The 142,698-nt window shown below is 52.9% G+C and overlaps 2 protein-coding genes across 3 annotated transcripts in view; one reads left to right on the top strand and one right to left on the bottom strand.

Annotated features, from left to right (window-relative positions):
* Positions 1-464, top strand: part of TRIM11 (tripartite motif containing 11) — a 7,853-nt gene extending 7,389 nt beyond the window's left edge. For both annotated transcript variants that reach the window (XM_045850503.1, XM_045850502.1), the window contains one exon: positions 1-464. This exon is cut by the window's left edge and continues 1,515 nt beyond it. The gene's annotated coding sequence lies outside the window, so the exon portion shown is untranslated.
* A 31,509-nt stretch (positions 465-31,973) lies between these two features.
* On the bottom strand, positions 31,974-129,698 carry OBSCN (obscurin, cytoskeletal calmodulin and titin-interacting RhoGEF). The gene is given in 93 exon segments (XM_045850500.1): positions 31,974-33,726; positions 36,954-36,996; positions 39,991-40,105; positions 40,871-41,000; positions 41,322-41,424; positions 41,767-41,934; positions 46,788-46,901; positions 47,405-47,582; positions 47,698-47,856; positions 47,943-48,107; positions 48,180-48,296; positions 48,595-48,751; positions 49,474-49,647; positions 49,824-49,906; positions 50,034-50,234; positions 50,598-50,737; positions 50,877-50,996; positions 51,940-52,004; positions 52,302-52,374; positions 52,740-52,955; positions 53,146-53,244; positions 53,462-53,494; positions 53,762-53,959; positions 54,127-54,251; positions 54,479-54,557; positions 60,696-60,974; positions 61,684-62,554; positions 63,336-63,709; positions 64,245-64,517; positions 64,641-64,928; positions 65,236-65,511; positions 65,993-66,265; positions 72,277-72,352; positions 72,510-72,706; positions 73,734-74,006; positions 74,111-74,377; positions 74,549-74,824; positions 75,488-75,751; positions 76,298-76,561; positions 76,659-76,925; positions 77,851-78,117; positions 78,487-78,759; positions 79,392-79,658; positions 79,900-80,166; positions 80,769-81,041; positions 81,916-82,182; positions 82,280-82,546; positions 82,634-82,900; positions 83,043-83,312; positions 83,547-83,813; positions 84,364-84,468; positions 84,553-84,714; positions 84,892-85,045; positions 85,158-85,270; positions 85,488-85,754; positions 86,107-86,373; positions 87,258-87,527; positions 87,670-87,936; positions 88,114-88,398; positions 89,738-90,013; positions 102,185-102,401; positions 102,403-102,461; positions 103,744-103,897; positions 103,899-104,020; positions 105,285-105,345; positions 105,347-105,502; positions 105,504-105,562; positions 106,847-106,910; positions 106,912-107,001; positions 107,003-107,065; positions 107,067-107,125; positions 108,405-108,558; positions 108,560-108,681; positions 109,962-110,115; positions 110,117-110,179; positions 110,181-110,239; positions 111,520-111,673; positions 111,675-111,796; positions 113,081-113,234; positions 113,236-113,357; positions 114,638-114,710; positions 114,712-114,914; positions 116,191-116,344; positions 116,346-116,467; positions 117,745-118,020; positions 120,563-120,838; positions 121,226-121,501; positions 121,921-122,187; positions 122,654-122,962; positions 123,796-124,056; positions 124,172-124,441; positions 125,490-126,508; positions 129,564-129,698. Coding segments are annotated over 92 exon segments (19,212 nt in total). The 5' UTR covers positions 126,475-126,508; positions 129,564-129,698; the 3' UTR covers positions 31,974-32,618.
* Positions 129,699-142,698: the final 13,000 nt, after the last annotated feature.

The raw sequence follows: 142,698 nt of genomic DNA, 5'->3' as shown, positions 1-142,698 counted from the left end.
TGTTTCTCCCATTGGACTTCATTATTTTATGTATGTACCACTTTGAGTATCTTCACAATTCATTCAAATTACATATATGGGAGGTTTTTCTCTGTGGAGCCAGGAGTCTGCCACTTTTCTGGCTGGGGAAGTTTCCCCATTCCTCTCCAGTTCACTGCCCATATCTTTCACTCCCATGCGGCTGGGATGGGGTTGAGAATCTGAGGATACTTGTTGGTTCCTGCCTGGAGCAATATTTGAACTTTAAAGTTGGGGACTTCCCAAATGGCTACTGGAACCCACCCAGGAGATGGGACAGCCGAGGGATGAGAGCTCATAGGAGTATATGACCACCCGAGAATAGCAGGCCGGACACCTTGGCTGTGGCCCTGGAGCAAAGCTGGACAACTGTGAGGGGAGGCAAATACTCTCCTACCCATGTGATTCTTGTTTGTGGCCCTGTAATAAAAGATCAGTGAGAAAAACAAGTTTATTGATACATTCACCTCATGCACATGGAAGAAACCCAGGGAAACTGAGTAACTTCAGCAGCAACTTAGCACTCTGGCTTCTACACCGTCTGTCACAGGAGGGTAGGAAGGCTGGTTAGGGGGTTCTGTAGATTTCCCAGAGTCAACTTAATGCTGACACAGTCCTTCCTGGGGAGAGGGGGCACCACATTTTAGGGAGGTAGGGCTTGCAGCTTCTCTACTGTTTCTTGTCAACTGCTTCTAGCCCAAATGTTCCTGTTGCCAAACTGGGATGTTTGGAGTAGAATGCTCAGCCATTCATCACCAGGTGACAGAAGAAATGAGCATATTTGATGCCCATCCACACATGCTGAATGCACTTTGCATGTGTTCTACCTGCTGAGCCAGTGGGCCACAGGGTGGTCCTTCACTTTTCAGGGCACCACAGACCACAGTGAACAGAAAAGATCCTGCCCACAGAGCTGATAACTTCTCATACTGACTAGGAAGATGTGTCCCAACAAGCAGTGAGTCTCCAATACTAACAATGGGCATTTCTTCAGTATTGGTGAGCTTGTCCTACTTTAGTAGTGTCTTCACTAGCAGCTGGTGTTTCTTGCACCAATAGCGGGTGTCCCTTATACCAGCAGTTCTCAAACTTTGGCACCAGGGACTGTTTTCATGACAGGTTTTTTTTGTGGGAGGGGTGGTGTGGTTTCAGGATGATTCAAGCACATTATGTTCAAGCTGACCTGTGCAGTCCAGTTCTTAATACACCCAGACTGGTGGCGGTCCAAGGCCCAGAGGGTGGGAACCCCCACCCTGCACTACCAGTGGGTGTCTCCTGCACTGGCAGTGGGTGAGTCCCACAGTGACAGGAGCTCTCAGGGGCTGTCATGAGAATCTCAAGGAAAATAAAGTTGGATGGAGGTAGGGAGCCAGATGTCAGATGTGAGATGTGGTCAGGTACCAGGGCTTCCATCCCATAATTGCTCTCTATGAGCCTAGAATGGCCACAGGGGGGAGCCTGAGGAAAGCAGTTTAAAACATGAGCCTTCTGGCCCTGGCTGAGTGGCCGGGTTAGTTGGAGAATCCCATACACCAAAGGGTTGCAGGTTTGTTCCCTATTTAGGGTACATGCAGGAGGCAACTGATATTTCTCAAGTCAATGATACTTGCCCACCCCTCAGAAGTCAATAAATATATCCTCAGGTGACAGTTTTTAAGAGCATTCTGGGCATGACAAGTGCTGTGAAGGAAACACCAGGATGCACGGGGGTGGCGGGGGGGCACCCCAGGTGTGTGTGACTGCTCCAATCCCAGTGTGTGGAAAAAAGGCAATCTGAGACACAAAGACAGCTGCTCGGCCTGAGTGGGTGGGTGTTCCTGATGTCTCCTTTTCCCCCTCTTATGACCCTTCTTGAGTGTTCTACCGGATCATGTTAAGACAGAGGGTCTTCATTTGTTCCCATTCCACAAGTCTTACTCAGCTAATCTGACAGCAAGTCTGCGCAGTAGCACCCGTTCCAGAGTCAGCAGGAGAGGCAGGACTGCCAGAACAGAGCTGGATTTTAAATAACTTCACTGTCTGCTTCTCATGTCCCCTCCCCTCCCTTGACCTGTAAAGGGACAATTAAGCGAGTTCCATAAACTCCCCATTGAAGAACACGCACCATCACTCCAGGTGCGGGTGAAATCAGGCTAGACTCCACCCACACACACCCCGACTGGAGACTGTGGCCACACTTGAAGGAGATGCCTTGTGCTTGAGGTCTCAAGGACTGTGCCCCAGCCAGCCTTTCTGGAGGCATCTGGAGCCATGAGGTCTTCGTGGCGGACCCCTCTGTCCACCTTCACTATGTGCGATGTCCAGTGCCCCAACCCCCACAACCTCTGCGCTCCTTCCACCTACCCTTCCGTGCACCATGCTTACCCCATATGCTCCGCACTCCCCAGGCGCCTTTCCCCAGGTCCCTAGGCACACTCCGTGAACCCTGCACACCTTCGGTGCTCCCTAGCCTCTACCCGCCCCCCCCCCCCCGCCAAGCCCCATGTCTCTTTGAGGCCAGGCATCTACATTCACCCTCCACCCCATCCGAGCACCAGCACCCACCTCCTTCCTCTGTCCTGACACCTATGTGCCCTCGTGACCCCCACCCACATCCTGCCAGGGACCCTTGTTCTGCCCAGACCTTGCTCTCTCAACCACTCTTATTTTTTTGGTAATAATTTTATTGTGATAACAATTTTCACGCCATAGAATGCAGGTGTTTCAAGTGATTTTTAGTAATTCAGTAACTTTTACTAATTCCTCCATGACCACAATTCAAGCTCAGAACACCCATCCCCTCAAAAAGATCTTGTTTCAGGTTTTGTACAGGAGTTTTCCATTCGTGCATGGGTGGAGGGGGGGGCACCAGTCTGTGGTTTTTCCGAGGGGAGTGGGTCTTTGTTCCCTTCCCCACTGTTTTGTGAAGAATTGCTGTTGATTTCACCTTCAGTGTTTCTTGGAGTTCTCCAGTGAGCACATCCTTCCTATGCTTTTCCTTATGGGAAGTTTTAAATTACTATTTCACTTTAATTGCTATGGATCTGTTCAGATTTTCATTTCTTAAGTAATTTTTCTCTTTTTAGGAGTTTTCCCAGTTAACTTATGTGGTCTAATTTTCTGGCATAAAGGTCTTCAAAATATTTTATTATCCTTTTAATTATTAAAAGGTTGGTACTGATGTCTCATTTCTGACGTGGTTATTTGTGTCTTTTTTTGTCTTGGTCAGTAAAACCAGCATTTTGTGAAAATTACTTTGATCTTTTCAAAGAACAATTTTTAAATTTTATTCGGCATTCTCTATTTTTTTTCCTTATTTTCATTTCAGTAATTTCTACCTTCATCTTTATTATCCTCATTCTTTTGCTTGTTTTGGGGTTCAGGTTGCTTTTCTTTTTCTATTTTTCTTAAAGTTGAAGTTATTGATTTCAGATCTCCTGTTCTAACACAGGCATTTACAGCTATAAATTTTCCTTTATATTGTACACTGCTCCAGTTGCATCCCATTATTTTTTATGTTTTCATTTTTCCTAGCTCAAAACAGTTCCTAATTGTCTTTGTGTTTCTTTTTTTGACACATAGATTATTTAGAAATATGTTGCTTAATTTCCAAATATTTGAGGCTTTCCCAAATTTCCTTCTATTGTTGACTTCTGATTAAACTCCATCATTGTGAAAACACATACTTTGCTGTTTTATAGGCTGGAACACTGCCCATCCTGGAGAGTGGTCCATGTGCACCTGACAAGAATGTATGTTCTGTTGCTCTTCAGTGGAGTGTTCTGTTGTATCAACAATTGTGCCCATGGGATTTTAATTTACAGAGGTGACAACACCAGTAAAAGATTAACATTACTTATATTTCTCAAGAAAACAAGGCATTCCTCTGGATTCACATTACTGCCTGGTGTCAATTTCTTTTTCCAAAATAGGTCCATTTCTCCCTCTCTTCTCTGTGCTATTGTCGTGTGTGTGTCTGTGTATATACCTTTATATGTATACTTATATATACATACATATATACACACATATACAATATCTTTATATATTATAATCCCAACAATATAACTTTATAATTATTGTTTTATGTGATTAGCTTTTATATCAGTCAAGAAAGTTTTATTGATACTGTCTTCTATGTCAACATATGTACTTACGTTTACCATGCCTTTTATTTCTCCATGTAGATTTGAGTTTCATCTGGTTTTAATTTCCTTTAGTCCTTTAATATTTCTTGTAAGAAAAGCTTAGTAGCAGCAAATTCTCTCAGTTTTTTATATGTCTGGGAAATCATTATTTTATATTCATTGTTGAAGGATAGTTTTGCTAGTTATGGAATTCTTATCCAGTTTTTGTTTCTTTTAGCTCTTTAAGTGTGTTATCTCAGTACTTCTGTCCCCCACTGTTTTTAATGAGAAATCAGCTGTTAATCTTATTGAAGTTCCCCTGTATATGATACATTGTTTTCTCTTGCTGCTTTCACAATTTTTCCTTTGTTTTTGGCTTTCATTAAATTGACTATAATGTGTCTGGATATGGGTCTCTTCGTGTTTACCTTTTGGAGTTTATTGAGTTTATCGGATGTGTATGTTAATGTCTTTCATCATGTTTTTAACCTCCTCTCACTTTCCAGATCTCACATGTACATGTATGTTAGTATGTATGTTGGTGTCTCACCGTTCACTGAGGTTCTGTTCAGTGTTCTTATTCTTCTTTTTTTCTTCTTCAGATTGGATCATCTGTATTGATACATCTTAAAGTTCACTAATTCTGTCTTTTGCAAGTCTGCTGTTGAGCCCTCTTTTTTAATTTATTCACTTCAGTTTTCGTACTCTTCAACTCTAGAATTTCCACTTATTTATTGTTTATAATTTTTGTCTTCTTATTAATGGTCTCTGTTTAATGGACCATTGCCATTATACTGTCTTTAACATTTTTATTTTTGTATTGAGGTGACTGCTACTTTTTTTAAACAGGGGTAAATGCATATAACATAAAATGTAACATCTTAACCTTTTTAAGTGTACAGCACAGTTGCATTAACTATATACATGCTGTTTTTCAACAACACCTAGAACTTTTTTATCTACCAAAGCTGAAATTCTACACACACTGACCAACAACTCTTCTTTTCCCTCTCCCACTACTGGCCACCACCGTTCTACTTACTCTTTCTAAGAATTCTACTATTTTAGATACCTTATAGAAGTGGATTCATTAATTTTTGTTTTCTTGTGACTGGATTATATCATTTAGCATAATGCCTTCAAGGTTTATCCATAGTATATCGTATAACAAGATTTTATTCTTCTTAAGACAGAATGATATTTCATTCTGCATGTATACGCTATATATGTATACATATGTACGTATATATCACCTTTATCCATTTACATGTCAATTGACATGTGTGATTTTTCTACCTCTGGGCTATTGTGAATAACCCTACAATGAACATGGGTGTGCAGATATCTTTTCAAGATCTTTTTTCAAATATTTTCAAAATACATGCTGACGTGGGATTTCTGGATCATGTGGTAATTCTATTTTTAATTTTTTAGGAGTTTCTCTACTATTACATTGGAACTATAGCATTTTACATTCCCACCTCCATGTGGAGACTTCCTCTCCACATTCTTGCTAACACTTGTTATTTTGTTTTTTGTTTTATATAGTGGCCATCCTAATGGGTGTGAGGTGATATCTCATTGTGGTTTTAATTTGCATTTCCCCAATGATTAGTAATATTCAGCATTATGCGTATTGCCATTTGGCTAGCTTTCTTGGAGAAATGCCTATTGAAGGCCTTTGTCCATTTTTCAATCTGGTTATTTTTATTGTTGAGTTATAGGAATTTGTCGTGTATTCTGAATATTAACGCCTTACTAGATATGTGGCTTGCAAATATCTTCTCCCATTCTACAAGTTGCATTTTAATTCTTATCATTATTTCCATTAATGTGCAGAAATTTTACATTTTGACATAGTCTCATTTTCCTATTATATGTAATTGAGCAAGAAAACAGGGGGAAAGCTTCATGACATTGAATTTGGCAATGGTGTCTCAGATATGATGTTAAAAGCACAGGCAAAAACACAAGGTCTGTCCAGAAGGTATCCAGCCATGTAATATAAAAAATAGAGACATTTATTGAAGAAGATACAAGAAACATCATACATAGGACAGTGATGCCTCAGTCCCATTTAAAATAGGCACCTTCAGACCTCATATAGTCCTCTCAAACATCATTAGCTGCCCCATCATATTTTCCTGAATCTCATCGCTGGCTTGAAATCTCTTCCCTTTCAAGTGTGATTTTAGTTTTGGGAGAAACCAGAAGTCACAGGGCACAAAATCTGCGCTGTAGGGGTGCTGAGGCACCTGGGTGATTTGATGTTTCACCAAAAAACTTTGCATGAGACATGATGCATAAGTGGGCATGTGGTCACAATGAAACTGCCAATCACCAGTTGCCCATAGTTGTGGCCTTCTGAATCATCCAAATAGCTTGTGTGAGGAATGGTCAAACTTAATGCAAAATTTGATGCAGATTCATTGCTCTATTCACTCAGTCATTTTGAATGTGATAACCACACAGTACACATGTCACTCAACTGCCCCCACTGACTAGTACAGTGAAGTTGTCATTGTTCACACATGGGCATTCCTGTCCACTCTCCTTGGCTGCCTGTTCACATCAATGTCACACAAACCATTCTTGTTATATTAACAATGGCTGGACTTTTTCCAGACAGATCTTGTATGGTTTAAGCCTTTGATACATTTTGAGATAATTTCTGTGTATGGTGTAAGGTAAGTGTCCAGTTTTCCTAACACCATTTTTTGAAGAAACCATACTTTCCCCATTGTGTAGTCTTGGTACCCTTGTCAAATATCATTTGATTATATATGAAAGAGCTTATTTCTGGGCTCTATTCTGTTACTTTGGTCTATGTCTCTCTTTATTCCAGTACCTTATTGTACTTTTATATGTTTTCTGACTGTAGTTTTGAAATATGTCTTGAAATCAGGAAGTGTGAGGCCTCCAGCTTTATTTTCTTTCTCAAGATCTTTTGTTGTTGTTGTTATTTGGGGTATTTGGAGGTTTTATATAAATTTTAGAATATTTTTTATTTCTGCAAAAATGCCATTAAGATTTTAATAAGATTTGCATTGAATCTGTAGATCACTTTGGATAGTATGGACTTTTTGTTTTTAGTTTAGATTAGCATTTTTATTTTCTTTTTTCTTTGTTTTAAATTGTTGTTCAAGTACAGTTATCTCCATTTTCCACCCACCACTCCCCTCAACCCCAGCCATCCCCACCTCTCACCCTCGATCCTTCCCCGCTTTGGATTTGTCTATATGTCCTTTATACATGTTCCTTAACAACCCTTCCCCTTCTTCTCTCCATTATCCCCTCCTACCTCCTCTCTGGTTACTGTCAGTTAGTTCTTAATTTCAGTGTCTCTGGTTATATTTTACTTGCTCGTTTGTTTTATTGGTTAGATTCCATGTATAGGTGAGATCATATGTATTTGTCTTTCACTGTCTGGTTTATTTCACTTAGCATAATGCTCTCCAAATACACCCAAGCTGTTGCAAGGGGTAGGAGCACCTTCTTTCTTTCTGCTGCATAGTAATCCATCTTGTAAATGTACCATAGTTTTTTGATCACTCATTTACTGATGGTCACTTAGTATGGACATTTTAACAATATTAAGTCTAATTTGTGAACATGGTGTCCTTCTACTTATTTGCATCTTCTTTAATTACTTTCAGCCATGTGTTATAGTTTTTTTTGTTTCATTGAAATATAATTGACATACAGTACTGTGTAAGTTTAATGTGAATAACAAAATGACTTAACATACATATATTATGAAAGGATTACCACAAAATAAATTTAGTTAATATCTATCACTTCATGTAGTTACAAAGATGTTTTTCCTAATGATGAGAACTTTTTGGGCTTACTCTCTTAGCAACTTTTCAATATACTATACAGCACTTTTAATATAGTGATCATGTTGTACATTACATCCCCAGAATTTATTTATCTTATAACTGGAAATTTATACCTTTTGATCACCTTTACACAATTCTCTCACACTGATGTCCCACTTCTGATAACCACAAATTTAATCTCTTTTTTGATGAGTTTGGTGTTTTTAGATTGCATGTATATGTGAAATCATGTGCTTTTGTCTTTCTATTTCTGACTTATTTCACTTAGCATAATGCCCTCAAGGTCCATCCATGTTGTTACAAATGTCAAGGTTTCCTTCTTTTTATGGCTGAATAATACTTCATTATAATATATATTCACCATATTTTTTTATCCTTTTATCCATCAGTGGACATTGAAGTTGTTTCCATGTCTTGATTACTGTAAATAATGCTGCAGCAAACATGGGGATGCAAATATCTCTTTGACATAGTGATTTTATTACCTTCAGATAAATACCCAGAAGTAGAATTGTTGAGTCATAAAATTATTCCATTTTTAATTTTTTGAAAAGTTTCCATACTGTTTTCCATAGTGGCTGTGCCAATTTGCAATCCCACTAACAGTGCATTAGGATTCCCTTGGCCCCATATTCTCATCAGCATTTATCTGTTGTCTTTTTGATGATTGCCCCTCTAACAGGTGAGGGGTGATGTCTCATTGTAGTTTTTACTTGAATATCCATGGTGATTAGTGATGCTGAGGATGTTTTCATATATCTGTTGGCCATTTGAATATTGTCTTTGGAAAAATGTCCACTTGGCCCTTCTCCATGTTTAAGTATTGTTGTTGCTGTTGAGTTGAATTCTTTATATATTTTGGAAGTTAACTCTATAGATATGATTTGCAAATATATTCTAACATTTCATCAGTAGAAAATTTTTATCTTACTGATAATTTTTTTGCTGTACAGAAGCTTTTTAGTTTGCTATAGTCTCACTTTTTAAAAAACATTTTGTTCCTTGTGTTTTAGGTGTGACATCCAAAAAATCATTAGCAAGACTGATGTCAGGGAGCCTTTTCTGCATGTTTTCTTCTAGTTTTATAGTTTTAGGTCTTGCACTTGAATCTTTACTCCATTTTGGGTTAATTTTTGTGAGTGGTGTAATACAGTGGTCTTGTTTCATCTATTGGAGAGACTTTTTTTCTCCACTGAGAATGCTTGGCTACATTGTCAAATATTAATTGGCCATATAAGCGTGGGTTTATTTCTGGGCTGTTTATTCTCTTCCATTTGTCTATGGATTTGTTTTTATGCCAGTATCATGCTGTTTTTATTACTATAGCTTTATAATATAGCTGGAAGTAAGGAAGTGTAATGCATCCTGCTTTGTAATATTTCACAGAATTTCTTTGGCTATTAGGGTCTTTGTTGTTTCATTCAAATTGTAGGATTTCTTTTCGTAGTTCCGTAAAAAATAAGTTAGAGTCTTTATAAGGATTGCATTGAATCTATAGGTGGCTTTGGATACTATCGACATTTTAACAAGATTAATTCTTCCAGTTCATGAACACAGGCTATCTTTTTATTCATTTATGTCTTAAATTTCTTTCATCAATGTCTAGTAGTTTTCAGAGTACAGATCTTTCATCTCTTTGATTAAATTTAGTCCTATTTTATTGTTTTAATGCTATTGTAAAAAAAATCATTTTTCCTTCTTTTTTAGAAAACTTGTCCTTGCCTCCTTTGTCATAGATTCATTGACCATATAAGTGAGAATTTATTTCTGGGGTTTCTATCCTATTGCACTGATCTACATATCTGTTTTTATGCCAGTGCCATAATGTTTTGATTATTGTAGCCCTGTATAGCCATATTTTAACTATACATTAGAATCTGGGATCATGATACTTCCCACTTTGTTCTTTCTCAATTTTTTTTTTGGCTATTCAGGGTCTTTTGTGGTTCCATATAAATTTTATGATTAGTTCTAGTTCTGAGAAGAGTTCCATTAGTATTTAATAGACACTGCACTGAATCTCTAGACTGCTTTAGATAGTGGGGATACTTTTTAAAATATTAATCTTTCCACTCCATGAGCAAGGTGTTTCCTTCCATTTATTTGCATTCTCTTCAATTTCCTTGTTTACAGTTTCCAGAATATGTCTTTCACCTTTTTGGTTAAATTTATTCCTAGGTATTTTGCTTTAAAAAAAGATTTTATTTATTTTTAGAGAGAGGAAGGCAGGGAGAAAGAGAGGGAGAGAAACACTGATGTGAGAGAGAAACATCAGTCAATGGCCTCTCAATCAGTTGCCCCTCTTATGCACCCTGACCGGTGACCAAACCCAGGTATGTGCCCTGACCGGGAATTGAACTGGTGACTTTTTGCCTTCAGGGATGATGCCCAACCAACTGAGCCACATGGATCAGGGCTATTTGATGCTTTTTGATACAACTGTAAATGGGATTGTTTTCTTAATTTCTGCTGATCATAGTTATTGAAGCATAGAAGCACAACAGATTTCTGCATATTAATTTTGTATCTTGCAACTTTACTAAATTCATTTCTTTCAAAAAATTTTGGTGGAATCTTTAAGATTTTATGTATATAATGTCATGTCATCTGCTAACAGTGAAGTCTGCTTCTTCCTTTCCAATTTGGATGCCTTTTATTTCTTTTTTCTTGTCTGACTGTTGTGACTAGGACTTCCAGTGCTATGTGAATGGAAGTGGTCATAGTGGGTATTCCTGTCTTTACCCTGATCACAGAGGAGTGACTTCAGCTTTTCTTCGTTGACTATGATATGAGCCATGAGTTTGTCACATATGGCCTTTATTATGTAGAAGTATGTTCCTTTGTTGAGAGAGTTTTTTTATCATAAAAGGATGTTCAATTTTGTCATATTGTTATCATTATATTGTCATCTATTTTTATCAAGGATATTGGCCTATATTTACTTTTTTGTAATGTCATTGGCTAGTTTTAGTATTGGGATAACAGTGACTTTGTAGAATAACTTTAGAAGCATCTGTGTCTCTAAAATAATAATATTTTAAAAGCGCAGAATGTAGTAAAATGTTGATGTCAATAGTCTGTGATTATGCACACCCCCCTCACACACACTCAGAGAATGACTAATAATACTATATAATTACACAATTTAAAACACTATAAATAAATGAAAATGAAATCTGATAAAAATACTCTAGTAACCACCCACATACACACAAAGAGAACAAAAAAAGAGAGGAAAGAAACAGGTTACAAAAATAACAAACAAACCTAAAATATTAAAATTGCTTTAAATGTAAATGGCCTAAACATACCAAGTCAAAGGCAATGCAGACATTAATTCAAAAAATCAGGAGTACTTATATTCACATAAGTTAAATCAGACTTCATACTAAAAAAATAACTAGTAGAGACCAACAGAAGCATCATGTAGTGATAAAATATCATTCCACCAGGAAGATATAATGCTTCAAAATGTGTATGAATCAAACAACAGAGGTTCCAAACAGATGAAGCAAAAATTGAGTGAGCTCAATGAAGAAATACACAAATTCACAATTACAGTTGATCTTAACACCCTTATCTCAGCAACTGATAGAACTATTTGACAAAAAATCAGCAAGGATGTAGAAGATCTGAACAATGCAATGTATCAATAAGTTAATATGATGTTGCTAGAACTATCCATCCAGCAGTGTTAGTACGTAGAACATTCACCAAGACAGACTATATCTAGGAACACAATCAAATCCCAACAAACTTTTTAAAAATTGAAATTACATATTATATTCTTTGTCCATAATGGTATCAAGGTAGGAATCAATAACAGAAAGGGACAAGAAAATCTATAAACAACTGGAAATTAAACAACACACTTCCAAATAATGCACAGGTCAAAGAAAGTCTCAAAGGAAATAAAAATAAAAATACAATATATTAAACATACAGGATGCAACCAATGCAGTACTGAGAATGCATTTTGCAGCACTGAATACTTACATTACACCAGAGAAAAGGTCTCAAATCAGAAACCTAAGTAAAAATCAAGACAATGCTTTGTTAACCCCTTTCCATGCCCCAGTGAATAGGGACTGATGAATGGGAAGGATTGAATCGCACTAGTAAGCTAGTTCGAGGTGTTTTGAATATGTTTCCATGTAGGAGGTAAAAACCAATTCTGGAAGTGTGTGTGAGCTTCCATAAATAACTTTAAATTTAGCATAATAATGGCCTTGGATTGTCTGACCTCAATACCCATTAAATAACATCAAGTAACATCTATGTCAAGCCTACATAGAAGAGAGTGAGTGCGAGTAAACACAATAAAAAGACAAGCATACGTGGTAATGTTTATGTGAGGGAAATCAGAATAAAAGCTTAAACAGGAACAACTTCACAGAATTGATGCTGGATGTTCAGATAGTGATGACAAAGGTTTAGAACATATATTTTAGTGATGACTACACAAGTACCTAGAGTAAATATCTATGCTCATAGCAAGCATAGTTTGGAGCTATTCAGGAATTGCAGAGAAAAGCATTTATAAAGAAATCAAGATAATATTTGTGTGTACTATGTAACTTAGACAACTGTGTTCCATTTGATGTAATCAGTTTAAAAGTCAGATGGAAAAAGCAACTGAATTTCAGAAAATAGAAATGTAATTTTAAATTATCCAATAAAGCTGGAGAATGTAGGGGGAGGGGAGAAGACAGTTCAAAGGGAAGAGCAGACTAAACCCAGAGCAAGCAGAAAAAAGGAAGCAATAAAAATAAAAGATAAAAGAATAAGTCAATACAATTAAATCACAAAATAATACAGAAAAATCAACGAAACAAAAAGATGGTTCTTCAAAAATATCAGTAAAATCGATAAACTTCTAGCAAGACTGACAAAAATAAAAAGAGAAAAGACAAATTACTAATGTCAGGAACAAAATAAAGAATATCATTACAAATCCTATAGGAAGTAAAAGGATAGTAAGTGAATACAAACAACTTTACACATATAAATTTGACACCTTGGAAAAAATGGACTAATTCCTAAGAAAACCAGAGACTACCAAAGCTAACCAAGATGAAACTGATGATATGAACAGCCCTATAACAAATAAATTGAATTCACAATTTAAAAGCCCTTGAAAAAGAAATTTCCAGGCCCAGAAGGATCCAAGCATTTAAAGGTGAACTAACACTAGTTTTACACACTCTCTTCCACAAAATAGGAAAGGACGCTTCCTAGTTCACTGTCCTCCTTACCTGCAGGGATTACATTTCAAGATCCCCAGTAGAGGCCTGAAACCACTAATAGGGTAGAACCCTGCAAATAATATTCTTTCTAGACATATATACATATGATAAAGTTTATATATTAGAGTAAGAGATTAACAACTAATAATAAAATCAAATAATTATAATAAGAACTGTAATAAAAATGATGTGAAGTGGTCACTTATTTCCAGGGATCCTTTGCTGAGGTCTTCATATAAGCTGAATGCCTCTGGCATGACCCGAAGTCATCATTGGAACAAATATATTTTTAATTGTAATATATTTTATTGATTATGCTATACTAGTTGTTCTATTTTTTCCCCTTTATTCCCCTCTGCCCTGCACCCATCCTCCCACCCATTCCCCCACCATCATTCCCTCACCTTAGTTCATGTCCATGGATCATACATCTAGGTTCTTTGGTTTCTCCATTACCTATACTATTCTTAACCTCCCCCTTTCTATTTTGTACTATCCATTTATGTTTCTTATTCCCTGTACCTTTTCCCCTGTTTTCCCCCCTCCCACTCTGCACTGATACCCCTCTGTGTGATGTCCATTTCTCTGAGTATATTCCTGTTCTAGTTGTTGGCTTAGTTTCTTTTTGTTTTTGTTTTGTTTTGTTTTTAGGTTTGGTTGTTGATAGTTGTTAGTTTGTTGTCATTTTACTGTTCATATTCTTGATCTTCTTTTTCTTAGGTAAGTCCCTTTAACATTTCATGTAGTAAGGGCTTGGTGATGATGAACTCCTTTAACTTGACTTTATCTGGGAAGCACTTTATCTGCCCTTCCATTCTAAATGATACAGTAATGATGGATGTAGGTCCTTGCCTTTCATGATTTTGAATACTTCTTTCCAGCCCCTTCTTACCTGCAAGATTTCTTTTGAGAAATCTGTTGATAGTCTTATGGGAACTCCTTTGTAGGTAACTGTCTCCTTTTCATTTGCTGCATTTAAGGTTCTCTCCTTATCTTTACTCTTGAGTAATGTAATTATGATGTGCTTTGGTGTGTGCTTCCTTGGGTCCAACTTCTTTGGGACTCTCTGAGCTTCTTGGACTTCCTGGAAATCTATTTCCTTTGCCAGATTGGGGAGGTTCTCCTTTATTATTTGCTCAAATAACTTTTTCACTTGTTGCTCTTCCTCTTCTCCTTCTGGCAGCCCTATAATTCAGATGTTGGAATGTTTAAAGTTCTCCTGGAGGTTCCTAAGAATCTCCTCATTTTTTTTTTGAATTCTTGTTTCTTCATTGTGTTCTGGTTGAATGTTTATTTCTTCCTTCTTCTCCAAACTGTTGATCTCTGTCCTGGTTTTCTTCCCTTCACTGTTGGTTCCCTGTACATTTTTCTTTAGTTCACTTTTCATAGTCTTCACTCTTTCCTCTATTTTGTGACTGTACTCAACCATTTCTGTGAGCATCTTGATTGCCAGTGTTTTCAACTCTGTATCTGATGGGTTGGCTATCTCTTCATCGCTTAGTTGTATTTTTTCTGGAGTTTTGATCTGTTTGTTCTTTCATTTGGGCCATATTTTTTTTTTGTCTCGGCACACCTGTTAGGTGGTAAGGGGCAGAGACTTAGATATTTGCCAATGTGTCACTGGGTTGTGCTACAGCACCACTTTTGGGGGAGGGGTCTGAGAGGGAACAATGTCCCTTGCTCAGCTCTCAGCCAGCTTTCAGTCACTTCCCCCACTACCCACAAGGGAATTGGGCCTTTCTGGTGCTGATTCCTGTGTCGGGGGTTTTGTGTATGTTCTAGGACCTTGTGGGTCTTTCCAACAAACTCAACCCCCACAGGTTTTTTCAGTCAGAGGTTTTGAGGCTTTATTTCCCCACACTGGAACCCTGGATTTCGAGATCTGTCTCACTCCCCAGTTGTTCCTCCCAGTTTGTCCGCACACAAATGTGGGACTGCCTGCTCCGTCAGCTGCCACCTCACCTGCCCAGGTCCTCCAGCTGCCTTGCCTTGAGTCCCCTCGATCTCGGCTGCCCAACTCCTTCCCTCCTACTGGTCTGATGAATATTTCTTCTTTAATTCCTTGGTTGTCTGACTTCCATACAGTTTGATTTTCTGGCAGCTCCAGCTTTTGGTGTAAAATTCTTTGACTTAAAAAGAACATTTGGTTCACTTCCCTAATAGGAATATCTCAATGCTGGGATGGCCTCTTCTTAGTATTTCTTCTACTATTGATTTTCAGCATAGTTACCTGTGATTGTATGAACAGAGCTGAGTGGCGAGGTATTCACCACCTTTATTTCAAATAAGAGTGCATACCTGATTACTATAGTAATGAGGGGGTAGATGGACAATGCAACTGCCCAATACTTTTGTGGCCAATTGGTTTAGCTTAAGGCAGTTAGTCAAGATTCAGGAATAAAAGCCCTCACGAGTATAAAGGCAATTGGGAGCTTGAGAACAAAGCCATAAATCACTCTTTCTGGCAATGGCAACAGTGAATTTTCTACCCTTTTCCCTGTGGCTTTGAGACAATCACAGCACGGAATTGCCTGAGCAGGCACTGACCTGGGAGCCAGAGCCGGGAACTGCAAGAAAGGAGAAACTGAGAAGTGGAGTGGCACAGGTGCCCCATGGCCCTCCTACTATGGGAGCTGGTGAGTGAGGGGCCGATGAGATGGCTTGCTTGCACAGCAAAGGAACGGCAACATTCTTAAAATGGCAAAAGTATATGAATTCAAGACAGACTGTTGGTTGTCAGGGTTAAGGAGTGTTAATTAAAAGTGAGAGGGAAATGAGTGTGGCCATTTAAAAAGGGGGTATAAGATCAGGGAGGGACCTGCGTCATGATGCTCTGTACCTTTACTGTCTCAATATCCCTATCCTGGCTGTCATATTGTATCAATACTAGCATTTGCAAAATAGTTACCACTGAAGAAACTGGGTAAGTGGGCTCTTTCTGTATGATTTCTTTCAACTGTCTGTGATTCAACTAAGATGTCAAAATAAAAACTTAATTGAAAAAATATATAAGATATGCAACTGTTAAAAATGCAGTACATTTGATTCAATTATTAGAAACATACTACCAAGTCGCAGGTTCGATTCCCAGTCAGGGTACATGCCTGAGTTGCAGGCCATGACCTCTAGCAACCACACATTGATGTTTCTCTCTCTCCCCCCCCTCTATAAATAAATAAATAAATGAATGAATAAATAAATAAATAAATAAATAAAATCTTGAAGGAAAAAAAAAGAAACATACTACCAATAAAATACTTACAACACATAAACAGAGGGAGTTTGGATTTGAGTGGGTTTATCAGGCAAGGTCCAGTCTAGGAAGAGGGCCGTCTCCAATGAGAAGGGACAAGGGCCATGGAAGGAATGAATGATGATGTGTCATGGCGCATGCTACATGGTGTTAGCAGGGTTAGTCCTAAGCAGGGCCATGAGGAGTCACTAACCGTTCCCCAAGAAGCACTTGCACAGAATATCAAGGCAGAATGTACAAGGAGAGCTGGGCTTGCAGGGAGCAAGGCCAGGCCAGCAGAGACCTGAGGAAGCTGAGCTTCTAGAGGATCTCGAGGAGGCACTGCCTCTGTACAGCCCCAGCAAGTATCTGTCCATGTAAGAGTAGATTTGCCCAACCTGCAGAATTTGATCTATACAGGCTAGACAAGGGCAAGCCATCCCAGCACACAGCACAGAGGAGGTGTCACCAAAGGAATGCATCCACTAAAGACAAGGAGCTAAGTCTCACCTGGTCCCAGCATGCAGAGCCAGGCTTGCTGTGGACATGGTGAGCTGGAGCTGAGTGAGCATGCAATGGAGAGGAAGGTGTGGGCGCAGACTTGGGTGCCCAGGGCACCATGAGGATTGGAGATGTGCTCACTGTGTGTCTGCACAGGTGTGATCAAGGTTCAGGAAGGTGCCCTGTGGGAGGACACCTCAGCAAAAAGCTCAGAGATAGTCCCTGGACATGATGGACTGCCCCCAAAGGAAGTACTGATGCTGGTGAGACCATTCCTCACACAAGTACAGTTGGAGCTGGTGGACATGAAGCAAGGTAGCCCATGTTCCTTCAGCCTCAGGACCACACACTCTTCCCAAACAGGACTTCCCTTGTGGACAGCAGGAACATCTGGCAGGAGTCAGGTTGGGGGAAAGCAACTGTGGCTCAAGCTCCTGCAGCAGCTTCTATGACACCTCCCCCTGCTCTAAGCCCACCTCTCAACTCCCTATGTGTGGCCTGGCTAGTCACTCACCAGGTTCCTTCTGCCTCAGACCAAGAAAGGGCTGCAGTGGCCTATGCTGAAGGCCTTGATGGAGGACCAGTCCAGGAAGGTGTCCATGGGCGCCATTCAATCTATGCCCCTGGAGCTCAGGAGTCCCAGTGGCAATGCCTCAGAGACTGGCAGGTGGGGTGAGGCTGAGGGACCAATTGTGCCAGTTTGCATGGGATGAAAGGGGCTTTTGTTTGTGAGCTGGTCACTCATGGTGAGACTGCCCTGAAGGACCAAGAACAAGGAAGGGCAGCTCTGCTAACTGGATGGTCCCCCAAACCTCAGGAGGGCACAGGACCTGCACCCTCCTCCTTGAAACAAAACAGTGAAACAGAATATGCCTTGTGTGGTACTGGTTTTTATTGGTGGAAACAGCTTGTGGAGGCCAGGCCCAGCGTGCCCTGCATGCATGCGGGCACCAGCTTTGTGACCCCGCAGGGCCAAGTGCTTAGTACACCTGAGCTAGGTTGTGCTTCTTGTACAGCAGTGCCCGTCTCTTCTCACGCTCACGCACAAAGGCACGCAGATGCACAGTGGGGAAGGTCACGGCAGAGGGCTGAGAGCAGGCTGGGCCCTCCTCAGTCAGCCATGGGCACTTCAGGCAGCTGGAAGCGCTCGGCCGGCTCCTGCAACATGGAGGGTGGTGACAGGGAGGCAGGTCAGCCTGCTCTGGCTGGTGCAGGGCACAGTGGGGTGAGCAGGATGGGTGGTTGGGAGGTGGGAGACAGGACCACCTTACCAGGGGTGTGCGCATAGTGTACTCTGCAGGAAGGCCAAGGCGCCCCCAGACAGCCCGGCGTAGCAGCGACTCAGCAAGATGAGCCCCTTGCGCAGGCCTTTCTGCATGTCTCGCATGCCTTCACTGCTCACCGGATACTGGGCACTCAGCCTGCGTGGGTGAGGCGTAGGGGACTCAGGTCACATGGGGATCTGAGGTCACTCTCATGGACTCCACACCCACCCCTGCATGCCTGGAGGACTCACATGATGAATGCAGTCACACCAATGGCCCAGATGTCTGTCTGTGGGCTGGCACCCTGGCCCTCCAGGAGCTCCGGAGCTGCGGAGATGGGGGAGCACAAGGTGAGGAGCTGAGTGTCTGCAGTGCAGGGAGCAGGAAGCAGAACTGGAGGAGGAGCTCACTCCCAGCCACCCCTCAATCCCGCGTACCCATGGTCTCCACATAGTCTTTGAACCTTGCCGAGGGCAGGACCCTCTCCTGGGCGAGGCTCTGAGCATTGCCCAAGTCGACCACCTTGAGCAGGTTGTACTCCGTGATGATCATGTTCTCAGACCTGAGGTCCAGATGCAGGATGTGCTGTGCATGCAGGTACTGGGTGGCACTCAGCATCTGCCACAGGTAGTCCTTCACCTCGGACTCTGAGTAGGAGGCCCTGGGAGCACATGGGGAGGGTGCTTGGCTCTGAGTGGTTTTGGCTGAGCCCCCTCCTGCACAGGGCCCAATCCGTGGAAGCAGGCAGGACTTGGGCCTCAGGTGCCACCCCCCTCCCCAAGCCCTACCCCCAGGCCAGGTGGCTCCTCACCGCTGGGCCAGGCAGGGGAGTAGCTCTGGCCCAGAGCACAGCTCCAAGATGAGGACCAGGTGCCGGGGGCTGAGGTAAGCAGCCTGCAGCTGGGCCAGGTGTGGGTGACGCAGGCCCTTGAGGGCCTCGTACTCAAGAAGTACAGCCGTCTTTTCCTCTGGGTGGTAGGGAATGATCTTGGCGGCCAGTGGGCGTCCGTTGGCCTTTTCCCGGCACTGCCGCACAATGCTGAAGCGGCCCCTGGTGAGGAAGTACAGGCCAGGCTTCTGAGAATCCCTCTTGTCCTGGACTGCAGGCCCCCTTGCAACCTCTGGCAGCCCCTTTCCATTCTCAGAGCAGCAGGGAGGAAACTCGGTGGGGAAGGAGGTGCTCAGGCCCTGGTGAACAGGTGGGGGCAGAGGAGGCAGAGAGGCCTCAGCACCTTCGGATCTGCGTCTGGAAGGCGAAGGTCTGCGTGCTGGGGAGCGGATGGGCCGGCGATGCAGGGCTGCTCTCTTGCTCAGAGGCTGTGGGAAGGGAAGCCAGTGAATGGAGTGTTCCTCATAGTCCCAGTACCCCAACCATGTCTCCTGTCATCTCTTCCTTGTCACCTTGACAAGGGGCCTCTCCTTAAACCCACACTTAGCTTCTCATTCCTTGGACCATTTGGGGATGGGGAGGGGTAGCGCAGTAACCACAACAAACCTTCCCCATTAATGTATGTGTCTTGGTGACAGTTCCAAAGGGACCCCCACCCACCACCCGCCAGGTCCTGCAGAGGCTCACCCAGGTGGCCGGGCCCTCCTAGGAGGACCTGCTCCGAGGGGCTACTGTAGGGGCCCATGCCGGCCTTGTTGACACACGCAGTCCGGAAGGTGTACACACCGCCCCTCGAAAGCTTCCTGGCCAGGTAGCAGCAATCAAAGATGTCCGAGGCCAGTGTGCTCCAGCTGCCACCTGGCCACATGGAGCAGGTGAGGGGCAGCCCCAGGCCTCACTACTCCAGAGTCCAGTGAAGCTGCCCAGTAGTGCACAGGGTCCAAGGCTTCCCTGATGGGCATTCACGGGCACAGAGGGGACCAGAGTCTTCCCCAACGGATCTCCTGAAGCACAGGGTGGCCAGGTGCTCCCCCCACTAGCTACAGAGCCCCCAGGGGGTGAGGACACGTGCACAGCCCTACCTTCCAGGCTGCACTGCACAATGTAAGTCACAGGGCCACAGGATTCCATAGGCTTCCAGACCAGCAGCACCCCATCTGTGTACACCTCCCCAATGTCTGGGCGTGGGGAGGACGGGGGACACTCTGCAGGGCCCATGGTCAGAGGTCTGAGGTTAGCTCCCAGGGGCAGCTTATGCAACTCTGAGCCCTCATCCACACCCCTGCACCCTTCTGCCAGGCCCTGAGCCCACCCCGCCCTGGTCCCATAGATTCCAGGGTCCCATTCCAGTGCTGCCTGGTAGAGGGACCCAATAACTGTCCTGGAGAGAGAGCCCAGCAGGTGTCTGCCTGCCTGACCACAGGCTTCCCTCATCTGGTGCATGCTCAGGAGCCCCGTGAAGTGGCCCTCATCACAGCCCCTTGCCCACCCCAGGTTTTAGTCAGAGATGTCTCAGCTTGGCTGAGTGGCAGAGCAGGCCACCTAGGGTTGGCCACTGGAGGTCTGGTGCCCCCTAGGGATCAGGCTGGGGGGTCTAAGAGCTAAGCCTGTCTGTCCCATTAGAAACCCTGGGGAGGCGATGATAGCCTGGAGTGGCCTCTCTCTCTGTCCCTACTGAGAAGGCCTGGTGAGGCCCACCCACCTGCCTTCCGGAGGACAGCTGTGGTGGCTGCTGTGCCCAGCGCGTTGCGTATGCTGCACGTGTACACACCCAGGTCCTCAGCAGTCACTGCCAGGATGGTCAGAAGGTGGAAATTCTTGAGCGTGGAGGAGATGAGGAGGCGGCTGCTGCTCTCCAGGAGGGCCCCGTCTGCAGCAGGACAGAGTAGGCCTGGGGGCAACTCAAAACACCCAGGCCCCACCCTCTCTAGGCCTCAGTTTCCCTCTGTATGTTGAGAGCCATGACCTCAAGGAGCAGTGCCCACAGTCCTCCCCCCCTCCCCCCTCCCCCCTCCCCCACACCAGCATAGCTCCTTACCTTTATTCCAGGTGGCCTGTGCAGATGGCTGGGCCAACACCTGGCAGGCAAGAGTCACAGACTGGCCCAGGACCACTGTCTGGTCCACAAGCTCCCTTAGGAAAGATGGCGCTAGAAAAGAGAGGTGGAGTATAAGGTGGGGATACTAGAGAGAAGCCCATCCTCATTGAGCTCATCTTCAACCTAGCACCTCATCTAGCACCTCCTTCAGAAAGGCCTTCAGGACTGCTCAGTCCCGATAGCCAGGGAGTCAAGCCCTGCCCCCCAATCAGGGCTTAAGCTACTGTGGGTTTTAGCTTGCCCCTTGTTGGTCAGGGCACTGTGGAGAGGCTCCCCTTCCCCACAGCCAGGACCCCTGGGAAGCAGGGGCGGGGGGCCCAGCCCCAGGCACCTTGGTCTCTGCTCCTCAGGCCCGACAGCCAGAAGGAAGCTAGGCCTGCCTTTTTCCTGGGGGGCCCCTCCTTCTCTGGACCTGCAGGGAGAAGGGATGGAGAGAGGTCATATCAAGGGTCTGGCTCCTTTTGGCAGCTGGCCCCCTAGCACTACCATTGGGAACATGGGAGGAGGACTCGGGCTACTCTCTACCCACTGCCAGATTCCCATGTGGCTAAAAAGCCTGGACCCAGGGGATTTTTTTTTTTTGGTGGGGGGACAAGCTAAATCTACTGTGAGGCCACCCATTCCCTAGCCTTTCGGCATAGGCCTATCCTGGGTGGGGCCACTTCAGGCAGGTAAGGGGTGCGGGTGCCCAGGAAGTGTGGCCAAAGTCTGGGGTCAGGCAAGGTCGGTGAGGGGTACAGTCAAGAAGACTGGCCCTGATTTGATCTTCTCCACATGGTTGTAACCCCTGTAGCAGCTCAGATCCCAACACAGGTCTCAGATGCACATGGGAGGGGAGGAAGCCAAGAAGGTGACCTTGGGAACAGAAGCCCCTGCATGCCTGAGGTGTGGCAGCACAGAGACAGGACAGGACAGGAGGAGGCTTCCTATGTCAGGTGGGCACCTGAGCTGTGACTCTTGGGCATGGGCGCACAATGCCCCAAGGTACAGAGGGGCCCACCTGGCTGAGCCCAGCAGCCTCTGTGGTGAGGGTAGGGGAGTCACCTTGAGGCCTGCCCTTCAGGAGGCGGGAGATATGGGCCACGGAGGCCCTCATCCTCTGATGCAGCCCCAGTTCCACTGGCTCCTCCAGCAGCGCCTGCCTCCAGGGGGAGCACAGGAGGCCCCTGGAGTGGGGTGACCACCTGCGCTTCCTGCTGCTGCCTGGCTCCCTGAGAGGTATCCCTGTGTCCTCCAGCTCCTCTCTGATCTCCAGGCTGGCGGGGAGGCCCTGCCAGGGCCACAGGGCCTCTGGGAGCTCAGCCAGCTCCTCCCTGGCCTCAGATGCTAGGGAGGATGGCAGGTCTGGCTTGGGGATCCTCCTGAAAATCATGAACTCAAAGGGGAGGTACTTGATATCATATAGGTCCGACAGGTTGAGATAGGCTGGCTCCACCTCTGATATGTCCAGAGACACAGTGTCAGCTGCCTCCGTGTCCCCTGACAGGTCCTGGATTTGTACCAGTGACACCTGGGATCCCCAGCTGAAGTCTTCGCACAAGGTCAGCTCTGGGGAGGCCCTTGTGGGAACTGCGTGGCCCTCTGGCAGGGACACCACACTGGCCTGGGGGTGTGGGCTCTGATCCCCTGTTTCATCCTCCAAGGACTGAGAGGTACCCCAGGTCATCCTGGTCCACAGGGGCCCTTGTCCCAGCATGCCTCCCGCATCCCCACCGAAGGCAAAGGTGCCGTAGCCGGCCACCCCCGCGTAGCCTCCACGATGCCCAAGGGAGAACTTGCGTGAGGTCGCCTGCTCCTGAGGCCGAGGGGGGCTGGGCTCAGACTCACATAGGTCCTCTGTCTCCTGGGCCAGGGCCTCAGTGTCCAGGGAAAGGCTAGGCTCTGTGCCAGATGGGGAGACTAGCCCTGGAGAACTGGGAAGATTAAGCCTCCCAGGGAGAGGGGTGGCTTCTAGCGCCCCCCTAGAGCCTGACTGGAGGCTTGCTTGAGCTGGAGAGAAGGGAGCCTGGAATTCACCAGAGAAGAGGGGTCTTGGGGTTGCCAAGAGAGCCTCTGGGCAGTGCCCTGGAGGAAAGGCACCAGGAGCTTGGGATGCAACAGCTGCTGGGGCATCACAACCCTTCCTGGGGGAAGGACCCCACCGGGGGTGACAGAAAGGAGTTAGCTGCCTCCCACAGCTGTCCTGGGACAACCCCTCTTGCTCAGCAAAGCCAGGATCCCCACCAATGGATGCACATAGTCCCCGTCCTTTTGGAGACCCCCTCTCCATGGCATCTTTGACCTCTCTGGGCACATTCTCTCCTCCCAGGGCCGCTTGGTGGCCCCAGAAGGCAGGGGTGAAACACTGCCCCTCATGGCAGGCCTCTGCAGAGGGATTGGCAGAACTTGCACAGTCGACGTCCAGGGAATGGCTGCGGCGGGGGGCTCCAGGGGAGCTGGCACCAGGCAGCCTCAGGAAAGTCTCAAAGGAGGGTTCCTTGGCCGTCAGGGCAGCTTGTTCCTCCTGAGTGGCCTCCTCCTCCAGTGCCTGGTGCTCCAGCAGCGGCTCTCGCAGGCCAGGCAGGGGGCCCGCAAAGTAACCACCCTTGAGGAGGTGCCTCTGCCGCACAGGGACCCGTCTGCTGCCCATGGCCAGGCCCCGGAACTCGGGGCTCTCGCCTGCCTGCTGGTAGAACAGGCTGTGGATAATGCTCTGCCGAGGCACACAGCCTGGGGCAGCTGGGGACTCTGAGCCCCCAGGCGCTGCAGGCAGAGGTGTTGCCTCCATGGGAAGACAGGCCTCAGCCTCTTCTGGCAGACTGGCAGATGGACGCAGGAAACCCCGTGGGTGCATAAGGGGGGAGTGAGTCACAGGAGAGGGCGGCAGCGACTTGGCCCGGGCGAAGGGTGCCAGCTCGTTGTCGGAAGACGAGGTGCTGCTGGAAGAGGTGCTGGCATCACCTCGCAGGTGCCGGGCCACTCCAAGAGACGGGCTGTCTGGCGGGCCCTGGAGCAGCTCCGGGATGGAGCGCATCACCAGAATGGACTTGTAGCTCATCAGGGAGCGCTGGGGGCGCAGGGGTGGGGCGTCAGCCGCATGCTGCCCTTTAGCTCCTGGTGTGCCCCTGAGGGGAGCCCAGAAAATGGGGGCCTCCTCATCCCTGGCACCCCAGGGCTATGGTGTGTCCTCACATAGGGTGGAAGCATATGCAGCCTTGCCCCATCCTGGCAGCTCAGAGGGCACAGACCCTGAAAGAAGGGTGCTCAGCCCCCGCTTCCCTACCCTCCCAGGCCTGGAGGGGCCATCACCAGCTCTCTGAGCCTAGCTTCCCTCGCCTGCCCCCAGGCCCCTTGTGCATATGCCTCTGGTGTCCTGCCCCTCTCTGCAACTGGGCTCACCTGCCAGCGGCTGCGGGCCAGGAGAAACTTGAGCTGCTTGGTGTTGATGAAGTGCGCCTCCTCTGCAGGCAGGGACTTCTGGGGGCCCAGGTGAGAAAGCCACATCAGGTGAGACCCTGGTACACCCGAGGGCTAGGTAAGACCCACCCCTCTTAGCCTCAGTTCCCCTCCCTGTTCACCAGGCCTGCTGGATTCAGCCTACTCACCAAGAACCAGGGGTGAGCCAGACACTGGGCTGCACTGGGCCGGGCTCTGTGGGGATACCAAGCTGGGGGTCAGGTCACCTGGCCCCCTGAGTGGATGGGGGGTGGGGGGTGGGGAGGGCAGGCACACTCACTCTGGGGCTCTCTGTAGGGCAGCCCTAATGAAGTCCCGAGCATCCTGGCTGAGGTGTGCAGCCACTGGGCTACCCCAGGACACCCGCCCCTCCAGCACATTCAGGAGGGTTGCTCGGTCACTCTCACCGGCAAATGGGGACGAGCAGGTCAGGCTGAAAGTACAGAGAGTGTTCAGCACTCAGATGTGGTCCCAGATTTCTGGGTCCCGTGGAGTTGCTGGGCAGAGCTCTGGCTGGGATGGCCTCTCAGCAACCTCAGAATCCCAGCAAGTGTCTCACACTTGTCCAGAGATCTAGGCTTGGTCTGGGGTGGGGATTGAGCACGAGCCTGGAGTGGGCACCAGGTCTAAGCCTGAGGTGGGAGCAGGGCCCCACCTGGAGATGAGATGCGGCCTCAGTCTCCACCAGCAGCACCCTTAGGGCAGCAGAAGCTGCTCTGAAGGGTCTCTGGGCAATCCAGCCCAACCATCTGGAGAAACAACTCAGCACTGGCTGTGACTCACAACCAGAAGGGCTGCTCTGGGACAGGGTGTGCGTGAAAATTGCTGGGCAAAAACCTCTTATCAGGGTTGGCCCACTGCTTGCTCCCAAAATAGCTGCCCCTTGGGCCTTGGGTCTTTGGGGAGGGCCAACAGTGCTTGTGACCTCCTGTGCGCCTGCTGGGAGGGTCTGGGATTGGCTTCCAAGGAGGCAGCTGGCAGGTGCTGGGGTCTGCTCACCTGAGGTAGGAGATGACCCCCATAGCCCTGTGGGAACAAAACCATAATTGTGAGTCATCCCAGGCCTGGCCCACAGGTGATGAACACCAGGTGGGTGGGAGCCAAGAGAGGAGGGGAGGCAGAGAGTGGGAGGAGGCGATGGCATAGCAGCTTTGTCCTTGGGGGCCCAGCCACTCACCAGATATCAGAAGCCTCACTGACAGGATTCTGCTCGATGATCTCAGGGGACACAAACTCAGGGGACCCATACTTGCTGTACTTTGGCTCTGTCTGGGTGATCTTTTGGGCAAAGCCAAAGTCGCAGATTTTAATGTCTTCCCGAGCAGGATGCACCATCAGGATGTTGGGGGGCTGTTGGGAGGCAGTCAGGAAGTGGGTGAGGCTTCAATATGAGGAGGTATCTCCCAGGGCTACCAGGTCCGGGGGGTGATGCTAAGGAGTCTGTAAGGGGCTGTCTCATGGAGATGGAGAAGCCAGTGAGGGAGGACAGGGCGCTGCCCTGGGAGTAGGTGGTTTTGGTACCATTTGGGGACAGCCTCTGCTCTATCACAGACACATTCCACCTGAAGGGGCTGCTGGTAAAGTAGTGAGCTCCCCCGACAAAATGAGCAAGTTCTAAAGCTGGAAGTGGTGGGCCTGTGCCTTTCCAGCCTGCAAGCTTCCACCGGCCCCTCCTGGGCTCTGGGGGCACAAGATGGGTGGGGCAAGTACCTTTATGTCCAGGTGGAGGACTCCATGGCTGTGCAGGTAGTGCAGCCCCTCCACCAGCTGCTGGATGTAGACTTTGACCTGCAGTAGCAAAGGCCACTGCTCAAGTGAGAGAGCCCGTCTCTGCCTGCCCCACCACCTTCCTCCCTGCTCTGCTCCCAATTACCCCTCACTCCCTGCAGACCTGGGACCGACTCACAGGCAGTATAGTCAGGGCCTCCCCAGCCCCACATGCCTGGGCATGGGGATTCCCCTGGGCCCCAATGGTGGGGAGGGTTTGGGTGTGTGAAGTGGCCTGAGCAAAGCAGGAAGCTTGATTTCTCAAGAGGAGGTGAGGGTTGGCCCACCAGCCGGGTGCAGGCTGGGAAAGGTAAGTTGTGATCCTGGCTGGCAGGGCTCTGAGAGTTGACTGAGTAGCAGTGACACCTCGTAAGGCCCTTGTGACCTCCAGAAGTTCACTGAGCTGGGTCTGCTAGGGCAGGCAGTTGGGGTGGGGGAATACAAGCCCTGGCGGGGGCACGCATGCAAATCTATTGATTGCAGACAGCTCAGGCTACAGAGCCACCTCCGCTTCCGTCACCACGCTCTTCTTAAACAGGCGGTCCAGCAGTTCCTCTGAGGAGCACCTGGGGCTTGGGTCAAGGAAAGCTTGGGGGTCAGGAACCCACCCACTCCATACCCCATGGCAAGTGCTATCTTAGGGAACAGTGCAGTCCATGCTGGGGTGGTGGGTCTTCCAGGTTGAGAAGGATGTGTGGGACACAGACCTCCCCTGAGGAGAGGAGCTGAGGCCAGTGGCCAGCCACAGAGTTGGAATGGAGGTGTCCTCTCCCCTCTGCACGAGGTAGGGTGTGGCAAGCACTGTGACACCCAGAGACTCTCAGCCTGGCAGCAAGTGGTAAGATGAGACCCAGAGGAGACAGGGAAGGGGTATGTCCTTTCCTGAAGCCTGGGTGGGCAATGTAAGAGCCCCAATGCTTGGGGCCCTGGACTGCCATTTAAGCAGTATGACCTCCTGCTGGACAGAGGCCACATGGAGCATGGGAGGGGCCTGACCAAATTCCTGGCTCAAGGGGCAGTGAGCTATGAGGACAGTGCCATGTCTGGGCTGGTTAGTCCTACAGCATCCTAACAGGGACATGGGAGGCCCAGCTGGCTGCCTCGGGAGGAGTACAGGGCTGAAGACAGCAGAGCCACAGGCCCTACACCACTCTGTGGTCCCCTACCCTCCTGGGGATCCCAGCCTCCTCATCCCTTGGGGCTGAGGGCTGGATACAGCTCCATTACAAGGATGAGAGTTTTGCGAGTCTCAAACTGGTCCAGAAGCGCAGTGACCAGAGGGTGGCTCAGCTCCGCAAGCATGTCTCTCTCCCGGTAAGCCTGGGTACGTGTCCTGCTCCGTAGGGGGATGAACTTGGCAGCACAGGACATCTGGTTGCCCTTGTGCTGCACTCTCTTCACGAAGCCGAACACACCCCTGGGAAGAGGGAACCCCATGCTAGACTCCTAAGATCATGCCCAGAGGGAGATGGGGAGCAGCATTCCTGGCAGGCGGGGTTTCCAGATGGGCAGGGGCTGTGGGGAGTGGGTACTGGGGAGGCAAGGGCTTCCTAGAGGTGGGGCTCCCAGGTGGAACCTCTTGGAGATGGGCGGGTACTCTGGGGCATGGGATGTCGGTGGGGCCTTCCAGGACTCAAGCTCCCTAGGGATGGAGTTGCTGAGCTGGTGGGATTCCTGAGAAGCAAGGGTTCTGAGAGAACCCGGGCTGGGCGGTGGTGAAGTTCTGGGGGTGAAGAGGGGAGTAGGCAGAGAGTACTCAGGGGTGGCCTTGGAGAAGTGGGGTTCCCAGGAAGCAGGGGTATTTGGGTGGTGGGGACTCCAGAGTGCAGGGTCCCCTGGGGGGCTGGGGGTTTCTGGGTTGGGGACCCTGGGAAGCCAGGGTTCAGGACTAGGCAGGCAAGGGGGCAAGGTTCCTGGGGTAGGCTAGCAGGGTACCTCCCAATCTCCTCTTTGACCTCGTAGAAAGAGTGCAGTTTTCTCCGATAGCTTTGCTTCTCTAGGTCCAGGTTGCTGTCCCCTGTAGCCAGGAAGCAGTGAGCCATCAGTGCAGACAAAGATCCCCACCCATCCTGCTGTTCCCCAACTCTGTAGTGTTTGAGGGGACAGTTCCCTGTGCCTGGGCCTATAGGAGCCCACAGAACCCCACACCCACATGGAGCCAGGATCGGGCCTGGGAGAGGTTCCCCAACTCACCCCCATGCACCAGTAGCTCTGCCTTGCACAGCACCTGGCCACCAGCGTTTTGGGCCAGGCAGGTATAGACACCGGCATCATGCTGGGCCACATTCCTAAGTACCAGGGAGTAGGTTGTCCCTTCCTGCTGCTGGCTGAGCCATGTGCTGTCCACCAGCTGGATGCTGTCCTGGAGGCAGAGGCGGTGGGGTGACCATGAGCCCAGCCTTGGGATTCAGCACTGGGGTCCACCCCGCCTTCAGTGAGTGACACAGAGTGTCCAGTGGGGATTTCATATACTCCTCCTCCAGGCATAGGGTCCCCACCCCCCACATGTCCCTACCTTATACCAGGTCACTGTGGGCTGTGGGTTACCCTCGATGACAGCCTGGAATGTTGCTGTGCTGCCCTTCCATGCCTGCACATCCTCGATGGTGACCTGCATGGATGGGGGCTCTGGGGGTAGGGGGGAACTTGTGGGAAGGAGTCCAGGCTGCACAGACTGGCCATCCACTGCATCCCACACTGCACTGAGTCTGTGAGCTGGGGCCTGTGTCACCAAGGCCTTGGCGGGCTGGCAGGGACTCTGGGTACATCCTGGTGTCCCAGGTGAACAGCAAGGCCCTCAGATACCCCCAGAGTGACAGAGTCCACCTGTCTCCCAAGTGAAGGTGACCCCCTCCTGACTCCACCCAGGCTCCTGACAGTTAGGAAGTACTTGCTTCCATCAGAGTACTGCCTCTCCTGCTTGAACCCTGGCTCTCTGGGGCCAGGGCACACAGAGCATCCTAACACAGGCCGCAGAAAGGCTGCCCAATTCACTGCTGCCTGCCTCCCTTCCCAGTGAAGCCCTCTGAGGCGGTTCATGGACTGAGGGCAGCAGGGGTGGCCACAGCAGGGTTGGCACACATCAGATGGCCCCCTTGTGCAAGTGTCACCCAGCAGAAGGCACAGGATCACATACGCAGCCTACTTGTGGCCCCCGAGTCGCCGGCCTGGTACATGTATGTCCGGTGCGTGGTCTCTGTGAACACGTGGCTGCAGACATCCCAGAGCTCCGTGGCCCCTGTCTCTGGCCAGGCTGTGGTCTCCACCCTGGAGCCAGGCAGTGAGTTGAGTTGTCTGCCTGCCAACCCACTGCTGGGGGTGGGCACTGACCCTTGAGCTAAGTTGGGTCCCTGCCACACCCTCACCTAGGGCTGCAGCAGATGATTTGGGAAGGAATGTAGAGCCAGGGCCCTCAACACCTCTCACCCAAGAGTGGGGCTGACAAGTAATGTCCTGGGGTACTGTGAGCCTCCAGCCCCACCCCCAGATGTCCCTCATGGAATGTCCCTCCTAGCATTCCAGGGACATTACCTCATGGGAACAGTTTGTTCGTGTGCGGCGGAAAGGGCCTCCAAGCCCTGACCCTGGCTTGTAGGGTGAAGGGACTGCAGCACCTTCCTGGGCTCTGCTGGGAGAGGCCAGGGCCAAGTGAGACAGAGGTTGGGGTGGGGCTGGGGCTGTCCACCACCACGTGCCCCTGCACCACCCTCCAGGGCCCAGAGGGCGGGAGCACAGGCTGAGCAGGGTGCAGGGTCTGCATCCCCAAACCTGGGCTCCTGCCACACATGCACACTTACTCCAGGGCACCCTCCTGTCCCAGCTGGTAGTCTGGGCCACCAGCCCTGAACTGCCTAACCCCTAACCCCGACCCCACCCTGAGAAGGGATGCAGCAGCCTTGGCAGCCTCCCTGCAACCACATCTGTCAGGCGAAAGGTGTCCCCTCCTTGTCCTCTTCCTTCTCCAATTTCCCCTTCCTCCTGGCCTGCCCTGAAGCCTAGGGTGCCCAGGCTGTCTGCCAGGGGTCTGAACTGGCAGGCCTCTCACACGCAGGACAGATGTGTTCAGGGTGGGCAGAACCTCCCCGAACCACCCCCTGCCTACTTTCATAGATAGCCTGAGCGACGGGTGGGCCTTGCCCAGGACCTCCAGAGATGCCTGAGCCCCCAGGGTTCTTCCAGTTCCTTCCAATGGGATGGGCACCCATGAGGACTAAGGTTGGGGTTAGCACAGAGGAGGGGGTTCTGACAGCAGGGGGTACTTTGCAGTCAGCCCACTGCTGCTCCTCACTGGGTTCATGTGCAGCCTTTGTGCACAGGAGCTGGGGGCTGGCTTCCTGAAGAGCAAGTGGCCCCCTGGGGATTAGGCTGGCGTGGTCTGCTGCAGAGGTTCCTGGAGCCTCAGGGCCCGTCAGCGTCCTCTGGAGAGACCTAATGTCCTGGTCCTCTTGCTCCAGGGAAGCTGGGGATGGGACAGCAGCACCTGTGGGAAAAGCAGGTCAGCATGTAAGGGTGAGGCATGGCCTGGGCCTAGGGAGGGGCTCCAGGAAACCCATCTTGATCCTCAAATATGTCCAGGGGAGCTGACCAGGCTGCACTTCCCACTGCCTGCTCTACCTACCCACCACTACTCTCCCAGGAGGCGCAGGTGGTGGGGCCTTGACAGAGAAAGGGGCCTGGGAGTGGATGGAGAGGGTGCTTAGGGGAGTGAATGCAGAGCCATGGAGAAGGTCACCTCCCAGGGCAGCTGGGCTCGGACACCCGCCTTGTGCCCCCTTTGTCCCTCAGTCTTTGCTCTCCACATCCCTTCATCGCACACTGGCCTCCCCCTTGGCTCACTCTGGACACCAGGATATGGGAAGCCTGCAGCCTGACACCAAGTCAGGGGCCTGGGGGTCCACAGGGGTGTGCTCCCTTGCTACCCTCCCACGGTAGCCCCATCCTCAGCCGTGGAGGGGATTCCACCTGAAGGCCTATCCACCCTTCCCTCCAAGTGCAGCCTGACTGGACCCAGGCCACTACACACTCATCTGGCTCCTGCCCTGGCCTCCCTTCCCAAAGGAACCACTGGACCCTCCCTGCCCTCAGCCCCAGGTGCAGTCCTTTCCTGCGCCTGGCTGCCAGCTCTGGGTAGCATCACTGAGACCTGACAAGTGTACCCAAGTCGTGCCCACTGTTCCATTCCCACCAGGTCCCTGGCTTAGAGCCCTCCCCTGCCCCAAGACCCTCTCCCACATCAGGGCACCCACCTTGTCCTTTCCCATCCCAAGGAGGACCCCACATACATCATACCCCCGCTGTATGTCCTGACAGCAGCCCAGCTGCACAAGGGCCAGGAAGGCCTGCTCACCCACAGCAGGCTGAGAGCCACCACCATGGGCAGGCATATTGTGTGCACTGGCAACCAGCCCTTCAGCCCAAGTGCTAGCAGGCTGGAACGACAAGCTGTCCTGTCCCCACCCACAGACCCAAGGGTGGCCAGGACCCACCCATAGCTGCCAACAGAGGGCCCAGCCTAGAGGACCCCTCTTGGCCAAGTTGCCAGAGCCACTGGAAGAAGAAAGAAGGAGCAGAATATGGGGTGCAGGAGCCAGTTTATTATCATCATGGAGTTAACTAACAGGGGCTGCTTCCCACCTACAGACTCCAGCCCACTCTGCAGGGGAGGCCCAAGAGGTCTGCAGCATGGGCCCCAGAGGGCCTCAGCTGGCCTTCCTGGAGGCTGAGAAAAATGTCCATGGGGAAGATGTGCCCTCAGGGAAGCCCCACTGAGCACCTTCACATGGGGCAGGACTGTACCGCAACAAGCAAAGTGGGACACAGGCCAGAGCTGGTCTCCCTGTTGCTCCCACAGAACTGCGATAATGTGGGTAACAGCTGTGCATACAGTGTTCTCAGCTGGAGACCCCCTATGAGGTAGGAAGCACCTGGTGGGAGGATGGGCAGCTCAAGTCCCGAATTGCTGGAGAACAAGGGCAGGGTCAGAGCATATGTCCTGAGGTGCTGGCTTCAGGCCTCTCTCCTGAGCCCCAAATACAGGACAGCTGTGAAGCAGGTGGGTGCAGATGCCAGGCCGGGCCCTAGACCTCAAAGCCAGGCCTCTCCTTCTGCTCCCCCTGCGCAGCCACAGCAGCCGACAGCCCTATCAGCAGTTTCCTGGCTCCAAGAGAGTCCCTGTTTCAACCCCCCCAGCTGTCTGTGCCCTTGACCACAACCACAGCCTTAGCCCTGGGAGGGGCTGGGGCCCTCATCCCCGTCCCGACGAAGGTGCAGGGTGACTGTCTCGCCCACTGTCCCGAAGCTGGCCCTGTGGGTGGAAACCTCCGTTTTGAAGCTACTCTGGCCACTGTCTGCAGAGCGATGGACCTGGGTGCGGAAGGACGGCATCCAGGGTGTGGGACCCTCAGCCCAGGTCTCCCGCACACAGGAGGCACCAGGACGGCCGCAGACCTGAGGCCCTAATGGAGCCCCCTCCTGGGAGAGGTGGCTGAAGAAGCCAAGGGGGCCTTGGGAGCCCGGTGGGCGCCCCACATTGAGCAGGATGGGCTGCCCCACAACGGGCTCACGGATCTCTCTCTGGAGCACTGAGACCTCGCAGGGTGGATCATCAGAAGCACCGGTCATGGGGCTGCTGCGGCCAAAGGTTTCCCCTTCTCGGGGCACGTAATCCTCCAGGTCAGCCAGCGTCAGCACACAGCCATCGTGTGTGAGGATCTTGGGGTCATAACCCCGAAGGTCATGGGCTCTTAGGGGCTCCTTTGTCAGGCAGACACCTGCCCCATCCTGCACCTCCAGAGGGGCTTCCTCTTCAGCGGCCCCGGGAGGGGACAGCTCAGGGCTCTCCAGTCCAGCGCCCACACAGAAGACTCTGCCCTGGGGCAGGGACCCCTGGGCCAGCAGCTTGTTGTTGGAGTTGTTTGTGTTGGGGTCTCCTCCTGGGGTCCCACCAGGCAGCGTGAAGAGAAACCCCGCCGAACTGCTGGGCACCTCTCTGGCTGGAGATGCACCTCTCGGGCCTGTTTTCTTCACCCGGACTTCAATGGTCTCCTCGACCTCCACCCACTTGGAAAGGGGCCCAGTGCCCTTGGGCAGGGCCGGCGTGTGGGCTCCAGGCTCTGTCACGTACAGCATGGGTACAGTGGGCCTCCAGCCTGGCTCCACCCCTGGCCTGCAGAGCTGGCCGACCCCTGGTGATTGCAGCAGCTCAGGGGCCAACAGGCCTGGCCTGGAGGGACTGGCAGGGCGGCGGGAAGGCGAGAGGGAGGGAGACTTGCTGGGGGACTGGAGACGGCCATGGGGGCTCTTCACCACGGTGGTGATGGTTTCCTCTCTGCAGGGAGAGGGCCGAGAGGGGATGGCACAGAGACCGTAGCCCAGCTTGCCACCCATGCCACCGCACATGCAAGGCTAGCACGAGAGTTCAGGTTAGTGTGTCAGCAAGCAAATGGTGACACTGCACAAGCTCCTACATGTGCACTTGAGCTCAGTCTCTAGAACTTCCAGCCAGAGAACCAAAGAAACAAACAAAGTCTCATCTTCTCAACCAGAGGCTCTGGACAGGGGCTAAGACATCGCTGCATCACACCGGTGCCCCCAAACCCCAGACCAAGTCCAATCTGCAGTGTTCCTCTGGGCCAGTGTTCCCTCCCTTTCATGGTGACCCCATTTGGGAGATGCCAGTCCTCCTCAAAGAGCTGATGGACAGGTACTGCCCCATAGCTCTCCCTGTCCGTTCCACCAGTGTTTTGTGCTTTGCATCATGGGAGGGGGTGTTCCCCAGTAAGCTCTCAGAGGGCAGGGACAGACTGGGCAGTTGATGCCACAGGTGCTGGTGCAGGTGAGGATTGTCAGAGCCCTGGCATGCAGCCTGTGTTCCTAGCCTCTTGATCTGGGTTATGATGCTAGTCAAGGATACCTGGCTCGGAATGTGATTCTGCTGTCATAGGCTTTGTGACCTCAGACTAGCTTTTCCCCTTCTTGGGCTTTGTCTCCCAAAATAGGGGATAGCAGGGGAAAGGAGGCAGAACTGAAGGCCGGTTGCATGTGAGTGTACATGAGGTGCTGACTGGGGACTCTGCAGCAGCACTGGGGGCACAGGTCTGACCTAATTCTACAAGGCTAAAAAAGGCTCAAAACTTGCCCCAGACCAACAGGCAGAAGCCCGCCCACCAACCAGCCAGGTTTTCCCCTGCCATCCAGTACCACTGAACTGGCTGGGCACTAAGGATACAGTGAGTGACAGGCAGGAAGCAGAGATGGGCTGAGTGACAGAAAGCCTTCCTGGGCCCTGTCTTTCCTCTCAGGCCCAGGCAGGAAGACTTGACATGAGAATGGTGACAACTCAGTGCTGTCGCCAGCTGCCTGCCATGACTAAGGTGCTGTCTCTCTCTCCAGCTTTACTTTTGTCTGGCTCAGAGCTGTACCCAGGAGCAGTGACATCCAGGCAGGGCCTGAGATGTGTGGCCACAACTCAGGGTGTGCAGCAGTTACAGGTCCTGCCCCTCCAGCCCTCACCTGGCAAAGGGGAAATACTATTCCCACTTAACTGATGGGAAACTGGGGTGTGTGGCGGCGGCCTGCCTTCTAGCCTCACACTCAGGCCCAGAGGTACGAATGTTGGGAGGACCTGGGCTGGGCCCCATCTTCAGGCCTCAGGCTGAGATAGGACAGGGAGTCAGGTGCAACTGGAATGCTGGCTCACTCCTCCGAATGCTACCCTCTCCTGGTGCAGCCCTGGCCAGTGGCTCAGTTTATTGGAATGTCATCCCACACACCCTAAGTTTGCAGGATCAATCCCTGGTCAGGGAACATACAGAAGGCAACTGATGGATATTTCTCTCCCATATCAATGTCTGTCTTCTGTCTGTCTCTCTCTTGCCCTTCCTCTCTCTAAAATTCTCTAGTAAAGATTTTTTTAGAAGCCACCCCCTTCTACTGGGCTCACTGCTGCCCCCATGAGGGCACGTGGGCCTCCTGCTCTGAGGCCACTGGCACAGTATGGGGGTACTCAGCAGCAGTGGCGTTCTGTCTCTCCGAGCCAGTTTCCTTCTGGCCCTCTTGGCCCCCCATTGTCCCTCCTGGTGCAGTATGCCCCTGGTGGGGGCATGCAAGGCCAGGCAGTTGCCTCTCTCCTCTCCTCAAGCTGAAGGGCCACACTTCCTGCAAGGCATGGGTGGCAACTTCCAGCGGCCTGGAACACAATGAACTTGGGGGCCAGGAGCTGCCTCATCCAGCCTCCCACTGGCACGGGTCATCTCTGATGCCTCCCCCCGGGCCGTCTGGCCCCATCTGTGCTGATCCATTTGTCTCCATCGAATGTAAACAAGAACAATAATCCCCTCCAGGATGAGATGTGGAGTTGATCTGGGTCAGGCTGTGGAGTGCCAGCCGTGGGGCTTTCATTGCTGCCCCAGGCAGCCCCTTCTGCTGGGGGGGGGGGGCGCGTGGCCTGCTTTGTGGGAAGAGTAAGCAGGTCAAGGAAAGATCAACCCAGGATCTCATCAAACGTCTGAACATGGGATTCTCCAGAGATGTAACCAACGGTTGGCCCCTTAAGAGGACTAGGAGGTTACCCACCCGAGTTCTCGTCACCTGGCCTTTGGAAACAACAGTCATTCTCACCTCCCAGCTTTGGCAAGCTTTTCCACCACCTCCACCTGTACACATCTCCTCCTGGAAATCCTCTCAGGGTGTCCAGGCCAAAACTAACCCTGCTTCTGTGGGTTCAGCTAGCTCTGGACCTCTTGTGCTATTCATTTATGAACAGCCATGTGGCTTTTCCCTCAGCCTTGAAGGCACTGAAGGATGAGGAAGGACAGTGGGTGTGGCACCAGGGAAATGGGTTCTCAGCCAGCTTTTAATCATGAGTCACCTTAACCAACACTCCTCTCTTCTCTGAACCTCAGTTTTATCATCTTTCCAATGTGAGGGTTGGACCTGGAGACTTTTAAGGTCCCTAGAGCTGTGTTGTCTACTATGATTACACTATTTTAATTAAAATCAAACTAGTGAAAATTAGATAAAATTCAGTTCTTCAGTTGCACTAGACACTATTAAATGCTCAATAGTTGCATGCAGCTAGTGGCTGCTGTGGGAGGCTATGTAAATATGCACTGTTTCCATCGTCACAGGAAGTTCTGTTGAACAGTGATGCCCTAGGTCCCAGGGTGCTGAAGGGCAGAAACATACCACTAGCACCCTGGGACACAGCTGTCGGTCCCAGGTTCACCCCAACTGGTGAGACTCTGGGTCCAAGCCCTGGGTGAGACACTGTGAAGTATGTGGGGGTAGTCTGCCCTCAGAGGCAGGGCAGCCATGGTGAGGGCTCTGAGGCCCTGGAAGAGAGAGGTCAGCAGCATGAAGGTGGCCATGATCCCAGGGGAAGGGCAGCTGCCTGGGACTCTGCAAGGTGCTCCCCTCTGTGTGGCAAGCAAAGGCTATAAGGGCGACAGTCAGGCGAGCAGGCAGCCAGACCACACAGGCAAGGTCCAGGTGGGTTAGTGGGCATGCAGGGGGCACTGCAGTCAGAGGGAAGGTTAGCAACACGCCTGCACTTACATGATGACGGTTTTCTTGGGGACTTTAGTCTCCTGCTCAGTGACTACAAAGAAAACAGTCGGAATAGCGAGGGTTACAGATCAGCCAGCGCTTCGGGCTGAGCTCTCTGAGTGGTGTGGCAGCGTGGTAAGCCTCTCAGCTTTGGAGCCCTGGCTCCCAGCCCTGCATGGCAGAGTGTGGCAGGAACAGCTGCCTCTGCTTAGAGCCCCAGCTCCCTTGCCTCTGAAATGGTGACCATTTGTGCCTCGAGGAACATGGCAACAATGTGTGCCACAGGAGGGCAGCACCCCTGTCCCTCTTGAGGGTATTGCAGGGGCTTCAGGGACAGCCTAAGCTGCCCACACAGAGAAATCCCAGCTTCTCCTTCAGCCATGTGCCTAGGAAGCACTGGGAATTTGTCAGGCCCAAATTCTGACTTTTCAGACACAAGAACTGAGGGCTAGGGAAGGAGAAGAAATAGCCTGCAGCTGCAGAGTGAGCAAGCAGCCAAACTAGCACCAGGATGGCTGATGCAAAGAAACAAAAAACATCCTAGAGATCAAAGGTGTCTCTAGGAGAGAATGACTGGAGTCCTGGTGGAGGCACATCTGAGCTGTATGGCAGGAGACCACAGAGTTCCTTGGGAGCAGCCTGCAGGTTCCTGTCAGGGTCCTGAACTCCAAGGGAGCTGGGAGACCTAAATCTCCCAATAGGAGCACCAGGCTCTCCTCCTCTCTGGAGTCAGCGGGAGAGGGCCTGCAGTCCCCGTCCTGCGAGGGAAACAGGACCAGGTAGCAGGGTGCCCAACCATCTAAGTCCTCTTTCCCTGTTGCTTCTGTGCAGGGTTGGGTCTGGCACACAGATGTCCTACCCGGTCTTGCCCACACAGACAGCAAGCATTCCACAGCTACCAGCACCCTCACATCTCAACATCCCTTGTCACCGTCCTGCAGGGAGATTGAAGGGAAGGCTCAAAGTTCCGGCAGCAGGGCCCAAGGCACAGGGCCTCTGCCCCTGGTCTGCAGGTTTTCTGCTGTGCTGCCGTGCCACGTGGAGTAAGGTGCACCTTAGGCGACCGAGAACATGTGAGCTTGTCTCTGGTTAGGTGTGTGTGAATTGGATATTCTACTTGTGTCAGTGTGTGCCATACTGGGACACACATTTGGGAGCCACACTTACTGCATGTGTGCACGAATGTATGTCTGCCTGCATGTGTATGCACACTGATGTGTGTGTCTGTGTGTGTAAGCTGCTTCCTGGAGGGAGTGCAATCCACTGGGGGAGAGTAGGATCAGCCAAAATGCCATGTGTGTGGTCTAAGTGGGACCCAGAAAGAGCCAGACCCTGTGCACAGAGCAACAGAGACACAGCGCCCTGTCCGTCACCCTTCCTGGCCAGGGCCTGTCCTGCTGCTCTCGGGAGTGGTGGCCTGGCACCCTGCACTTTGTCCCTGACCTGACTGCCACCTGACAGGCCCTGGGCCCCGTGAGTGCTGGCGACCACAGGGAGGGTGCAGCCTTGCAAAGCAGGGCTTCCAGCCCAGCGCAGTTTCACAAGCGAGGGGGCAGTGCCCACCCCACAGGGTCAGTTGGCTGCGGGGCCACCAGGTTAACAATGAAGCAGCAGGACAGGGTTAGGAAGCAGGAGGTGGGAGGCTCCAACACCAGGGTTCACGAGGACGGCCATCTCCCTGAGTGAGGCATAGCCCCGGTTCCTGCACACAGTTATGGAATGTTGACAGAAAAAGATCCATGGTGACAGCAAAGTGAATGACTCTGTCAGACGTACTTATCACCCACCAACAGGGCGTGCCATGGCCATGGCCCCTGCTTGGCACATCCCCGTGAGATACCACCCAGCAGGACACAGAAGTGCCATAGACACCCCGGGGGCTCCTGGCAGGACGTGGCTCAGCCGGTGCAGGCTGCCCTCTGGGGGACGAGGAACAGGACCCCTGCCCACAAGAGAGGGCCCGGTCCCCGAAAGGCCCTGGAGGACCTCCAAGGCCCCAAGGCCAATCTCTGAGCACTAGGTGGCCTGAATCTGTGAGGATCGAGATGGACAGTGGCCCCCAGACATTGGGCCCTGGGAAGCACTGGATCCAGTGGCCCAAAGATCATTGAAGCCAACTTTCAGAACTTGGAAGGACACTTATTTCAACTCATCCTGCTATGAAAGCTACAGCTGCACCAGCTGTTGGCCCAGCCTGTGTTTCATGTCTCCAGGGATGGGAGGCTCACCACCTTACCAGACAGCCCCTCCAGGTGGCACAGCTCAGACTGGAAGAATTTCTCCCTGGGGTGGTAGCCTGCTCCGTAAGCCCCATAAAGCTGCTCTCTCAGTCTGAGCAGGCCCAGGACAGGTGCCAGCTGCCCTCGTCTCCATCCTGGCCATCCCCTGCCACACCCAGCTGGGACCTTGGAGCCACCGTGCATGTGAGTGGAAACATCTCCCTGCCTTCCCCTCCTGCCCAGCACCACACCTTTCCCAGAAGAGGCCCATCCTGCAGTCTGGCCCACCCCTCGCTCTCCAAGGACCCCAGGGGCAGCACCAGGACCCCAGAGGCAGCCAGGGGCTGTGCTCAACATGGACAGCCAATCTGGTGTGGAGGGACCAGGCTCCGACACCTCTTGCCTCTCCCAGGAGCCAAGCTGGAATCCAGTAGCCTACACTCTGCACTTGGCAGAGACCCCTCTTAGGTGGAGCTGTCCCATCTACTGCGCCTCATGCCCTTCCCACGAGGACTCACTTGCCTCTGCCTAGCAGACTGCTCAGGCTCAGGTCTGGCCTTGGGGATGGTAAGCAGGTCCTGAGTCTCGAACCCCAGGGCTGCCCCTCCAGCCTTGCCTGGGTTCTGGGTTTATGGACCACCACCAACTGTTCCCCACACCTGCTATTCCAGTCTGGGGCCTTGCAGCTCCTCCATAGCCCTGATACCTCTTCTCCAGGGAACATGCCCTCATTGGAAGGACTTATGGTCTCACCCCACCCGGCCCATGTGTACAGAGAATCCAGCCAGGCTGAGGCTGAGGCTGAGACCCTCAGTGGCTGCACCTACCTTCCACCATGGCAGTGGTGTGCTCCCGGCGGTGGCGCTGTTCCCCAGTCTGTAGTGTGGAGCTCTGCAGGCCCAGTTCCATGCCACCCCGTGTCGAGCCCAGCCGGTTCACCAGCTGTGGGACGGACAGTAGAAGCCACTGAGGGCCCACAGCTTCCCAAGGAGCCATGTGCATCTCTTTGGGGATGTAAGGACTGGCTAGAGCATGGGGGCACCCGCTCCTGTGTGTAGAGTTCTAAAGCCTGGCCACAGAGTCCTAGAGTGGCTACCATGTCCCCAAAGGGACCCAGTACTGCTCAGGATCCTATCATGGTGGAGGGCACTCTCTGTCCCCACTGTTCCAAATGTCAGCTTTGTGGGCCCTGAACACAGGAAATGGACTGAATCTTTACTTAGAGTTAGCTTTAACAGATTTAAATTTAAGTCATCATGAGTGGCCAAGAGTAACCAAATTGGACAGGGCCCAAGCTGACAAGACGATTTGTGTCCTCAGGACATGACATGAAAGCCAGACCCACCCCGGTCTGCCCCAGGCTACCAGCAGCACCATCTCAGAGGAGGATGGAGCCAGGCGGAGCCAAAGCCTGCACACTGTCCCACACTACTGAGGACACACCCTACCCAGGTCCCTTATGGAGCCCTGCTTGCACCTTACGATTGGTCGGTGACAGCAGGTCTGGGGTTCCCTGTATCATCATATGGTGGGTGACAGTGAACCTGGGGTTCTCTGTGTCATCATGGATGATGGGTGTCAGTGAGCCTTGGTGTTCCCTTTGTTATCATGGATGGTGGGTGACAGTGAGTCTGGTGTCCCCTCTCTTATCATGTGTCCTGGCTGATGATGACAAGCCCCCAGCCATGTTCCTGCACTCCTCCTCACCTCGCACTCGTAGTAGCCCACGTCTTCCTTGCTGGCCTCCCGGATCTCCAGCTTGAGCAGGCCACTGCGTGGCTCACTCAGGGTCCGGTACTTGCCACCAGGGGACAGCAGGGCCCCATCCTTGTACCACCTGAAGCCAGCCCTGGTGGTCAGTTGGGGCCTCTCCTGAGTCCCCTGTGTTCATGACCTTCCCTCACCCATCCCTCTGGTCAGGGTGCCCTTATAGTGCCCACCCCCTCGAACACCGCCTGCCCATATCCAGCTGGCAGGGTCTTCCTTGCTGCTGCTAGGGCTATGTCAGAACATACTGGTCCCAAGGCCCCCACTTGTTATCCAAAAGGCCGAGCTTCTGTCTTACCCATCCAGACCTTGTGTACATGCTGCCCACCCTTGATTTTCAGACAGAAGTGGCTGCCCCAGGCAGGCCCACCCCCTCATCACCCCAGCCCACCTGATCTGAGGGTGTGGGACACTTTCGATGGTGCAGGTGACCTGGGCGTCCTCTCCCTCCACAAAAGGTACTGCCCGGACCTTGTTCACAAACCGTGGAGGAACTGAGGGCCCGCAGGGCATGGGGCACAAAGGGAGACAGAGAGAGATGGAGAAAGACACAGAGACAGAGATAGGGACAGAGGGAGACATACACAGAGAGAGTGAGAGACACAGAAGGATGGAGGGAGGAAGAGATACAGAGACAGACAAAGATGGAGAGACAGGCACACAGAGAAAGAAACGAGAGATAGCATAAGGTGCAGGACCCCACCTGACAGTGAGCCCCCAGACCTGGGTCAGAGAGCCACAGCACCCACCAGCTCCTTCCGAATGTCTGCACCCCTTGGGCTGCTGCAGTGGATGTCGCCCAGGTGCCCTACACCCAGCCTCCCTCTCAGGCTTACCCTGCACCAGGATCTTGCCCAGGGTGCTGGCTGTGCCAGCGGTGCTAGCTGCAAAGCACATGTACTGGCCAGAGTCAGCGCCGGTCAGGTTGTCCAGGATGAGGGTGCATGAGCCATCCGGGTCTTCAATGAGAATGTGGTGAGGGTCCACCTCCACTGGCTTCCCATCTGGAAAGGAGGGAGGGCTGTCACAGAGGGGCCCCATGGGGATGATTGTCTGGACTTGCCTGGGGGTCAAAGTCACAGGTGGTGATGGGGAGTAGAGAGCAGCCCTAAAGCACAAGGGCCAGACGAGGCTTCCTGCTGAGGGTCCCGCTGGCCAAGCTGAGGAGCCCCAAACACTTCCCCAGACCTCTGTGTGCACAGTGCAGCCTCTGGAGGGCAAGCTCTTACCTGAAGGCAACAGATGTCTCATTCCAATAAGCAGACCCTGAACCACCTTGCCAATGAAGTGTGACTTCCAGATAACTCCTAGGCACTGATGGCTCCTCACAGCAGACACACTTGGACACACCCCATCTCTTTAATCACCCTTGTCCAAACACCCACCCAACCTAACATTTGTGCCCAAAATGTGTTTCTTTCCTGGGAGAGATATGTACTTTTCACTCAGAGGAACTCTTTCCTCCATAAATACGTTTAATTCCATAAACAAACACTTCATAATAGCTCTGCATGTGTGGTTTAAATTACAGTAGTTCATAACCAGCATCTTGACCTTTAATTCATAGGGAACCTTAAAAAATTACTTTAACATACACACAAAAAAAAGGCTCCAGCCACATCCCACTTCTCCGATGCACTGTACTGTGTTCCAGGAGAGTTGTTCTCACTCTCTCCCTGCTTCCAGAGCTGCCTTCTCATTGCCTCCCAAAACCCCTCCCCTCAGCTTCCATCCCCCACAGAACACATCTTGGTTAAGAGTCCATTCTCAGTCCTCATCCTATTGTCAGAAAACAGCTCTCCATGCCTCTCCTGCATTCCCATGCTGCCCACCCTGCTCCCAAGGGCTTGTGTGAGACCCCTGCAGCATCCAGGGCAGCAGAGACAGAGCCCTCTCCTTCCTTACAGCCTGCAAAGTATTTCTCTCTCTGGAGAACAAATAGGCAGGTGTGTCAGCAGCTCCATAAAAGCTCAGCCCCTCCTCAAACTCAGGGTCTCTCCTGCAGTGCAGTCCACTGTGTGAAGGTAATATTTGACCCTGGTCGTGGAGATCAGGGCAACTGACCAAAAACACTGCACTTTTCTGTGACCAGCAGTTTCTGTCTCTGACCTGCAGCTTGTGTCTGTGTCTGGCTGGCAGACACTTTGCAGCTTGATACTCAGTTTGGTGACCAGAAAGGGATGCTGTCAGAGGCATCATTCCAGAAGAGAAAAAAGGTAGCCAGTTAACAGGACCTGAGGGAGATCCACGGGACTTGGTGGTGGACATGTCAACCCAACTGTGTGGTCAGCTGGGCAGGAAGCCTACCCTGCTTACTGCCTGTGAATGGAGAGGTACTGGGTGGGTGGCCTCAGCTTGCACACCCAGAAGTGGGTTCAGAGGCAGTCTCCTCCTGGTTGGTGCCTTGGTTGACACGCTCTCTCCTTGGTGCTGTTGGTTCAGTTGCAGGTCGCCCCACCTCCCAACAATGTGGACAGAGCTTGATCTTACTAAAGCTAATGGGCCACCTTGACTCCTGGCCCCCGCCCCTGGGAGCTCCATGCTCTGCTTCTGGAGTAATTTTCCCTTGACTTGTCTGTCTCTTAACCAGCTCTTATGTCAGACCCTCTTAGCACCTGGCAGTCTCCCTCCCCTTAGATTAAACACTTCTTCCCCAACCATCTACCCACTGGCTATAAAAGAGTCAGGAAGGTGAAGGATGGACACCTGACCACCTTGCATTTCTGTATGTAAGTCTGCTGTTAAACTCCTTAACTGACAAGCTAGGCTGGTCTGCCTCGTTCACTGGTCTCTTGGCTCCTTCAGCATTCAGGGAGAGTTTGCATATACAGTCCTCTTCCAAAACATCAACAGACACTACAACCTGTGTTGGGCCATCATCAACCCCAGCGGGCAGAGGGCAGGAGCGAGTGAGAACTCTGGGCACGAGGATAGGCACCAGGCATGCATGCATGGAGGGTTCTTTCTGAGGTGCCAGTGAAGAACCAGGTATGGGCAGCAGGTCCTGGCATGAGACACCTCTCTGCACAAAGTACCATGGGAGACATCGATGGCTGGCACACACTTGTGGAGCCTGGGTGGAATCTACTGTAGAACACTGGTGACAGTGGGAGGGGGTGGCCTACAGGGGTGTGTGTTCTGACAGGTGTCCCTGCCTCCTCAGACATATTGTTCAGTCTTCAAGGAGAGAGGTCTGAGACGTCCTGCTAAGTGGACACACTCATCCAAAAGGTCAGTGCCATGCAAATTAGACCCCAATGGGCCAAGGGGCATGGAGTCCAGACAGTGATGGGAGGTGAGTGTTACATCAGCAGGAAGGGCCATGCTGCCTGGGTTAGGGTTTGGGCAAGCCCAAAGCACTGCAGGTCACTAAAACGCGGAAGTGTGTCTGGGACGGTTCCATCCCTGATGCTTGGCCCCTTCTTCCTCCTCCACCCAACCTCCACAGCGTTAAGAGGAAAGTGATCAGGAGTGGTGTTAGTCTCCCTGGGCGAGAGGGACTAAAGGTCCTATGTGTCCATCCTATACGGCTAGGACCTCGAGCAGGGGGAGAAGTCGGACCGTCACAGATCTACCAGACACAGGTGCCTGGATTCCAATGATGGAATCTTCTCAAGGCTGCTGGTTCTCCAGGAAGATAGTGTCGCCTCGAGGCCAAGTCAGGGGACTGTAGCTGTGGCTCCTGCCACTAGACCCTGATGTGTGCTGTGGAATTCCCTGCTCCAAACATGGGGAGTGGACACTCCTGGGGGGATGCCCATGCAGGGAGCATGTAACTGCCCAGCCCCACAGTCTGTTTCCAGGTTGGGGAGAAAGGAGGTTCTAGGCCTCCCATGTGACATGAGGTAGCTGGGGTAAAGGGTCAGGCCACAGCCAGGAGGAGTAGGTTGTCACCAGCCCAATGTAGTCCCTGCTCTGTGGCTCCAGATAATGTGGCTATCACAGATCTGAGGTGCATCCATGCGGCAAGGCTTCTAACACATGTCTCCAGTGCTCTTGGCTCCCTGGCAGCTACCTGGGGCTGGATCAGAGCTTGGCCCTCTGCCCTCAATACTCAGCTCCTACTGTATGAGGACATTTTGTCTGCTGGAAAATCTTTTGCCCAATGCTGTTCTTCCTGTCCTAGAACTTTTGAGAATGGCCTGGTTGTTTGTGTTACCATTTAACAAACTATAGATGGCCTGGTAAAAGACACTCCCTCCCTTGAGGCTATGAGCCATGGAGGCAAAGAGATCACTGAGGGGGCTCCCACTCAAGTCACCAAGGTTCCACATAGAGCTGCCACAGGGTGCATGGCACTGACCCCACTTCAGGCCACACAGAGGACTACCGAGAAATACTCTCGTCCAGATAGGGGGCACATCGCATGAAGAGGACCCCTGTCCTGGCAGGTCAGTGCCTCCTGAGGCTACTGTGGTATTTCCCACCATGATGCTGCTTTGGGTCAGCCAACAGCCGGCTCTGACCCAATGGCTGTGGGCCACCTGGACCACCGGCCATTTGACCAATGTGTCAGCACAAACCAACTGTCCAGCTGCCCCTTTCACTCACTGGACACAGCTGTCCTCAGAAGGGCACCCCTCTGGGGTCTCAGTGGGTGACAGCTAGGGTGAAAGAGACCGAGGACCGCCCACCGCAATCAGAGCCCAGGATCCTACCCTAACTGCCTGGGTGAGGTGCATCCTCCTTTCTTCTCACAAGTGGCCAGCCTGCACATACTCCTGGGAGCAGCCCAGTCCAAAGGGAGGGCCCAAGGGGTTCAGAGTCACTTCTGGGTGATTTTATGAATGGCCTTGTCCCACCCTGGGAGGGCTTCCATGAGCCCACCCTCCCAGACACCTCACCCTGGTAAAAGTTCTGAGTGAGGAGGGATGGTAGAAGGGCAGTTGAGCTGCAGACATTCTGTGCAGTGTGAGGTGTCTGGGAGGAGACTTCCACAGGCCCCAGGACATGGGCTAGCAGGTCTCCCTCCAGAAGGGAGGCCCTGGGCAGTTCTCTGAAGCCACCACTGGCAACTACCTGCTGTACCCACCAGTTCAGCTGTGCAGCTCTGACTATAGGCACAGTGATGGCCCCTCCTGCATGTCCCCGCACAATGCCCCGGTGTCCTCTTCAGCCCCATCCTCAGCCCTTCGTGGGTGAACAAGCACCCGGGCTAGTTGTGGACAAGTAGGACAAGAAGGATCCATGGCCCTGCAATGATGCCTCCAAACCAGGACTGGACTTGGACATTCACCCCGAACTAGGGATTCAGAGACGGCAGACCCAAAGCTGAAAGAGCTGTCCACACAGCCCGCCTGCACTCTGCCCCTTTCCATAGCAATACACTGGAATCCTAGGTTGAAAGGCTCTGCTGAGTTTTGTGAGTCCTTCTGGTGAATCACTGACCCAGAAGGTGGTTGGGGGACCCCAACCTCAGTGTTCCTGGACTCTCTGCAGCTCCCATTACACTCGGATCAAGCCTAAGCCCTCACAGCAGCCCTCCTTCCCAACTGTTTTGCCTCTGCACCCCCTCCTCCTGGCCTCCTGGCCCCCTCACTGCCCTTTGGGACCTTCACACGTGTGTGCCTGGCTCTATCTTAGTTCTTTGGTTGGCACATCACACATCTGTCTCTCCACTATCGCCCGTCTCTGCCCCAAGAAGGCAGCTCCCTCCGGCAGTTGAACTGCCCTCTGTCCTACCTCCTCTGCCCTGGCCTGGCTCTCCTTGATTCGGGAACAGGCAACTGGGGCAGGAGGCCTGTCCCTCACACCCAACCCCAGACCAGGCGCCACCCTAGGTCTCGGGTGAGCTCAGTTCCTTCTGGGCTGCTCTTCCATGTGGCAGGGCCAGCACCTCTAGGCCATGGGGACCTACCTTTGTACCAGCTGACGACGGGCTTGGGTGTGCCAATTACACGGCAGGCCAGCTTGACTGTTTCACCCAGCTCAGCTGTGCAGTCGGCCAGCTCCTCCTCAAAATCTGGGGGCCCTGGGGACACATATACCATATACCTGGGCCCTCAGTTCACCCCCAGCAGGGCTAGAAGTCCCAAGGCCAAAGGGTGTGGCTGCTACAAACACCAGTCCTTGTGATTCCATACTGGGCCAGAATGGGCTCTGAATCAGAGGCAGGCTGGGTGTTCTTGGGAAGTGGAGGGGAGTATGGAGAGGTTAATGTGTTGAAAAGGAGCCTCTCCCATTCCAGGTGAGAAAGGAGACCCAGGGGTCAGACCTTCACACCTCTAAACCCCTGGGCATTTACTGTGTGCTGGGGGCCCCTGAATAAGACCCAATGTCCCCACTTGGGTCAGAGCCAGTCCAGCACCCCAGTTTAGCACATAGGGAGGCTGAGCTGATGGAGGGGAGAGCTAGCCATCTGTCCTAGGAGGCAGCCACCAGGGAAGGGGCTGGGGCCTGAGTGTCCCCGAGCCAGATGTCCTGGCTGAAAGGTTTGAGCCTGCATCTGGCCTCCACACCAGGACTGGCACTCACGCCAGACAGGCAGGGCCAGACGCTGCTGGATGCCGCTGATCTCCTTCACCCAGGCATTCTTGGTGATGACAGTCCGTGCCTGCAGGAGGAACTTGCGCACCGAGTCCTCCCGCTCATGCCACACCTCGAAGGCGCGGTCATCCCCCTCCACCTGCTCGTTCAGGTCGATGTTGCTCAGCTGTGGGGGGAGGAGGCAGGCTCACTGCCCTGGATGTGGCCAGAGGACCAGCCTAGGCCTCCCTCACACACCCTGCAGCCTCCCCACCCCACCAGGCTGTCCAGTGCCCACAGACCTTCATCATGTTCCGGAACACATAGCTGAAGGTGTCAGTGTGTGAGTCCCTCCTGGGCTTGCAGACTACCAGGTGGTGGGGGAACAGGAAGACGTGGCGGTGGTGGCCCTTCCAGGGCATCCTTGCACCCGGTGCCCCCTCCCACACGATGAAGTGGCCCTGGGAGAGTGGTCAGCCCTTGGTCAACCTGGGGTACAGCCGCCACCCTGCCCTACAACCCACCCCACATGGCGCCCACCCCAGACCTGGCGGATGGGCTCGCCCAGGGCTTCCAGGGTGCCTGGGTAGTTTTCTATGAGCGACACGTGCAGCTGGTTCTCAGCACGCTGAGGGAGGGCAGACACCGCTGCATAGGCCTGCTCCAGCAGCGTGCAGTTCTGCCGGTTCCGAGCCTTGTTGCGGATCAGCTCCTGGAAAGACATCAGGTCAGGGTGTACCACAGGGCAGGACAAGGTAGTGAGGGCAAGGGACAGACCACTTACCTTGAGCAGGGCCTGGTACTGCTGGACCCGCTGGACTGGCTGCTCCAGGAAGTGCTGTAGCGGGGGTGGGGGTGGTTGTGAGGGGTCACCAGCCGACAGCACCTCCTCTGAGTATTTCTGTGGGAACCACAGAGTGGGCTTCAGGTCATCAGGATGAGGCCCAGGGGTAGTTCATGTCACCCAGGTCCCGAGAGCAAGCACATATTCCCTCCTTCCCAGGTGGGCCCTCCCCTCAATGGCTGGTCACTGACAGGTGGGAAAAACTTCAGGGGGCTCTAGCTGCTTTACTCACTAGCCAGGGCCCAGGGACCTGTACAAGCGGGTGGGGGGTCCCTGGCAGGTGGGGAGAGAGGCAGGGCACTGTCAGGGAAAGTGATCTTGGAGATGGGCCCAGCAGCGTCGGGGGAAGGGGCACCTTGTAGAATTCCTGCACAGCTGTGCTGACCACCACCGACTCGGCCTGCACTCGGCCCACCAGGAACTCCAGGTACTTCTCAAAGGCCACCTGGTTCTTAATGAAGCACATGGCCACATCATCATCCGTGTCACAGCTCTGCAGCTCCTGCAGGAAGCTGCCATGGAAGGGACAGTGTCAGGACCCTGCCCACAACCCATGACCCAGCTCCAGCCCTCAGGTTTGAGAGGAAACAGGTTCCTGCCAGGGCCTAGTCCCACTGGCTCCTGGGATTGAAGTGAACAAGGGCTATGGGAACAGGGAACATATGTGCGTGGTGTTTGAGGGTGTGTACATGTGTACAGGCATGCATGTACATGTGTGCAGACATGCAAGGGAGTACACTGTACATTTGGGCATATATGTGTAGGTGCATGAGCACAAGCACACAGATATACATATGTGGATATGCACTGTGTGTTGTGCACGTGTAACACATTCCCAGGCATTTAAAGGCATGTATGTGTATGTGCATGTATGCCCATGCAACCCAAGCATGTGTGTGTTAGGGCACGTGAGCACACACACATGTGTGTGCCTATGTACAAAGGTTGCACTAGGTGGGACTGCTGCAGGCACTCCATGGGTAAGCCAGGTGCACACACCTGTGTTCCCGGGGGTGGCATGCATCCTCGTACAGAGATGTGGTATGCCCACAAGTAAATCAGGTCGCCCCAGTTCTTTCTCTTCTTGGCTCTTGCCCACTCCAAGGCCCAGATCTGTGGGTACGTGTGCATGTGTATGAGAGTGTGAGTGCCTGTGTCGTGCTTGCGTGTGTGCAGTATGTGGCATGTGTCCACATGTGTGTAAATGTGTATGCATGCACACAGGCCTGCCCACCTGCTGTGGAAGTGGCTGAGTTCCTGAATGTTCCGGAAAATGACAGCCTTCTGGCTAGCCACGGCGGCAGGTACATGGGGACAGTGGTCCAGGTACTCCATGTGGTGGCTCTTCAGGAATTGCAGCTTGCCCAGAAAGGCCTGCTCAGAGCTCAGCAGTTCCTGGATGACGGAGCTGGAGGCAGAGTGTGAGGGGACCAGGAATTCAGGGGCTAAACAGGCACCTCCCCTCACATGCAGCCTGGGGCCAGACAGACAGTGGAGGAACCACCCCCATAGGATTGCCCCACCACATGAAGTCACCAGGCAAAGACTGCTCGGTGCCCACACACACACACCATGGCTCCTCACCTCAGCCGCCTCTTGTACTCATCCTCAGACACAGCCTCCCTAGGGAACTCGGGGACCTCAACAGGCCCCCACTCAGGCGATAGCTGGTGAGGAACAGAGAGGGTTGTAGGTGGCCTTGGTGCTGGCCCGGCCCTGTGGGGGTCAGGTTCCCATACTCATCAGGGGACAACAATCCCAGGACAACCACCCCACCCCTGGCAGTCTAGGTACCTTGAGCCGCTTGTCCAGGTAGGCAGGGGACACCCAGCCCTGTCGTGAGGGGCTGGACTTGGTGGGCTTGGTGCGCACAAGCCAGCGTAGAGGGTGGGCTGAGTCCAGCACCTCCACGTACTGACCCTCTCGCAGCGAGATGGTGTCCTGCTCAGCCCCCAGAGGCAGGTAGTCAGCTGTGACCACATAGATATCAAAGATCTGGAGGAAGGGGTGCTGAGTCAGACCCAGAAAGGAGCCAGCAGGGCCTCTCATGGACCCAAGCCACAGGGCCCCTGGTAGTGAATGGGGAGGAAGGAGTCATCCTGAGATTCTGTGAAATTACACAACAGACCCAACTGATTTTTGTGATGGAAACACAAAAGGGGTGCTAGTTAAAGCCACCCAAGGGTGACAAGGGGCAAGCCTTGGGGATGTGGGGGTGTCCTGGGCATGGTAGTATGTCAGCTGTTCAGATGTGCACTTCCAGCCTCCTCCTCCTGGCCCCCTGAGGGCCCAGTTCCCTCCCCACCCTTGCTTTTCCTCGCCAGCTTCATGCCCCCCAGCCCACTGCCCCCGCTGCACCTCTCCCCGGGAGTCTCCATCTTCCGACTCTGAGGACGACTCCTGGACAATAGAGGAGGGGCGGGAGCGGCCATGCCGGGGGGATGCGGATGGTGTCTTGGACTCCTCGTCACTGTCACCTCCAGGCACCTGCAGCTTGGCTAGGGGTGCAGGGCATGTCATACTGGGAAGGGACAGCCCCTGTGTCCCTCCCCATGGTGTGGGTATGGGGGGCCATGACCCTGGATCACCGCCACCACCATCCTCCACCCAAGATCTGGCTCCACGAAGATCCCTCACCCTGAGTGATCTTGGCCGACACCATCTCTGTGATTTGTGAGGTCAGCTTCTGCAGGAACTCCTCCGTGCCCACCTCGGCCAGGGACAAGTGGCCACGAGCCTTGGGTGCCAGGGGCTCTCCTGGTGGTCAGACCCTAGCTCAGCCAGCATGCACTGCAGACAAGCTTGAACACTCCCTGAAGGCCCGCCCTCAGCCCAGGGTTCAGGGAAGATGGGATCACACAGGCTTGGGGTTATGCTGCCAGAAGCAGATAGGCCAACCAGAATAAGGGGCTTTAATGGCTCAGAGGTGTCTGAGCCAAGGTGTGACTGAGGGGCTACAAATGCAAGGATGCAGGGCCCAGGAGAGGGGCATCGGGTGGTCAGGAATGAGGGTGGCTAGCACGGCTGCAGGGCACTAGGCCAGGGCAGCTCAGGGCCAAGCCAGGTACAGGCTAGGATGGGGGAAGTGCATGAAGATGTTGAAGCCCCCAGTGGGGTTTATGCCTCTTCTCTTGGGTGTATCAACTTGGAAGTTTGTCTGGGAAGGGGTTTGGGTGGTTTGGGAAGGGTAGGGGCAGAACCTAAATATCTAGCCCTAGGGTGTGGAGATTGGGGGGGTGCAAGCCTCCGTGACTGGGGTCAGGGGTGAATGAGGGCCACTGAGGGGATAGGTGCAGGTCACCTGAGAAGTGACCCAAAGGTAAGTGATGGGCACACAGCTCTGTCCTCTCTTTTTCTGTGCAGATCAATACTTGTCATAGAAAAGTGAAAAATATACCAAGGTTCCAGAATATACTGTGCAGGTGCCTGGGAAAGGGCTGGACACTTAGTCCACTCTGACTGGGCAACCATCTACCCCTCACCTGGGCACCACACAGCCAGCTGGATGGCTGGACGTGAGAGCTGAGCCAAGGACTGGCCAGGCACGAAGGCAACCAGAGCTCAGAATGGGGCCCAGAGGGGCATCTGAGGAGCCCCAGCCCAAAGCTGGGAGAGTGAGTATTGTAGGCCACATGGGGTCAGGCAGTGTCCTCCACCCCCCACCCCAAATTAGGAATAGGCTGCCTGAGTGCCCCCATACCTTTTTGCCCAGCAAGATCAGTGAAACCTGCAGGTTCCAGCATCTGTTCAGAGATAGCTTGGGTCCTAAAGAGGATGGAGGTGTCCTGAGGGCCTGGGGTAGGCCCACCATCCATACCCTTGGGAGGGAGTCTGAGTGCAGTGGGCCAGGTGCCACGGTTAGGCCCTGGGGAACACTGATTTTATAATGGGGAAACCAAGGCACAGAGAGATTGGGGGCTGGCCCAAGCCACACAGCTTACAAGGGACAGAGCCAGGCTGTGGCCCAGGGTGGGGCTCCCTTTCCAACAGTGTGCTATCCCCTACCCCAGGGCCAGGGCCCCCAAGCCACCCCTATTAGCTCTGGTACAGCCTCTCACTCACCCTTGAAGAAACGTAGAGATGAGAGCCTCCTTCACCCCAGCTGTCTCCCCCGCTTCCTCTGCCTCCTTGGGCACTGTCAGAAGGACAGGTGACTGCCAGGATGATGCCCAGCCCGCTGAGATGATTTTGGTGGGGACCTCTGCCTGGGATGTCTGGGCCACCCCCACCTGGGGGCCTCAGCCCATCTGTTCAGAGCCTCCAAGGAAGGCTGTTCCTGGCATCCCGACTGGGCCTACACCCACCCCACCCCCAGTGTTAGGGGCAGGAATGAGTCCACACTTGATGCTCCACCCCACAGAGGGGCTGAACGGGGCCAGGAAGAGACTGCTTGGGGCCTGTGCTTGGGGAGGGGTCTCGGTGGAGTCTCAGCGAGGGGGTGCAAATCCCCAGTGGTGGCAGCTCCCTCCCACACCCACCAGGACACCCATGCCCACTCACGGCCAGAGACATGTAGGCTGGCAGAGCAGAGGGCCTGGCCAGCAGCATTGGACGCGATGCAGTTGTAGATGCCCTGGTGCTGTCGGCCCACATCCAGGAGGACCAGGCTGTGCTGCTGGGCTGAGCTGGCCACCGTGTAGCCTGGTGTGTCTGGGCCAATCCACAGCACCCGCTCTGCCTCCTCCCGCAGCCAATGCACAGCCGGGGCCGGCAGACCTGGGGCAGGAGTGGACGATGGACAGTCAGCCCCCACTGAGAAAGGGGCTCTAGCAGGGTGCCTCTCACCCTTTCTGGGGGTTCCTGAGATGGGCAGGGGCTGCTCTGAGTCCTCTGGAGGTTCTGAGTGGGGAAGAGGCTGCTCTGAGCCTCCCTGGGGATCCTGGGTGGGGAGGGCAGGGTGCCCTACCTTCAACCTTCACGGAGAAAGTGATGCTGGAGCCCTTCTTCACCTTCTTGGAGGTGAACTTCTCCAGGAATCGGGGCGGTACCAGCTGTTGCTGCACAACTGGGGAGACACAGACGGCTGCTGGTAACCAGTACAGAGCCACAGCCCTATGTGGTGCCTGGGCTCTGCCACTCCCTTCAGGCCCAGACCCCCACCGGCCCGGGTGGCTGTCCCTGCAGCCTGTTCCCAGTGTGCTTCTCTCCCTCCACCTGATAGGTATCCCCACACCATCCTGCTGAACCTCCGGTGCCCCTCTGCGGGCCAGGACTCTGCTCACCTGCTGCCAGCTTCTCTTCTGCATCACTGGGGCCTGAAAGAGGTAGGAAAGTCAGACCTGAAGTGTGATGGTGCCTCCTACCTGGGCCAGGGCCTGCTCAAAGGGTGAGGTCCCAAGGATACCCTCCCGTTCCTGTACCCAGCACCTTCTTGAAACCAGGCAGGGAGCTATCTGCTCCCCCACTGCACTTCTGCACACAGGGTAATGACCGTGGGCCTAATCCCATGCTTGCCATTGGGGCGGGGGGGGGGGTGCGGTAGGGAGAGGTGTAGGCAGACATCAGTCCCAGCAAGCACCCACCTCGGACCAGTAGCCGAGCAGATGAGTAGGCAGCGCCCACGGTGTTGCTGACATAGACCGAGTACTGGCCAGCATCCTCTCCAGTGACTGAGAGGATCTCCAGGGCATGCAGTGTCTTCTTGTCCACCATGCGAATGTGTGTGGAAGCAGCCAGGGGCTGCCCATCTTTGAACCAGTACAGGCGGGGCACTGGGTAGCCTTGGTACCATAGGGAGAGTGGTCAGCACAGGTCCCCTGCCAGTGGGCACTGTGCCCTCCCCCTGGCCTGGAAGGAGAGGATCCCTGGAGACCCCTTGGGCCATGGTCACGGTCTGACCTCTGCTGGGGGGAGGCAACACCTGGCCCTCCAGACTTATTCCCCTCACCTTTCACCTTGAGCTGGAACTTGGCCAGACGTGTGCCAGGGGCCACCTGGAGGTCTTTCAGCTCCTCCACTATCTGGGGCAGCTGTCCCTCCTCTGACGTAGACTCTGCACCCTCCTGCTCATGGCTGACAGAGAATATAGAGGCAGTGTGATGTGGACAGGTGAGGGGCCCTGGTGGGATCAGGCCTAGATGGCTTCCCAGGTCCCCCATTAACATGCTGGACAGAGGCCACATGGCCAGGTGAAGCCCCCAGGTCTGGGATTCTGTCACTATAAGCCAGCACAGCCACCCACACTCCAGGGCTAGGGCTGCCAGACTGCTGGGCACTGCCCATCCCTGAATGGCTCCCACCTGGACAGGTAGCCTTGGGCGCTGAAGTAGGATGAAGTCTCTGTGGCATCTGCAGCAGTGTCGTAGTCAGTGCTGGTCACTAGGGATGAAGTGTGAAGCTGGAGCCAGGCTGTGCCTCCTCTGCCCAGGCACAGCCCCACCCCAGGGGCCACCTGGTTCTCACTGCACAGCTGTCCCTGAGAACCACTTATTCTGAGTCAGAAGTTATGGGGACACAGCTACCCTGTGGCCCCTCCCTGCCCCCCCTGGCTGTTACCAGTCCAAGTTCCAGGCCTATAACTAAGTACATGACCCAACAAACTGCAAACATGGGGTGACTCTGGGCTTCATAAATGGCAGGCAGGGACAGTGGCTGCCTCTTCCCATTCTGTTGCACTAGAGGACAGAGTCTGCTGTATCTGGGCCTCAGCTGGGGCTTCCACTCATAGCCACAATGGTGCCTCAGGGACTGGATGTTTGTGTGCCCCACCCCCAATTCACTGGGAGGTGGGATCTTTGGGAGGTGACTAGGTCATGAGGGTGGGGCCATTAGAAATGGGGTCAGTGCCCTATGAAAGAGATCCCACAGCTCTCCTCACATCATGTGAGGACACAGCGAGGAGGGGCCACCCACCACTCAGAACTCAGCTGGCACTCTGATCTTGGACTTCCAGCCTCTAACACTGAGAGACACTCATGTACTCCTGTTGTTCAGAAGCCACCCAGTCTGCAGCACTAAGTTAGAGCAGCATGAATTAAGACACCCTCCCAGCTGAAAGAATCCAAACAAATAAACAAAGTACATGAAACAATGGCAATGATGTTATGATTCATTGTAAGTAATATCTATTTGGTGTTGTACTGTTCCTGGCACAGAGCTCCTAAAACTCTTGGAGTTTCCTTCACATTCATAACAAGCCCCTGTCAACCACACCTGAGTTTATGTGAATGAGGAGATTTTGTTACGCCACTAAGGATGGGAACTGGTTGCCAGGGGAACCAACCCTGTGACCAGGGGGTCAGAAGCTTCAGTCTCTGGAGGGAGGGTAGAGGGGCTGGAGGTTGACTCAATCATGCCTGTGTAATGAAGACTCTGTGAAAACCCGAAGGGCTACAGTTTGGAGAGCTTCCAGGTCAGTGTATACAAGGAGATAAAGGGAGAGTGGAAGGTTCAGAGAGCAAAGAAGTCCCTGGCCCCTTCTCCATGCTTGGCCCTACACACCTCTTCCATCTGACTATTCCTGAGCTATGTCCTTTAGAATAAGCCAGCAACCTAGTGAGTAAATGTTTGAGTTCTGTGAGCCACTCTAGCAAATTACTGAAACCTGAGGAGGTGGCTGATCAGTCACAAGCACAGGGGACAACCTGGGCTTACCATTGGTATCTGAAAGCAGGGTACTCTTGTGGGACTGAGCCCTTCACCTGTGGGGCCTGATGCCATCTCCGGGTAGGTAATGTCAGAACAGGGTTAAATTGTAGGTCAACCAGCTGGTGTTGGAGAATTGCTTGTCATGGGGAAAACCAGAACTGGGCACAGAACCATCAGAATGGTTTTCAAGTCACTCAACATTAAGCAAGTAAGGACATTGATCCCTTACAGAGAGCAAACAAAGGTGAGCCCTGTGATTGCCCCAGCTTCCTGCCTCCAGTTTCCAGGCCTCAGAGAGGAAACTGAGGCAGAGCCAGGTTGAGGGGACAGAAGGTAGTCAGAGTCCACAGTACAGAAAACCAGAGCTGAGGAAGCGGCACAGAGCCCCTCCCTCGAGAGGTCATCAGCACGCACCCTTGGGAGGGAAGAGCCCCCTGAGAGGCTGGGGGTCAGTGCAGGAGGGGCACAGGGCCACAGAAAGACTGGAAGGAGCTCCTGACTACTCTCTCCCCAGGACAGGAACAACTTCTTCTAAGGAAGTCCCTGTTTCCAGAGCCCAGCTCAAGGAGACCCACAGGAATGCACCGCATCGGCTCCCAGCAGAGCGAGACTCACGGTGTCAGGCACCCCGTCACAAGCCACCAGACACACAAGGAGGTAGGAAAACAAGACCTACCACATGGAGAATAATCAATCAGAACTGATGTGATGTTGTAACTGGCAGAGAAGGACATTAATGTGGGTATCACACGGTATTCTGTGTGCTCAAAAAATTAAGTAGAGATATAGAACATGGAGAGAAGACTCAAGTAGAAGTTCTGGAGATAAAAAATACAGTAGATGAGACTAATAGCAGGTTAGATACTAAGAAGAAAAGAACAATGCAATAAAAAAAGCCAAATGAAATGCACAGAGAAAAAAGTTTTAAAATTAAAAGTATCAGTGAGCTTGTACTATAGCTTCACGTGGCTTGATATATGTATAACTGAAGTCACCAAACAAAAGGAAAAGGAAAAACATTTGAAGAAATAATGGCAAAAACACCCCAAACTTACTGAAAACTATAAACCCTAAATTCCAAGAAACTTAATGAACATAAAGAACACCAAAGTATACCAAAGTATATCATAATCAAATTACTCAAATCCAAGGATACAAAGAAAATCTTTGAAAGTGTCCAGGGACCATTTTTGCAGAAATTGACAAATTGATCCTAAAATTCATAAAGAAAAATGCAAGAGATCCAGGTTGTTCAAAACAATCTTGAAAAAGAATAAACTTGGAAGACTAACATTTCTGTATTTCAAAACTTACTGCATAGCTACAGTGTGGCAACACCATAACAACAGATGTTCACACCAGTGGGATGGAAGTGAGAGTCAGAAAGAAACCCACACATTCTGTGAGAACAAATTTGAAACAAGAGTAACAAGAGTTCTGAGATAATTTTATGGCAAAAAATTGTCTTTTCAACATGCTGCTGGGACAACTGGATTTCCACATGAAAAAAAAAAAAACAAAAAAAAACCCCGAAGCTGGGCCCTTACCTCACACCATATACAAAATAAACTCAAAACAGACCACAGGCCTAACTGTAAGAACTAAAAGTATAAAACTCTTAGAAGAAACCATAGGTGTAAATCTTCATGACCTTGGATTAGGCAATGGATTCTTAGATATGACAACCAAAGTGCAAGCAACCAAAGAAAAAGTAGATAAACTAGACTTTATCAAAATTAAAAAGTCATGCATCAAAGGACACCATTAAGAAAGTGGAGAGACAACCCACATAATGGGAGAAATTATTAAAAAATCATACATCTGATCAAAGTTTAGTACCCAGAATATAAAAAGAACTCTTACAAGTCAAAATTAAAAGGAACAAATATCCCAATTTAAAAATGGCAAAAGATTTTAATAGAAACTTACCCAAAGAAAACGTACCAATGGCCAATAAGCACATGAAACAACACCTAAAGTCATTATCACTAGAAAATGCAATAAAAATCACAGTGAGACACCACCTCACACCCCTTAGGGTGGCTGTTACTTAGAAAATCAACATAACAAGTGCTGGCCAGGATGTGGGGAAACTGAGCCCCCTACATCGCTGCTGCTCGGAGTGTGAAATGGTGCAGCTGCTGTGGAAAACCAGTTTGAAGGTTCCTCTAAAGGTCAATGATGCCGTCACCATGTTACCCAGGAATTCCACTCCTAGCTACAAACCCAAGAGAACTGAAACCCATGTGCACACAAAAACTTGAACATGACTGTTCATAGAAGCATTATTCATAACAGCCAAAAAGCACTGAGGGATAATGTCATGCAATGATTGGATAAGAAGTTCATGTGCAGTGGAATATTTTTCAGCTTTATATAAAAGGGAATGAAGTACTGATATATGTTACCATATGGATAGATTTAGAAACATGCTCAGTGGAAGAAGCCAGGCTCAAAAGGCCATATGTTGTATGATTCTACTACGTAAGATGTCCAGAATAAGCAAATCCGCAGAGACAGAAGTGCATTAGCGGTTTCCAGTGGCTGGGGGGTCGGGTGGGGTGGGGTGGAGTGTGATGGCCGATGGATGCGTGGTTTCACTGGGGATGATGAAAATGTTCTGGAACTAGTTGTCAGTGATGGTTGCACAACCTTATGAATATACTAAAAACCAATGTGTTATACATTTTTCTATAGCAATTGCACTTTATTTTGGGGTGGGGGAGAGTCCTGTGGAAACCACATGAGCGTGGTGCTTTTGGGGCAGGCAGGAACTCCTTGACATTTCTGTGGTAACTGGACTGTTTAGACTTTCTCTCTCACCTGGGGTGAATTTTGGGTGCCCGAGGATTCTGAGCCAGAACCAGCTTCCTGGGTGTCAGATAAGCGCATCCCCATGGGGCCCCACACCCAGCGGGGAGCCTTCAACAAGGTGGGCAAGCACTCTGCATCTGCCTGCTGTCTGGGAATTCTTTATATATTTTTAAATGTTGAATTTTATGGTGTGCAACCATCTAAAGGAGTTCAAATCCCAATAGAAAAGACAAGCTATACAGAGAAACAACAAATAATGCCATATTTCTCACTAGAAGCAATGCAAGTTAGCAGACAATGGAGCTACATCTTTAAAGTATGGACAGAAAAAGCTGTCCTAGCAAAAATATCTTTCAAAACAAAATAAAAATAAGAACATTTTTTCAGACATACAAAAGTTGAGAGACTTCCAGCATACACAGTCTACAAAAAATGTTAGAAGATGCTCTTCGGGCAGGAAGAAAGGGACACTGGGTGGAAAGAGCTAGGGAACAGAAGTGTCGTGCATGACACCTGTGTGTACTCCCATTCATTTAAGATAGTGGACTTGTTATATACCCCATATACCCTTCACCCAGTTTCTGGCAAGGTTAACTTTTTTCTGAACTATATAAATGGTGACATTGATCCACCTGCCAACCTGGTTCAGATTTTATAAGGCTCACATGAACTCCATTGAGTGTGCATGTATTCATGCAATAACATGCAGTTTTATGACACCTGTTGCATGTGTTAATAACATGTTCCTTTACCTTGCTGAGTAGCACTCCATAGGACACAGTTAACCATTCACCCCCTGAAGGACATGTGCATCATTACTAGTTTTTGGCTATTAGGAGTAAAGCTACTATGAGCATTTGGGTAAAGGTTGCATTATGAATTTGAGTTTTCATTTCTTGAATAAACGCCCAATAAAATAATTGTTGGGCCACATAGTAAGTACATGATTAGTTTTGTAAAAACAGACACACCGAGTTCTGGAGTAGTTGCACTAGTTTCCCCTCCCACCAGCAGTCCATGGGGGCATCCCCTGGCTCCACCCCTGCAATGCAGGGCTGGCAGCACCATTTTTATGTTAGCAACCCAGGACCGTGCAGAGGCACCCTGCTGGGCCCTGATTTGCATTTTCCTGTCAGATACCTTCCACACACTTATTTGCCATCTCTATGTCCTTTCCCATGAAATGTCTGCACACACTCCTGTCTTAATTGGATTTTTATACATTTTTTACTCTTTAATATTGAGCATTCTTTATATGGCTTAGATAAAGTCCTTTATAAGATGTATGGTTTGCAGATATTCTCTCCCAGCCTGCAGCATTTCATTCTGCACACCAGTCTTTCTCAGAGCAGAAGTTTTTTAACTCTGATGACATCCATTTTATGATTTTTTTCTTTTATAGGTCAAGTATACAATGGCTTTTCCTAGTCCTAGGTATTGAAGGTTTTCTTCTATTGTTTTTCTAAAATTTTATATTTTACATTTAGGTACAAAATCCATTTGAGTTAACTTTCATATAAAGTCTAGGTTCTTTTTTTTTCCTTATAAATGTCCAAATTACTCCAGCATCATCTGTGGAAATTCTATCCTTCCTCTACTTAATTGCTTTGCACTTTTGTCAAAAATCAGTCAGACACATTTGTATGGATTATCACATGGTCTTTTCTGTGACCATCCTCCATCCTGAAGCTGTCTAGGGGCCTGCCAGGAGCCACCATTTAGTGATTTATCAGCTAAGAATTTCAAGAGACTTAGGAGCTATGAGCCAGGAACCAGAGATGGGACCTGATATGTATTCCTATTGACCACAGTGCCATTGATCACCCACCACACCCCTGGACACCTCCAAAACTTCCTGGGCCCCTCCTCAGCCCTGACACTTCTCAAGAAGTTAAGGTCCCCAACCCCACCCCAGGGGGCTCCCAGAGAGCTCTCCACCAGCCGCAAGACCCTGAAGCCCCAAATCTGGACCATCATCCAATCCCACACTGCCCCTCCCAGACAGGAGCCCCCAAGCCACCCACCCTGGGTCAGCAAACCAACGACCACACTCACAGTCCACTCGGAGCTCGGCCTTGGTGGAGGACACACCCACGCTGTTCTCAGCCAGGCAGCGGTAGACACCCATGTCTGCAGGTACCACAGCTGTAATGATAAGCTGGTGGCCACCCTGCTGGTCATCACTGATCATGTAGTGGTCGTCTTCCTCCAGCACCCTCCCATCCTTGAACCAGCGCACGCTGGGTACTGGTTGGCCTGTCACCACACAGTCGAAGCTCACAGGGTACCCGTCCAGCACCTCCTGGTTCTGCAGCTCAGTCAGGAACACTGGGGCTGGGAGGGGTGGGTGGGGCATGCACATTAGCACCAGCCCTGGCCCCCTGATCACCTCAGCTGTGGCACATCCACACATGTGACGCAACAGCCCCCATTCTACTGAGAGCACTCAGAGACCAGATGGCCAAACAGTTCTTCCCTCCTCCCCATTCTCCCAAGCCACCCTGTGGCCAGAGGGACAGCACAGGGATGGGGGAGGAGGGGACATGGAGGGAGGACCACAGCAGTACAGCTGGGAGTCCAGGGTTTGAGGCCTCATGCTCAGAACTGGAGGGAGAAAATTTCAAGACACAACACTGTAGATTAACAGCACCTCTTCTATCATTTCTAGGGACATATAAGTAAACAGTGGAGTGTCTTTTTAATTAATTTTATTTGCTGGAGTGGGAAATGGGGTGTGGGCCAGACCACATGGAAGCCCACCTTTTATATAGATTGTATCTCAAACCCTTGTGGAGAAAGAAAACAGAAGCAGGCATTCCTTCAGCCAGTTCACAGATGAGAACACTGAAGCTCTGACAGGCTAGCTAGTAGCAGGCAGAGCTGTGGTGCAGATAGAGCTTTAACCACATCAGATCCAGGGTTCTTCTAAGCTAAGTGGGTGGCATCTGCCAGGGGCCAGAGCCTTGACCTCTCAGCTGACTCTGATCACCCACCAGCCTTGCCCCACCTCTCCTGCCCTACCCCAGGCAGCTTACAGACTCACCAGACTCTGTGGTGCACAAGCTGGGCACTGGCTCCAAAGGCGCCATGGGGACGAGGGACACCTTGGCAATGCGTATTTCCACTCCCTGGTGCCCCTTCTCTGACAGGCTGATGTCCACCCCAATGCCCAGCATTCGGAACATCTCCTGGAAGTGGGTAGCCGCCCGGCGGGCCTCAGCCAATGTCTCAAAGCGGATGCAGACTGAGTGTTCATCTTCACGGTATGTCTGCCAGTCCCCAGGTTGCTCGGGCTCTGCTGAGCCCTCATCTGCACTCAAGAAGATCTCCTCGTCTGAAACCTCCGCCGGGCCTTTGGTGCAGAAGAGGTGGTGCAGACGCCGGGCTGCCCGGCGGAAGGCATCATCCAGCTCACTGCCAGAGGAGCTCTCAGTCTCACTCTCCATCCTGCTGATGACCACACGGGCGCTGTGGACTGCACAGCCAAACTTGCTGCTCACCTGGCAGGTATAGCAGCCAGCATCGGCTTGGCCCACACCAGTGACCAGCAGAGAGCAGGTGCCATCCCCTAACTGGTCAATGTGGTGGTGTCGGCCATCAGTCAGCTCTACGCCATCCTTCAGCCAGTGAGCCTGCACATCTGCCTTGCTGGACACTACACACTCCAGATGCAAGACATCCCCCACCTGAACTTCAGTGTCCCCAAAAGTGCTACAGAATACAGGCCCCTCCTGTTGCCTCATCTCCTTCCGCACCCTGTAGCCCTTGAAGGCAGCCTGGATCTTCACGGCTGCCTTGTCCAGGGATGGGTCACCGAGGTCCTCACCACTCCACTCTCCTGGTGGCAGGCACACTGTGGCCGGCTGCTTTGGCTGCTTCTGCAGCTTTCCAGAGGGGGCTGCTGGGGCCCTGACCTGTGTGTACAAGTCAGGTTAGGAAATCAAGGCCTGGGTCAGGGCAAGGATGGGCAGGGGCAGGCTGGAGGCAGAACCTGATCTGCACCCCGGCTCCAGCAGGCCACTCTGCCTCTGCCTACTGGTCACTATGCTACCTTCAGAGGCCAGATACCTGAGGGTGCCTATTGTCACATGGATCAAGCGCACCCTCACTGACATCACTTCACACAATCACCGACAGACCACAGGGTTGCGAGGAACACTACAGAGAGGCCAGCTCCAGCTCCTCAGGAAAAAGTTTTAACAGCTGGATGAATTGGATGGGTGGATGGACAGATGGTGAATGGATGAATGGGTAGATGGGCAGATCAGCGAATGGGTAGATAATAGATATGTGGATAAATGCTTGATGGTAGGATGGATGGATAAATGGTTAAGTGGATGGCAGATGGATGGATAAATAGATGGTGAAAGATGGTGGATGGATAAATGAGTGGTGATAGACTAAGGAACGTGAGGGAGTGGGTGGATGGTGGATGGTAGATGGGTGGGTAGATGGTTGAATGTGTGAAACAGATGAAAATGAACATGGATGGATGTGTTGGTGGGTGGTGGATGCACAAATGGATATGTAGATGGCAAATGGATGGATAAATGGTTGGTGATGGACAGATGGACAAAGGCTGGCTGGCTAGATGGGTTAGTGGGTGGTGGACCAGTGGATGGATGGTGGACAGTGACCTGGTGGCTAAGACCTGAGACACCCAGGCCTCCCTTGCAGACCAGGCTGGAGGCTCACCTTGCTGGCCAGGGGAGAGGCACCAGGCTTCCCAGCCTTCTTGAGATAGGTGACCAGGGAAGGAGTGCCCGCCCGGGACTCATCGTCAGAGCTGGTATGTGACAGGTCAGCCTCGCCTGTGCGTGCTAGCTCATCAGCTGTGGAGTAATCCTCCGAGAGGTCAGGGGCCACATCCTCTGCCTCCTGCTGCTGGCACAGCAGGCGCCCATCTTCCTCTGGCAGCTCGCTGATGGAGTCCAGTGTGGGCTCTCGGCTCATGCGGCGCTTCCGGGCCAGGGCCTCCCACAACAGGTGCAGGTCACCCTCCTGGGCTGCCTCAGGGGGCAGGCTGGGCTGTGCAGGGGCCTCATCCCCAGATCCTGGGGTCAGCACCACTGTGGGCAGCAGGGGACTGGTCAGCCAGGTGGGAACGCAGCCATGACCCCAGCCCTCCTGGGCTGCCAACGGTGTCCCCTCTGGAGGCACCTGCTACCTGCCTGGCCCCAGAGAGCTCTGAGGGCACAGTTTCCCAAGGTTTCAGAAGCTCCAAATTGCTGTCTCTGAGCCTCAGTTTCCCCTGGTCAGGCCTGGCGGGGGGTGGGGTGGAACTTGGAGGCCATGGGAAGGTTTGGAGGGCAGAGGGACTCAGAGGACAGGAGCCTGAGGACTGAAGGGACCAGCAGTGCGCACCAAGGGCTATGTGCCCAGGACCTGGGTCAGGGAAGGGGTTCAGCCTAAAATGTCAGAGATACAGGTTCTGACGTGAGGCTGAGCCATGCAGGGTCTGGGCCTCTCCCCAGCAAGCTTCAGTCTGCTTTGGTGTGAGGTGGGCGTCTCAAGTAGACCCCCTACTATGAAAGTCACCCCTATCCCCACACTCCAGGGTCCCCCCACTCTCCCACCCCCCAACTCTGGGCCCTGAAGACACACCCTGGAAGGTGATGGCAGTGGCAGAGATCGGGTCTCTGGCCAGGCGGCAGCAGTACTCTCCCTGGTCCTCCACTGAGAAGCCGTGGACCACCAGTGTCTGCCGCCGACCGTGGGAGATGGCCTGGAAGCGCCCACCAAGCTGGATGTGCTCCATCTCCTTCAGCCAGACAACCTCACCGGCCTCTGCCACCTCGCACTCCAGACGCAAGTCCTCGCCCGCTACCACCTGCTGGCTCTTGGGAGCAGGAGGCGCAGGTGCAGGTTCCAGGGCCTCTGCAGCGGATGAGCATGTCAGCAAGGACTTGCCCTGCCCCACCCCGCCTCCCGCACGGGAAGGCCTGAGAGCTTCAGGCTGGACCCCTATCTTCACCAGCTGGGACCAAGTTAGCAGCTCACCTAGCCTCACCATCTGGGGAAGGTGCACGGGCTCTCCAGCTCCGGCAGGGCCCACTGCTGCCACACGGAAGCGATAGGTCTCCCCAGGGGCCAGGCCATCCACAATGCACTCTGGCCCGGGCACCAGCTTGTGGCACAGCCGCCACTCGCCTGTGGCAGATGCCTTCATCTCTACCTGGTAACCGCAGAGGCCTCCACCGCCATCACTGGTGGGTGCTGCCCAGGACAGTGTCACGGAGTGGTCACTGCGCCCTACCACCTCAGCATCCTCTGGGGGATCAGGGAGGCCTGCATGGTGGGGTGAAGGGGGCAGTCAATGCAGCACCCTGCCTCTGCCCACCTGGGGCACTGGTGCTCGTGCCCTGGTGTCTAATCCTGGGGCGAAGTGAGGTTGTGGGCAGACCACCCCCAGGCCTGTGAGCAGCAGTGTCAGGCACCTGCCTCAGGGAGTGTGTTTCAGTCACAAAAAGACTGTGTATGCAGCCCACCTTGGGTGGTGGGACACAGAGAGCCCCCAGCAGCTTCTGGGACTGGAAACTACCCACCCTACCCACCCACCAGCATGTCCAGCACCCAAGGCAGGCGAACTACCCACCCAGCACGGTAAGCCGCGCAGAGACTACAGCGTCGCGGGCAGCGAAGGTGACCTCGCCAGCGTGGTGCAGCTGGGCGTGGTGCAGCAGCAGTGTGTGGTGGCTACCATCTGCAGTAACTGTCCAGTCGGCATCATCAAGTTGCACTGCCACCCCGTTGATGTACCAGGTTGCCTCGCCCACCAGCACCACCTCGCTGAGTGTGCAGCTAAAGTGGGCCTGGCTTCCCGCCTGCACAGTCATGTCCTTAGGGGGCTCCAGGACCTCCAAGCGCCAGCCTGTGGGGCAAGGGCCAGCGCATGAGCTTGGGTCCAGGAACCATGTCCAGAGGTTCAGAGACCCCCAAGCCACCCTTACCACCCCCATCCTTCCTCTACCTCTTAACAAAGGCTGTAATTCTGACCCTTGAATGGAGGTTCAGAATCAATATCACAGCCCTTCCTGTTCTGCCCGCTCCCTCCCCAACACAGTGCAATGTCAGGGGGAAGGGGTCTGAGAGACCCTGCCCCACCCTCACCCTGCAGCCCAGACTCTCCTTGCAGACCCACCCAACCTCCAGCAGCAGGGCTGACAGAGACCCACAGCCACACCCCTATCCCTTTGGTCCCAACCTGATCCCCAGAGCCTTGCAACAATGTTTGGTGGAAAGGGTCTGAGAGACTTACACTCCGCCTGCCTGTAAGCCTAGCTCAACTCCTGCACCTCAAAATGGATATCCAGTGGGAGGGTTCTCAGAGACCCCCCTGCCCATACCCTCACCTCTGACGGTGAGGAATGCGGAGGTCACCACGTCTCCTGCCAGGAAGGTCACCCGGCAGCTATCCTGAGGCCGCAGGTTTTTCAGCAGGAGCAGGTGCCGCAAGCCGTTCTCGAAGTAGACCACCTCGGCGTTCTCAGAGCTGTGCACTGGCTCATCGTCCAGCAGCCAGGAGTGGGTGGCCACCTCTGGCCGGGAAAGCTGGCACTCGAACAGGGCTTCACCTCCCTCAAGCGCCTCAACGTTCTCCAGGCCTCGCACCACTGTGTTCTTGGCTGGGGGACAGAAGGGGTGGCTTAGGGCCTGGGAGCCTCTACCACTCAGGTTCCCCCATGGCCAAGGGGGGGCCCCCCAAGACATAGGTTCAAGCAGTGGGCCACCAGGAGGGGGACAGTGGTATGTACACTGAGTTACCATGTATATCCTCTAAAGGTCCTGATCACCAAGCTTGTGGTCAGAAAGGGGTCCTCCCTATCTCACAGGTGAGAAGTCTCACAGGTGTTCCTAAAACTCACCAGAGCCACAGCAGGGCTCATCACTAGCCTAAGGCTTCCACCCCTTGCCCTGGCTGCAGGTGGGGCTCTGGATCAGGCCCTCTGTCTCCCAGCCAACTCTATCAGACCTTCTGGGTTGCTCCCTCACTTCCTGGAACCAGAGACACTTCTGCCCACATTTCCCAACCCTCTCTGGTTCTCTCCTACAAAGTCTGTGAGTCTGTAATAAATGGCTACATGTTTTTCATGGAAGCCAGGACCTCAGTGCTTGGCTGTGCTGGCTTGCCACCTCCTAGTGCCATTCCCAGGACAGGTGTCAAGCCAAGAAGAGTGACATAAGGAGACACTATAATGGGAAGGAAGGATGGATGCATGGCAGACAGCAGGGAGTCAGGCTGGTGGGGTAAAGGATGCAAGGGGCCAGGTGGGGAGGTCAGGCAGGAGAGGAACATCAGGTGACACAGGACAGACCTGGGTGCTAGGGAGTGTCTGGTCTAGACCCACACAACAGCAAGGAACCTGTGCAGTCACTGAGCCAGAGGCCCGGACCCACAACCCCAATACTGTCTGGGTACATGGCCTGGATGGAAGCCACATGCTGCCCTGGTACTCCTGCCAGCTTGTTTGCAGCCCAGGCCCACACCTGCAGGCAAGGTGGCTGCTATGAACAGCAGCCCAGTGGGTGAAGGGGAGACTGTCTCAGAGCAGATGACATGTGGACCATCTGCATCCCTCTACCAGACTGCCCTCCTGCCCTGAGCTGCTCACACCACAGACCAGACTCACTGTGGCCCAGCCCCTTCCTTCCACACAACAGAACTGATGGGGACATAAGAGTCTGGCTGCAGTCTGTCTGATGCATGGCCAGGCTCCAGCTGACCCCTGCAGGGGCAGGGAGTGGGGGATGCTCCGCTGCAGGAGCTCACCTTATCTCCTGAGTGTGCCACTGCAGCTTTTTTGTATAAAATCCAGGATTTTAAGTAAGCCCCAAGCGCCTGCTGGCCCCATTTCCTTCTAGTGCCCCCTTTTCCACTGGGTCCTGCCTGTGGCTGAAGGCTCTGCCCAGATGTCCATGAGACCCAGCCTTCCTGCAACTGCCACCCGCTCTAGTCCTGGGACATGCTGCAGCCCCTCCCCAGAGCTCCTGTCACACTTTTCAGCAGGGTTGTCAAGGGGCCACCATGCAGGGAGAGGTTTCTGCTCATTCCCTGATGTGCTCACAAGCACCAAAAAGAGGTTTACAAAACTCAGTTGTTGAACTAGTGAGTGAATGGGGTGGGAGGTTACCTCAGGTGACCAGTCATGGATGCTGGTCTCACCTGCTCACACATGCTTTCCACCACAAATGGCCCCCTGACAGTTCTCTCCACCCTCCAGCTCACTCACCACCAGGACTGGTTCAGGTTTTCTGAACAAGAAGGTGGCCCCAGCCTTCCATAGAGTGGGCAGCCCACCGCCTCCTGATCCCCCAACTGTGTATCCTCTCAGGGACATGGGGCTTGGTATACCCTCTGAGTGACCAGCCTAGGAAGGGGCAGAGCTGGGATCTGAACACAGTGTTTGGGGACACAGCCCACTTAGAGCCCTGCTGAGGGCCCTGTGGCTCAAGCCTGCTCACTCACCTGCCCAGACGCTGTTTCCCTGACCACCTCTACCCCCTCAGTGTTCTGGATGCAGATTCTTTAGGTTCAGCCTCTGCCCAGGATCTGTCCAGTCACCCTGTCTTATCAGGCTGCTTGGGGAGGGGTGCAGGTTTGGGTGGGTGGGCTCGGGGCCCAGCCAGCTCCAGCAGGATCCACCTGCTTGGATCCTCTCTTTCTAGTACTGTCACGGTCATGCAGTGCTAGCTGTCATTGCCTGATGTTTACTCCATTGCATCTTGGCTCAAACCATGCCTGGGGCTGCCTGCTGAGGGGCCTCACCTTGCACTTGCAGCAGGGCCACCACACGGGTGCCTGCAGCCTCACAAGAATAGATGCCACTGTCGCAGGGCAAGGCCGGCCTGAAGGACAGCCTGGCCACGGTCCAGTCCTGCTCTAGGATGACACGGCGCCCGTCGGCGCATACCTCCTGCTCGTCCTTCTTCCATGTGGCCAGCACCGGCCGCGAGTACTGGCAAAGGAGCTCGGCCGCGCCGCCCTCCTCCACCGCCAGGTCCTGCATGGCACTGACCACCTCCACCGTGGGATCTGTCGGCCGACACGCCGGGCACGTGTCAGCCTAAGCAGTGTGGCCAGAGCCCACCCATCCTATGCAGTCAGTGGCAGCGGTTCATTGGCAAGCAAGCGAGGGCCTCCGGCAGGAAAAGAATTGGCCATGGCAGCCCAGGACCTTTCATACAGGACAAGTCTTGCCCCCACACACCCCAATTGTGGCAGATGGCCTCTGTCCACTGGGCCTCTCCTGGACTCTCTAACCCCAAGTCCTGGGGAGCACACTACCCCAGCAGGGACACAACACTCCCTCCCAAAAGCCCAGGGGCTCCCTCAGTGTCCACACCCTCTGCTGGGCACACATCAGCCCCAGCCTAGCTTATCCCTTTCCAAGAACCTCTCCAGAGGGCTCCATCCAATCTCCACCTGGCAAAGTCATGCTCAACAAATAGCCTGCCCTTTGAACCTGGAGGGCATGTCCATTTATTCTGCAATAGTGCAGAGGGCCTGTCAGGAAGAATGCCAGGCAGAGCCATACCAAGTGACCCTCCCAGGAGCACATGACATACCCACTTGGAGTGCTCTGAGGAGACCCTGGCAACCTAATGCCCTCCCCAATGACTCACTCTTTACCAAAGGAGCACAAGACCCCAACCCAAACCATGGCAGTGGCAGCAGCCACAAGCAGGGACAGGGCAGGCGGTCCGGGCAGGAAGGCTGCCCTTACCTCTAGGCTGCCCTCTGGGTGTGTACCTGACTTACATGCAGCCACAGAGTGGCAGCCAGGCAGCAGGAACACTCAGGGGCCCCTGAACAGGTGGTCATGAAGTTGGCCTCTAGCTTCATGCTCTGAGCCAGGCCTTCTTTCTCACCCAGAAAGCAAGATGGCAACCTGCCTGAACACCCACACATGGCACATGTGGGCAATGCCAGTCCCCAACCCCCTGCCCCAGGAACCTGCAGGAAGCAAGCAGGGACAGCAGGGGCAGAAGCATCAGCGCGGGCAGGGTTCCATCGGCTGGTACCTTTGACCAATAACTTGGCCGTAGAGACCAGGGACCCTGCGTGGTAGGTGATGGTGCCTGAGTCAGCAACCCCCAGGCCTGACAGCATGAGGGAATGGAAGGTCCCATCACGCTCGCAGATGGTGCTCTGGGGGCCGTCCTGCAGTAGGGTCCCATCCAGCCACCAGTGGGCCTTAGGCCCACCTGCATGGGACACCTCGCAGGAGAATGTGGCCACCTCCCCCGCAAACACGTCCACGTTCTGCAAGCCACGTACCAGGTATGGTGCTGCCTCTGCACAAGAGGGCAACAGGAGGGCAGGCTGGGGTGCCCTGGGCCCACAGGGTCATGTGGGGGTCCACCATTTGGGGGATCTCTGGGGCTAGGTCTAGAGATCCACCTGGCCAGCTATCCCACCCTGCTCACAAAATAATACACTCAGACCACCCACAGAAATCAGGCTCAGTATCCCCTGCAACCATGCCCCTCTCTGGAATATACCCAGTTTCACAAAAGTATACAGAAGACATGTATCCATGGTCTCTTAAACAGGTAGAATGAACCAGCCCCAAGCCCCGTGGCTTCAATCTTTGTGGGGTGGGAGGCAAGTCTATGGGCCACCACTCTGAGCAGGTGGGGTCTGCCTCAGGGAGTAAGCCCTCCCTCCCTGAAGGTGTGGAAGCAGATGCTCCTATTCCCAGAAGACCATTTATCTCAATGTCTCCTTTGGTGCCTCTGGTCCTAAGATTCCAGTGCCCTAATGCCTGTGGCAACTGCTTCCTACCCCGTCACACAGCAGGCCTGAACCAGGGGCTTCCCAGATGCAGCTGCTGTGCTCCCATGCCTGCCCCAGCCAGGCCCTCCTCAGATGCCCCCCAAGCCCTTCTTGGGCATGCACTACCAAAACCCTAGCACCAGCCCTCCACCTGCCCCAACCCTCTCCCAAGAGTGCACATCTGACAGTCTCTGCCTGCTTCTCCAGTTCCCAAGATGGCTCATATGCCACCTACAAGGACACCCATTAGCACAAACCCATGTCCATAGTCCTCCCCCAAGGGCATGGCAGGATGTCTGTATGCAGGCCAGTTGGCACAGGATATCTGACAGGGACCAAGGCACAGCCCTAAGCAAGGCCCATAAGGGCCAACCCAGCTCCATGTCCCCCTCAGAGATACTTACCCTAATGAACACACAAAACCTTTCCTAGTCCAGCCCAATCAGGACACCTAGGACACTGTCCCTCTCCCACCACTCAACTTGAGGCTTTTCCCAGACCCAGAGGCCACAGAGCTGGCTGTGTCTGTCCACCACTGAAGACCCAGGATGTGTTTTGTCTCCAATTTCCAATTATCCCTGTGGACTGGGGACTCCCTGATGTCAGAGATGTACCTGGCTCCTCTCCAGGTCTGAGACTTAGACAAAAGTAGAGGCTTAAGGGATTTGTTCAATGGATGGTAGCTGGTGAATGGATGGGTAGATGGATGAATGTATAGGTAAACAGATTAATGGTTGGGTAAATGGGTGACAAACGGATGGATAAATGGCTGAATGGATGGATTGATTGATGAATGAATGGATGGTGGAGGGATGGATAGGTAGATGAATGATGAAGGATGGTAGGTAGATGGATATTGGTGGATGGATGGATGAATGGATAGATGAATAATGGTGGATGGTGAATGGTGGATGGGTGGGTAGATGGGTGGTAGATGGATGGATAGATGAACAAGTGGATGGCTTGGTAAATGTATGATGGATAAGTGAATGAATGGGTAGTTGGATTGATGAACAAATGGATGGTGGATGGATGGATAGATAGATGACTAATGATAGATGGATGGGTGGATGGTGAATGGATGGTAGATATTCAATGAATAGATGATAGATGGATGGATGAATTGATGACAGATAGATTAATGGATCAATAATGAAGCATGATGGTTAGTGGATAGATGAAAAATGGATTGATGGTGGGTGGGTGGATGGTGAATGGGTGTTACATATTGGATGAGTGGATGATGGATGGTAGATGAATGGATGGATGGTAAATGGGTTGATGATGGATGGATGGTGGATGGATAGTAAACAGTTAGACAGGTGAGATCAGTGTGAGAATCAGGAGTAGGACACTAAGGGAGAGATGCTTGGGAATGACCAGCTCTGCAGACAAGGTATAACCCAAGTTGAAGGTCCTTGAAATCCTGTTGCATGCCTGAGGCCAAGTACACTATACTATTACACCATCATATGGGAGCCTGTTCAGTGTGCACATATGTGTTAAGATGACCTATGTCATAGGATTAGCCACACAGAGGGTAGCCATACAGAAGGCTTCCTCCTCAGGACCCAGTCTCCTCCCCACCATGGCCCAGATTCCCATCTCCCCCCTACAGACAGCACTAACCCCATACAGGGACCCCACATGCACACCAGAATCTCTTGAGCTGATCTCCTCCAGCCCACCTCAGTGCACTATCTGGTTCATGGCTTTAGCAGTCAGGGGTTGGAAAATTGCACCGCAAGGCAAAATCACTCCTAGAAGACAGGTTTCTGACCTCACCACCCCCAACAGCTCTTTAAGTAGGGAAGAATATGGAGATATCACCTTGCCAGGCATGGGAATGGGACTGCCCACCTGTGACCTTCAGCTGGGCCTCTGAGCTACATGAGCCCACTTGGAAACTGATGGTTCCAGCATCCTCCAGGGTCACCTGTGGGAAGAGAGATGGGGTCTCAGCCTGACAACCCATTTGGACTATTTTTTCTGGCAAGTCCCTGGGGCAATCCAGCTAGAGTTAGAACTGTCCGCCCCCCACCCCCCACGAGTTCCTGGAAGCATATGGATGGAGACAGGTCCCAGGGTCCCACCTTGTGAAGAGTGAGTGAGTGCAATGTGCCTTGCTCCACTGTGATGTCATTCATTTCGTTGGCCTGCAGGGGCACTCCTTCCAGGGCCCAGCAGGCCTCCTGGCTAGAGGCCCTGGATAGGTGGCATCGGAAGTGGGCGTCCTGGCCCTCACTGAGCTGCACATCTTGCAGGGGCTCCAGAATGGTCACCTTGGGGGCTGCACCAGGGGAAGTGTGGCATCATTCTCAGCACTGGGAATGCCCCATCATCAGGAGCACCTCCCAGTCCTGAAGTCTTCCCCCAGGACCCCACCCATCTGTAGAGCTAGTTCCCAACCCCAAAACAGAGATGCTTATAGTCTGCTTCTGTCCATGAACAGGGCCTGGATGTTCTGGCTCCAAGTGTGGTGAGAGGGGCAGCCACCCTCACCCACCACCTCAGACAGTGAGCTGGGCTCAGGACCTGTGGATGCCCACATGAAAGGAGACTGCCTGCATCTTCAGGTGTCATGCCCTTCAGCCTCAGTGTGTGGGTGTGATTGCCCTGCATGGCCACCTCTGTCACCTTGTTGCTCTGCAGCGGCAAGTTCTGGAGATGCTGCTGGACACCTGTGGCCTCCACCCTCAACACCTTGCAGCTGAACCCCACATCCATTATGGCCTGTACCTCAGTGGCAACCAGGCCCCACAGGATGGTTTCCTCAGACTCTGGGGTGTAGCTAAAGGGGGCCTTTTACCAGCCAGGTCTGAGCACCCCAGCCAACCTCCCACTCCCCCTCCTCCAGGAAGCCTTCTTGGATATTCTCATACTCTTCCTGCCATGGCCTCTACTGCCTCACATGATATTTGTCAGCCTATTTGCTATAAAACATGGACCCCTGGGGTCAAAGATAGGATGAGGGTGCTTCTCTTAGGAGAAAGTAGGCAAGAGGTTGCAGGGTGATGAGCTGCCTCTGTCCACCCCACCCCATAGCCAGCCCTGTTTTGGCTGAGACATCGGGGAGGCAAGACTTTCAGACAGACAGGCAGGGCCTCAGAAGGGGTAGCTCAGGTCAGGCTGCCCCACCTGCTGGTTGGGGGCAGGGGGCGGTGCAACATCTAGGGGCCACAGCCTCAGTTTTCCCACTGTCAACAGGGTAGTGGTCCAGAAATGAAGAGAGCTTGTAACCCTAGGGGCCTAAGAGTCACCCCAGAACAGCACTTGGTGAGAGGGGGTCAAAAGATAGCTTTTAGAGGAAGGCTCACCTCTGACCTTGACAGAGGCCATGGTTTTCTGGCCACCCACCACACAGGCATACTCGCCAGAGTCCTTGGCCTCAAGCCCGTGGATCAGCAGCTCACACATGACCCCCTGGTGATGCATCTCATACTTGGGGCCTGCGTGCAGCTCCACACCCTCCTTGAGCCACTGCACGGGGGCCCCAGGCTCCACCTGGCTCAGCTGGCAGCACAGCTGGGCCAGGCTGCCCACCTCCTGCTCTGTGTCCTGCAGCTCAGTCTGGAACATGGGCCTAGGGGCTGAGGGGTCAGAAGGGGCACTTAGAGGGGCTGAGCAAGGCACCCCCACTCCGCTCCACAGGGCCTGAGGGGCATGGGGGAGGCAGAGACCAGAGACAGCTCACCTCGGACTGAGAGTCTGGCAGTGCTCTGAATGTGGCCTATGTCACAGGTATAGTAGCCACTGTCCTCCTGCTCCACACCATGTACCAGCAGCTCCACAGTCACACCCTCCTGCACCATCTGATACTTGGTGCAAGGGAAGAGTTGTAGCATGCCCTTGCGCCACTCCACACTGGCGCCTGCCCGGCTCAGCTCACAGTGCAGGCGTGCCAGTGCACCCTCAGCCACCTCCTGGGCCTGCAGCTCCTGGAGGAACCGCACAGGTGCAGCTGTGGGGAGGGGGACATAAGGTCAACAGAACCTCAGGTCAGGTCTGCCCACCAGCCCTGATGGGTTTCCTCTGGGCTAGGGTCCCCCCAGATGGAACTCCCTGGGTGGGACTCTAGCCCAGAGGAAACCCCCAAAGCAGGGGGGGGGTCTGTGCTGAGGGCAGAGCCCACCTTGGGTCCCACCTGTGACAGTGAGGGTGGCACTGGTGGCCTGGGAGCCACAGGTGCAGGTGTACTCGCCCGCGTCCTCCCGGCACAGGTCTTGAAGCACCAGCTCCACCAAGCAACCCTGCTGCCGTGGCTCCAGGCGCTCATTGGCCTGCAGCTCTAAGCCACCCTTGCTCCAGACCACAGCACTGGGCTCCCACAGCTCACACCGCAGGCTGGCCCATGCACCTTCTTCAGCCTGCAGGCTCCTCAAGGGCTCTCTGAATACCAGCTGTGGGGCTGCAGGTTGGGTGGGCAGAAAGGACACAAGGTAAGCCCAGAGACCCAGCCAGGAGACAGGGCTCCCCACACCCAGTCAGCTCCACTGAGAACCTAGGGAAGGCCTGGCCCTCAGCTTCACCCCAGCTGCCTAGCCACCCAAAGGACCCATTGCCACAGGTTCCAGGAGACTGGGGAAGGTTTGGGCATGGTGGGCCTGGGTCTCCCTCAAGGGGAAAGAGGGTCTATGGTGGGAGCTTTAAGAGGAGCTCTGGATGTAACCATGTGAATATTGTGAAGCTGCCACCCAAATGTCCATGGGCAGAGCTAGGTCCAACCAGGTCATCAGGGCCAGGGATCCCCTCAGACCCCTAAGGCAGGGTGAGCCCTCACATCCTGACTAGAGGTTAGGGAGAAAGGGGAAAATATAAATATATTAAGAGAGACAGAGGGACACACTGGCATTCCAGCCGTATACGAGACTGGTCAGAGATGATTTAGATGAAGATCAGTACCTAGATGCCAGGTCTTGGACTATGCAGTAACAGAAAGCAGACAGGAGCAGAGGGAAACAAACAAGGGCAGGGAGGATCTGAAGGCCATTGAACACACAGTATGTGTGCAAGAGACAGAGAAGGAAGAACAGTGCCCAGAGTCCCCATGAAGCCTCATGCAGTTCTTTACCCCTGACGGTGAGCGTGGCTGACGTCCTCTCCTGCCCGCACACGCATGAGTACTCCCCAGTATCAGTCAGAGCCAGGTCCTGGATCTCCAGCTCACACACGGCCCCGTCCTGCCTCAAGCTGACTCTGTCCCCAGCTCTGAGGGTCTCGGGCCCCTTCCTCCACTCCACGGGGGCCGCCTTGCTCAGCTCGCAGTGCAGCGTGGCTGTGGCCCCTTCCGTGGCCTCTTCCTTCTTCAGACCCTTTGTGAACTTCACAGGCAGGGCTGGGGGAGGGGCAGATACACGCAGACACAATCACCCATCTGAGCACAGAGATAGGACAGGAATGGACAACACAGTGAAGACATAAAACCCATCTGGACGAGGGCCTCAGCTGGCTGTGCCCAGTCCCTGCTGTGGACTGTGGCTGCACTCAGCCCAGCCCTTGAACAGAGTGTCCAAGGCCACTTTCAGGGATGCCTCTGCCTCACACTTTGTAGGACACTGGTGAACAGTGTGGGAGAGGGTTGGGGAGACACATGAGACAGTTTCCATGGGGAAAGCCAGGCACAACATGATTGGATGGAGGAAATGACACAGACTCCAAGAAGACAACAGGACAAAGCTGGCGATAACATAATGGGAGTTAGGTGGCTCAGGTGCTGCTTCCTCCCGGTGTGAACAACAGCTTGAGAAGGAGGAAGGGACTCTATGGAACCATGGGACAGGGAGACATCGAGATGGAGAACATGGCACAAGTGCACACAGATGTCATGACATGAGTAGTGGACACCAGAACACCTCTCCACTTGGCCACACTCAGTCTTTACCCCTGACGGTGAGCGTGGCTGACGTCCTCTCCTGCCCGCACACGCATGAGTACTCCCCAGTATCAGTCAGAGCCAGGTCCTGGATCTCCAGCTCACACACGGCCCCGTCCTGCCTCAAGCTGACTCTGTCCCCAGCTCTGAGGGTCTCGGGCCCCTTCCTCCACTCCACGGGGGCCGCCTTGCTCAGCTCGCAGTGCAGCGTGGCTGTGGCCCCTTCTGTGGCCTCCTTGCTTCTCATTCTTCCTATGAACTCAGCAGGAAAGGCTGTGGAAGGTCAGAAACAGGGCACATCATCCTCACCCTCCTACAGGGGATAAAAGGGGCTCCACAGGGCTGGTTGGGCAGGGCAGGGCCATCTTACCCTTTACAGTAAGCGTGGCTGAGGTTGCCTGGTCCCCAAAGTGGCAGGAGTACTGCCCGCTGTCGTGGGGCTGCAGGTCCTGGACCACCAGCTCCAGTGTGGAGCCCCTCTGCCGCATGCTGTATTTGCCTCCTGGCCGCAGAACCTCATCCTCTCGGCGCCACTCCACGGGCACAGCCACAGACGACAGCTTACAGCACAGTGTGGCCGCCCCCCGCTCCAACACCTCCATGTCCTTCAGCCCCTCCTGGAACCGCACTGGCCGTGCTGCAGAAGGCACAAGTTCAGCTTGTTCTCACCCTTACATTCCCCTGGGGCTCTCCTATTGGTGAAGTGGGCTGGAGGTACCAGTACACTCTGCAGGCTAGCCTCATCCCTTCTACATCAGGGGCTGGTGACAGCCATCAGTGACCTGAGAGCTCTGCCCCTCCAGAAGGGGGAGCCAAACAGATGAACAAAGAAGGGTAGAGTGTTGTGAGCTGTAATGTGATTCCCTTCACATACTGGAGCCCCAAACCGAGAACCTCAGATGGGGCTATATTGGGAAATGGGGCCTTTAAAGATGTGAGAAATGTGAAATGAGGTCACTAGAGTGGGCCAAGATCAAATGACTGGTATCTTTATAAGAATAGGAGACCAGGACACGGATACACACAGAGAGACAACCATGTGAGAACACAGGGAGGAGACAGCCATCCACACACCAAGGAGAGAGGTTACAGGAGAACCAGCACTGCTCCCACCTGGAACCCAGACTTCCATCCTGGGGGTGGGGAAGAAATAAATGTCTGGTGTTTGAACTGCCCTGTCTGTGGTATTTGTTACTCAGCCCAGGCTGACAGAGGCTGATGGAGGTGGGCCAAGCCAGCAGGAGGGAGACACAGAGATGTCAGAACACAAGACAAAGTCAGGAATCAAGTACAAAGGAGAATGCCAGTCAGGAAACCAACAGAAAGCAAGGGGGGCTCTCTCAGCAGCAGAGACACAGAGACAGGAAGCAGCAGTAACAGGGATGAGCTACAGAGAGACCAGATGGACAGAGCCAGGTGAATCCCCTGTACACACCCCCCCCACACACACACAGACACTGAGAGGGCAAAGGCCAAGAGAGAGGGAGCTGGATAGGGTCCGGAGCCTCCCCACCCCTGAGCAAGATGAAAACCATGGGCACCCAGTGCTGCTGGGAGCTCACCGTGGACCCTGACAATGGAGCTGCTCCAGGCACCACCAGCCTCACACTTGTAGCGCCCACTGTCCTGCAGGGTGATGTCAGTGATGACCAGCTGGGCATGGTGGCCCTCACGGCTCAGCTGGCATCGAGCTGATGCCCGCAGGGCTTTCCCATCCTTGGTCCAGTGCACAGGGTTGTCTGGGACAGTGGTCTCACAGACCAGGGTCAGATCCTCCCCCTCCATGACTGTGGCATCCTTGAGCTCCTGGGAGAAGACACTTGGCTTCTCTGGGGATAAAGAGGGGAGGACAGGGCACTTGTAGGCTCTGCAGAAGAAGCTCCAGATGTCACTGCAGCCCAGGTGACACCCCAGGTCAGTGCCCATCTGTTCACCTCAGGGTGGGGACACAGACAAGGAAGGCTCTGAGTGGTTTTCCACATCACGGGGGCATAGCCAGGCCTATGCCATGCTGACCATGGAATCACATCTGCATACCCTGCACAATAAGTCATCCTTAAACCACCACACCCAACCACCCAAGTCCACCCTGGGATCCAAGGCCCAGCCCACAGCACCTTCTCTGTGAGCCCCAGGATCACACTGTGTCCAGAGCCACATGAACTGGTCCCTACCAGAGTACTAGGCACACAGCCCACCTGTGACCCGCAGTGTGGCTGAGGACCGCTGGTCGCCTGCTTCAAAGTGGACAGTGCCCGAGTCCTTGAGTGCAAGCTGCCGCAGGGTGAGCACATGGTAGCCACCTGACTGGACCTCAATCTCATTGAGCTCATTGGCATGTAGGGGTGTCTTGTCCAGGAACCAGTGGACAGGCCCGTAGTCAGCAGGGGAGATGCGGCAGTTGAAAGTGGCTGAGGAGCCCTCCTGTACTTCAGCATCCACAAGCTCCTCCACAATGAGCACTCTCTGACCTGGTGGGCAGGGTGGGTACATCAGGACCCCATTGAGAGAAATGGGATGTTCCCCTAGACCTGGTGTGGGCTCAGGGTCACAGTGAGCTGGTGACTATTTCAGGATCACAAAACTAAGGAAACAGTAAGAGTCAGAGCTGAACTGACAAAGTATTTGTTTTAGGTCCATGGAGGAGCCCCAGCCCTCTCAGTCCTTCTACAGAGCATAAAGAGTAACCCACAATGGCCCCTCCACAAGTTGTGCTTCCAGCTTGTCCATGCCAGTGCCCCCATCCCCAGAAGACAATGATGAGCCTCACCCTGCCTGTCAGACACAAACTGCTCTTCAAACCTGGGGACCTTCATGTGCAGAGGTGGTACATCTGCATGCAAATACACACAGAGCACATGCAAAGGGGCTCAGACACATACTAGCACATAGGAAGGGCTCCAGAAACACACACGCAGTAATAAATGGAGGCTGCTGATTCATTCACACAAGGTCCAAGTGGGAGGACCACAGAGACAAGACCACCCAAGGCAACCCCGTTAAGAGATGGGGAAACCAAAGCTGGGCTTATCCAGGGCCCCTGAGTCTGCTTTAAACAGGTCACATCACAGGCCATGAAATCTGTGCAATGGGCCACCCTCACCTTGCACCAGGAGCCGTGCCTGGGACTTTGCCTGGCCAATGTCACAAGTATAGGTGTCGTTGTCTGCCTCCTCCAGGGCACTGATGGTGAGCCTCAAAGTCACGCCCTCCTGGCTGGGTGCATGCCTCTCTGAGGCATGCAGCTCAGAGAGACCCTTGCGCCAGATCACTGTGGCTGCAGGGCGCTCTGTCTTGCAGGTGAACACAGCTGTGCCTTTTTCCTCCACCCGCAGATCCACCAGCTCCTCTGTGAACCAGTTTGCCATTTCTGGTGGAAGAGATAAGAAGGGGTGAGGGTAAAGCCTGAAACCCCACTGTGCCCCTTGGGACATGAGCAATTCACCCCCCAGCCTGCCCACGCAACCTCAGGGACTGAGTGGATCCCCTTCCCTCTGGACCGCCTCCCTTTCCACCTGGGACAGCACAGCGGAGGCCCTGAGGAAGTGGACCCATGCCATGCTGAGGAAGAGAGGCCATGGGGGCTGCTTCAGAGTCTCTCGTGGGATTACCTTCCACTCGGAGGCTAGCCGTGCTCTTAGAAACCTCTGTCTCACACGTGTACTCTCCAGAATCCTTGATCGAGGCTGTGCGGACCACCAGCACAGCCCGAGTACCCTCGCTGAGCAGGTCATACTTCTGACTCTTGCGAATGGGTTTCCCTTCCTTCAGCCAGCGCACCGGGGCTCCCGCCCGTGACAGCTCACAACTCAGTATTGCATCTTCCCCGGGCACGGCCTGCTGATCCTCCAGAGGTTTTGTTATGTCTGCTGGCTTTTCTGAAGGGGGCAGAGGCAGCCTGTGAAGCACAGCCACGGCCATGCCAGAGGCAATGGCAGAGCTGGCCCTTGGAAATCTTCAGGCTCTGGGGGCCAAGACCACAGACATACAGCCTGAAACTCTAGGACCTCAGACCCAGGAGCCACAGAGCCTTGGAATGCCAGGACCCCCACTGTCACAAGCGAGGAGGCTTTGAGTAGGAGATGTGAGAGCACAGATGCTTTCAGCATCGTTCAGAGCCCAAGACTTAGAGTGTGGCAGTGGCTGGTGCCAGCTGTGAACCAAGCTTCATTGATCTACACCAGTGTTTATGCTGGGAGCATGAGCTCAGTGATTTCACTGGCTTGGTGACCATGTGCCCTGGAGCTACCACAGTAGTCGGACCACAGGTGGGAGACAAAAAACCCTGAGTCCCTGGACAACTAGAAACAGCAAGCATTCCAACAGGAGCCTCTGGGTCCCCACCAGTGGCTGAGGGAGACAGTCCCCAGAGACACACCCTGGCAGGCTACCCAGCCTGAGACCCTGCTGTAGACTGGTTGGGGAGAGCCCAAGCTCAGTACACAGAGACGCCCTGTCTGCCCTGGATGCATGTGCTCACCTCTGACGATGAGTGAGGCCCTGGAGGTGAGGCCCCGCACGGAGAAGACCACCTCCCCGGTGTCACCCAGCACCACTTCTTGCACAGTCAGGGTGAACTTTCGGCCCTGGCACGTAGCCTGGAAGCGGCCAGAGCCACCCACTGTCTTTCCGCCGACTGTCCACACAGCAGTGTCACCTGTATCCTCATGGGACAGGATGCACTCAAAGCTGCAGCGCTCACCTTCTAGCACCTCCACCGTCTTCAGCCTCTTGGTGATACCCACGTGCAGGTCTGTGAACCATGGAAAGCAGCCATCACACTGGCTGGGTCCTGGATGCCTGCCTCTCAAGACCAACACCATCGAGCCCCAAAGTGTTCCAGAGGCTCAAATACTTGCCCTCCACAGCCCCCCAGCAAATGCCCCCTGGGCCTCCAGCTGGCCACACCCTGGTGTTTGGATGACCAAGAGCTGTGAGTACCAACCAGAGTGGCCACCTTCCTCTCTGCTACAGAACAAGGGGCAGAGGAAAAAGCATCAGGGGTTTTCACTAGCTCACATGCTCTGGAAGAGAAAGGACAGCCATCTCAAATGAGGGGGCCACCTAGCTCTGGTATAAACTCACTGTACCCCTCACCTTTCCTGTCTCATCTCAAACCCACCAGACATCAGGGAGCCACGATGAGTTCATAGAGAACAGTCCTGTCATGCATAGATAGCATGGTAAGATAGCAACCGCCTGGTTGGGGAACAAGACCCAGGCTGTGGCTGTGGCTGTGGCCTGGAAGTCCTCCCCAGGCATCTTCCTCCTGACACCGTGGTCTCTCTCCCTCCCCGCCTCCAAGAGGCTCCCTTGATGGGCCTCATGCCTGCTCACACACATCCCCTGGTACACAGTGGATGTCTCCAGGCCCTGTTGGAACCTGAGTACTGTGTGACTCCATCAGGCAGAGCCTGCCCAGTCTCCCATGCTTCACTCCATTAAGGTCCTCCCACCAACCTGCCTGCTGCACCTGGACCTCCTAAAGACCGAGACAAGCCCACTCTTCCCAGAGCCTGCCTGACCTCTCCTGGCTCACCAGAGCAGCCCAGCAGCCTTGGTTTAGGAGTGGGTGGGGCCTCAGGAGGTGGTACCCTGAGCCAGAGCCCAGCCACGCCCCCACGCACCCTGCACGTTGACCTGTGCCCGGGTCTCCTCAGTGCCTAGGTGACAGGTGTACAGGCCTGCGTCGTCCTTACTCAGGTCGTGCACCACTAGACCACGTGTGCCCGCTGTTTGCAGAAAGTCATACTTGTCGCTGGGACCCAGCTCTACGCCATCCTTGCGCCACACCACGCAGGCGTGGGGGTCAGAGACCTCACACTGTAGGGCCAGAGAGCCCCGCTCCTCCGCAGACACATCATCCAGTGCCTTCAGGAACACCACTGGCTTCACTGCAGGACAGGGTGTGATCAGGTGAGCAAAGGAGCTGCCACCTTTGCCACTGGGGACCCCTGGGGGAACCCCCACAGATCCCGCAGGGACCCTCACCTCTGACCTCCAGGTGAGCAGAGGCCGTCACCTTGGGGGAAGAGGCGCACACCATTCCCGCGTCCGACCGCCTGACCCGTTTCAGTACCAGCGTGTGGCGGTGGCCCTTGTGGGTGATTTCATGGAAGCTGTCATTGTAGAGGGGCATCCCATTGAGCGACCACTCCACCTCTTCATCCTCATGGGAAAGCTCCAACGAGAAACAGGCGCGACCCTCCTCTGTGGCCTCTGTGTCCTGCAGTGGCTGCGTCAGTATCACCTCCCGAGCTGCCAAGAGCATACAGGAAGGCTCAGCTTATGCCACCACCACCTGCCCCAGGGCTCTCAAGGTGGCCCTGTACCCCTGCCACGCACCTTCCACGGTGACTCGGGCGCTGCTCTGGGCATTGCCAGCCTGGCACCGGTAGATGCCAGCATCGGCGGGCGTGAGCCGCAGGACACGCAGCTCCGCCATGTGACCCTCCAGACTCATTTTGAACTTATCAGACGGTGCCAGGGGTGTGTCCTCCTTGTACCACTGCACAGCCTTGGGTGGTGGCTTGAAGTCGCAGGACAGGACCACCGACTGCAGCTCGTGTCCAGTCTTAGGCTCCAGAGGCCGTGTAAGCACCACAGGGATGTCTGAGCAGGAGGAGAGAGTACAGCACTGCGGGGAGGGCTGGGCTGAGGAGGGGAGGAAGCCCCAGAAACCATGATCGGCTGCCCTGGTCCAGCACCTCATCTGCAGGAGTCCCTCCTTCTGCTCACAGGCTGCACAGCTCACCTGAGACGACCAGGTGGGCAGTGGAGCGAGACTTGCCGATGGTGAAGTGCACTGGCCCAGTCATGGTAGAGCAGGTGCGCCGCAGCGTCAGCCGGTGCACTGTGCCTTCCTGCTCCATGCTCACGTCCGCCCCAGCCTGCAGCACCGTCTTCCCCAGCAGCCACTTAGGCGACCGAACAGATGGTATAGAGGTCTCGCACTCAAACCAGGCAGGGGCGGGCTCCATCACCATCACGTCCTGCAGACCCCGCAGGATGGTGATGGATTGCTCTGTGGGCGAGGGAAGGGTCACCACACAGTTCTGCAGGACTGCTGCACCCCCATGCTGTTCCTTCCTGGGGATACACTATCCCCTACACTCTGTGCTCTCACCCTCCCCTACCTCCTGCCCCAACACTCCCCAGTTGGCCTGCCTGCCTCCAAGTATCAGGGTCAATGACAAGGCCCTAGCCCATCCCCAGGCACAGGAGACAGCTGTTGCCTCACCCCTGGGCCCTGCCTCACCTTCCACAAAGAACTGGGCGCTGGTCTTCACATTGCCAGCATCACATGTATAAGTGTCCTCATCCTCGGGCTGCACATCATTGATGACTAGCTTGCGGTAGAGGCCATCACTGACCATCTCATACTTGGGTCCAGGCCACAGTTCCGTGCCACCCTTGAACCACCGCACTTGGGCGCTGGCCCGGGACATCTGGCACTCAAGTATGCCACGGTGCTTCTCCATGGCAATCTTGTCCCGAAGTGGGCGCAGGATGGACACTGGCAGCTCTGTGGGTGAGGCCAAGAGGGGTCAGGGTGGGCATTCAGCCACCTCAGCCCCCTGAGACTAGGCGCTCTGTCTATGCAGCTCCCATCCAGCCAGGTTAAGCCAAGTGTCATGCTCAGGGCTGAGATCCTCTGTACAATTGACCACAAAGCACCTTCACCCCTTGTGCCTCTTGCTGTACCCCGTTGCTGCCCCCACATCTGCCCCACCCTGGCCTGCACATCACTGCATCCCGGGTGGTTGCCTTGCCTGTCCTCAGGCCCCCTCCTCCCTTGTGCCTGGTCTCCACTCCCTCCTGTCATCAAGGCCATCAGCCTGGCACCTTGCTTTCCAGCACCTGCCAAAGTCCCAGGAGGAAGAATTTGCCGGTACCCTCACTTTAAACAAAGGTGGGCTGCCTCCCCAGAGCCCTGTCTTCCTGCAGTGGAGGCAACACCCTCTTTCGCTCTTCCTGGGTCACCCATCCTGCCAGGCAAACATTGGAACAGCTGGCTCAGCACATGCGTGTTCTCATTTGGTGTCCAGTCTACACCCTCCCCTGAGGCCCCTCACCTCTTACTCGGAGCTGGGCTCGAGATTCTGCATTTTCGGCCACAAATCGGATTTCTCCTGCATCTTCCACCAGAACCCTCCGGTAGATGAGTGTGTATATCCTCCCTGGGGACACAGACCACTGAGCACCTGGGGAGGTGCCTGGGGGATAGGGAGAGGCCCTCCCACAGCCACTTGCTGCCCTCACACCTTCCTGGCGGATGCGCACGTTGTCACTGGGCCGAAGCTTACTGCCCTTCCGGAACCACTGGGTTAGCACCTCATCATGGGAGACCTCGCAAGAGAAGGTGGCACTCTCCTTCTCTGTCACCTCCACATCCTCCAAGGGCCTCAGGATCTGGACATTGCGGCCTGAGGCATGGAAGGAGACCGTGCCACACTCTGAGACACAGAGCTGCCCACCCCCACCCCTAGTTTGCTGAGTATAGGAGGGGGTCAAGACCAGAGGGCAAGTACCCTGATGGGGGACACTGAGGACCAGGAGGTCTTTGCACCTAGCCCTGTTCTCCCACTCTGCCCAGCCCTCACCTTGCACCTTCAGAGAGGCCAAGGTCTGAGCTTCGTGGGCATCACACACATACACGCCCTGGTCCCCAAAGGCACACTGGTAAATGATGAGTGTCCGGCAGGTGCCCTGGGCTGCCATGCCCACTGTCTTGCCAGCCTGCAGCTCCACACCATCCTGTAGGGTACAAGGCCAGGTCAGGCACTGAGGATGCCTACCCAACAGTCCTACTCCTGCCCACCCATGGGGAGGAGTGGGATGGAGCAGAAGGGTCCACGGACAAAGGTACCTTCAGCCAGCGCACATCCACATTGGGACGGGACAGCTCACACTCCAGGGTCACTTTGTCCTTTTCTGTGGCCACCACATCTTTCAGTGGGCGGCTGAACCTCACAGGCAGCTCTGGGGAGGCAGGAGAAGGAGATGAGAGTCAGGTCCCGGAGGAGCCCTGGGCAGGGGTGAGGGGGCTGAGCTGGACCAAATCACTCAGCTGGTTCTAGGAATGAATGTCCCCCTCACCCCGAGGATTCCACCTCCCTGTCCCTGCCTGTCTCCTGGGCCACCTTAGGGACAGGGATGAACATGCTCTCGAGTGGGTGCCTCCCTGTTCCCCACGCACCAGTTACCACCAGCCGAGCAGATGTGTGCACGCCCTCAGCTTTGAAGGCGATGAGACCACCATCCTGTGGCTGCAGCTCAGACAGCATGAGTGTATGGACGGGGCCTTGCACTGCCAGGTGGCACAAGGGCCCTGGCTGTAACCGAAGACCATCACGCATCCAGCTGCCCTCCACATTAGCATGTGACAGCTCCACCTCCATGATAGCCGAGCCCTGCTCCTGTACCTCCATTGCTTGCAGGCCCCGCAGGAGCCGGACCTGGCGCACTGGAGGGCAAACATGGCACGGGTGTGCTACTGCACCAGGACCCTGACCCTCAGGCCAGCCCTCCTGACCTCCCCAGGGGCCTCAACTCAGCATGTTGTGCCCTAGAAGGGAAGGCCCACTTCCACCCACCACAGGAGGATAATTGCTTTCCATGGAAGGCCCACCTTGCCACCATCCCTGCAACCCCTCCCCTAGCATGCCCCTCCAAGTTGGTAGTCCATCCCCACCCTCCCTTTCCATCCCCTTCCCAGGGAATGTCTCCAGTGGGAAACTCTGCTCCTCTCATGCCCCCCTCCCCTCCCTCCTCCATCCTGGGTGCTGGCCCCCAGGCACAGCTGCCCTGCAGCTCACTTTCCACTGTGAGTTTAGCCTGCGTCTTGTCATCTGGTGTCTCACAGCCATAGAAGCCTCGGTCAGCAAAATCCACGCTGTGAAGGACCAGGGAGTGACTCGTGCCCTCCGTGTGAATCTCCACCTTCTTGCCTGGGGCCAGGACCATGGCATTGCGTGTCCACTTGACCTCTGGCCAAGGCCTGGTCAGCTCCACCACCATGGTCACGGAACCCCACTCCTCCACTGTCTGTGGCTCCAGCTTCTTCTTGAACAGCACAGGAGCCTCTGTGGCCAGGAAAAGGGCAGTCACACAGTGACTGCCACTCAGGGAGGCCAGGCACAGAGGGTTCCTGTTCACCCCAACCCCCAGCAGGCAGAAAGGGGCCCTGCCACACTCGGACTTGAAGCCAGACAAGGCCTTAGTCATACTCAGGGCCCAGCTGCACATTTGCACAGGTATACTTTTATGGGAGGGCATGGAGACTAAGGAGGTTTCTCCTTCCCCAACCCACTCACACCTTTTGCTCTCCTGCTCTGAAAACCCTGCCATGCCCCACTGCCTGGAGCTCCTAAATGTGGCCAGTGGCCAGCAGCCTTGGGACACAGGGAGCTGGTGAAACAGGTGGACTCTGAGCCCCCAGGCCCTCAGTGTCAGCACCTCTGCTCCACTAAGACCCTGGGAGTATATACAGGAAGGAAGAGAAACGTGCTGGATTGCACCTCCCAGTCCCAGGCTATGCCATGACCTCCCCAGAGAGTGTATCTGCCTACACTACTCTTACTTGAAAACCTGCAATGGCATACCTTCAGGTGACACCTGGCTCATGCCAGCATAATCTGGCTTCAGCAAGCAAAGTATATCCTCATCTCCTGTCTCTGCTTGCACTGGCTGCCAATTACACTCCCCCCTACCTCAACACTTATGGGGCTCAGTGTGGGACCCCACTTTCAGACCAGGTACACTTTGCAACAATTTACTTTCTACCCCTCAGCGGAGGTGTCCACTCCACTCCAGTCTTCTCTTTGCAGCCAGGAAACTCTGTGTCCCCTGAGATCAGCCAGAGGACCTGGGCGCCAGCGAGCAGCAGGTTGCCAGCCAGGAATCAGCTCACCCAGGAGGTGCCCAACTCCCTGTCACCCCCACCCCCACCACCAACACACACACTCACCTCGGACCCGCAGGACAGCCGAGGATGTAACACCCTCAGCCTCTGCGGTGATTTCACCTGCGTCCTCCAGGGCCAGACCAGAGATGGTCAAGCTGTGGCTGGCGCCACTCTGCGATATGAGAAACTTCTCGCTGGGCTGCAGCTGGGTGCCATCCCGGAACCACGTGACAGCTGCATCGCTGGGGGTCACCACACACTGGAAGGTGGCCTCTCGGCCCTCCTCTGCAACCACAGCGCTGAGCCCGGATGTGAACTTGACCTCACGGGGGACTAGGGGCAGGAGCTCCATTTGAGAGGCGGGCAGGAAGGGCGAAGCCCCACCAGAAGACACCGAGGAAGGGCGCCTCCTCCGTGAAGCCACCCGGGGAAGCTGAGCTACCCGCCCCAGTCTACACCCACTGCGGCTGCGTACCACAGACTGTGAGCTGGGCGCTGGTCCGGTCATCACGGCTCTCGCACACGTATTCGCCCGCATCCTCCACCCTGAGGGCTGACACAGTGAGCGAGCGCATTGGCCCCACAGCTGCCATCTGGAAGTGCTTGCCTGCCCGGAGCTGCATGCTTCCATAGCGCCACAGCACCTCGGCCTGCTCCGGTCTCAGCTCGCAGGTCAGTGTCACTGTGCCACCCAGTTCGCCACTCACAGGCTCCAGGGGCCGGCAGAACTTGGCGGCCACCTCTGCGGAAGGCGAAGGACATCAGCCGGGAGGGGCATAGGCATTGGGGACCATCTCTGCGCTTTGGGGTCATGCTCCCTGAACCCCACCTGGATCCACTCTGGACACTGCCTGCACGCCCTCCCATGAGACCCCAGCAGACACAGGTTCTCAGAGGACTGCGCGTGTGGACGGCTGACCTTCCACCTGCACTGGGAAGTCCTGCCCCTCAGCTCCCACGCGGCAGCTGTAGATCGCGCTGTCCAGAGTCTGTGCGCTGCGCACAGTCAGAGTGTGCGTGTCCCCCAGGCTGGCCATCTCATGCCGCTTGCTGCGTCGAATCTCCACACCGTCCTTGAGCCAAGTCACCACAGCCACAGAGGGTGTGGCCAGCTTGGCAGTCAGGATAATATCCTCGTGTTCCCTGACCACCAGAAGCTCCCTGCAGCCTGGTCTCTCCAGGGCAGGGGGCTCAGGCTCTGGCTCTGGGGCACAGGAGGCAAGGAAAGGAGGATCAGTCAGCTCAAGCGGGGACCCTGCATCCCTGACCTGAGCCCTGCTGCTCTCAGGCCATAAAGTGAAGGCCTAAAATGGAGCTGTCCCAAGTTCCAACTGCTCTTCAATGCTCTGTTTGCCCAACCCTTGGCTGCTGCTTCCACTGAACAGGACCAAACATGAATGCAGCAGGGCCCCACACCACTTGGTGGTCACCATCAGGTTCCCAGGAGCCATGAGGAGTAGCCAGGAAGAGCTAGCTGCAGGCAACCACAGGCCTGGGGCCCACAAGCTCTGTCCAACCAAGAATCTAGAGGCCAGATGCCTGCCCTCCAGGGCTCCATGGGCCCATCAGCAGATACTGCAGGGACACTAGGGTCAGCCTGGTAACTGAACTGACATTTCAGAAGGACATCAGGGAGCAGAGCAAGGAAAGGAGCTGGAGAGGGCAGATTGGGTTCAGAACCCTGGGGACAAAGGCTGAGAGGTGTGAAACAGACTGAGTGCTTCAGGCAGCTAAGCACAGTGGGGGAAGGAGGTGCAGAGCAGAAACAAAGGGAGAGGGTGAAAGCATCAGCATGGGGCCCAAGAGGGTGGATCCCTGTAAAAGATTATCTTGGTGAGCAACTAAAAACCACGCTGCCTGTGCAATGGGGAACAGGTGGGCAAAGGCCACAGCTGGAGATGGTACAGTGTTGGCCAGCTCAGGACAGATGCCTAAAGCAAGACTGAAAGGTGCTGTCATCAGCTGGGGAGGTATAAGGAACAGGCGGTGCACCAACAGGACTAGGACCAGGCCAGGGTCATGCGTCTGAGCACTAGCTGGGCGGATTTAGAAACAGCTGGAAAGCGAGTACCCAAAGACCAGAGACAAATACCCGAGCTCTACTGAGGACAAAGCCATCCAAAGCCATAGGCCCCTCTAGTGAGGTTCCCCAAGGCAAGGCTGGGTTCCACAACTGCTCAGGTGCACATAAACCAGGAATACTGCCTGCTCCAGGCAATAGACAGAGAATGGGCATTTCCATAGACCTCAGCCCTTAAGCAGCCCACAGAAGCCTCCGGGAAAGGTTCTATGCTGGTAAAGGTAGGAACACAGCAAACAGAGCAGAAATGTGGGGAAAAGATGCCCAAAATATGCTAGACTAGGGTCTACAGCCATCACTGTAAGACCCAAGAGCTCAGTACACAGTAGAGACCTGGGATGGGCTATGTCAATGGACCCAGCGAGGGGCAACCATGCCTGCAGAGCAAGCATAACCCTCTCAGGACAATGCCCATCCCTTGATTCAACAAACACTTGTCTGCTCACCCTAGGCTGGAACCAACCTGTGAAATCCAGGCTGAAGGTGACCCTCTGGCCCGCAGCCTCACAGCTGTACTCCCCGCCGTCCGCCTTCCCTGCCTGCGGCAGCACCAGCCGCCGGGTGCAGCCCGTGGCCTCCACGTGCACTTTCGAGCTCCCACTCAGCTTCTTGCCGTCCTTATACCACGTCACCTGCGTCTGGGCCTGGGCCACCTCGCAGCTCAGCGTGGCAATAGTCCCCGCCTTGGCCTGCACCTGATTGTGAGCCGGCTGCTCCTTGGCAAATACCACTGTGGGCTCTGGGGGCAGGGAGGGGGCACACAATTAATGACATAATGCTGGTACCAGACTATGTCACTGGCACCAATGCCTCATAGTTCAGTCAATATTCTCCTTGGAACCATGTGCCAGGTGGGGTCTTATTGTTTGATGGGTGTTAGACTTGTGTTTACACACATATGTCTCCTATCACAGAACCTCAAGTGTAGATCTGCAGAGTGTCCTGACTGGGAGCAATTCCTTGGACTGGAGGAAGGCATCCAAGGCAGTTCCCATACCTGTTACTGCCTGGTCATTGTCTTTCCCAAGTGGCTGTCAGCTCCTGTGGCAGGTGTGCTGAGTCACCCTTGCACGCACAGAGCCTGGCATGTGGCATGTCATCCACAAACTTACCTACATTTTCCTAACTATACCTCACATGTAAGCACACTAATTCATCTGTACAGCCTAAGGAAGTGTAAGCATACTTACCCCCATGCACCCAAACATATCACAGACAGAACATTTGCAGCTTCACATCCACTGGTGACCACCCCCAAAAGGAAGCACCATTCTGGCCTCTGTCACCAATAACCACTTTGACCTGTTCTTTGCTTTCACATGAATGAATTATATTCAGTGTCCCGTGGGCCCGCTTTCTTCCACTCAACATACTGTCTGGGAGCTCCATCATGCTTTTCCATGGAGTGGTATTCTCTTCTCTTGTAATGATGGGTTCTGTTGTATCACACCCTTGTTTATTTTTCCTTTTCCTTGTCTGGTTCATTTGGATTGTTTCCAATGGGGGGATACAAGGAGTAACCTGTTGTGAATACTCACATGGGCAGGCTCACATGGGCAGGGACATAGGTAGGCCAGTATTCGGGCTTTAACACATATTTTCAAAGAATTTCCAGTATGGTTGTGCTAACTTACACTTCCACCAAAAGTGTTTGAGAGTTCCAGTTGTACATCTTTCCCGATACTGGATATCATCAATTTTTCAGTTGAATATGTTCTACTAAACCCAAATGAATACACATAAGATCTCAGAAGGTTCATGCTTTGGTTCAATCATTCATTCACTCATCTATTTGATCACTGATCCAGCTAAAGTCAATGGATGGCCACAGTGTGCAGGCACTATGGTGGGGGATGTTCTGATGACCAGCACAGTCTCTGTTTCCACAGAGCCAGCCTTCTAATGGAACAAGAGAGACAACCACACATAAACCATGACAATAATGACATAGTGCTATGCTGAGTTCTGTGATGAAGTAAAACAGGTGACAGGTTTGAGAGAAGGGTCAGAATGGTGACATATGTGATTGTCCGAGAACATCTTCTAAGGAGTGACATTTAGGTGGACTGCTCATTGATAAAAGGGAGGGAAATAACATTGATAACCCTGGTCAAAACTGGAATGGAGCCTCGAGTCAACACAACAGTGAAGAGACTAATGTTCTTAGTCATCCTCTCCCTGCCCAGCAAAGGAAAGAGTGGTCCACTTTATGTAATAAGATAACAGCATCCATATTAACACATTTTCTCACAGGTTACGTGGCAGTTGGTTGAAAATTCTCTGGCATGCCAAGGAGAGTTGAAAAAAAAAAAGGATGCAATATCAGATGATGGTTTTTATGGTTATCAGAACATGATACAGCTATGACTAATATTTTTAAAAAGTGAAAGAAAATGCATCAAATATGAAAATTTTATCATGGAGTCTAGAATATATAAGAAATTAGTTAAATGAAAATTACAGAACTGTAAAATAAAATAACCAAAACACACTATAAATGGGTTTGACAGCTGATCAGATACAGCAGAGCAGAAGATAGTAAATTAGAAGACAGGCTAAAAGAAGATATCTGTAATAGAGCTGAGAGAATAAAATAATTAAAAGGAAAAGAGAAGGAGAGATGCATGTGAGGCATGTGATAACCTATATTATACATCTGATGGAGGACATAAATCCACAGACTCAAGATGCTCTACTGCCCATGTATGAGTACAAAGAAAACCACACCTGCTGAAAGTAAAACTGCTTAAAATCAAAATCAAAAACCATATCTTAAAAGCAACAGGATAAAAAACAATAACTGTAACTCTTGAAGGGACATAATAGACTTGAAAACTGATGTTCAAAACAAAATGTAGAGATCCAAGATGGTGGCAGAGTAGGTGGAAGTTATATCCACTAACTCATGTGAAGAAACTAGAAATACAACCAAAATACAGACCAAGTACCTGATAACCAACTGAACTAGATGAACTGAAGTCTTATAACCAACAATTTACAGAAGAGGACATATTGAGACAGGTAGGAAGGGCAGAGACATAAAGTGAACAGTGCTGCTCCCATGGGTGGCAGCTGGGATTCCAGAGGGACTACTCCTGAGGAGTGTTGGATCTCAATCCCACACTGGGTTACCCAACATAGCACACTGCAGCCAGGAAGAGGCACCTACATGTGGCTGTGAAAATCAGCAGGGATTCTGCCAGGGAGATACAGTAGTCTGATAGAGACACAGGTACACTCTTATAAGGTCAACATGCAAAATCTCATTTGTAGCCACTCACCCCAGGCTCCAAGCAAAGAAGGGAAGAGCAGACAAGTCCCATGTGAGGAGATACTGACGGGTGTGGCTATGGGGACAGGCTGAGGGAGAGACACCAGGCTCCCTGTACTGATCCCTTTTACCAAACCACAGGTGTCATCTGTCTTGGGTGAAGAACTCCCCTTCAGGTTGGGGGATGCAACAGCTCCAAACTCTGGACTCCCTGCCACCCCACCCTGCATATCTAACACTGTGCAGTGGAGTCAGCTGCATGGGCCTGGGCTGTGGAGGTCTGAGCAGACTTAGGGGGTGTCAGTGACTGAGTTGTATGGTACAAGGGCAGGGGCTGTTCACCCCAACTTCCCAGGAGCCTGACCAGGATGGGAGATCGACTAGACCCTCCCTATAGATACTCAATGGTCCCACCCTTCCAACTTTTGACAGCCCTGACCTACCATGCTCAGGTTTCCCAGGAGTTAATGGCAGAGTCCTGGTCAGTCTGAATGTGTCAACTCTGGAGCAAACGCTACTCCCCCAACTTTTACCAAGCTTGACAAGTGCCTCCCCGTGATGGGACATCCACTAACCCCACCATTCTGACATTCAGTGGCCCCAGTCTGCTGCACTGGGATCCCAGCAGAAACTGGGACAGAGTGATGTATTTGGCTTTTGGACAAGAGTCATTTTTCCCTCACACACCTGACTACTGCAGACCTCCCTTCACAGCCAAATCTTGGTCTGTTTGGGCCTGATAAACTCTGCTGCCCTCTCCCTGACAAATCCCTGAGACTTCATCTAGCCACGAAGGTCTGTGGGCACCTAGCAGGTGGCAGATAGGCTTGGAACACCCTGGAACTTCTGCCAAGTGGCTTGTGATCCAACCTTGGCATCAAGTTTGAACCTGTATCAATCTGGTGATCACCACTCGCCCCTCCCTGGTGACTCACTGAGAACATACCTCATGCAACATGAGTACCACCACAGGCTCTTTCAGTGACTGAGACTAACAGACATCCAGCAGGTGGAGGCAGATCTCAGGTGCCTTGGGCCTTTTGCTGACCTGTTCCCAGGCTCAGTGCTGGTGGAATCTGGTCTTGGTTCGCAGCTTGGTCCTTCCCACAGACACCCAGGCCCTACTCAGGCATCCACAAACTATGGATAGCTCTGTAGCTCCAAACAGGTTGCCCAGGGACTATCACAGGCAGCATCTGATATTGACCTCACCAGAATCCTCCCAAGAGGACCCAGAACCAACACATTCAGTGGCGAGATTCAGGCAACATCAAACCAGGATTCAATTACCTTCACAAGCAGCATGTCCAAAGGAAGATCTCAGCAGGCAACAGGCCATGCAGAGGTGAATTCCACCTCATGTGGTCAAGGCCTGCACAAGCAGCTCGCCCACCGTAGTCATGGACAATCCTCAAAGTCAGCCAACGTGAGGGTCTACCCCATGCACAAATGGACCAAAGGCCACCAAGACTCAATTACAACAGGAAGGCTCACAAATCCACACAAGGGACATTCCTGGAGCACCCAGTTGGTGATCAAGGTGAATGAGCTGCTGGGTCCCACAGGATACCTACTATGTTAGGCTACCATACCAAGACTGGGAGACATTGCAGATCTAGCTAATACATACAAACAAACTCAAAGGGGCAGCCAAAATGGGGAGGAAAGAAACATGCTTCAAATGAAAGTACAGGAGAACTCCCCAGAAATAGAGCTAAATGAAACTGAGGCAAGCAATTTACCAAATATAGAGTTCAAAAAAGTGGTTATAAGGATGTTCAAGGAACTTTAGTGAGAACTTCAACAGCAGGAAAAAGGACTACTACAATTAAAAAATAAGTCAGAATTGAAGAATACAATATCTGAATTGAATAATACACTGATAAGAATAAACCATAGGTTACATGAAGCAACAGATTGAATAAATAACTTGGAAAGCAAAATAGTATAAAACACCCAATCAGAGAAGTGAAAAATAATTTTTTAATGAGGATATTTTAAAGGAGCTTTAGGATAGCATAACATGTAATAACATCTGCATCATAGGAGGACCAGAAGAAGAAATTTTAAAATTTCATTTCTTTTTAGAGTGAGGGAAAGAGAGGGAGAGAAGCATCAATGTGTGGTTGCCTCTCATGTGCCCCCCACCAGAGACCTGGCCTGCAACCCAGGCATGTGCTCTGACTGGGTATCAAACTGGCAACCTTTCAGTTCACAGGCCAGCACTCAGTCCACTGAGCCACAACAACCAGAGGAGAAGGAGAATTTTTTTAAAGCAAGAAATTGAGAAACTACTTAAAAAAATTACCAAAAATTTCTTTAACCTAATGAAAAAAAAGGACACACAAATCCAGCAGTCCCAGGGAATCTCAGACAAGATGAACCACAGAAGGTCCATACCAATACACATAATAATTACAATGGTAAAAGTGTAAACAAAGGAAGAATCATGTCTACAATCATTTATCTATTTTTATATATTTGAAAGAGAGAGAAACAGACATCAATTTGTTCTGCTAATTTATGCATTCATTTGCTGATTTTTATATGTGCCCTACCAAGTATCGAACCTGCAACCTTCACATATCCAGAAGATGCTCTAACCAAATGAGCCACCTGACAAGGGCCAAAAGAGAGAATCATAAAAGCAGCAAGAGAACAAGAGTTAGTTACCTTTTAAGGAGCTACCATAAAACCACTGATTTCTCAGCAGAAACATTTCAGGTCAGAAGGGATTGGCATAAAATACTCAAAGTGATGAAAAGCAAGGACCTACAACCAGGACTACTCAACTCATTGAGGTTATCATTCAAAATTGAAAGTGAGCTAAAGAACTTCTAAGACAAGAAAAAGGTAAAGGACTTCATCACCACCAAACTGGTATTATAAGAAATGTTAAATGGTCTTCCTTAAGAAGAGGGAGGGAAAAAAAAGAGAGAGGAATACAGTTAAAAAGAATTAAATGCAGCCCTGGCTGGCACAGCTCAGTGGGTTGAGTGCGGGCTGCGAACCAAAGTGTCGCAGGTTCGATTCCCAGTCAGGGTACATGCCTGGGTTGCAGGCCATGACCCCCAGCAACCACACATTGATGTTTCTCTCTCTCTCTCTGTCTCTCTCTCTCTCTCTCTCCCCCCTCCCTCCCTTCCCTCTGTAAAAATAAATAAATAATTTTAAAAAAGAATTAAATGCCAATAAATACATACCTATAAATAATCACTTTAAATGTAAATGGCTTAAATACTCAAATCAAAAAACATAGTGTAGCTGAACAGATAAGAAAACAAAACACATATATATGCTGTCTACAAGAGACCCACCTCCAAATGAAAGATACACACAGACTAAAAGTAAAGGGATGGAGAAAGATATTTCATGAAAATGGAAATAAAAAAATCTGGGGTAGCAATATTTATATCAGATAAAATAGACATTGAAACAAAGGCTATAAGAAGAAACAAGAAGTGTGGTACATAATGATAAAGGGACCAATCAAACAAGAGGATATAACCCTTCTAAATATTTATGTACCAACATAGGAGCACCTAAATATATAGAGCAAATTTTGATGGACATAAAGGGAGAGATCAACAGTAACGCACTCACAGTAAGGGATTTTAACAACTCGCTGACATCGATGGATAGATCTTCCAGACAGAAAATCAACAAGGAAACAGTGGCCTTAAATGAGGCACTGGATCAGATGGATTTAATTAATATCTTCAGAGCATTTTAACCCAAAGCAGCAAAATATGTATTCTTTTCAAGTGCACATGAAACATTTTCTAGGATAGACCACATGTTAGGACACAAAACAAGTCTCAGTAAAGTTCACAAGATTGGAATAATGTCAAACATCTTCTCTGAGCATAGCGGTATGAAAGTAGAAATCAATCACATAAAAAAACAAAGTACATATGAAAACATGGTGGCTAAATAACATGTTACTAAACAATGATTTGGTTAACAATGAGATCAAGGAGGATACCAGAGGATATCTTGAAATAAGTGAAAATGAGAACACAACAACCCAAAATCAGTAGAACACTTGGAAGGCAGTCCTAAGACGGAAATTCATAGCTTTACAGGTCCACCTTAAGAAACAAGAAAAATCTCAACTAAACAATCTATCATTATATTTAAATGAACAAGAAAAAGGACAACAAAGTCAAAAGGTGAGTGGAAGAAAGAAAATAATAAAGATCAGAGCATAAATAAATGAAATTGAGTCTATAAAAGCAGTACAAAAGATTAATGAAACTAAGATCTGGTTCTTTGAAAAGATAAGTGAGATTGACAAACTTTAAACCAGGCATATCAGGAAAAAAAGAGACAAGATCAAAATAAATAAAATCAGAAATGAAAGAGGAGAAGTAACAACTGACACCACAGAAATACAAAGGACTCTAAGTAAATACTATAGATTGGACAATGGGTATGAAATAGATAACTTCCTAAAAACATACAATCTTCCAAAACTGAATCAGGAAGAATCAGAAAATCTGAACAGATTGATTACAACTAATGCAGTTGAAACAGTAATCAAACCCCCACCATAAATACAATCTCAGACTGGATGACTTCACAGGTGAATTTTACTAAACTTTCAAAAAAACAAACATCTATCCTAACTATTCCAAGAAAGTGAATGGGTAGAAAGACTCCCAAACTTATCCTTAGAGCAGCATTATCCTAATTCCCAAACCAGATAAAGGCACCAGAATAAAAGAAAACTACATTCAAATAGCCCTAATGAACATAGACGCTAAAGTCCTCAATAAAAAAATTGCAAACTGGATCTAGTAAGATATTAAAAAGATCATACACCATAATCAAGCAGGATTTATGTCAGTGATGCAAGGTTGCTACAATATCCAAAAACTAAAAAACATGATACACTACACACAGTAAAAGTCCCATGATCATATCATTACACGCAGAAAATCATTTGATAAAATCCAGTACTGATTTATGATGAAAATGTTTAGCATAGTGTTAATAGAAAAAATATACCTCAATAAAATCAAGGCCATATATGACAAACCCATAGCCAACATCATACTCAATGGGCAAAAACTAAGTGTGTCCCTAAGATAGGAAACAAAACAGGATGTTTACATCTTTTATTCAACATAGTACTGAAAGTCCTAGCCACAGCAATTTGAGAAGAAGAAGTAAAAGGCATCCAAATCAGAACAAAAGAAGTAAAATTATCAGTATTTGCACATGACATGTTATTGTACATAGAGAACTGTAAAGATTCTACCAAAAAACTACAGAACTGATGAATAAAGTAATATAGTAGGGTACAAAATAAACATCCAGAGATCATTTGTACTCCATATACAAGTAAAAAAGTATCAGAAGGGGTAACTAAAAAAATCCCATGTATAGTTACATCAAAAAATACCTTGGAATAAATTTAGCCAAGGAATGTAAAAACCAGTACTCAGAAAGTTATAAGAAAATAGAGCAATTGAGGAAGACACAAATAAGTAAAAGTATGTACTATGCTCATGGATAGAAAAAAAATTAGTATTGTTAAAATGTCCATAACCCAAATCATTCTACACATTCAATGCAATCTCTGTCAAAAAACCAAAGGCATTTTTCACAGAACTACAAGGAAGAATCCTAAAATTTATATGGAAACACAAAAGACACCAAATAGCCTCAATAATTTTGACAAAGAAGAACAAAGTCAGAGGTATTAATATTATGCTACCTGACATCAAATTATACTACAAGGCTATAGTAATCAAAACAGCATGGTACCATCATAAAAGCAGACTCAGAGATTAATGGAACACAACAGAGAGCTCAGAAATAAACCCACACCTGTATGGTCAATCAATCTATGATAAAGGATGCAAGAATATACAAAGGGGTACAAAAAGTCTATTCAATAAATGGTGCTGGGAAAACTAGACAGATATATGCCACAAAAAAATGAAGCTAGACTACTTTCTTAAACCATACACAAGAATAAAATCAATATAGATTACAGACTTAAATATAAGACCTGAAACCATAAAACCCTTAAGAGAAAACAGAGGTAGTAAACTCTCTGACATGGCTCTTAATAATATTTTTTCTGATAGCTGTCCTGGGGCAAGAGCAACAAAAGAAAAAAAATAACACACAGGACTAATCAAACTAAAAAGTGTTTTCCACTGTGAGAGACACCATTAACAAAATGAAAAGCCAACCTACTAAATGAGAAAAGATATATTTGCAAATGACACATCCAATCAGAGGTTAATATCCAAAGTATATAGAGAACTCATACAACTTAATGCCAAAAAATCCAATTTAAAAATGGGTAGAGGGTCTAAATAGACACTTCTCCAAAGAGAACATACAAGTCATACAGATGGCCAGCAGGCATATAAAAAGATGTTCAACATCATTAATCATTAGGGAAATGACAAAGCCACAATGAAATATCACTCCCTACATCTCAGCATGGCTACCATCAATAAATCCACACATGACAAGTGCTGATGCGGATGTGAAGAAAAGGGAGCCCTTGTGCATTACTGGTGGGACTAAAAACTGATGCAGCCATTATGGAAAATAGTATGGAGGCTCCTCAAAATATTAACAATTGCTCTGACTCATGTGGCTCAGTTGGTTGGGCATTGTACAGCAAATCAAAAGGTCATCAGTTCGATCTACTGTCCAGGGCACATGCCTGGATTGCAGGTTCAGTTATTGTCAGGGCACATGCTAGAGACAACTGATCAATGTTTCTCTCTCACATCAATGTTTCTCACCTTCTCTTTATCCCTCCCTTTGTAATAGGGTGCAGCCAAGGGGAGAGACCCCCAAATAGGGATTTGTAATGGTGTCCAGAACTCGGTGTCCAGGAAATATTATATATATATAATCTCCTCACCCCCACAAGTCTGAGCTGGGGGATGGGATGCATGGAGCAAGGCCATTGAGAGCTGTTTAACATAGCAACAGTTTTGCAGATAACCTCTAGAATGATTATTTAATATACCTATAACCTTTAACTAGTTTCATAGATATGGTAAACCGCTGTGACCATGCTTTGAGCCAGAGAGATGGGAATGACTTCAACCTATGATGTAACTGGGAGGCAGCTTGCCCTGGTTACAGAGCCTGGAGATGATTGGCTCCACACCACAGGGCCACACTTGCCTGGACTTAGTATGGCAGCCCAGTAAAGCTGGAAAACTACGGGAATGCTGGCAGCTGTGGCCAATTGTGGGAGAAGTTAGAAATGGTGCGGCAGGGGAAGATTGCCACTGGGATTTAAACCCAGGCATGGCAGCCATGCAGGGTCTTTTTGGGACCACTCGGCTTGGGCAGAGAAGGACCACAGACTTCTACTTTTTCTGAGATATAGTACCTGGGACTGGGCCCAGGGGGAAGGAAGGACTGTGAGTTTGTGGGTATTCTAAAGGACTTTGGGATCTCAATGAAGACATTAAGTTATAACTCTTAAGTTTGTATAACTCTTTAAATAAATCATCCCTCTCCTTTTTGCTGATCTCTGGCATTGAGAGACGTCTTTCCCTGACTGTGGGCAAGGTGAACCTACTACGGGGTGGGGGATCCCTGGAGCACAAGGGTGGGTCCATTCAGTAATAGTATATTGTTCATCCTCCTTGGGTCTATTCTGTAACACCTTTCCTTCTTTCTAAAAATGAATTAAAAATCTAAAAAAAATACTACATGACCCAGCAACCCACTTCTGGGTGTTTATACAGAGAAAATGAAAATTTAAAAAAAAAAACAACAAGATATGTGCACCCCTGTGTTCACTGAAGAACTATTTATGGTCCTCCAGATATGGAAGCAAACTAAGTGCCCATTGTTAGATGAGTGTATAAATACATGTAGTACGTATATACAATGAAAAAATACTAGGCTTCAAAATTGAAATCTTGCCATTTGTGACAACATGAGGAGACCTAGAGTGTATTATGCTGAGAGAACTAAGTCAGACAGAGACAAATACCCTATAATTTCACTCATATGTGGACTCTAAAAAACAAAACAAACAAAACAAAAAAGCAGATATAAACTCTGAGAGATAGCCAACCTATGAGATGTAGAATTCAAACACTGGTAATCAGGATGCTCACAGAAATTATTGAGTATGGCCACAAGATAAAGGAAGAAGTGAAGGCTACACACAATGAAACAAAGAAAAATATACAGGGAACCAACAGTGATGGGAAGGAAAATGGGACTCAAATCAATGATTTGGAAGACAAGAAAGAATAAACATTCAACTGGAGCAGAATGAATAAACAAGAATTCAAAAAACTGATGACAGGTTTAGAAACCACTAGGACAACTTCAAACATTTCAACATCCAAATCATAGGGGTGGCAGAAGGAGAAGAACAAGAGTAAGAAATTGAAAACTTATTTGAAAACATAATGAAGGATAACTTCCCCAAACTGGCAAAGGAAATAGACTCCCAGGAAATCAAGGAAGCCCAGAGAGTCCTAAAGAAGTTGGACCCAAGGATGAATACACCAAGTCAAACCATAATTAAATTACCCAAGATTAAAGATGAGGAAAAAAAATCTTAAAAGCAGCAAGAGAAAAGGAAGCAGTTACCTACAAAGGAGTTCCCGTAAGACTATCTGCTGATTTCTCAAAAGAAAACTTACAGGCAAAAATGGGCTGGAATGAAGTATTTCAAGTCATGAAAGGCAAGGATCTACATCCAAGGTTACTCTATCCAGCAAAGCTATCATTTAGAATATAAGGGAAGATAAAGTGCTTCCCAGATAAGGTTAGGATAAAAAAGTTCATTATCACCAAGCCCTTATTATATAAGAAAAAGAAGAACATGAAAAACATGAATAGTAAAGTAAAAACAAACTCACAATTATTAACAACAGAAGTTAAAAAAGCAAAAACAAAAATTAAGTATACAACTAAAACAGAAACAGATTCACAGAAACGTAGATCACATGGTGGATTGTCAGTAGAGAAAAAGAAAGGGGAGAATGAAGGAAAAGAATGGATAAGATGCATAAATGGTAGGTACAAAATACACAATAGGAGATTAAGAATAGTAAAGAAAATGAAGAAGCCAAAGAAATTCTCTATAAAACCAATAGACATGAAATAAGTTGAAGGAAAACAATGTGGGTAGGATGGGATGTGTAGGGCAGAGGGAAAACACAGGAGGGGAATGGGAAACCTGTAATAGCATAATAAATAAAATATACTTTAAAAAAGTTGCAAAGAGGGACTTACGATGCTGATGACGATGGAAGGCTGTTATATCACTACACTATACATCTGAATTAATATGACATTCATGTAACAATAATGGTTCATACCCTGAAACACAAGTACAGTCAAATAATTACATCTGACAAGCCTCCACCACTTCAGAACACAGGCACCCAAAAAGACTCTCCTAAACACAGGACAATGCACTCAAAGAGAGGAGCTCGTATGACCATGAAGACATAGGAGTGGTATAGAAAGGAAAGCTATCTCCCTCACATATAAACAACCCTTTCTTGCGTGACTGGGCCAGAAGGCTGTCTCGTGAGTCTAACAAGAAAGCAACAAAATGTATGGCCAATAATATGCCAACTAACCAACTCATAAGAAGAAAAAATGACTACCTAAACTACTGACCTGAGACGGCCAGGCTGAAGGTGACCCTCTGGCCCGCAGCCTCGCAGCTGTACTCCCCGCCGTCCGCCTTCCCTGCCTGCGGCAGCACCAGCCGCCGGGTGCAGCCCGTGGCCTCCACGCGCACTTTCGAGCTCCCACTCAGCTTCTTGCCGTCCTTGTACCACGTCACCTGCGTCTGGGCCTGGGCCACCTCGCAGCTCAGCGTGGCGATGGCCCCCCGCCTCGGCCTGCACCTGATTGTGGGCCGGCTGCTCCTTGGCAAACACCACCGTGGGCTCTGGGGGGGCAGGGAGGGAAGCACAGGGTCAGACACTTCCTCAAAGTCAGGAGCTGAGGAGGCACTGAGGAAAGGAGGACCGCACAGGCGGGCGGGAGGACCAGGAACGTCCCCCCGGGCTCAGCACCCGCTGTGGGGCCTGCGGGAGCCCCCGCGCCTTCTCGGCCCCAGGAGCACATTCTTCTGGACGTGGGCCGCTGCCCTGGGCAGGGAGTGACCCGTGTGTACGCCCTACAAACCACATTCAGTAGCAAGGGTCGGACGGTCCGTGTGAGACCACGGCCGACCCCCCACGGGAAGGTAAGCTCTCCTCCGAAAAGGAAGAGAAAGTTTGTTCACAGCCAGGGAGGGACAGGCACACACGTGAGTCATTAGGAAATGCCGTGAAATAAATCCTGGTTTGGTAGTCAGGGGCTGCTCGTGCCGGAACTCATCTCTAACACACCGTGCTGCTGTGGCATCAGCTCCTGTTCCCTCTCTGTGTCCGACCCACGCCCGGGACCCCACGGGGGGCACTGACACAGAATGTCTAACAGGAGACAGAAGGAAAGCAAGGTGCGCTTTTAAGACGACACTCCACACCTCACGGGAGAAGGTCACACGTGCCTGTCTGCCAGCCCTCAGTTCTTGGCTTACTGTGCCCAGACACGGAATCAGAGCTGAGATCTAGACTTTGAAACGTGGCTGCGCTGGTGACTCCTGGGGCCGTGTCCAGGGAAGAAAGAGGGTCCCACAATGACTAAGACTTTGCTGACCCAATCTTCACAGGTCAGCAAATGCCCAGTATGAGTATGGGGGCTGAAATTTCACCTGACGGGGTCAAAAAAGAAAAACAAAAACAAAAAGCAAAACAAAAAACAAAAACAAAAACAACAAAAGAAACACCTCTGATTCCAGAGAACCCTTGGGTGGCACTGGAAGATGCTCAAATGCCCTGAAGGACATTCCCGTGTCCGGAGGTGAGAGCCATCTGGGCTGCTCGAGACGCCAGAGGCAGCGGTGCCAGGCTCCTGGGCACCGAGGAAGAGCAGGAGCATCGCCATGCGGGAACGCCACTCGAGGTGCACACGGTGCGCCCACCGGGTGCCCCCTCACCCTCCTGTGCCTCCGTTCCTGCCTCCCTGGACTCAGCCTCGGGCATACAAGTAGACAGGGGGAGGGTGGGAGACGGGAATGGGTAGAGTGTAATGGAAAGAGCAAAGGACTGTCACAGCTATCCGTCAGTGACAGCAACGCCTCCAAACAGGACCAAGGAGCACCCCTTCACCCCCAGAGAACTGACCTGAGACGGCCAGGCTGAAGGTGACCCTCTGGCCCGCAGCCTCGCAGCTGTACTCCCCGCCGTCCGCCTTCCCTGCCTGCGGCAGCACCAGCCGCCGGGTGCAGCCCGTGGCCTCCACGCGCACTTTCGAGCTCCCACTCAGCTTCTTGCCGTCCCTTGTACCACGTCACCTGCGTCTGGGCCTGGGCCACCTCGCAGCTCAGCGTGGCGATGGCCCCCGCCTCGGCCTGCACCTGATTGTGGGCCGGCTGCTCCTTGGCAAACACCACCGTGGGCTCTGGGGGCAGGGAGGGAAGCACAGGGTCAGACACTTCCTCAAAGTCAGGAGCTGAGGAGGCACTGAGGAAAGGAGGACCGCACAGGCGGGCGGGAGGACCAGGAACGTCCCCCCGGGCTCAGCACCCGCTGTGGGGCCTGCGGGAGCCCCCCGCGCCTTCTCGGCCCCAGGAGCACATTCTTCTGGACGTGGGCCGCTGCCCTGGGCAGGGAGTGACCCGTGTGTACGCCCTACAAACCACATTCAGTAGCAAGGGTCGGACGGTCCGTGTGAGACCACGGCCGACCCCCACGGGAAGGTAAGCTCTCCTCCGAAAAGGAAGAGAAAGTTTGTTCACAGCCAGGGAGGGACAGGCACACACGTGAGTCATTAGGAAATGCCGTGAAATAAATCCTGGTTTGGTAGTCAGGGGCTGCTCGTGCCGGAACTCATCTCTAACACACCGTGCTGCTGTGGCATCAGCTCCTGTTCCCTCTCTGTGTCCGACCCACGCCCGGGACCCCACGGGGGCACTGACACAGAATGTCTAACAGGAGACAGAAGGAAAGCAAGGTGCGCTTTTAAGACGACACTCCACACCTCACGGGAGAAGGTCACACGTGCCTGTCTGCCAGCCCTCAGTTCTTGGCTTACTGTGCCCAGACACGGAATCAGAGCTGAGATCTAGACTTTGAAACGTGGCTGCGCTGGTGACTCCTGGGGCCGTGTCCAGGGAAGAAAGAGGGTCCCACAATGACTAAGACTTTGCTGACCCAATCTTCACAGGTCAGCAAATGCCCAGTATGAGTATGGGGCTGAAATTTCGCCTGACGGGGTCAAAAAGAAAAACAAAAACAAAAGCAAAACAAAAACAACAAAAGAAACACCTCTGATTCCAGAGAACCCTTGGGTGGCACTGGAAGATGCTCAAATGCCCTGAAGGACATTCCCGTGTCCGGAGGTGAGAGCCATCTGGGCTGCTCGAGACGCCAGAGGCAGCGGTGCCAGGCTCCTGGGCACCGAGGAAGAGCAGGAGCATCGCCATGCGGGAACGCCACTCGAGGTGCACACGGTGCGCCCACCGGGTGCCCCCTCACCCTCCTGTGCCTCCGTTCCTGCCTCCCTGGACTCAGCCTCGGGCATACAAGTAGACAGGGGGGAGGGTGGGAGACGGGAATGGGTAGAGTGTAATGGAAAGAGCAAAGGACTGTCACAGCTATCCGTCAGTGACAGCAACGCCTCCAAACAGGACCAAGGAGCACCCCTTCACCCCCAGAGAACTGACCTGAGACGGCCAGGCTGAAGGTGACCCTCTGGCCCGCAGCCTCGCAGCTGTACTCCCCCGCCGTCCGCCTTCCCTGCCTGCGGCAGCACCAGCCGCCGGGTGCAGCCCGTGGCCTCCACGCGCACTTTCGAGCTCCCACTCAGCTTCTTGCCGTCCTTGTACCACGTCACCTGCGTCTGGGCCTGGGCCACCTCGCAGCTCAGCGTGGCGATGGCCCCCCGCCTCGGCCTGCACCTGATTGTGGGCCGGCTGCTCCTTGGCAAACACCACCGTGGGCTCTGGGGGGGCAGGGAGGGAAGCACAGGGTCAGACACTTCCTCAAAGTCAGGAGCTGAGGAGGCACTGAGGAAAGGAGGACCGCACAGGCGGGCGGGAGGACCAGGAACGTCCCCCCGGGCTCAGCACCCGCTGTGGGGCCTGCGGGAGCCCCCCGCGCCTTCTCGGCCCCAGGAGCACATTCTTCTGGACGTGGGCCGCTGCCCTGGGCAGGGAGTGACCCGTGTGTACGCCCTACAAACCACATTCAGTAGCAAGGGTCGGACGGTCCGTGTGAGACCACGGCCGACCCCCCACGGGAAGGTAAGCTCTCCTCCGAAAAGGAAGAGAAAGTTTGTTCACAGCCAGGGAGGGACAGGCACACACGTGAGTCATTAGGAAATGCCGTGAAATAAATCCTGGTTTGGTAGTCAGGGGCTGCTCGTGCCGGAACTCATCTCTAACACACCGTGCTGCTGTGGCATCAGCTCCTGTTCCCTCTCTGTGTCCGACCCACGCCCGGGACCCCCACGGGGGCACTGACACAGAATGTCTAACAGGAGACAGAAGGAAAGCAAGGTGCGCTTTTAAGACGACACTCCACACCTCACGGGAGAAGGTCACACGTGCCTGTCTGCCAGCCCTCAGTTCTTGGCTTACTGTGCCCAGACACGGAATCAGAGCTGAGATCTAGACTTTGAAACGTGGCTGCGCTGGTGACTCCTGGGGCCGTGTCCAGGGAAGAAAGAGGGTCCCACAATGACTAAGACTTTGCTGACCCAATCTTCACAGGTCAGCAAATGCCCAGTATGAGTATGGGGGCTGAAATTTCACCTGACGGGGTCAAAAAAGAAAAACAAAAACAAAAGCAAAACAAAAAACAAAAACAAAAACAACAAAAGAAACACCTCTGATTCCAGAGAACCCTTGGGTGGCACTGGAAGATGCTCAAATGCCCTGAAGGACATTCCCGTGTCCGGAGGTGAGAGCCATCTGGGCTGCTCGAGACGCCAGAGGCAGCGGTGCCAGGCTCCTGGGCACCGAGGAAGAGCAGGAGCATCGCCATGCGGGAACGCCACTCGAGGTGCACACGGTGCGCCCACCGGGTGCCCCCCTCACCCTCCTGTGCCTCCGTTCCTGCCTCCCTGGACTCAGCCTCGGGCATACAAGTAGACAGGGGGGAGGGTGGGAGACGGGAATGGGTAGAGTGTAATGGAAAGAGCAAAGGACTGTCACAGCTATCCGTCAGTGACAGCAACGCCTCCAAACAGGACCAAGGAGCACCCCTTCACCCCCAGAGAACTGACCTGAGACGGCCAGGCTGAAGGTGACCCTCTGGCCCGCAGCCTCGCAGCTGTACTCCCCCGCCGTCCGCCTTCCCTGCCTGCGGCAGCACCAGCCGCCGGGTGCAGCCCGTGGCCTCCACGCGCACTTTCGAGCTCCCACTCAGCTTCTTGCCGTCCCTTGTACCACGTCACCTGCGTCTGGGCCTGGGCCACCTCGCAGCTCAGCGTGGCGATGGCCCCCCGCCTCGGCCTGCACCTGATTGTGGGCCGGCTGCTCCTTGGCAAACACCACCGTGGGCTCTGGGGGGGCAGGGAGGGAAGCACAGGGTCAGACACTTCCTCAAAGTCAGGAGCTGAGGAGGCACTGAGGAAAGGAGGACCGCACAGGCGGGCGGGAGGACCAGGAACGTCCCCCCGGGCTCAGCACCCGCTGTGGGGCCTGCGGGAGCCCCCCGCGCCTTCTCGGCCCCAGGAGCACATTCTTCTGGACGTGGGCCGCTGCCCTGGGCAGGGAGTGACCCGTGTGTACGCCCTACAAACCACATTCAGTAGCAAGGGTCGGACGGTCCGTGTGAGACCACGGCCGACCCCCCACGGGAAGGTAAGCTCTCCTCCGAAAAGGAAGAGAAAGTTTGTTCACAGCCAGGGAGGGACAGGCACACACGTGAGTCATTAGGAAATGCCGTGAAATAAATCCTGGTTTGGTAGTCAGGGGCTGCTCGTGCCGAACTCATCTCTAACACACCGTGCTGCTGTGGCATCAGCTCCTGTTCCCTCTCTGTGTCCGACCCACGCCCGGGACCCCACGGGGGCACTGACACAGAATGTCTAACAGGAGACAGAAGGAAAGCAAGGTGCGCTTTTAAGACGACACTCCACACCTCACGGGAGAAGGTCACACGTGCCTGTCTGCCAGCCCTCAGTTCTTGGCTTACTGTGCCCAGACACGGAATCAGAGCTGAGATCTAGACTTTGAAACGTGGCTGCGCTGGTGACTCCTGGGGCCGTGTCCAGGGAAGAAAGAGGGTCCCACAATGACTAAGACTTTGCTGACCCAATCTTCACAGGTCAGCAAATGCCCAGTATGAGTATGGGGCTGAAATTTCGCCTGACGGGGTCAAAAAGAAAAACAAAAACAAAAGCAAAACAAAAACAAAAACAAAAACAACAAAAGAAACACCTCTGATTCCAGAGAACCCTTGGGTGGCACTGGAAGATGCTCAAATGCCCTGAAGGACATTCCCGTGTCCGGAGGTGAGAGCCATCTGGGCTGCTCGAGACGCCAGAGGCAGCGGTGCCAGGCTCCTGGGCACCGAGGAAGAGCAGGAGCATCGCCATGCGGGAACGCCACTCGAGGTGCACACGGTGCGCCCACCGGGTGCCCCCTCACCCTCCTGTGCCTCCGTTCCTGCCTCCCTGGACTCAGCCTCGGGCATACAAGTAGACAGGGGGGGAGGGTGGGAGACGGGAATGGGTAGAGTGTAATGGAAAGAGCAAAGGACTGTCACAGCTATCCGTCAGTGACAGCAACGCCTCCAAACAGGACCAAGGAGCACCCCTTCACCCCCAGAGAACTGACCTGAGACGGCCAGGCTGAAGGTGACCCTCTGGCCCGCAGCCTCGCAGCTGTACTCCCCGCCGTCCGCCTTCCCTGCCTGCGGCAGCACCAGCCGCCGGGTGCAGCCCGTGGCCTCCACGCGCACTTTCGAGCTCCCACTCAGCTTCTTGCCGTCCCTTGTACCACGTCACCTGCGTCTGGGCCTGGGCCACCTCGCAGCTCAGCGTGGCGATGGCCCCCGCCTCGGCCTGCACCTGATTGTGGGCCGGCTGCTCCTTGGCAAACACCACCGTGGGCTCTGGGGGCAGGGAGGGAAGCACAGGGTCAGACACTTCCTCAAAGTCAGGAGCTGAGGAGGCACTGAGGAAAGGAGGACCGCACAGGCGGGCGGGAGGACCAGGAACGTCCCCCGGGCTCAGCACCCGCTGTGGGGCCTGCGGGAGCCCCCGCGCCTTCTCGGCCCCAGGAGCACATTCTTCTGGACGTGGGCCGCTGCCCTGGGCAGGGGAGTGACCCGTGTGTACGCCCTACAAACCACATTCAGTAGCAAGGGTCGGACGGTCCGTGTGAGACCACGGCCGACCCCCACGGGAAGGTAAGCTCTCCTCCGAAAAGGAAGAGAAAGTTTGTTCACAGCCAGGGAGGGACAGGCACACACGTGAGTCATTAGGAAATGCCGTGAAATAAATCCTGGTTTGGTAGTCAGGGGCTGCTCGTGCCGAACTCATCTCTAACACACCGTGCTGCTGTGGCATCAGCTCCTGTTCCCTCTCTGTGTCCGACCCACGCCCGGGACCCCCACGGGGGGCACTGACACAGAATGTCTAACAGGAGACAGAAGGAAAGCAAGGTGCGCTTTTAAGACGACACTCCACACCTCACGGGAGAAGGTCACACGTGCCTGTCTGCCAGCCCTCAGTTCTTGGCTTACTGTGCCCAGACACGGAATCAGAGCTGAGATCTAGACTTTGAAACGTGGCTGCGCTGGTGACTCCTGGGGCCGTGTCCAGGGAAGAAAGAGGGTCCCACAATGACTAAGACTTTGCTGACCCAATCTTCACAGGTCAGCAAATGCCCAGTATGAGTATGGGGGCTGAAATTTCACCTGACGGGGTCAAAAAGAAAAACAAAAACAAAAGCAAAACAAAAAACAAAAAACAAAAACAACAAAAGAAACACCTCTGATTCCAGAGAACCCTTGGGTGGCACTGGAAGATGCTCAAATGCCCTGAAGGACATTCCCGTGTCCGGGAGGTGAGAGCCATCTGGGCTGCTCGAGACGCCAGAGGCAGCGGTGCCAGGCTCCTGGGCACCGAGGAAGAGCAGGAGCATCGCCATGCGGGAACGCCACTCGAGGTGCACACGGTGCGCCCACCGGGTGCCCCCTCACCCTCCTGTGCCTCCGTTCCTGCCTCCCTGGACTCAGCCTCGGGCATACAAGTAGACAGGGGGGAGGGTGGGAGACGGGAATGGGTAGAGTGTAATGGAAAGAGCAAAGGACTGTCACAGCTATCCGTCAGTGACAGCAACGCCTCCAAACAGGACCAAGGAGCACCCCTTCACCCCCAGAGAACTGACCTGAGACGGCCAGGCTGAAGGTGACCCTCTGGCCCGCAGCCTCGCAGCTGTACTCCCCGCCGTCCGCCTTCCCTGCCTGCGGCAGCACCAGCCGCCGGGTGCAGCCCGTGGCCTCCACGCGCACTTTCGAGCTCCCACTCAGCTTCTTGCCGTCCCTTGTACCACGTCACCTGCGTCTGGGCCTGGGCCACCTCGCAGCTCAGCGTGGCGATGGCCCCCCGCCTCGGCCTGCACCTGATTGTGGGCCGGCTGCTCCTTGGCAAACACCACCGTGGGCTCTGTGGGGGCAGGGAGGGAAGCACAGGGTCAGACACTTCCTCAAAGTCAGGAGCTGAGGAGGCACTGAGGAAAGGAGGACCGCACAGGCGGGCGGGAGGACCAGGAACGTCCCCCGGGCTCAGCACCCGCTGTGGGGCCTGCGGGAGCCCCCGCGCCTTCTCGGCCCCAGGAGCACATTCTTCTGGACGTGGGCCGCTGCCCTGGGCAGGGAGTGACCCGTGTGTACGCCCTACAAACCACATTCAGTAGCAAGGGTCGGACGGTCCGTGTGAGACCACGGCCGACCCCCCACGGGAAGGTAAGCTCTCCTCCGAAAAGGAAGAGAAAGTTTGTTCACAGCCAGGGAGGGACAGGCACACACGTGAGTCATTAGGAAATGCCGTGAAATAAATCCTGGTTTGGTAGTCAGGGGCTGCTCGTGCCGAACTCATCTCTAACACACCGTGCTGCTGTGGCATCAGCTCCTGTTCCCTCTCTGTGTCCGACCCACGCCCGGGACCCCCACGGGGGCACTGACACAGAATGTCTAACAGGAGACAGAAGGAAAGCAAGGTGCGCTTTTAAGACGACACTCCACACCTCACGGGAGAAGGTCACACGTGCCTGTCTGCCAGCCCTCAGTTCTTGGCTTACTGTGCCCAGACACGGAATCAGAGCTGAGATCTAGACTTTGAAACGTGGCTGCGCTGGTGACTCCTGGGGCCGTGTCCAGGGAAGAAAGAGGGTCCCACAATGACTAAGACTTTGCTGACCCAATCTTCACAGGTCAGCAAATGCCCAGTATGAGTATGGGGCTGAAATTTCACCTGACGGGGTCAAAAAAGAAAAACAAAAACAAAAGCAAAACAAAAACAAAAACAAAAACAACAAAAGAAACACCTCTGATTCCAGAGAACCCTTGGGTGGCACTGGAAGATGCTCAAATGCCCTGAAGGACATTCCCGTGTCCGGGAGGTGAGAGCCATCTGGGCTGCTCGAGACGCCAGAGGCAGCGGTGCCAGGCTCCTGGGCACCGAGGAAGAGCAGGAGCATCGCCATGCGGGAACGCCACTCGAGGTGCACACGGTGCGCCCACCGGGTGCCCCCCTCACCCTCCTGTGCCTCCGTTCCTGCCTCCCTGGACTCAGCCTCGGGCATACAAGTAGACAGGGGGGAGGGTGGGAGACGGGAATGGGTAGAGTGTAATGGAAAGAGCAAAGGACTGTCACAGCTATCCGTCAGTGACAGCAACGCCTCCAAACAGGACCAAGGAGCACCCCTTCACCCCCAGAGAACTGACCTGAGACGGCCAGGCTGAAGGTGACCCTCTGGCCCGCAGCCTCGCAGCTGTACTCCCCGCCGTCCGCCTTCCCTGCCTGCGGCAGCACCAGCCGCCGGGTGCAGCCCGTGGCCTCCACGCGCACTTTCGAGCTCCCACTCAGCTTCTTGCCGTCCCTTGTACCACGTCACCTGCGTCTGGGCCTGGGCCACCTCGCAGCTCAGCGTGGCGATGGCCCCCGCCTCGGCCTGCACCTGATTGTGGGCCGGCTGCTCCTTGGCAAACACCACCGTGGGCTCTGGGGGCAGGGAGGGAAGCACAGGGTCAGACACTTCCTCAAAGTCAGGAGCTGAGGAGGCACTGAGGAAAGGAGGACCGCACAGGCGGGCGGGAGGACCAGGAACGTCCCCCCGGGCTCAGCACCCGCTGTGGGGCCTGCGGGAGCCCCCCCGCGCCTTCTCGGCCCCAGGAGCACATTCTTCTGGACGTGGGCCGCTGCCCTGGGCAGGGGAGTGACCCGTGTGTACGCCCTACAAACCACATTCAGTAGCAAGGGTCGGACGGTCCGTGTGAGACCACGGCCGACCCCCACGGGAAGGTAAGCTCTCCTCCGAAAAGGAAGAGAAAGTTTGTTCACAGCCAGGGAGGGACAGGCACACACGTGAGTCATTAGGAAATGCCGTGAAATAAATCCTGGTTTGGTAGTCAGGGGCTGCTCGTGCCGGAACTCATCTCTAACACACCGTGCTGCTGTGGCATCAGCTCCTGTTCCCTCTCTGTGTCCGACCCACGCCCGGGACCCCCACGGGGGCACTGACACAGAATGTCTAACAGGAGACAGAAGGAAAGCAAGGTGCGCTTTTAAGACGACACTCCACACCTCACGGGAGAAGGTCACACGTGCCTGTCTGCCAGCCCTCAGTTCTTGGCTTACTGTGCCCAGACACGGAATCAGAGCTGAGATCTAGACTTTGAAACGTGGCTGCGCTGGTGACTCCTGGGGCCGTGTCCAGGGAAGAAAGAGGGTCCCACAATGACTAAGACTTTGCTGACCCAATCTTCACAGGTCAGCAAATGCCCAGTATGAGTATGGGGGCTGAAATTTCACCCTGACGGGGTCAAAAAGAAAAACAAAAACAAAAGCAAAACAAAAAACAAAAACAAAAACAACAAAAGAAACACCTCTGATTCCAGAGAACCCTTGGGTGGCACTGGAAGATGCTCAAATGCCCTGAAGGACATTCCCGTGTCCGGAGGTGAGAGCCATCTGGGCTGCTCGAGACGCCAGAGGCAGCGGTGCCAGGCTCCTGGGCACCGAGGAAGAGCAGGAGCATCGCCATGCGGGAACGCCACTCGAGGTGCACACGGTGCGCCCACCGGGTGCCCCCCTCACCCTCCTGTGCCTCCGTTCCTGCCTCCCTGGACTCAGCCTCGGGCATACAAGTAGACAGGGGGGGAGGGTGGGAGACGGGAATGGGTAGAGTGTAATGGAAAGAGCAAAGGACTGTCACAGCTATCCGTCAGTGACAGCAACGCCTCCAAACAGGACCAAGGAGCACCCCTTCACCCCCAGAGAACTGACCTGAGACGGCCAGGCTGAAGGTGACCCTCTGGCCCGCAGCCTCGCAGCTGTACTCCCCGCCGTCCGCCTTCCCTGCCTGCGGCAGCACCAGCCGCCGGGTGCAGCCCGTGGCCTCCACGCGCACTTTCGAGCTCCCACTCAGCTTCTTGCCGTCCCTTGTACCACGTCACCTGCGTCTGGGCCTGGGCCACCTCGCAGCTCAGCGTGGCGATGGCCCCCGCCTCGGCCTGCACCTGATTGTGGGCCGGCTGCTCCTTGGCAAACACCACCGTGGGCTCTGGGGGCAGGGAGGGAAGCACAGGGTCAGACACTTCCTCAAAGTCAGGAGCTGAGGAGGCACTGAGGAAAGGAGGACCGCACAGGCGGGCGGGAGGACCAGGAACGTCCCCCGGGCTCAGCACCCGCTGTGGGGCCTGCGGGAGCCCCCGCGCCTTCTCGGCCCCAGGAGCACATTCTTCTGGACGTGGGCCGCTGCCCTGGGCAGGGGAGTGACCCGTGTGTACGCCCTACAAACCACATTCAGTAGCAAGGGTCGGACGGTCCGTGTGAGACCACGGCCGACCCCCACGGGAAGGTAAGCTCTCCTCCGAAAAGGAAGAGAAAGTTTGTTCACAGCCAGGGAGGGACAGGCACACACGTGAGTCATTAGGAAATGCCGTGAAATAAATCCTGGTTTGGTAGTCAGGGGCTGCTCGTGCCGAACTCATCTCTAACACACCGTGCTGCTGTGGCATCAGCTCCTGTTCCCTCTCTGTGTCCGACCCACGCCCGGGACCCCACGGGGGCACTGACACAGAATGTCTAACAGGAGACAGAAGGAAAGCAAGGTGCGCTTTTAAGACGACACTCCACACCTCACGGGAGAAGGTCACACGTGCCTGTCTGCCAGCCCTCAGTTCTTGGCTTACTGTGCCCAGACACGGAATCAGAGCTGAGATCTAGACTTTGAAACGTGGCTGCGCTGGTGACTCCTGGGGCCGTGTCCAGGGAAGAAAGAGGGTCCCACAATGACTAAGACTTTGCTGACCCAATCTTCACAGGTCAGCAAATGCCCAGTATGAGTATGGGGGCTGAAATTTCACCCTGACGGGGTCAAAAAGAAAAACAAAAAACAAAAGCAAAACAAAAAACAAAAAACAAAAACAACAAAAGAAACACCTCTGATTCCAGAGAACCCTTGGGTGGCACTGGAAGATGCTCAAATGCCCTGAAGGACATTCCCGTGTCCGGAGGTGAGAGCCATCTGGGCTGCTCGAGACGCCAGAGGCAGCGGTGCCAGGCTCCTGGGCACCGAGGAAGAGCAGGAGCATCGCCATGCGGGAACGCCACTCGAGGTGCACACGGTGCGCCCACCGGGTGCCCCCCTCACCCTCCTGTGCCTCCGTTCCTGCCTCCCTGGACTCAGCCTCGGGCATACAAGTAGACAGGGGGGAGGGTGGGAGACGGGAATGGGTAGAGTGTAATGGAAAGAGCAAAGGACTGTCACAGCTATCCGTCAGTGACAGCAACGCCTCCAAACAGGACCAAGGAGCACCCCTTCACCCCCAGAGAACTGACCTGAGACGGCCAGGCTGAAGGTGACCCTCTGGCCCGCAGCCTCGCAGCTGTACTCCCCGCCGTCCGCCTTCCCCTGCCTGCGGCAGCACCAGCCGCCGGGTGCAGCCCGTGGCCTCCACGCGCACTTTCGAGCTCCCACTCAGCTTCTTGCCGTCCTTGTACCACGTCACCTGCGTCTGGGCCTGGGCCACCTCGCAGCTCAGCGTGGCGATGGCCCCCGCCTCGGCCTGCACCTGATTGTGGGCCGGCTGCTCCTTGGCAAACACCACCGTGGGCTCTGGGGGCAGGGAGGGAAGCACAGGGTCAGACACTTCCTCAAAGTCAGGAGCTGAGGAGGCACTGAGGAAAGGAGGACCGCACAGGCGGGCGGGAGGACCAGGAACGTCCCCCGGGCTCAGCACCCGCTGTGGGGCCTGCGGGAGCCCCCCGCGCCTTCTCGGCCCCAGGAGCACATTCTTCTGGACGTGGGCCGCTGCCCTGGGCAGGGGAGTGACCCGTGTGTACGCCCTACAAACCACATTCAGTAGCAAGGGTCGGACGGTCCGTGTGAGACCACGGCCGACCCCCACGGGAAGGTAAGCTCTCCTCCGAAAAGGAAGAGAAAGTTTGTTCACAGCCAGGGAGGGACAGGCACACACGTGAGTCATTAGGAAATGCCGTGAAATAAATCCTGGTTTGGTAGTCAGGGGCTGCTCGTGCCGAACTCATCTCTAACACACCGTGCTGCTGTGGCATCAGCTCCTGTTCCCTCTCTGTGTCCGACCCACGCCCGGGACCCCACGGGGGCACTGACACAGAATGTCTAACAGGAGACAGAAGGAAAGCAAGGTGCGCTTTTAAGACGACACTCCACACCTCACGGGAGAAGGTCACACGTGCCTGTCTGCCAGCCCTCAGTTCTTGGCTTACTGTGCCCAGACACGGAATCAGAGCTGAGATCTAGACTTTGAAACGTGGCTGCGCTGGTGACTCCTGGGGCCGTGTCCAGGGAAGAAAGAGGGTCCCACAATGACTAAGACTTTGCTGACCCAATCTTCACAGGTCAGCAAATGCCCAGTATGAGTATGGGGCTGAAATTTCGCCTGACGGGGTCAAAAAGAAAAACAAAAACAAAAGCAAAACAAAAACAAAAACAAAAACAACAAAAGAAACACCTCTGATTCCAGAGAACCCTTGGGTGGCACTGGAAGATGCTCAAATGCCCTGAAGGACATTCCCGTGTCCGGGAGGTGAGAGCCATCTGGGCTGCTCGAGACGCCAGAGGCAGCGGTGCCAGGCTCCTGGGCACCGAGGAAGAGCAGGAGCATCGCCATGCGGGAACGCCACTCGAGGTGCACACGGTGCGCCCACCGGGTGCCCCCCTCACCCTCCTGTGCCTCCGTTCCTGCCTCCCTGGACTCAGCCTCGGGCATACAAGTAGACAGGGGGAGGGTGGGAGACGGGAATGGGTAGAGTGTAATGGAAAGAGCAAAGGACTGTCACAGCTATCCGTCAGTGACAGCAACGCCTCCAAACAGGACCAAGGAGCACCCCTTCACCCCCAGAGAACTGACCTGAGACGGCCAGGCTGAAGGTGACCCTCTGGCCCGCAGCCTCGCAGCTGTACTCCCCGCCGTCCGCCTTCCCTGCCTGCGGCAGCACCAGCCGCCGGGTGCAGCCCGTGGCCTCCACGCGCACTTTCGAGCTCCCACTCAGCTTCTTGCCGTCCCTTGTACCACGTCACCTGCGTCTGGGCCTGGGCCACCTCGCAGCTCAGCGTGGCGATGGCCCCCGCCTCGGCCTGCACCTGATTGTGGGCCGGCTGCTCCTTGGCAAACACCACCGTGGGCTCTGGGGGCAGGGAGGGAAGCACAGGGTCAGACACTTCCTCAAAGTCAGGAGCTGAGGAGGCACTGAGGAAAGGAGGACCGCACAGGCGGGCGGGAGGACCAGGAACGTCCCCCCGGGCTCAGCACCCGCTGTGGGGCCTGCGGGAGCCCCCGCGCCTTCTCGGCCCCAGGAGCACATTCTTCTGGACGTGGGCCGCTGCCCTGGGCAGGGGAGTGACCCGTGTGTACGCCCTACAAACCACATTCAGTAGCAAGGGTCGGACGGTCCGTGTGAGACCACGGCCGACCCCCACGGGAAGGTAAGCTCTCCTCCGAAAAGGAAGAGAAAGTTTGTTCACAGCCAGGGAGGGACAGGCACACACGTGAGTCATTAGGAAATGCCGTGAAATAAATCCTGGTTTGGTAGTCAGGGGCTGCTCGTGCCGAACTCATCTCTAACACACCGTGCTGCTGTGGCATCAGCTCCTGTTCCCTCTCTGTGTCCGACCCACGCCCGGGACCCCACGGGGGCACTGACACAGAATGTCTAACAGGAGACAGAAGGAAAGCAAGGTGCGCTTTTAAGACGACACTCCACACCTCACGGGAGAAGGTCACACGTGCCTGTCTGCCAGCCCTCAGTTCTTGGCTTACTGTGCCCAGACACGGAATCAGAGCTGAGATCTAGACTTTGAAACGTGGCTGCGCTGGTGACTCCTGGGGCCGTGTCCAGGGAAGAAAGAGGGTCCCACAATGACTAAGACTTTGCTGACCCAATCTTCACAGGTCAGCAAATGCCCAGTATGAGTATGGGGCTGAAATTTCAGCCTGACGGGGTCAAAAAGAAAAACAAAAACAAAAGCAAAACAAAAACAAAAAACAAAAACAACAAAAGAAACACCTCTGATTCCAGAGAACCCTTGGGTGGCACTGGAAGATGCTCAAATGCCCTGAAGGACATTCCCGTGTCCGGAGGTGAGAGCCATCTGGGCTGCTCGAGACGCCAGAGGCAGCGGTGCCAGGCTCCTGGGCACCGAGGAAGAGCAGGAGCATCGCCATGCGGGAACGCCACTCGAGGTGCACACGGTGCGCCCACCGGGTGCCCCCCTCACCCTCCTGTGCCTCCGTTCCTGCCTCCCTGGACTCAGCCTCGGGCATACAAGTAGACAGGGGGAGGGTGGGAGACGGGAATGGGTAGAGTGTAATGGAAAGAGCAAAGGACTGTCACAGCTATCCGTCAGTGACAGCAACGCCTCCAAACAGGACCAAGGAGCACCCCTTCACCCCCAGAGAACTGACCTGAGACGGCCAGGCTGAAGGTGACCCTCTGGCCCGCAGCCTCGCAGCTGTACTCCCCGCCGTCCGCCTTCCCTGCCTGCGGCAGCACCAGCCGCCGGGTGCAGCCCGTGGCCTCCACGCGCACTTTCGAGCTCCCACTCAGCTTCTTGCCGTCCTTGTACCACGTCACCTGCGTCTGGGCCTGGGCCACCTCGCAGCTCAGCGTGGCGATGGCCCCCGCCTCGGCCTGCACCTGATTGTGGGCCGGCTGCTCCTTGGCAAACACCACCGTGGGCTCTGGGGGCAGGGATGAGCACAGATTCAGAGCCCCACATTGGTTTCCTCTGGAGCCACAAGAGATGCTCACACACCTGGTGACTATCGCACCACCTGGTTTTCTGTGATTCATATTATGCAAATCATCCCTCCTAGGAACAGGAGTCCTACGAGGACTGCTGCCTCAGTACAGAGAGGGAGGCATATTGGCTTGCACAGCCTCTCATTGTTGCCAGGACCTGGAGTATGCATTTAGACGCCCCAGTTGCTTCAGGAAAGAGCCAGAGCCTTATATTCTCCAAAGTCTAAATCTATTCTGCTGAGGATGCTCTAGCTCCTCTTAGGCCTTCTCAGCCTCCTGTGATTTTTAATAGAACAAGGTCTTGTCTCCTGGCCTAGGTGGATGCTTAGGTAGACATACTGTGCCTTCTGACACAACCAAAAGAAGTACAACAATTTAAAAACAAAGAATAACTTGAACTGATAGAAATTCGAATTGTATGGAAGTCAGACAACCAAGGTGTTAAAGAGAACTCCTTCATTCAGAGTGGTAGGTGGGTCAGAGATAGGCAGCCAGGCTGGAGAGGACTCTCGGCAAAGCAGCAGCTGGCAGACCCAGCAATGCGGTGGACTGTGGAATGGGATACAGTGCACAAAGCAGCTATCCAACCAGGCAGTTCCATATTCTCATGTAGATAAAGCAGGCAAAACTCAGTAGCAGGACAGACTGCACAACCCAGGGTCCGAACACGGGGAAATTAAGCCTCAAAACACCAGTTGAGAACACCTGTGGCTGTTTCAGTGCCAGGAGAAACTCCCAGCCTCATAGGAAAATTTGTGGGAGAGACCCACAAGGTCCTAGAATGTACACAAGCCCACCCACATGGGAATCAGCACCCAAAGGGCCCAATTTGCTTGCGGGTAGTGAGGGAAGTGACTGAAACCCAGTAGGGAATGGAGCAAGCACCATTGTTCCCTCTTGGACCCCTTCTCCATAGATAGCTCCACAACGCAGCAGCAAAGTGGGTTATCCTGCCCTGGTGAACACTTAAGGCTCCACCCCTCACTATGTAGCAGGCACTTCAAGACAAAAAAAAAAAGGCCCAAATGAAAGAACAGATCATAGCTCTAGAAAAAATACAACTAAGCAGTGAAGAGATAGCCAACCTATCAGATGAACAGTTCAAAACACTGGTAATCAGGATGCTCACAGAATTGCTTGAATTTGGTTGCGAATTAGATGAAAAAATGAAGGCTACAATAAGTGAAATAAAGGAAAATGTAGAGGGAACCAATAGTGATGGGGAGGGAACCAATAGTGATGGGGAGAAAACTGGGTCTCAAATCAACAGTGTGGACCAGAAGGAAGAAAGAAACACCACCAGAAAAGGATGAAGAAACAAGAATTCGGAAAAAATGAGGAGAGGCTTAGGAACCTCCAGGACATCTTTAAACATTCCAACAGCTGAATTATAGGGGCACCAGAAGGAGAAGAGGAAGAGCAACAAGTGGAAAAGTTATTTGAACAAAGAATAAAGGAGAACTTCCCCATTCTGGCAAAGGAAATGGACTTCCAGTAAGTCCAGGAAGCTCAGAGAGTCCCAAAGAAGTTGGATCCAAGGAGGAACACACCAAGGCACATCATCATTACATTACCCAAGATAAAAATTAAGGAGAGAAACCTAGAATCAGCAATAGATAAGGAGACAGTCAACTACAAAGGAATTCCCATCAGACTGTCAGCTGATTTCTCAAAAGAGATCTTACAGGCAAGAAGGGGCTGGAAAGAAGTATTCCAAGTCATGAAAGGCAAGGACCTACATCCCAGATTGTTCTATCTAGCAAAGCTTTCATTTAGAATGGAAGGGCAGATAAAGTGCTTCCCAGAGAAGGTCAAGTTAAAGGAGTTCATCATCACCAAGCCCTTATTATATGAAATGTTAAAGGGATTTATCTAAGAAAAAGAAGATAAAAAATATGTATAGTAAAATGACAGCAAACTCACAATCATTAACAACCACACCTAAAATAAAAACAAAAGTAAACTAAGCAAACAACTACAACAGGAACAGAACCACAGAAATGGAGATCACATGGAGGGTTATCAACAGTGGAGTGGGATGGGGAGAGAGGGGAAAAAGATACAGAGAATAAGTAGCATAGATGGTAGGTAGAAAATAGACAGGGGAAGGGTAAGAATAGTGTGGGAAATGTAGAAGCTAAAGAATTTATATGTATAACACATGGACATGAACTAAGGGGGGAGAATGTGGGTTGGGGGGAGGAGGGGAGGGGAGGGGGAAATGGGACAACTGTAATAGCATAATCAATAAAATATATTAAAAAAATAAAAATAAATAAAACAACAAAAACTTCACATTTCATATCTCAAATTCTTTCATCCATCTCTATGTTAGTTTTATGGATAATTTCTTTTCCCAGATGAAGCACCTGCCCCTCCCCAAGAATTTGCATAAGCAATAAAGAGCCAGCTCCACCTTGCAGGTGCCAGATACAACTGGACCTGCCCCCCACCCACCAAACTTGGGAGTTGCATACTCACCACAAACTCGCAGCTGGAAATCCACAGAGTGCTCGCCCACATGGCACGAATAGGTGCCCTCATCCTGCCTGCTGACTGAGTTGACCACCAACCGGTGCCGCGTGCCCATGTCCTCCTGAGAGAAGTGTGAGCTGGAGAGGCTGAGCTCCACACCATCCTTGAACCAGCACACAGGCACATGGGCCTCCACAGTCTCACACTCAAGGTAGGCTGGGCCCCCGACCACGATGTCCAAGCAGCCACCAGCTGAGTCCTTGTGCAGAAAGGGTGTGAGTCCTGTAAGTGCAGCAGGGATTAGGGGCAGGCAGTGCTTCGACTGCGAGCATGCCCATACACTCGCCAAGCAGGTGCTCAGGGCTTTGGAGCCACGTGGAGCCCTGGCTCAGCCCAGACCAGGTGCTCCTTCAGACAGGGCCAGCTGCTGAGTTCCAAACACCCATGAACTGTTAGGACTTCCCCACAGAATCCCTGCCCCTACCAAATAGAACCCCGCCCCCACTGTCCCCATGGAGTCACCTGAGCCTCCCCCTCAACCGATCCCCCAACAGAGAATATCAGTTCCCACTTCCCTGACCCTGTATAGCCTGCCGAGAGCTGGGGTACAGAATCCTGAGGCTTTGGCAGCAGCCAGGAGGACATAGAAACACATGGATACACACACACCTTGCACCAGCAGCTGGTAAGCAATGCGAACCCCACGGCTGACACACTCGTACAGGCCGGCATCATCTTGTGCCACATCTCGCACCAGTAGTGCCCGCTGCCCTGCCAAAGCCTGAACCTGGTACTTGGGGCCTAGGGGTAGTGCTCGGCCGTCCTTGAGCCATGTTACAGTTGCTGCCTGGTCCGACAGCTCAGCCAGGAGCTGCGCCTCCTCATGCAGCCGGGCCAGCACCTCCCGAACTTCTGCTGGATGGTTGGTGCTCAGCCCTGGGGCCACTGGGGGCCCTCAGAGAAGGAGAGAGGGGGTGTGAAGGGAGGGGGATGTGGTTGAAGGGAGAGGAGGAAGTCGACAGAGGGAGAGTGGGCAGAGGAGCAGTGGGCAGAGAGTGAAGAAGGGAGAAGGGAAAGAAGAGCAAATAGAGGGAGACATGAGGCTATGTGTCATCAGGAGCCCTCAGCCCCTCATTCACTCACACACTGTGCCTGGGGACAGGCAAGTCCCCTAAAGGCCAGGCAAGCTGCTTTACTCTCCCCACCCCACCACCTGGCCATGCTTATCCAGGCCACACTCCCAGCAGCTCACCAGCACTCTCCAGGAGCCCTGGGGCCTGGGGAACCAGGTCCTGCTCTGGCTCCTACCCTCAAAGGAAGCAGAACTTGGAGAGGCCCCAGGGGTCAGGGGCTGGGTCTCCTACCTCGGACCTCCATGCAGATACTGCTCTCAATGCCATTGGCCACGAACTTGAGTTCAGCACCGTGCAAGCTGGCAGGCACTGAGTGGATGGTGAGGGTGTGCCGGGTGCCATCACAGTGGATCATGTACATGCTGCTGGACTTCAGAGCCTGCCCATCCAAGAACCACTCGCCCACCGAGGCCAAAGTGAGGTCCACAGAGAAGGTCACCTCACTGCCCTCCACCGCCTCCACCGCCTTCAGAGGCGTCTTCACAGCTAGCTGGGGGGCTGCAGGATGGGGGCTTTATGAAGGAGCAAGGCACCTGACCTCCCTTCCTCCTCCTCCCCCAGAGCCTAGACCCAAATGCACCTTCCAGGAAGCCCATTGAACAGATACACAGCAACCATGAGGGATTGCAGGGCTCAGGGCTGTATGGGGTCATGTTAGAGCACTCAAGATCCCCTCCAGATCTCACAAGCCCAGAGGTGGAAGGTACAGTTGTTCAGCCCCTGGGGCTGGAGGAAACAGACAGGTTCCTGTGGGATGCAAGTCCTATCTCAGAGTCCCTTCCCCTTCCCACAGAGGTGGCTCCAGCAGCATCAGGACCCTGGTAACTCACCCCAATAAAGAGGCTCTATGAGTCACTGTGGCCTCACTGAGACTGGGCTGTGCTCTAGGTATGGGTGCTTCCATGGTGGGCGCCCTGTAGGCCATGATCTGGCAGTGGTGGGGAAGAGGGCCTGCCACACTTACCCAGGTGGATCGTCCCCGGGAACTCAAGGTAGGTGCTCTGGCCAAAGCTGTTCACAGCTGACACCCGGAATTGGTAGTCCCCCTCCTCAGTCACACAGCCCACAGTCAGCTCAGGTGTGGCCACCCACTCGGCCTTGTGGCACCGGCTCCAGCTATAGGTGCCCAGTCGCTTCTTCTCCACCAGGTAGCCATCGATGGTAACAGGGAGGTCCCCATAGAGTGGTGGGGACCAGCTGAGAGTCACGGAACTCTCTGTCTTGGCTGTCACCACAGGGGCCTCAGGGGGGTGTGGTGGTGGCTTCCTAGGGGCTGAGCAGAGCACAGACCCACATCACCGACTAGGAGCCCCTCCCCAACCCCAGGTCCAGGATCATTCTGGAGGAGGGAGGGGATCACAGAATCCCCAATCCTGCTAGGGAGCACTGCTCTGATAATCTGAAATGACCACAACCTGGGGTAGAAGGCCAGTCTGAAGGGAGTCTGGGGCCCATAATGTTTGGCCCTACACTGTGGCCATTTCTCTGCTTGAAGCAGAAAGGGAACCCTGGCTTCAGCAGCCACATTTGGCCCAGGGCCACCATAAACTCTCTATGTGGCCTGGGGACAGACATCTCTCAGTGTTCAGCCTTGACCCCAACAGTGCACTGGGGTCTTGGCTGGACAGTGACTGAGGCAGGGCACAGTGACCATCCTGAGGGTACTGAGGCTGTGTGGCGGGGCACACCTGCCCCCAGCCAAGGGCTGACCCTGTGGGGATGGGCAGAATAGGGAACTGCCATAGAATCGACAATGTAGACACCAAGGCCACAGAAAGAAGACATACTCACACAGGACAGCCTCCTGCCACACACACACACACACACACACACACACACACTGTACTTCTAGAACCATCTATACCTTCTAATTTGGTTGGTGGAATGGGAGGGCTATCAAGATTCCCACTTTGCCAATGCCTGGGGAGACCATAGTGAAGGAGAGCAAACCATTAGGGTCTAAGGAGCCAGAGCTACAGTCTAAACTCGATGTGCCCCATGCCCTTCCTGAAGCCACAGAGCACACACAGGGCAGCACGGGACCCAGCACCTGGATGGTGGCAAGGGGCACTGCTTCCTTTGGAGGGGTACTCCCCAGGCCCTTACCCGATACACAGAACTGTGTGGATGTCCGGCAGTCCCCAGCCACAAAGGCCACCTCACCCACATCTTCCAGGTTGCACTGGGCGATAGTCAGCGTGTGGCGTGTGCCTTCAGTGGTGATGACCACACGATCCCCAGCTACCACCTCTTCCTGGTTCCGGAGCCAGTGGACAGGGCCCTCTGGCCTGGCCAGCTCCACACAGAACAGGGCAGTGTCCCCCACTCGCACCACTGTCTTTCTCGGGAGCTTTCTGGTGAGGTTGCCTAAGATGTGTCAGAGCAAGGGACTGGTCAAACCAGACCTTGCCAGCCACCCCTCCAGTCTCATGGGCCCTGCCCATACTCCACATCCCCTTTCAAGTGGTCCCCACCCACCCACCTAGTACTGCGAGCTCAGCCACAGTGCGACTGCCCTCAGCCATCTCACAGATGTACACAGCGTCATCGTCAGCCGAGGTGTTGTGCACAGTCAGCCGGCGCTCCGTGCCCTCCTCCTCAATGGCGTACTTCGTGCTGGCCCACAGCCTCATGTCTTCCTTGTACCACAGGGCCTGTGTGGCCAGCAGTGGCACCTCACACCGGAACGTGGCCGACCCCTTCTCCTGCACCTCCAGGTCCTGCAGTCGGGTCTTGAAGGGCACCGCAGGTTCTATGGAGAGAGGGATGAACAGTGTGGGGCAGTGGGCTGGGCAGGGAAGGGGGGACGTGGGTGGTGGCATCTAGAGTGTGGTGGGTGGGGTTGGGAGAGGGAAAGGGTGGTGGGGCAGTGCAAGCTAAGGGCAAGTAGGTGCTGAGGTGGGGGCAGGAGGTATGGGTGGGAGGGGCTGCAGGGCAGAGAGTGAGTGGGAGAGCTGAGGAGGGAAGAGGAAGAGGGCAGGGGAAGGGGACAGAAGTGAAAGAAAAGAGCCCCTCCTCCCAGTTATAAGAAATCTGGAAGAGAAAAGAAGCAATAAGTCTAGCAGCCCCCTAAGCAGACCCCCACCACTAGCCCGGCAGCTAGGCAGCAAGATCAAGACCTTAGAGAAATGCTCATTCCCTTGGCACTGGCTTCAGGCCAAGGCCCTGCCACCACATTCGTGTGCCCAGTGCAGCTTCCCAGGGACCACTGGAATAGGGGGCATTTACTCGCATGAATGAGGAAACATACATGCATGCGGAGATAAACACGCCCAGCCCCCAGTCCAAGGTCCTACAGCGGTGATACGTGTAAGAAGGTGGAGGCAGGACTCCCAGCACTAGGGAGGCCAGTGTTGTAAGAGAGAAGAATAAATGAGCCTCCCAAAAAAACCTGGCCCTGCTGCCCACACCTGCCAGGGCCTGCAAACAAGAGCCTACAAACTGGCCAGAGCCGCCTCCCGCTGCACAGCGGTCACTGGCACCAAATGCTCCGCTCTCCCTCGCTCTTGGACAGGGAGACCCCATCAGCATCCAGGGCAGGCTTAGCTACGGGGCACCCTGATCATCTCCCATGGGAAGGGCGTACTGGTGACAAAGTGCATTCTCCTCTACTCTTGTTACTCATAAAGACAGGGGGACAGACTCAGGGTCATCCTTGTGCCGCCTGCATTTTTCGGGCGGGTTAAAGGGAGAGCGGTCTGGACTTCCACCTCCGCATTCACTACCTGACAGACCTGGAGGAGCCATGCCTATGCTCAGCGGCAGTGGCTACAGCAGGGGTGTGTGGCACCCAAGCTCACCTCGAACAACGACCAGCACAGAGCTGTAGGTTTGGCCCACGAGGTTGGATGCTGTGCAAGTGTAGAGGCCACGGTCCGACTGCTTGCAGAAGAGAATCTTGAGCACAAAGTTTTCCTGAGCGTCCTCATACACCACATGTCGCCGGCCCTCGGCCACCAGCTGCCCATCCTTCTTCCACACTGTCTCGGGCTTGGGCTCACCTGTCACGTAGCAACTGAGGCGTGCGTGCTTGCCCTCAGTCACCGTGCAGGTGCGCGTGCCGGAGCCTGGTGGCGAGTCTGGGGCTCCCTCAGCCCGCATAGCTTCGCGCCGCCGCTGGAGGTGCGCCAAGAGCGAAGCTGTAGAAGCCCCTGGCGGGCCTGCGGAGCCAGCGTCTGTGTCCACTGTAAGCGCAGCGTCGGCACTGGCTGTGCCCAGTGGGTTCTCTGCACGCACCGTGTAGGTTCCACCATCACGGGGCCGCGCGTCCTGGATGCGCAGCGCGCTCGCCTCCCCACTGGCCTCCACAGTCATTCGTGGGGCATCAGGAACTCCCAGGCGCCTCCCATCCTTGGCCCAGCTCACTGCCATAGGTGGTGAGCCCCGCACGCGGCAGCGGAAAGTAGCCTCTGCGCCCTCACGCACGCGGATGGACGTGGGCCGCAGCAAGAAGTGGGGTGCCTGCTCCGCGCACGCGGCCTCGGAGTTTACCTGGAGGCCCACGGCTGCAAAGGCCTCGCCAATGGCATTGCGCGCGCGGCACACGTACTGTCCACTGTCTCCTAGAGCCAAGTCCAGGATAGTGAGGCGATATTGGTCGCCATCCTGGGCCAGGCGGAAGCGAGAGCCTGCCTCCACCGGCTGCTGGTCCTTTTCCCAGTTCACCTGCGGCATGGGGTTGCCCACAATCTGGCAGCTCAATGTGGCATCCTTACCCACAGACACCACAAAGGCCTTGGGCCGGGTCAGGAATCGGGGCGCGCCACTGAATGAGGAGTGATCCATGGTTGAAGGGATGGGGATGGGGAAGGGCGGAGACCTACGAGATGGGTGGAAAAGGTCATAGTGGAGATGAGCCTCTGACATGCTCTGAGCCCACCAGCTCTGTTCCACCCTGCCACCTCACCCATCCAACGCCGCTTGCAGAACCCAATTTAACCCAGGTAGATAGATGCCTGCACAAGCCCCTCCCAGCAGCCCAGGCTGCATCAGAAGGCACGGTGGTTCAGAAGTGCAGATTTACCTCTTTCTGAGCTCTTGGGGTCTAGCTCCACCCCAAATGGGTTCTCCTAGTAGGTGAGCAGCTTCAGACTCTCCCTGCAGATTCAGTCCCACTGCCCAGACCCCAGGACTAGCTGAGCACCTGTTCCAGAACACCAGACCAACATCCAGGCTGCCCCCTCCCTGTGAGGCATCTTGCTGTGGTACTAGCTTCTTCCTGCACTAGCCATGAAGTACCTTGCTAAGCAGACCTGCTGTTTCCCCTCAGCCACTTCAACTGCCTCAAGTGTCCTGTCCTCTCCCCTCCACACACTGCTGCCTCCTGTGGCCAGAAACTGCAGTCTGTCTATGTTTACTCCACTCAGTGAGGGGGCTCTTTGCCCCAGAATAAGGCTTGGCCATGGGAGGCCCATGGTAGGTGCCCACTGTTGGCCTGTCCCCATCTCTCTGACTGTAGCATACCAGAGGTCACAGGTTCTCCTCAAGCCCTGGGCCCAGAGTACTGCCTTCACCTCCCTTTGCCCCTGTTCTTCCCCTTCCCTAAGACTTTGGGCCCCACATGGGGCTGTGTGCAACTCAGGCCTCCTTCCCCAGTGGTGCCCACAGGGACTCTTATGCACAGGTCTGTCCCACCTGCAACCACCCTAGGCCAGTGGGCACCTCACGTCTCCTGGGGTCCCCCACCCTCTCAGCCCCTGGGGGATTGTGCCCATCAGTGATCAGGGAAGAAATGGAAACGCTGCAGCTGAGGTCTTCCTAACAGGACAGCACCCCTAGCCCACCAGACTGCCGGGCACCTCACTGTGAGCCTCTTTCTCCTCCCTTTGGAGCTTGGAGTAGGACTGTTGGACAGTGAGGTCAGCAGTGTGCCTGCAGAAGACAGTGGAGCCTCCCCCAAGAAAAGCCAGGGATCTCCAGGCTGAGACAGCCAGGCCAGCTGGCTGGACCCAACCTGGAGTCAGTAAGTGTGGTGGCAGTGGCAGCGGGAGACGACATTTTGACTCTGGCTTCACTGTCTGGGCACCCTGTGTGGGCAGGACTGGCACCATCAGTGCTAAATGCCCTGGATGACACTGGCATCCACCTACCTGGGGTCACCCCCACTGCTCCCAGCACAACACCAGGTCCTCCCTATGGGGGTTTCTGTAAGAACAGTGGACACAGTGGGCCTCCCTGGGCTCCAGCTGGCCCCAAGTACTTTAATCCCCTCCATCCCAGGAGCCGAGCCTCCAAGCCTCGGGGCATGGGCTACCCACCCTGGAGGACAGAGGGTATCTCTGGGCCCTCTGCTCCTCGCCCTGTGATTCAGGACCTAATCCCCCTAATCCCCCTGGAGGTGGCTGAGTCCAGACCAACCTGCTGACTCACTGTGCAGTCAGCACGTCTGACCCCCACTCCACCAGCCAACCCCGCTCGGCCTGGCCAGGAGGGCCTGGGAGGACCTGGGCAGGCAGCCACAGAAGCCCCACCTCCACGGACGCCCCTGGCCTCAGCATTCCTCTGGGGAAGGACTACTTTGACACCAGGTCTCCTAGGACCCAGAGCTATTCCCAGTGGCCACCCCAAATCATACAGTCAGTGTGTGGGTTCCCCAAGGCAGGACACAGCATCCTCCCCCACCCCACACATGCAGAGCAGGCACCAGAGAAGTTGCTCCCAGCTCCTGAGTGAGCATGTGGGGGTGGGGGCAGGGAGCCACCTCCACAGCCTGGGCTTCTGGGGCCAGAAGGTCAGGGAGAGAACTCCCATCTCATATGCTTAGTGAGAGCCACCTCAGCCTCAGCAGGTGTACAAGCTGCCCCTGGCCTGACAAGTGTAGGCAGAGACCCTGAGATTCTCTAAAGCTGCTGGGGACTATGCTGATGCCCTGCTCCCCACCTTGGGCCTGCATTCCCTACCCTTCATGTGGCAGACCCTGGGGGTCTAAGGAGGCCCACCCAGATGCAACAGCCTCAGAGCTCTACTGCAGCCCTACAGAGCAGGCATCCCTGGTCAGCAGGGCCAAGTGCTCCAAGCACACCGCCAAGGACTCCACAGCTGCCCATGTTCAGGTTGACTAGCAGAGGGACCACACAAGGCAACCCCTGGGCTCAGGGACACATGCAGTGGCCTCCTCCTTCCCTTGCCACATTGGCAGAAACAGGCCTCAGGTGGGGGCCCAGCAGGACCTCAGCCCCAACCTCCCAGGAGGCCCCTCCTCCCTCCAATGGAAACCTGCCTGGGATGGATGCTTCCTATGGATTCCCAGAGGCCCCAGCTGGGCACTTGCAGGAGCCTCACTCTAGCACTAAGACCCCCATCCAGAGTTGCTCCCCACCCCTCCCAGGGCCCTGAATTCCCATGATGGGAGGTGTCTCCAGCCTGAGAGCAGAACCCTCCTGGCTCTCTCCCTACCCTGCTGCCTTCACCCTTCCAGAAAAAACTTCAAGGGCAGTTCATAGACCTTCGTCCCCCAGACCACTAAGCCTGGCTTCCTGCTCACCACAGGGAAATTCTTTCCTGGAGTCAGGTGTCACTACTCCTCTGGCTGTCCCCACTACTGAGCCAACAGGCCTAAAATAGCCCCAGCTGTCAGCGGGAATCCATCTCAGCCAAGCTGGGGGCAGGGCTAGATGGACCCCCAGGCCACCCTGGACTGAGATGGGGCACATAGCCCCAACCTTCCAGCCTGGTTGCTCCCTTCATGTGTGGGGGCCCAGCACAGGTCACTAGCGGGGCAGGAGCTGGGATCCAGGCCCCCAGCCAGGGAGCAGCACAGACTAGCCAGACCCTACCCCAGGTTCCTCTGTTGCCAGAGCCATGACCTTCAACCAAACCACCCTGCTGGGGGGCTCATTGGATGGCCCCTACCCCTGCCCACTCTGCCTTCTCACCTGTCTTAACCAGGAACTCAGAGCAGCACCCAGACCAGGGGCTCAGACGGTGGAGCAGGGGCCACCAGGTCTCACCCCACTCTCAGGGCCCAGGACCAACACGGATCCTGCCCGGCAGCCTGCACTCTGGCCGGCCCTCAGACTGGACAGGGACAGAGGACAGGCGGACGCTGTCAGCTGGAGAAGGCTGGGCCCGCCCCTACCCTGCCCCCACCACCAGCCAGGCAGCCCAGCCCAGCTTCAAAATAGCCTGGCTGTCACTGCCCGATTGGGTTTCACCCCAGGCCCTAGGTGGGCAAAGGGCAAAGGCTCAGGGTGGATGGGGGAAGGAGGAGTAATGGTGCTGGTGGGGCAGGGGCCCCAGCTGGTTGGGACCCCTCCTCAGATCAGCACCTTGGAGTGCAGGCTGGGAAGGAGCCCAAGAGAGCAGGGACCACCCCCAAGAGGGACCCAGGACCACCCCCTCGGGATCAGAGACCATCCAGGGGCAAATCACTGGCTGAGCTAAGACACTGGTCACACTGGGTGACCGGTCTGCACTCAGACCATGGTTTCCCCACCAGCACAGAGGGAATGCAGGGGTGGCAAGACCTGGGCTGAGTGCTGGGCTGGGACACATGCCCGATGCTGGGTCAGGGGTGGGGGCTAGGTAGGGGAACAGAGCAGCACCCCATGATGGAGGTCAGCCCATGGTCACCCCAGCAGGGAATGCCCTGGGCTCAGGGAGGGTGCAAGGACTGCCTCCAGGTCCTGCCCTGGCTCTGCCCTCAGAGGAGGCTCCCTGCAGGGGGGACCTCCTCTTTCTGACAAGGGCCCTGGGGACAGGGGCTAGCTCCTTCCTAGGAGAGGCCCCAGGACTCCTGCCAGATGGTCCCTTTGACTCCAGACCAAGCTCACCTGCCTTTCTGAGCAGCCTGGAACTCTGACCTCTTGTCCTTGGGCCAGGGCCATGGAGACAGTGAGGAGGCAGCCCTCCTAAGGCCACCAACATCATCTGCCCCTGCCCACATCCTACCTGCCCACCCCCAGGGCAGACCCCTATACCCCTCCTGACCCAAGCCTCTTCTTGGTCACCTGGGGAATGGTTCCAATGTCTTGGTCATCTTGAGTCGTCATAACAAACACCATTTATGGTTCACAATTCTGGAGGCAGGAAAGTCCTAATGAAGGTGCTGGCAGATTATTGTCTACTGAGGTTCCCTTTCTGGGTCACAGAGAACATCTTGCTGTGTCCTAGTGTGGTAGAGAGAGAGTTCTGATCCCTCCTCTTCTTGTGGGGACATTGATCCTGCCGTGTGGGCCCATCTCAGGACCTCAACTAACCCTACCTCCTCCTAACATGTCACAGTGTGGGGCAGAGCTCCAACATGTAAATTTGAGGGGACACATTTGATCCATAGTACCCAGGAAGAAAGGAAAACTCCATGGGAGGTCTTACCCTCTGCAGTATGGCCATTGGGGACCCACAGCTGCTGCACGTGTGCACCCTTGCACTGCATACCTTTGGAGGCTCTACCATGGGAGGCCCAGGGAGGACGTTCATGCTGGCCTAGAAAAAATGAGATCCAAAGGAGGCTCAATGTTGGCATGCTACCCATTTTACATAGAACTGAGAGGTGAGAGCAGTGAGGGGAAACCCAGAACAGCCCCAGGAGGCCAGCCCTGCTTTGTCAGAAGCTCACAGATGCCCCCCACCCGCACCATGCCTCCTGTGTCCACTGGGTTCTGCCATGTGTCTCCTCAAAGCATATCCACTGCACAGAGCAGGGGGAAGTCCTGCAGGCTCCCCAGTGGCTCTGCCCACCATAGCACAGCAAGATTCCTGAGGGGAGGGTACTGGGAGTGACTGGGGCACAAGGCCTCATCTCCCCACCCTCATTGGGTTGCACAGCAGGAGACACCGCCTACCAGCTGTCTGCTCACCCAGAGGCCTGATGCTTTGGGAAAACTCAGGTAATCATCACTATAGATACTGTATTTTTAAGACTATAAGATGCACTGGACCATAAGACACACCTAGGTTTTAGAGGAGGAAAATAGGAAAAAAAATTTTTGAAGCAAAAAATGTAGTGAACTATTTAATAACCTGTGACCCCGCTCCATCACCAACCCTCCACAGTGAGCCAGGTAAGCTACATTTGGACTACAAGATGCACCCCTATTTTCCTCCCAAATTTGGGGGGTGCTTCTTATAGTCTGAAAAATACAGTATTATTGTCACAAGGAGGTCCTGGTCCCACACCCTCCTCCTCTATTCTCGTTCTCTCCTGTGTCCCCTATAGCTCACCCTCTTCCACCCCCATCCTCCCTGCCATGTGTTCCTACAGTTCACCCTTCTTTTTTGTGCTATCTCTTACTTATCACTCTTCCTGGGTTACTTATCCCATTCAGGTCACAGGATAGATCTCTGTCTTCAGTCCTAGGAAATGGGAGAATAAGCATCCCTTGACCACTGTGCCTTTAAGCCCCACTCTACTCTTTTGCTTGTGGACGCATCCCACATCACCAGCTACAACCAGTGGACTCCTGTGAGTGCATCCCTGGGCATTCACTGAATGTTCACACTCTTCTTTTCCTGTTCCTGCAGGGGATCCTGTGCCTTAGGCCAACGTGTTGTTATCAATGATCCATGAACCATTGCAGCCATGGAAACTATGAGGTTTATTTCACTGGTCTTGGCAGTGAGAGTGGACTCCTCTTGCCCACCAGGTCCTCAGGGGCTTAAAAGGTCTGTCTGTTTGTCTGTCTGTCTGGAGAGACCCTTGCATGAAGGTCCCTAGGCCCTGATGACCTTCTCTACCTACCATGGCCCTCAGGCCAACACTCCCATCATCAGGGAAGTGGACTCAAAACCAAGTGCTTTCCAGGGTGTCCCTCATGTCATTATACACGAATTTTTGTGAAGGTGCAGTTGTACATTCTGGGGGAAGAGCATTTAATTCCCTTGAAATGTGACAAAGGGAAGATGTTTATAGTGCATAACTTGCTTGTGAAGCCAGTGCATGTCCCATATGGGAAACTTCCCAGGGCTTCACATGATGATTTCAGTAGGTCCCCAATCACAGGCTCCTCCTTCTACAGCAGCACAAACTGAGGCACAGGGCGATTGCCATGATGTGGTCAAGCTTACACACTGACAGGGCTCCACTGGGTTTTTCCTGAGTAAAGATGACAACAGACCAGGACAGGGCAATGGGGTGAGCCAGCATCCACTTGGTGTGCATGGCATCCTGGAACAAAGAAGGGACATTAGTGTGCAAACAGGTGAAATTCAAATAAAGTCCAGAGCTTAATTTTGAAGAACCTAAGAGCCACAGAGCCACAGAGCTGGCAGAGCCACAGAGCTGGCAGGTTGTTGCCATATCTGAGACTTTATCAACCTGGCCAACACAGTTTGTCCTGTCCTAGAGATCCCTGAGACTCCTTCCCACTCAACTTAAGGAGCCACCCAAACTGTTAACCATGACTTTTCCATATGAATGGATGGTCTGGCTTATACTTCACAATTCCCTAAATCCTATGAAATAAGCAACAGCTGGCTCTAGTAAGCTTCCAGTCCCCTGCACCTCTTGCTAAGTGGCCCCAGGCCCGGCACTAGGAGCAGCCACCCTAGATTCACAGCCTGACTTCACGAGGGAATCTCCAAGCCCAGCACAAGTAGCAGCCGCTTCAGATTGCTTTACAGCTCAGGCAGAGTGGCCCTGGGCATAACATAGGTAGGGACTGACCTTGGCCTGCACCACCCAGGAAACTCCAAGGCCAGCGCACCCAGTGGACAGCTACAGACCATGTCAGAGCACCACCACCCTGCCCCTGTACAGCTGGTCATCTGTGGAAGGTGGAGGATGGTGGTCAGTGGTCTCAGCCAGTCCTTGCAGCTGACTAGCCTCAGTAAATCCCTCCCATTGACCTGCCAACAGCAATCAAGGCTCAACAACAAGAGGAGGGTTTACTCAGCCTACATGAAGGGCACACCTCGAGTACCCAGCTTGGGTCTTAGGGGAGGTTGTGCCACTAGACCCTTCATGACATCTACTACATCAGAACATGCTACCAAGACACGGAGTCAAAGGAGCTCTACCTAATACATAGAAACAAATACAGGAAGGCTGCCAAAATGAGGAGACAAAGAAACATGACCCAAATGAAAGAACAGATCAAAACTCCAGAAGAGCTAAACAAAATGGAGATAAGAAATCTATTGGATGCAGAGTTCAAGACACTGGTTATAAGGATGCTCAAGGAACTTAGTGAGAACCTCAGCAGCATAAAAAAGACCCAGTCAGAAATGCAGGATACACTAATTGAAATAAAGAACAATTTACAGGAAAACAACAGTAGAATGGATGAAGCCAAGAATCAAATCAATGATTTGGAACATAAGGAAGCAAACAACAACCAATCAGAACAACAATAAGAAAAAAGATTACAAAATAAATGAAGATAGTATAAGTAGCCTGTGGGACAACCTCAAGAGGTCCAACATTTGCATCATAGGGGTGTCAGAAGGAGAAGAGAAAGAGCAAGAAATTGTAAATCTATCTGAAAAAATAGTGAAAGAAAACTTCCCTAATTTGGTGAAGGAAATAGACATGTAAGTCCAGAAGCACAGATAGTCCCAGAGAAGATGGATGCAAAGAGGCCCACACCAAGGAACATCATTATTAAAATGCCAAAGGTTAAAGATAAAGAGAGAATCCTAAAAGCAGCAAGAGAAAAGCAGTAGGTATTTACACAGAAGTTCCCATAGATTATCAGCTGATTTCTCAAAAGAAACTTTGCAGACTAGAAGGAACTGGCAAGAAATATTCAAAGTCAAAAAGCAGAGACCTATAGCCAAGCTTACTCTAACCAGCAAAGCAATCATTTAGAATCAAAAGGCAGATAAAGAACTTCCTATACAAGAAAAAACTAAAGTTCATCATCACCAAACCATTATACAAAATATTAAAGGGAATTTAAGGGAAAAATATTTCTAATCTTAAAGAAAAATAAGATCAAAATTATGAACAATAAAATGGCAATAAATGCCTATCTATCAACAACTGAATCTAAAAAACAAACTAAGCAAACAAGAAGAATAGAGATAGAATAATGGACAGAGAGCATTTTGATGATTGCCAGAAGGGAGGGGGATGTGAGGGAATGGGTGAAGAGATGAGGGGAGTAAGAAGTACAAATAGGTAGTTACAGAATAGCCATGGGATGTAAAGTACAGTACAGGAGATGGAGTAGCTAAAGAACTTATTATATGCATGACCCATGGACATGAACAATGCTGTGGGGACTGCCTGAGGGAGTGGGGGCTGCTGGGTGGAGGGGGCGAAGGGGGAAAAATCGGGACAAGTATAATAGCATGATCAACAAAATACAATTAAAATAAAAATCTTAAAAAATGTAAATAAATGAAAATTTAAAACATAGAATAAAAATGAACTGAATTTATGCCCAGAGTTAACCACACATCAGTAAATAAAGTGATCAAATGAAAATGAAAGAACCAAATGGGGGTCTAGTTCCTCCATCCCCTTTTGGCTCCTGTGCCCCAGTGTCACTCTGCTAGGCAAGGCTAAACCCAGAGCCAGAGGCTGAGGGTGAGAGGAGGAGGGGCAGTGAGGGGGTGGAGCTAGGAGGAAAAAAGAATGTGCTGGAAAGACAAGTGTAGGAGGCCCTGCCTGGCATGACAGCATGGGCATGGCAGCAGGGCTGCACAGGACCCTCATGGCCTGGCATGGCATTCAGGGCACCCCACTCAGCAGTGAGAACCCCAGGACCAGGTCCAGGTCTCAGTGTGGCAGGACTGGAAGGGGGCCTTACAGGTTGCAAGGGCCCAAGAGAAAGGGATGGACGAAGGGATGCCTGGGCTGACTACCTATCATGGGTGTTCAGGCAGGAGGCGCTGCTAGCCTGACTGGCCTCACTGACCAGGCAAAGAGGGACACAGGAAAGGTGAGCTGGCTCTGGGCATGCTAGGCTGGACAGGCTTCTGGGAGGATTCTTGGGCCCTTGCTAGGTGCAGAGAGGGAGCCCACCAGGTCCCTGGCACATAGAGAGAGCTGGCACTGGGAGGGACAAGGCCAGGGCCCCAGCATAACACGTCCAGAGGATAGAGACACAAGAGGGGGTATACCAGCACCCTGGTTGTGTGTCTGCTTGACAAGCCATCTCCTTTTGGGTCTCAGTGTGTACCCCATGCTGGGGCAGGCACTGTCCTGACCCCACCCTACTCCCCATGGCATGGGCCTGGGGACATTGCAAGCAACACCCATCTTCAGGCTGAACCCTGGGTCCCAGTAGAAGCCCCAGTCTATGGACCCCAACTCCCAGGGCTGGTGAGCCCCAAGCCCCACTGCAGGGTGGCTATGTAACCCTAGAGACATGACAAGTGCTATTGAAAAGAAGTTGTCACAAAATTGCACCATGTGCCAGAAGTGGTAAGGCCCAAACTGGGTTCAAGAAAATGCCACACAAGAGACTGCTCCTCCCAACAGCCATAAAAGGCTATCTGGGTAATGGCTATGCTTCCAAGGTGTTAGGAGAAAGAGAGGCAGAGGACAGATACAAACAAATCATGCTGCAACATCAGTCCCATCTGCATGACTCAGAGTAGCTTGTGGTAAGGAAGCCTTGCAGGTCATGGGGGAAGACACCTGCCCAGGCCAGGGAGAGCCTGCAGCCCACAATCCAAGGTCAGAGCCACAGAGGACTGAGAGAAACATCCAGAAAACTCTTGGTGAACTACTAACTATGGTTATCACTAGAAGTGGGAGTGTTCAATGAAAAAATGGGCAAAGGACCTGAATAGACACTTCTCCAAAGAGGATATACAATTGACCAATAGACATATAAAAACATGCTCAACATCACTAGGCATCAGAGAGATGCAAATTAAAATCACAATGAGATACCATCTCACACCTGTTAGAATGGCTATCATCAATAAATCAACAAACAACAAGTGCTGGCAAGGATGTGAAGAAAGGCGAACTCTTTTGCACTGTTGGTGGGAATGCAGATTGGTGCAACCACTGTGGAAAGCAGTATGGATATACCACAAAATATTAAAAGTGAATCTGCCTTTTGACCCAGTGATTGCACTTCTAGGAATATATCCAGAACCCAAAACACTAACTCAAAAGAACATAAGCACCCCTATGTTCATTGCAGCATTATTTTCAATCACCAAGATGTGGAGGCAGCCCAAGTGTCCATCGGTAGATGAGTGGATAAAACATCTGTGGGATGTTTACACAATGAAATACTTCTCAGTTGTAAAAAAGAAGGAAATTTTACCTCTTGTCACAGCATGGATGGACCTGGAGAACATTATGCTAATGAAAAAAGACAGTAAGAGAAAGACAAATACTGTATGATTTCACTGTATGGAAATCTAATGAACAAACTGAACTAACAAGGAAAATATCGACAGACTCATAGATGGAGAACAGATGACACCTAAGCGGGGGGAATTGAGCCAAAAGGAAAAAGGACTCATGGACATGGACAACAGTGTGGAGATTACTGGGAGAATTGCTTTATTTTGTGGCCGTACTCAATCATTTCTGTGAGCATCCTGATTACCAGTGTATTGAACTCTGCATCCGATAGGTTGGCTATCTCCTTGCTGCTTAGTTCTTTTTCTGGACTTTTGATCTGTTCTTTCATTTGGGACATATTTCTTTGTCTCAGCATACCTGTTACATTGTAAGGAGTGGAGCCTTAGCTATTTCCCAGGGTGGGGCAACCCACTTTGTTGCATTGTGGCGCTGTCTGTGGGGGAGGGGTCAGAAAGGGAACAGTGCCGCTTGCTCAGCTCTCACCACACTTTCAGTCACTTCCCCTGCTACCCATAAGCAAAGTGTGCCCTTCTGGTGCTGATTCCCTGAGTTTGTGTATGTTCTAGGACCCCGTGGGTCCCTCCGATGGACTATCCTGTAAAACTGGCAGTTTCTCTCACCACCGCAACCCCCATAGCTTTGTACAGCCAGAGGTTTTGAAATTTTCTTTTCCCAGTTCTGGAACACTTGGTTGCACAGTCTGTCTTAATCCCCAGTTGTTCCTCCTGGTTTATCTTCATGTGAATGTGGGACCACCTGTTTCACCAACTGCTGCCTTGCTGCACATCTTTTCCACCTGGCTGCCTGTCTCTGTCCCTCCTACCAGTCTGGATGAATATTTCTTCTTTAACTCCTGGATTGTCAGACTTCCATACAGTTCTATTTCCTAGCAGTCCTGGTTGTTTTTTGTTTTTAAATTGGTTGTTGTCATTTTGGTTGTGCAAGGAAGCGAAGTGTATCTACCTACATCTCCATCTTGGCCGGAAGTTCTCTAATGCAGTTTTTAAAACAGAGCCATATTCACAGTTTTAATATGTGTTAAGTTGCACTGTAAAGCTGAGAAGTCTCTGTCACCTTTCTGCTGCCTGGTCAGCTCCTGTCTTTAGGATGCAGATACCACACTGCTTCATAAAGTTTGTTCAACAATAAATCAACATATGGAGAAAATGGTCTCTGATTCTAAGCCTCTCATTCTCCTAAAGGTAGTTCAAAACTGGGTTACCCTTGCTCTTTCCATTTCAAAACCAAAGGGTGGAGGACCTTCATTTTCACCCTTTTTGTGACTTTAAAAAAACCCCTCATTTATTACAAATTTAGGAAAGTTTATGAGAGAAATGAGGAATTGAAAGCAAATGTTGTTTCTCAAAGTGAATTGCACAGAAGAATTGCACCACATGGTGCACTCTGTCACTGCTGGGGTTGTGTTCATTGACAGTAACATCTCTGTGCCCATCGGACAAACTGGACCACAGCATTCACACACTTAGGTCTGCATCTGGGTACTTCTGGAGGAGCTTTAGATGAGAACTCGCCTTATCTTTGCAGAGGTTATTCTATAAAGCTTTTATATGAAAGAAAAGATAGGGAATAGGTATGGGACAGATGCCTGAGGGCAAAGGCTGGGGACCCCAGTGCCCCAGGACAGGCCCTCAAGAGCAGGTTTACCTGGCTCTCATCCCAGCTTCTCTCACACTGGCTGTGAACTCCCCTAGTAAAACCAGCTGTGTTCTGACTTAGCTGAGGCCTTCCACCTTTCAAAATCACCCTGATAGCTTCTGAATGTGGTCTTACAGGTTTATGTCTAGTAGATCAGTGTTCAAGGAAAATGTTGGCTTAATTTTTAAATCTTCCCTGAGGCAAACACAGAGAAAGCAAACTGGCAGGCTCTGCTTCCCCTTTAAGTGAGCCTGGGGGCTGTGAGCAAGAAGCAGGATGCCTGCCCTTCGGTCACACCTTAGACATCGTCCCTCTCAGGAGGAGTCACCCATGCCCTGTCCTGTTCAGATGGGAGGGTGTCTTTAAGTTTGGGGTGAGCAAGTTGGCGCTTTACCTCATGGGCAGACCAGGCATAAATCGGACTCAAGAGATCCTCGGTCCCAGAAAGAATGCAGCATAGACTTGCTGGGCTGAGGATGGGGCTTGTGCTAGAGGAAGTGTTGCTGGGTCACTTCGGGACCACACAGCACGACATTGGGAGGTAACCCAGCTATAGGCTGTGTCCCCTAAGTTCCCATGCTGAATGCTAATGCTCATTGGGATGGTGCTCAGAAATTACCAGGTCATGAGGGTGAAGCCCCATGAGTGTGATTCGTGTCCTTACAAGTGAGACCACACAGAGCTCCCTCACTCTTTCCACCACGTGAGGACCCAGTAAGAAGATGCCATCTGTGAATCCAGAAGGGGCCCTTACCAGACACCAATGCACCAGCACCTTGATCTGTGACTTCCAGCCTCCAAAAGTGTGAGAAGTGAAGGTCACTGTCTAGAAGCCCCAGGCTGTGGTGCTCTGTCATAGCTAGGACTCTGGCTACTGCTTAGTGGCAGGACCACACCCATGTGCTTGACAGTATAACTTTTACAGCCTCATGACAAAGCATTTCATAAAAGGACTTTTTTAAATATTTTATTTATTTATTTTTAGAGAGAGGGGAAGGAAGAGAGAAAGAGGAGAGAAACCGCGATGTGCACGCGCCAAGTGGAGACTTGGCCTACAACCCAGGCATGTACCCTGATTGGGAATTAAACCAGCAATAGGCCGGCACCCAAGCCACTGAGCCACACCAGCCAGGGCTGGACTTTAAAAGATTAAACAGCCCTAACTGGTGTGGCTCAATGGGTTGGGTGTCATCCCACAAACCAAAAGATTCCCTGTTCAATCCCCAATCACGGCCCATGGCTGGGTTGTGGGTGAGGTCCCTGGTTGGGATGTGTGTGAGGGGCAATTGATCGATGTTTACCTTCTTTCTAAAATAAAAACATAAAATATATATTTTAAAAGATTAAACAACTTTAACTCCACAGATTTGGATGCAATCACTGAATCTTACAGAAAACAGTCACAGAGAACCAGGACCTATCTGGGCTCAGGGTCAGGCTCTAAGTGGTTAGGTCACTGAAACAGCTCAGGGCTTGTGGCAGAAAAACAAATACATGTTTGGTATCTGCCTCCAGTTCCTGGTGCAGGGCTCCAAACCCCTTGCAATTTGCAGGGTGAGCACCTTTTGTTCTAACAAAGGGCACTGGGTGGGCTCCTGAACGGTGCTGGTCACCAGAAAGACCCCCCATGATTGGCATCCTAGAACTTTCAGCTCACCCCCAGCCTCTGAGGGGGGAGGGAACTGGAAATGTTAATGACTGATCATGTCTATGTGAGAAAGTCTCCAAAAAATCCCAGTAATAAGGGGTCTGGGGGCTTCTGGGCAGGTGAACGCATCTATTGTATATGACAGGAGAGTGACACACCCCAACTCCATGGGGACAGAGCTCCTTCACTCAGGACCCTCCCAGACTCACTAGGTAACTCTTCCTCTGGCTGTTCACCTTCATCCTGTATCATATTCTCTATCACATGATAAACCAGTAAATATATTTCTCTGAGTTCTAGTTGTTCTAGCAAGCAATGAAACTGGAGGAAGGGGTTGTGGGAACCTGATTTGCCAGTCAGAACAGTGGGTGACACCTGTCAAGATGGAGGTGTAAGCAGATATGCTTCACCTCCTTGCATAACCATAAGTAGGATCACAACTACCCTCAAAACAAAAAATACCCAGAACTGCTAGAAAATTGAACTGTATTCAAGTCCAACAACCAAGGGTTTAAAGAAGCCACATTCATCCAGATGGGTAGAGGGGTGGAGATGAAGATCTGGGGCATGGTGAGGTGGTGGCAAGGCAGAGGTGGCCAGCAGAATGGGCAGTCCCACAGCCACATGTGATAGATAAAGATTGGGAGGGGTGCTTTGGGAGAGAGTGATCCCAGCCCCAGGCCATGCCACTCAGACCAGGGTTCCAGTGCCAGGAAAATAAATCCCCATGACTTCTGGCTGTATAAACCAGTGGGGGTTGGAGTGGCAGAAGAAGCTGCTGGCCTCTCAGCAGAATCTGGTTGAAGGGCCCAAAGGGTTCTAGAACATATGAACCCAGAGTTCCACTCTGGGAACTGCCACCAGGGTGGTGGCTGGAGGAGCTCAGTTACATACAGGAAATGGGTGAAGTGACTGGAAATGGGCTGAATGCAAGCAAGCCTCCAGCAGCCAGACAGCAGCATTGTCCCCTCATTGATCCCTCCTCCACATACAGAGCCACAAAGCAGTGAAGTGGGTTGCCCCATCTTGGCAAATACCTAGGTTCCGCCCCATACAACTCAACAGGTTCAGCAAAACAGGGAGTCAAAGCAGCTCTACCTAGTACACAGAAACAAATACAGGGAAGCTGCCAAAATGAGGAGACAAGGAAATGTGGCTCAAATGAAAGAACAGAACAAATTCCCAGAAAAAGAACTAAATGAAATGGAGATAATCAACTTATCAGATGCAGAGTTCAAAACACTGATGATAAGGATGCTCAGAGAACTCATTGAGTATGGCAAATCCATAAAGGAAGAAATAAAGGTTACACCAAGTGAAATAAATAAAAATCCACAGAGAACCAACAGTGAAGGGAAGGAAGCCAGGGTTTAAATCAACGATTTGGAACATAAGTAGGAAACAAACATTTGACCAGAACAGAATGAAGAAACAAGAATTCAAAAAAAACAAGGAGAGACTAAGAAGAGACTTGGGAACCTCTCCAAACATGCTAACATCTGAATCATAGGGATGCCAGAGGGAGAAGAAGAAAAGCAAGAAATTGAAAACTTATCTGAAAAAATAATTAAAGAAAACTTTCATAATTTGGCAAAGGAAATAGGCATACAAGTCCAAGAAGCACAGAGTGCCAAACAAGTGGGAACCAAAGAAGACCACACCAAGACACATTATGAGTAAAATGCCAAAGGTTAAAGATAGAGAATCTTAAAAGCAGTAAGACAAAAGGAGAGAGTTATTTACAAAGGAGTTCCCATAAGGCTATCAGCTGATTTCTCAAAAGAAACCTTGCGGGAAAGAAGGGATTGGCAAGAAGTATTCAAAGTGATGAAAAGCAAGGACCTACATCCAAGATTACTCTATCCAGCAAAGCTATCATTTAGGATGAAAGGGCAGAAAAAGTGCTTCCCAGAAGAGGTAAAGCTAAAGTAGTTTATCATCACAAAGCCATTATTACATGAAATGTTAAAGGGACTTATTTAACAGAAAGAAGGAGATCAAAACTATGAACATTAAAATGACAACAAAGACAACTATCAACAACTGAATATATATAAAAAAAACTAAGCAAACAACTAGAACAGGGACAGAAACACAGAAATAGAGATAACATGGAGGGTTATCAGCTGGGAGGGGAAGGGGGAAGAATGGGGGAAATGATGCAGGGATCAAGAACCATAATTGGTAGGAACAAAAGAGACAGGGGGAGGTTAAGAACAGCATAGGAGGACTTCCAGCCAAGATGGAGGCATAGGTATACACACTGTGCTTCCTTGCACAGCCAAAAGAAGGACAACAACAATTTAAAAAACAAAAAACAACCGGAACGGACAGAAAACCAAAGTGTATGGAAGTCTGATAACCAAGGAATTAAAGACATATTCATCCAGGCTGGCAGGAGGGGTGGAGACAGGCAGCTGGGCAGAGAGGACTCACTGCAAAGTGGCAGTGGAGGACCGGGGTGTGCAAGGCTGCAGCTAGCTGGCAAGGCAGC

Source organism: Phyllostomus hastatus, unplaced genomic scaffold (assembly GCF_019186645.2).
Source record: "Phyllostomus hastatus isolate PE091 unplaced genomic scaffold, TTU_PhHast_1.1 phas_contig_81, whole genome shotgun sequence".
Lineage (NCBI taxonomy): Eukaryota > Metazoa > Chordata > Mammalia > Chiroptera > Phyllostomidae > Phyllostomus > Phyllostomus hastatus.
Note: the sequence above shows the minus strand (reverse complement) of the source record. Positions and strands in the feature narration are given on the sequence as shown.